The following is a 121,896-nucleotide window of genomic DNA, read 5'->3' on the forward strand; positions in this document are numbered from 1 at the left end:
CCTACTCTAGGGGCCCTTCCCAATCCAGGAATCGAACCCACGCCTCCTGCATTTTCAGGCAGATTCTTTCTCACTGCACCACCTGGCAAGTCTGTATATACTTCGTATCTATGCCAGAGTTTAGGACCACTGCCTGGAAACCTATGCTTCCAGCCTGGAAAACTATGTTTCAACCTTCCAAGAAAAGGAATTATCCCCAGGCCCTACTGGCTCAGACGGTAAAGAACCTGCCTGTAAGGCAGGAGACCTGGGTTCGATCCCTGGGTAGGGAAGATCCCCTGGAGAAGGGAATGGCAAACCACTCCAGTATTCTTGCCTGGAGAATTCCACAGAGGAGCCTGGCAGGCCACAGTCCATGGGGTTGCAGAGAGTTGGACACAACTGAGCAACTAACACTTTCACTTCAAGCGCCAAAAAGAAAAAAAAATTGCATATGAGGACTTCACCTGCAATGGGGACTGGACATGGGAGTCAGGGGCTTCCCAGGTGGCTCGTGGCCAAGAACACGCCTGCCAGTGCAGGAGGTGGGAGAGACTCAGGTTCGATCCCTGGGTGGGAAGATCCCCTGGAGCAGGGCATGGCAACTCACTCCAGTATTCTTGCCTGGAGAAGTCCATGGACAGAGGAGCCTGGTGGGCCACAGTCCATGGGGTCACAAAAAGAGTCAGACATGACTGAAGTGACTCAGCACGCATGCATGGGGGTTTAGGGGACAGAGTGGTCATAAAACTGTCTAGAAAAGTGAAATTTGAGAATAGTCCTAAGTTACTGAGAAGGAGCAGAAACAATACAGATCTGGAAAGTGTGTTTAGGTAAATGGAACCATCAGAACAAAGACTCCAAAGGACAAAAAACCAGGTACCCTCAGAATACAGCCTGGAGGCCAGTGGGATTGGTTGATTTTAGCTTGTGTAGAATGCTTTGTTGGAGAAGGCAATGGCAACCCACTCCAGTGTTCTTGCCTGGAGAATCCCAGGGATGGGGGAGCCTGGTGGGCTGCCATCTGTGGGGTCACACAGAGTCGGACACGACTGAAGTGACTTAGCAGCAGCAGCAGCAGCAGAATGCTTTGTATTTAAGTTTTCCCATCACTCAGAACAGGGTGATGTCAGTCACTCACATTCACAAAATATTAACTCCAATGGATATAGTTCTCAAGAATTTGTCAAAAGATATGTCAAAGTTCTTTGTTTTCCTGGCTTCTGCGTCAGCAAACTCCTTTCCACTTTTCCATAGTTCTTATTTCCTGTAGTGTTCTCTTATGATGTTCAGAACGTGATTTTCAAATCTGGACTACCCGTTCAAAGAATATTAAGTGGTATTTGTCGTCGTTTTTGTTGTCACCAAGTCGTATCCCACTCTTTGCGACCCCATGGTCGATAGCCTGCCAGGCTCCTCTGTCCTCCTCTGGTTTTAAATCAAATCAAATAAAGATGGGGTCCCTATTAAGGTCGTAAACTCACACTAGGTTTTCTCTTTCTCTCTCTCAAAATCCATTCTGGAGAAATTAGTTAAACAAAATGGAAAGACGGAGCTGAGGAACTTATAAAACATAAGAAGGCTGTGGGGAGACAGGGTCTGTCCGGACCTGGTGTGAGTAGCCGGGCGTGTGGGCACCTGCAGCCTGGAGGAAAGGCTGACGCAGGGAGCAGACAAAGGACAAGCCAGAGGAAAGGCCTTTGAGGTCGAATATTGCCTCCCTTAGGGGTCACCTTGGATAAACACTGCCTGCCCCTCCCATTAGGAACCTGCAGCACAGGTAGCGTATCAGGACCGCAGAGAGCCTCAGCGAGGAGAACAACGGGACCAGAGATTCCATGTCCCAGAGGGGCCGCCTCCGCCCAGTCTTACTATGTAAGGGCAAATCCCGTACCAGAAGAGGTGGGATTAGACCAGAGGGATCAGGACTGATTCGGGGGGTCCTGGCGTTCTGTGATCTGAGGCGTGTCCCCTCCTCTCTCCTTAAACCCGAAGGGACAGACAGAGACTAGAGCTTGCTCTTCAGCCTTTCCCGCTAAAAGCACTGCTGTACAAAGGAGCTGCTGCCCAGGGGACCGGGAGCTTCTAGACCAAACTAATGAGCCACTTGAGAAGTGCAGCCTCGGTCAAAGGAGGATAAACATCTACCATCTGAAGTGAGATGATTGGAAGAGACTGGCCAAGAATAAGCTTGGTAAAAACACTTAGGAAAACAAGGCATTGGAAAGCATAAAGCAAAACAGGAAATGATTTTGTACAACTTTAATGACGTATAATTAACATATACACATGCTGCAAGTATTCCATTTGATGAGGTTTGACATAAATACATATCTGTGAAGCCACCACTGTAGACGTAAGGTGATAAAGATCTCCATTCCCTCCCCTCAGTGTCCTCCTGCCCCTGGTAGCCCACTCTTCGTCTACTTGCATCCCCAGACAACTGCTGATCAGCTTTCTGTCTCTCCAGGTTAGTTTCCCATAGAGGATTTTGTGTAAATAGAATCATAGAGTTTACAGTCTTTTCGTGTTTTGCTTATTTCACTCAGCATAGTAATTCTGAAGTTCATCCACGTTATTATATGTGTTGATAGTTCTTCCTTTTTATGACTGAGCAGTATTCCACCATGTGGATGTACCTCAATCTCTTTACCTATTTAAAAACAGTAAAATACACCGGTGAAGATAATCCTAAAACTCTGGCACCTTGAGTCCACTTCGAAATCATTGATCAAATCAAGATCGTTCATGTCTGTGACTGCTCACAGAAACTCTATGTTATCGAGAGCACTGTTCATGCAGCATTTCTTTTTTAAAAAAATTAATAAAAGAGTTAAACGCCTTTACTGCTGAGCTCTAAAATCAGATTTGCAATTATATGTGATGATAACTTGCTGTTTTGGTACTTTTTCTTAGGATGGTAAAATGTACGTAAGATAATCTGCCATTTTAACCACATTATACAGTTTGGTGGCATTAATCACATTTGCAGTGTTGTGTAACCATTACCACTGCTGCTGCTGCTAAGTTGCTTCAGTCGTGTCCGACTCTGTGCGACCCCAGAGACGGCAGCCCACCAGGCTCCCCCGTCCCTGGGATTCTCCAGGCAAGAACACTGGAGTGGGTTGCCATTTCCTTCTCCAATGCATGAAAGTGAAAAGTGAAAGTGAAGTTGCTCAGTCGTGTCCGACTCTTATTGACCCCATGGACTGCAGCCCACCAGGCTCCGCTGTCCCTGGGATTCTCCAGGCAAGAGTACTGGAGTGGGGTGTCATTGCCTTCTCCAATGCATGAAAGGGAAAAGTGAAAGTGAAGGCGCTCAGTCGTGTCCGACTCTTATTGACCCCACGGACTGCAGCCTACCAGGCTCCCCCATCCACGGGGTTTTCCAGGCAAGAGTACTGGAGTGGGGCGCCACTGCCTTCTCCGAACCGTTACCATTACCCAGTTCCAAACTTTCCCCACCCCCAACAGAAACTCTGGATCCATTAAGCAGCAGTTTCTCATTTTCTCCATGCCCAGCCTCCAGTAAACTCTAATCTACTTTCTGTCTCTATGAATCTGCTTCTTCTGGATATTTCATATCAGTGTAATAATATATGCCACTTGGGGTCTGGGTCATCTTCCCTAGCTCATGTTCAAGGTTCGTGCACGCTGCAGTACCGGAGCTTCACTCTTACTGCCGAGTGTTGCTCCACGGTATGTGTATGCCGTGCTTTGTCACGGATTCCTCTGTTGATGGACTTTCAGGCTGTCTCTGCCTTTTGGCTTCTGTGGATGATGCTCTGCGAGTACTGGCATACAAGTGTCTGTGTGAGTCTGTTTTCAGCTCTTTTCGGTATTTACAGAACAGTGACACAGGACAGGACCATGAGGCCCTCCCCCTACGCCCTCTGCCTGCCTTTTGTCTGTGAAAAACTTTAGTCAAAGACTAAGTTTAATCAGAGAAATGAGAATATGTGGAAATAAAGGAAAACAGTCGAGCACTCATTAAGTATAGTCAAGGACCTTTAGTTCCTTCTCAAGGGCTATGCATAATATTCTGAGCCATGTCCTGTAAACTGTCTTATAGATGCTGAAACACCAGGTGGAACAAGTTAACTACTTGATGACCAGACTGTACCCTAGGCATCAGTTCAGTTCAGTTCAGTTCAGTTGCTCATTCGTGTCCGACTCTTTTCGACCACATGAATCGCAGCATGCCAGGCCTCCCTGTCCATCACCAACTCCCGGAGTTCACTGAGACTCACATCCATTGAGTCAGTGATGCCATCCAGCCATCTCATCCTCTGTCGTCCCCTTCTCCTCATGCCCCCAATCCCTCCCAGCATCAGAGTCTTTTCCAATGAGTCAACTCTTTGCATGAGGTGGCTAAAGTACTGGAGTTTCAGCTTTAGTATCATTCCTTCCAAAGAAATCCCAGGGCTGATCTCCTTTAGAATGAATGGACTGGTTGGATCTCCTTGCAGTCCAAGGGACCCTAGACATGAGCTGCCACAATTCCAAGAATTGGCCTCAAAAAAAAAATGGGAACAAATGGACCCTGGAACTGATGATTAACTGCACCTAGAAGAATCAAGATGACGCTGGTCAAACCACCGATGAGCAATCTGAAAATGACTGTCAGAGCTGACTGTGCTGTTTCTGCATGTAGTACCCCCCCACCCCCCGTCCCCGACAACTCCGTGTATAAAAGCTCTCACTCCCTGCTTGTTGAGGGGAAGGGAAGTAGGCCCTTGGACAGATTCCGCCTTCCTCCCCAGTTGCTGGCATCTGAAACAAAGCCAACTTTCCTTTCCACCAACCTGGCCTGATTTTTGGCTTTTGAGTAGCGAGCAGCTAGACCCCACACCTTTCAGTAACAAGAGTGGAACTGCTGGGTCATATGGTGGATGGAGGAGCCTGGTGGCTGCAGTCCATGGGGTCGCTGAGAGTCGGACACAACTGAGCGACTTCACTTCTACTTTTCACTTTCATGCATCGGAGAAGGAAATGGCAACCCACTCCAGTGTTCTTGGCTGGAGAATCCCAGGGACAGGGGGGCCTGCTGGGCTGCTGTCCATGGGGTCGCACAGAGTCAGACACGACTAAAGCGACGTAGCAGCAGCAGCAGCAGCATGGTGGTTCTATGTTTAAATTTTTGAGGACTCACCAAAGTGTTTTTCATAGGTGCTATATCATTTTACATTCCTACCAGAGAAGTCTGAACGTTCCAGTTTCTCCAGCAATTTATCAACACTTGTTATTTCTTATCTTTTTGAGAGTAGCCATCCTAATGAGTATAGTGTCTCCCTTTGCTTTTAATTTACATTTCCCTAATGATTAGTGATGTTGAGCTTCTGTTCATGTGCCTATTGGCTATTTGAACAGCTTTTGGGGGGAAATATCTATTCAAATTTTGTCCATTTTTTAATTGGATTGTTTGAATTTTTGTTGTTGAGTTGTAAATGTCGAGCTCCTATTGTAAATGGAGTTGTTTTCTTCATTTCCTTTTAAGATTGCTCATTGCTAGCGTGTAGAAACACAACTGATTTTCATGTGTTGACTTTGTATCCTGCAACTTTGAACTCGTTTATTAGCATTAACAGGTTTTTTCGGTGAGTGAATTCCTTAGGGTTTCCTAGATATAATTTCTAGATATAGTCTTCAAATCTAGTTCAGATGGCTTTTATTTAATTTTTTCCCTGACTGTTCTGGCTAGAACTTCCACTGCTGTGCTGAGTGGGAGAGTCACGCCGCCTTTGTCTTACTCCTGACCTTACGGGAAAAGCTTCCAGTCTTTCACCATCGAGTATGAGGTTAGCCTTGAGGTTTTTTAATTAATTAGTTCACTTATTTTTGATTGTGCTGGATGTTTGCTGCGGCTTTCTCTGGTTGCCGCGAGGGGTGCTAGTCCCCAGTTGCTTTGCCTGGACTCCTCCTTGCGGGGGCTTCTCTTGTTGCGAAGGATGGGCCTCGGGGTGGGGGCTCCCAGTGGACGCAGCTCTCAGGCTTAGTCGCCCTGCAGCACGTGGGATCTTCCGGGACCAGGGACTGAACCCGCGTCCCCTGCATTGGCGGGCGGATTCTTATCCACTGGACCACCAGGGAGGTCCCAGCTGCGAGTTTTTCATAAATGCCTTTTATCATGTTGCAGATGTTCCTTTCTATTCCCAGTTCATTGAGTGTTTGGTTGCTGTATTTTTAATCATGAAAGGTTGTTTGATTTTATCAAATGCTTCTTTCTGTATCAATTGAGATGATCATGTGATTTTTCTCGCTTCATTCCATTAGCATTATATACACTGCATTTATTGACTTATGTATGTTGGCCACACAAAAAAATCTATATAGATTAAAATCTGTATCTTTGGAAACTAATAAATTATTAAGTAACGCTTGAGTTTAAAAGGAAATTAAGAGGTACTAAAAATTGACTGATAATTAAAACACAACAGGGTTTCCCTGACCGTCTAGTGGCTGGGAATCCACCTGCCAGTCCGGGGGACTATGGTTCGATCCCTGGCCCAGGAAGATCCCACGTGCCGTGGAGCCACATGGCCCGGGCACCACAACTGCTGACGCCCTCGTGCCAAGATCCTAGGCTCTGCAACAAGAGAAGTCACTGCAAGGAGAAGCCACACACCACAAGGAAGGGGAGCCGCACTTCGCTGCAACCAGAGAAAGCCTGCTCACAGCAACAAGACCCAGGGCAGCCAAAATTAATTAATCAATGTTTTAAAAATATAAATAAAACAAAACACAATAAGTTGAAATTGGACACAGCTAAAGCAATACTTAGACCAAGAGAACAAACACAAAGAAACAAGAAAGAATGAAATACTAAGATGCAGTAGAGAACAACTTGGAGAATATTAACAAAATCCAAAGCTGGTTTATTGAAAGTTTCTTAAGATAGATAGACCATTATCTAACTGACAAAAAAAAAAAAAAAGAGAGAGAGAGAGAGAAACGTTACCCAAAAGCTAAAAAAGAAGCAAAACGGATAAATTATTGTAGACACAACAGATTTAAAAGATCATAAAAGGGTTAGAAGAGGTGCTGTGCTGTCCTGTGCTTAGTCGCTCAGTCGTGCCGACTCTTTGTGATCCCACGGACTGTAGTCCATCAGGCGACTCTGTCCATGGGGATTCTCCAGACAAGAATACTGGAGTGTGTTGCCATGCCCTCCTCCAGGTTATAAGAGGTATACACTGTTAAATCTGGAAACACAGATGAAACGGATAGAACACTACAAAAAGTAAAAACTGATCAGAACAGTCATCTGATAAAGGACTGAGCCACGCTGACGATGCTAAACGCTCTCTGCAAACCAGGGACAGAGGCAAATCACTTCAATGAGTACCTCCAGGGCACAGTGAAATAAGGAGTGGAAATAAACTCCACTTCTTGAAGGGGGAGTATCAAAGAATTCGTTGGCACATTTTACAACCATCACACACAATTGCATAGAAGCAGGCAAGTCACAGAAGAGGAAACCTAAAAGCCCACGGAAGGCAGTTTATAAAGATACTCAGTGTCACTGATCATCAGAAAAACAAATAAAGCAACAACGATGTCACTCCACACCTGCTGTGCTTGTTTTCCTTGTTTAGTTACTAAGTCGTGTCCGACTCTTTGAGACCGCACAGACTATAGCCCACCAGCTCCTCCGTCCATGGGATTTCCCAGGCAAGAATACTGGAGTGGGGTGCCATTTCCTTCTCCAGGGGATCTTCCTGATCCAGGGATTGAACCCATGTCTCCTGCTTGGCAGGCTGCTTACCACTGAGGCACCAGGGAAGCCCTTTATGCCCCTTAAGCAGGCAACAACAAAAACAAAGACAATTTAGAAAAGTTGGTAATGACAAATGTTGAGAAGATTGTGGGAACATAGAAACCCTCACTCATTGCTGGTGGAAGAGGAGACAGGAGCGCCATTCCGGTGTAATCTGACAGTACTTAGTCATACGAGGCAGTCACGCCTCCCCCTTGTCCCAGCCACTGCAGAGAAGCTGGTCTGAGCCCTGGGAAGGCAGCCCCGGCCCGAGACCCAGCATCCAGGGCAAAGAGAAAGTTGGGCCAGAGCTGTTCTCATGACCCGCAACAGCGTTCCACCCCGGTGCATCCTGCGTTGGACAATCCTGCTTCCCCAAGGGGCACCTTCACGGCTTACCTGGACCGCACCATCCCGTGATCTCATCCAGGTGCTGGAGGGAAACACCGTGGAGCACAAACGCCCAGGAAGGCATAACAAATCACTTCCGTGATTCGGAAGCCACAAGATGGATCGGAAAACCTCTGGTTTGCAGATCAACAGATCTGTGTTCGCTAGCATCCCCTTGGTCTCAGGCAAACTGAGCTCTCCGAGCCTCAGCTTTCCAATATTGATGGGACAAAACATTAGATGACATCTATAGCGGTGTGTGACTCCATACTAATTCTGCTGACCACATTTTTGACACTCTGGTGCTGAACGTCTGGGGACACAGGCTCCTTTTTCTTGCTGCCGTGTGGAATAGCTCTAAGCAGTTTTTCTTATGCTAAATCCAAATCTACCTTCCCTAATGTTAAAAATTTTAAATAATGTCACAATAAAATTAATAGAGAGCTTGAAGAGAAAAAATAGTTCTACACTCAGAATAAACGCATTTAGAATGAAACGATACATTTGGAATAAAACCAGTAGTTTCTGCCCTATTCCTTGCCATCTCTGAGGCCTGCTCTCCAGAGCCACAGAGCTGACGGGCCCCTCCCCCGCATTTAACTCCATATTGTAAAACAATGTGTTGCCACCGCTGTTTCTTTCTTAGGAGTTGACCTCCTGCACGAGGATCTGGCGCAGTTGAATGAACTGCCATCGTCACTCCTTCTTTCACTTCTGCTTTCAGTCTCGGAAGTATCCCCACCAGTCTCACCTTTACGGATGCCGCCCCCTCAGCTCCCTTGGCCCTCTGTGTTTCTATACTGTTGTTTTTTTTAATTCCTTTACTATCTGCTGGGTAGAAAGGGAGAAGATAAAGGCAAGATGAACTTGCCATCATTTTAAGCAGAAGCCCCATGAGAGACCTTCTTGGAACAAAACTTTACTGAAAAAAAAATTAGCCATTTCTGCATCATTTTTGGTCAGTAGTTGATTCTTGGTCATTACGTCTGAAACTGTGGTTAAATGTCTTTCGTCCTTGCTGAATATGTACATGTGACTTATTCTCCAATCTTGTTAAAACCAAAAACTTGAATTGGCTTACTGATGAAGAATTTATCTTCATCTTAAAAAAAAACAACAACAAAAATGGAACTGAACATCCCTTTAGTATTATCTGAGCTGAACAATTTCTTCTCTTACGGAACTGATTTTCAGATATGCATTTTTGGTAAGTGATTTGTTATCACTTGCATTCCACTGGAATTTAAAATCTGTAGTTTAAGAAATGAACAGCCCTATTCGAGCCCTCCGACAGCTCTTTTTGGGCTTCTCAGGTAGCACAGCAGTCAGGAACCTGCCTGCCAGTGCAGGAGACACAGGAGACTGGGGTTCCATTCCTAGCGGGGGAAGATCCCCTGGAGGAGGAAGCCAACCCACGCCAGTACTATTGCCTGGAAAATTCCATGGACAGGGGAGCCTGGTGGCTACAGTCCATGGGGTTGCAAAGAGTCAGACACGACTGAGCGTATGCACTTATTTCTTTTTAGAAGCTTCTAACGTTGGTATTTGCCAAAATCAGAGATCATTTAACTTCCTCCAGGCTAGACTTTTTAAATTCTTTTAAAATAAGGAATTGGGGTGGAAATATCAGGACCTGAATATCTCTAAGACATTTAGAGAGTTTGAGAGTTTTCTATTGCCTTTTTTTTTTTTGGCCTCACAGTGAGGCATGTGGGATCTTAGTTCCCCCACCAGAGACGGAACCCATGACACTTACAGCAGAAGCAGAGGGTCTTAACCACTGGACTGCCAGGTAAGCCCCAAGAGTTTTCTATTACTTTTTATTCTCTACCCAAAAGAATTGTTTTGCAAGAGTCAGATATTATCTCATTGGATTCAGCCCTCCCTTGGAAGAGGTTTTTTTCCTCCATATTATAGCAGACCTAAACCTTTGATCAATTTGGAGGAGAAAGTCAATTTTGTCAAACAGCTTCAGAACCAGGGGGAAGGGTCCTGGCCCTATTTATAACATCAGACGCAGAAACAGAATCTTGTTCAATCAAGACTCCTTTATTTCATTTCCGGCAGGTTAAATGGGCAAGTTGTTCTCTTCGGTTTAGTGGCAACTTTAAGCAGTAGGCAGCCACGATTTGGGGTTAAAACCTCTCACAGAAACTTTGCAAATACTACTTGGCTAGTTTATTGCAATGGCGTAGAATCGATCTTTCTGAGAAAGGTCCACGTGTATTTTTTATTTTTGGATTACAACTTTCTTTTCTTTTAATTGAAGTATAGTTGATTCACAATGTTGTGTTAGCTTCAGGTGTACAGCAAAGTGATTCTCTCTCTCACACACACACGTTTTTTTTCAGATTCTTCTCCCTTATAGGCTTTTATAAAATACTGAATCATGGTGTGCACCTTTTAAAATTCTCTTTTTTTACCTTGCTCTTGCATTTCCCAAGTTATTCTTCATAGCACTATTTGATAGCTGTGTATTCTAGTGTATGATAAGAGAAATTTTGTACAAAATTAAAGGTTATTTATAAAACAAGGGAGGAGTTTATGTAGTCTGCCCGCTGATGTCTTGACATGAAATGCCTTACAGTAACTGAATGTAAAGTAAAGGGAATTCTAGTTTTCGAACTCATTCAGAGTGGCTGTAACTTTAAGTGCAAGAAAGTCCTTGCTGTGTTAGTCACTCAGGTGTGTCCGACTCTTTGCAACCCCATGGACTATAACCCACCAGGCTCCTCTATCCATGGAATTCTCCAGGCAAGAATACTGGAGTGGGTAGCCATTCCTTTCTGCAGGGGATCTTCCCGACCCAGGGATTGAACCCAGGTCTCCTGCATTGCAGGCAGATTCTTTACCGTCTGAGCCACCAGGAAGCCCTTAGTCTAATTCAATTTCATTCAAGAGCAACAGAATTTCTGTTCCACTCATCTCCAGATGCTATTCCCAAGAATTCCACTAGGTGGTATGACGGGCCAGATGATAGGTAACAGCCATGGTTCTCAACCTTTGTAGGTATGGGAACCACCTGCCCAACTCCAGCCTCAGAGTTTCTGATTCATTAGGTCTGCAGTGTGGCCCCCAAATTTGCATTTTTACCAAGTTCCCAGGTAATATGAATGTGCTGGAAGGATATCACACTTTGGGAACACGGGATTATAGGAATCAATGTAGACCAATCCTGGGCCCGTTCACCCACAAGTCCATCCAGCTCCTCCTTCTGAGTTTATGCCAGTTCTAGACCATATGGCAGAGAAGGCAACAGCACCCCACTCCAGTACTCTTGCCTGGAAAACCCCATGGACGGAGGAGCCCGGAAGGCTGCAGTCCATGGGGTCGCTGAGGGTCGGACACAACTGAGCGACTTCACTTTCACTTTTCACTTTCCTGCATTGGAGAAGGAAATGGCAAGCCACTCCAGTGTTCTTGCCTGGAGAATCCCAGGGGCGGGGGAGTCTGGTGGGCTGCCATCTCTGGGGTCGTACAGAGTTGGACACGACTGAAGTGACTTAGCAGCAGCAGGCCATATGGGCGCAGAGAAGAGTTAGACACTTCCTGTTGGCAAGACACAGGTGGAGTCTTCTCATGGTGGAGAAAAAAGAAATTGAGAAAACAATGCCTTGTTTTTTCAGCTTAGGTTGGCACAATATTCTTCGTAAGTGTTCTTTGTTTTTCCAATTCCGTCTCAGAGTTCAAGCGGGAATTCCCCGGCAGTCCAGTGGTTAGGACTTGGAGCTTTCAATGCAGTGGCCCATGTTCAATCCCTGGTTGGGGAACTAAGATCCCACAAGCTGAGCAGCGCAGCCAGAAAAAAAGAGAGAGAGTTCAAGCTTTGTGCCCTTAAGGCTTGAATGATCAACCAGCTCGAGTCACCTCACATGGCTAAATCTGCTGAACTAGCAAAACTCAGGACTGGTTGCTCTCCTGCAAAACCTCATAGACGGAAAATTTCCTCTGTGAACTCAGAGGTCTGAAGTGAAAAAGCACGCCCGACAACCCCTCCCTGACTCCGCATCACCGAGTAACACACGAGGACAGCTGCGTCCTTAGAGTCTGGACTTGGTGCACCTGGTTGCCTTCTGAATTAGTTCCTCATTGTAAATTTCAACACATTCATTTGGGGAAACATTTTTTTGATTCATGATTGCCCACATTTTCCTATAAATACTATTAATCACCTGTTATACATCTTCAATAGGAAAAGTTTAAAGTCAGTGCTAGGCCTCCCATGGTGGCCCAGGGGTTAAGACAGCACACTTGCAACGCAGAGGGCCCAGGTTCAATCCCGAGTCGGGGAACTAAGTTCCCATGTGCCATATGGCGTGTTCAAAAAAAAAAAAAAGACATTCCTATGTATCCTGTACTGATGACAGGTTGATGGCTGGCCCTCTTCTGAAGTACTGGGACTAGACCTACTTTGACAGGCAGTGCACAGTTTGTGACATAGCATGTAAAAAAAAACCCACTCCAGGACTCTTGCTTGGAAAATTCCATGGACGGAGGAGCCTGGTAGGCTATAGTCCAAGGAATCACAAAGAGTCAGACATGACTGGGCAACTTCATCGGATCACTGGATGTTAATTAATGGGATATAAACAGTGATTGTTGAAAGGTTCACTTGACATCAATCCTTTTTATGGACAGAAAATTTCAATGCATGTCTTGGGTTGAATTCTTACTTCTAAATTAGTGATGCCTGGATCACTGAAATTTTATTTGTGACTATAACGCATCTCAATGTTTCCCAAGTTTTTGAAAATGTAAAAAAAAATAGATGGGTAAAAGAGGAAAATAGAATTCAGAAGAAATACAAATAAGCGCACATAAAAATATCTGGGGACTTTCCTGACAGTCCAGTGGTTAAGACTTTGCCTCTCAATGCAGCAGGTGTGGGTTTGGGCCCTGGTCGATGAGCTAAGACCCCACATGACTCGTGGTCAAAAAAAACAGAACATAAACAACAGAAGCAGTATTGTACAAAATTCCATAAAGACTTAAAAATATATATATATATATCTCTCCATATGTTAAAGAAATGACGAAATTAAAGCAACCTTGAGATACCTTCTCTGTACCTCCTGAATTGGCCAAAGTTTAAAGTAACTACTCAGCACTGACGATGCTGTGTTGAAACAGGTACACTCAATCTGGCGAGGTGACAACGCCCTTTAACCCATGCGGAAAGCATATGACAAACGCGAAGCAAAAACCATAGAACTGTTACTTCCTGGAAACAGAAGAGGTTTCTGGGGAGCCAGAAATACTCTTCTTGACTTGGAGAGTGGTTATACAGCTGTTCCCTCTATAATGATTCAATAAATGGTGTGTTTTATGCCCTCTTCCATGTCTGTAACAACAATAATAAAAAAAGAAAAGTTTCCTTTGCTTTTACCAATAAGTCATGTATTAGGAACCTGTTCTAAGGAAATCATGCACAAAGGGATTCTCTGTAGAATTATCTAAAAAGCAAAATTGGAAACGACCCAATTATCCACCCAAACAGGAATGGTTTAGCAAATTACATGTAATAAAGGAATATTACAAAGTATTATGGTAATTGCAAAGACTCAGAGCACAATTCCGACAGCACAATACAAAATAATGTTTCGTGATTACGTAAATCTACACATATATGCGTAAGATTAAAAGAGTAAAGATCATTATGATAAATGAGTCTGAGCAATTTTCTCCAAAAGTTTCTGTTGGTGGATGAGCTTTGCCACAGAGAAAAGAACACGTCGTTAAAATGCAAAGGAGAGGAACATCACACTGGCAAGGACTCCCCATGTCTAACCACAGAGTGGTCATCAAACGTCCTGCTCTGCTGTACTCAGAGCACTTTGGATGTTTATAGAATATGGCAGAACCACATACCCTACGTTCACAGCAGTACTGCTCACAACAGCCAAGACGTGCGAACAACCCAAATGTCCACTGATGGACGAAAGGATAAAGATGTGGCAGACGCCCACAATGGAATACCACACAGCCATACAAAAGAATGCAGTCATCATTTTAGCCACCACACGGATGGGCCTAGAGACTATCATAGTAAGTGAAGAAGTCAGAGAGAGAAAGACAAGTACCCTGTGATATCACTTATCTGGCAAATGTAAAATACAACACAAAAGAACTTATGTACGAGACAGAAGCACACTCATAAGGAGAACAGACTCATGGCTGCCAGGGGCAGTGGGATGGGAGAAGGATGAACTGGGGGTTTGGGATGAGTAGATGCCAACCATTATACACAGAGGAGACACAAAACAAGGTCTTGTTGTTGAGCACAGGAAACACTCAACATCCTGTGATAAACTGTAATGGGAGAGAATATGGGAAAATGTATATATATGTATAACTGAATCACTTTTCTGTGCAGCAGAAATTAGTACAACACTGTAAACCAACTGCACGTTAATAATAAACGAAAAAGAACACGGCAGAGCAGGAAGCCTGAAGAGGGAGGGCTGTGTGTACCTGCTCTTCCAATTAACCTCAGTGCTCCGACATCTTCAAGTTATCTCCCCTCCATAACACATAGCCCCTGAGATAATGCATGAAATTTATTAAAATATTAACCGTACTGAGCATCACATAAGAACTCAATCTTAAATTGTTGCTGGAGAGCCAAAGCATTCACCTAAATTTTAAAAAATGTACAGATCAAGGGTAAAAGCTAATGGTTTGCCAACTGCAAAAGGTACCACGTGATGAACTGCCAAATGAACTGCACAGCGAAGCACTCGGGAACAAAACACTGAGTCAGGCCCAGTGGGGGGATGCTGGTCAGCAGACTAACCATAATGGGAGGCCAATGGGACCCTACAGGCTGGCCTGAGGACGGGTGGGAACGGCACAGAGGGCTTCCCCACGAGGACGCGGGAAGATCCAAGCTGCACAGACAGGCAAAGAGCGAGCAAGGACTGTGTGAAGAGATGAGCTGGACTCACACTACATTGACAGACCTAGACACCTCTGGCTGATAACAGGGAGTCACAAGGTTGTTGGATGGAGCTACCCAGGAGGCTCAGTGGTAAAGAATTCGTCTGCCAACATGGAAGACCCAGGTTCGATCCCTGGACTGGGAAGATCCCCTGGGGAAGGAAATGGAAACCCACTCCAGTATTCTTGCCTGGAGAATCCCACGGACAGAGGAGCCTGGTGGTGAAAGGTTGTTGTTCAATCACGCAAAGACACCGGGATTCTTGGCCCCTGGAGAAGGATTCAATCCGGGGCCAGAGACGAGGCTTGATCGCTCAGAGCTTTTGTGTAATAAAGTTTTATTAAAGTATAACGGAGATAGAAAAAGCTTCTGACATAGGCATCAGAAGGGGGTAGAAAGAGTACCCGCTTGCTAGTGTTAACAATGAAGTTACATAATCCAAAGACTATCTGGAGGTTGTAAAGACCTCATCAGACCTACTCCCATAATTTACGTTTTAAGATAACACTGTCCTCAGGCGAGATGCATCCTTGTAAAGACCAGGTCTACTCCCATAATCAACATTTTAAGATAACAGAAGGTTGAATCCAGAGACTGTCCTTAGGCAGGATACATTTTTGTTATATAATCCTAAGGAATGTGGAGAAAGAAAAAAACTTTGTCCTTTCTTCCTCCTTGAGAATTCCAGACCCCTATCTCCTTGGCGACCCCTAGACTCGTTATCAACCTGCCTAGGAACTGACTCTCGCAGTGGTGGCGGTGGACGGTGAGGGTGGGGGTGGGGGAGTCCTGCAAGAGCAGTCGGACATGACTTAGCGACTGTACAAGGCTGCTGGACAGAGGAGACACGGGCTCCAAGGAGTGGTGGGGGAAATGCCCCAGCAGCAGAGTCCATGGTGGCTCGGGAGGGGCACACGAGCAGTGAGGGGGCTGGGCAGGGGCCCAGGTCTGGACTGAAGAAACTGAAGTAGGGAGAGAATGGGAAGAGAAGCAAGAAAAGGTAGGAGAAACCCGTGTCTGTGAATGCTGAGCACCAGGCCTCATTCCCCCCACTTACTACTCCTGGAAGCAACCAGCCACCCTTTCAAGCCTCAACCTCCCACCTGTGAAACACAAGGGCCCCGCATGGCCCTGCTGGGGGCTAGGCACGGGGCCATGTATGGTGACGGGCCCAAGCCTCAACCTCCCACCTGTGAAACACAAGGGCCCCGCATGGCCCTGCTGGGGGCTAGGCACAGGGCCATGTACGGGGACGGGCCCTAGGCAGTTACATCAAGTAGAAAGGACAAGCCAACCTGGGGACGCACTGATCCTCAGGTGGGCTCAGAGGAGCCAGAGAGGATTCCCAGGTCCGGACCTGCATCAAGACACCGTCCTCCCCATTTCCATCTATTCACGAAGGTCGCCAAAATCCTTCCCTGCACTTTGCTTTTAAATTTATTTCCACTCTTGGGCCTCGTTCAGAGATCATCACGTTGTTGGACTGACATTCTAGAATGTACAGAAACCGTAGCAGAACAGAGTCGCTTTAGATCATTCGAGGAACAGTTCATTTCAAACACACTTGCTTTTGAAAAGCTTCCTTGGAATTGGCCAGGGCGGGCTGCGGGACAAGCAAGCAGTCTTCATGGCAGAACGCAATTTTTAAGGAAACGCAGCTTTATTTCTTTCAAGTACAAACAGTAACTCAGGCTTGGCGAACCAAATGTTGCCTGGTCAAGGGAACCTGCTTTCATGTATGGAGACAAATGATTGCTAGTTAGCACAATCACTCACGGGTGAAGAATGCTTCTGTGACGCACGAAAGTAACTTCTCATCTTACAGAGACATGTTGCTCCGCAGTCATTCCACTATTTGCTTAAGCAATCCCTTCTGCCCCGCCCCAGACAGCGCCAAAACAAACTTCACCTCACTCCGCCGAGATCACAACACACATCAAATAAGTGAAACAAAAGTTCCACGCTGCCATAGGTGCTGGGTTGGTGAGAACAGCCTGTTTCAACCTGAGCATTCTCATCAAGAGAACTAAGTCTAAATGAATGAAATGTGTCTGTTCACAATGTCAGTATACGGACACCAACAGCGGTGAGCTTTTTTCATCTGAATTAATAAATTTCCAGGTTTAAATATGCAAAAACACATTTTTATTTGAGTACATTCATGAAGAGTAGAAGTTAGCTGGGTTTCTTAAGCTGCAATCATTAAGTATGTTCACACTAGTCAAGACTGTAATACAAGTTTTACGCAACAGGGGAGACTGGAAACACATTCAAACAACTTGAGAGCAAAACCCCTTTTTGCACCGAGCGTGGTCATTCAGCCCGATCAGGCTGAAGGAATGGTGCAAAGATAACTGGTAATCCATTTGATGATTTATCCTGAAATCAATTTCCTAGAGTAAGCATAAGGAGCTGCAGATCAGGACACAAAGGTGCCTGGCAGGCATTTCTGTCAAGAGTGCTAACCTGTCCCCTCCGTCAGACACTCTATCTAGGGACTGCAGAATTCTCAGGAGGGTCTTGGTCATCTTAAACATCTTGGCAAGCACCAGCATAAGCAGGCAGGAAGGCTGTGTCCAGGGGATGGACCTGGGGCCTCTCCCCTGTGCCAACAACCCTATGGGCGGAAGGCAAAGGGGAGAGTGCGCCCTGGCCCAGGCTGCCTCCCGGGACAGCAGTCTGACTACACACTTCCTTACAAACACTGGCAAGCGGTTGGGACACCAGGGCCCGGCAGAGGCCCAGACGAGGAGGCGCGGAGAGCTAGGAGCGGAACGGTGGGGAGACCCGTCTCTAGGCACCCCGGAAGCCGGGGCAATGACCACGGCTTCAGGCCGTTGGCTGGGTTTGGCCAAAGCAACGTGTCAAGCCGGGCTCCACTCTCCTCAGCCACTTCTGCTCAGTTGAAACGCCTCACCTGACAGAAACAATTTCTTCATGACTAATGTAATACTGTTTGCAGAAGTTATTTCTTTTCTCCCTAAGATGTTTTACAAATGCAGAGCAGTAAACACTCTCCTGAGAGCAAATACTAGCATGATCATGTAATCCTCACTCATGTTTTCCTGAGCATTTCCAATGGCCAGAACAGAGCAACTTTGAACTATGAAAAAGGAGGTGCACACCTTAAAACCCAACAGCAGTATTCCACTTCTCCCACTTAAAAGCCATTCAAACATGGGCACTTCCTGTGGGACTTGTTCAAAGTCGAGCCCCTCCCCTGGAGGAAGTCTTTCTTCCTACTTCTCCGATGGGTCTAAGAGGTCAGGTGAAACCCAGCTGTGACATCACTTACAGTCTTCAAATAATGGGGCCTGCTGGGGGAACCAGTTTCCTTTGGAATGGGAACCAACTCTGCTGAGACCTCACACCCCCTCAGCTCTCTCGGGCCCCATCCTCCCCCCAGAGCCCCAGGTTCTTATGTGTCCCTCCACAGACCCGAGCAGAGAGCCACCCCACCTTCTACCACACTAGGGTCACTGGAGAAATCCAAAGCTCGTGAAGAAAGACGGAGTCTATCTGCTCATGACCTGAGAATGTTTCAGAAAAGAGAATACTCCAAAGAGAAGAGGCAAAGGCAAAGCCCTAGCGTCCGCGCTACGGAAGCAGACGTCGGTGCGCGGGAAAGGGCGCCCCAACTCTGTGAGAGGAGCCTGAGTCCCCCGTCCACTGCGCTCAGCAACTCCCCACCTCGCTTTACTTTTTTCCAAAGCATGAGTCAGTTTTCCATTTTTATAGAAGCTGCTGTTGTTCAGTAGCTAAGTCGTGTCCACCTCTTTGCCACGCCACGGACTGCAGTACACCAGGTTCCTCTGTCCTCCACTATCTCCCAGAGTTTGCTCAAAATCATGTCCACTGAGTTAGTGAGGCTATCAAACTATCTCTTCAGCGCCCTTTTCCTTTTGCCTTCAATCTTTCTCAACATCAGGGTCTTCTCTTAACGAGTTGCCTCTTTGCATTGGGTGGCCAAAGTATTGGAGCCTCAGCTTCAGCATCAGTCTTTCCAATGAATATTCAGGGTTGATTTCCTTTAGGACTGACGGACCTCCTTGCTATCCAAGGGACTGCAAGAGTCTTCTCCATCGCCACAATTCAAAGCATCGGTTCTCCGGTGCTCAGCCTTATTTCTGGTCCGACTCTCGCATCTGTACGTGACTACTGGAAAACCACCGCTTTGACTCTGGTCCGCAATACTATGTGAAGAGGGGTGAAGGCAGGACTCCGAGCACTGCGCTGCCTTGATGGTAACTTTGGTATTCACCACTGAAGAGTGGAAGGAGATGTGCCATACAAGCTTCAGGGCTGTCATTTCCAAGTTTTCCCCACAGATGACTATGTAACCACGTGCTCTTTAAAGCAAGTGTATGTATGTTGGAAGGTGAGGTGGGGCTACGGGTGATCATCAGATCTGTGATCTCAGTTCCACGCTCCAGGTGGATGAAATGAGAAAAGTCATTTCCCCTCACCGTGGCCCAAAGCCTCCTGAGGTTCCTGAGCAATAGAGTCCAGCTTTGAACCTAGTCCCATTTCTTAAAAGGACCAAGCAGCGCTCACCCACAGAAATCAATGTGAGATGGATGTGGGGCGTGAAGATCTTGTTCTTTCCCCTGATTTCCTCAGAGTCTCGGCATGGATATTACCTAAATGCACCCTTGGAACCAACTGTCAATTCTCTAAAACCCTGACTTTGCAGCATTCAGAGGTCCGTTGTCAGGCTCTAGGGTGATAGGATTTGGGAGAGCAGCGTCCCCCCTGTACTTTGAATCATTCTCAGCTCTGCCAGCAACCTTTTTCCTACCTGAAAAATGGGTTAATATCAAAATTAACAAGAAGAAGGAATCCCTCATATTCCCAGGCAGAGCCTCCCACTCAGGTTCCAGCTCTTAAATTCATCTTCTAACTATTAATACTTTCCTGTGGGTCTGTGAATGAAACAACCCCCCCCCCCCCGAATCCTCTGTCACACAATGGGGAACTCCTGAATTCTTCCCAACACTTGTTCCCTCGACTTCCTCCCTAACGTTTGTGACAATTACATTAAAACACTGCCCCTGCTGAATCACAGCATCGTCTAGTCTGCAGGAACGAGAAGGTGGGGAATGGAGCTGGCAGCCTGAAGACTCGCTGTGTTACTGGCCCACTGTATTTTACTCCAAGCCACTGTCCACATCTTTAAAATTAGGGAATTACAAATATAGTTCTGGATGCCTACCTCCGGCTGAAAAGTCAGAAGACCTGCGCCAACACCGGGCTTATTCCTGCCTGACGCTCAGGGCTCTGAAACTGCCCTGCAGACGCGCGTCCCTCGGTACAGCGCCTTCCTGCCCAGAGCGCTGCGCTCACTCACGCTATCTGCATGGCTCCCCGGGCCTGCGAGTCTGCAAACCCTCATCTAGCGCAATTCCTTCCTTTTCAACAGAAAGTTAGCCTGCCTGAGGCTACATGTCAAGATAGAGACAGAGGAGGAAGGAGAGTCAGGGTCAGGGGTCTTTCTCTCTGATCTGGCACCCTGCTTCTTCAGAGAACCCCGACTCCTCTCAGCACTTCTTCCACCAACTGCTTACATTTTTTAAAGTGGACCGTGTTAACATTTTCCACATTCCCTTTTATCCATTCTTTTTTTGCATGTTTGATTTCCTTAGAGATGACAACTTTGTATCAGTGATTTCATTTGCAGATTATCTCCAAATGCCAAGAAACAACGAATTAGCAGTCAGACAAAACTGAAGCACCAACTTCTGCACAGCTTGGCAGACACAGGACCAGAGAGAATCCCAGAAATCAAACGACAGCCTAACAACTAGCTATACAGACAGGAAACGGGGCCGAGAACGACACTCCTGGGCTGAGGGTTCCTGGGTAGCACGGCCAGGGTTCGGTCTGCCAGCCTGGCGCCTTCCACTGCACCATGGCACCGCTACGCAGTCATGGCGGTGGCAGGTGACCCGGGGCCAGCCTGTTCCACAGAAACAAAGACTACGGAACTTTGTGCAGCTCAGACATGGCCAATCCTGGCTCTGACAAGAACTAGGGTTCAAAGTGTGTCACAAACCATCAATCTATAGAACTGCATTTGCACTGCAGACACATTCTCTTTAGAACTGGTGTTGGCGGAGAGCATGAATGTCACAGGACTTGGTGGTCTCTACAACACGGGCTATTGTAAATGCTGAGCCCGCGTGAGAAAAGTTGCTGTAACAACATCATAGCACCTTTGCTTCAATTTCAACAGAGAAAAAGGCAATGGTAAAAAGCTTTAATCACAGACTGTGTTTTTATAGGCAACCAATTAGCAGATTAATGAGCCACTTAAATTTCTTTACTCAAAATCAATATTCAAGAAAGATGAACCCCAGATGCAGCCTCTCACACTGACCCACAAACTAAGGACAAATGGACCAGCGGTGCACCCCGCCAGCCTGCTGTGCTGTGTGTCAACAGAACGAGCCCCCGCCCCAAGCCCTGGCCCCCGCAAACAGATACATGATTGTGCACTGCGCGATGATACCATGAGGTGAGAACTTTGGTTCATGCAGTCGGCTACCACAGAGGCTGCACCCCAAACCCGCAGCCCCGGCACCCGAAGTCAGCGGGCGGAGCGGCTCACAGTGTCAGCCGTGCTCCTTCCACAACACCAGGTGGATGCTGTGGTCGGGCATGCTGGTGGCGAAGACCAAGCCAGTGTCGTTGTGCCCATCCAGTCCGTTCAGCCAGGATGCTTCGCCTGCCAGGAAGCTGGAGCCCCTCTTGGATTTCCTGTACTCGGGGAGAGGCCAGCGGCTAATCAGGCTCTCTGTCCGCAAGTCCAGGATATACAGGTAGCGGTTGTCAAACAGCAGGGCAAAGATGTCTCCAAAGCCAAGCAAGGCCAGGTTTGCTATCTCAGGAGTCTTGATGACCCTGCAAGGATGAGAGTTAAGAGACGTGAACCAGGCATGAAGGCCACTGTGCATCTGTTATGCTGCTGTAATCTTTTCTGGAGACATTTAAGACCAATACAGGGAATCTCCTGGTGGTCCAGTGGTGAGGGCTCCGAGATGCCACTGCAGGGGGCGCAGGTTCGATACTCAGTCGGGGAAGTGAGATCCTCCATCCTGTGAGCAGTGCAGTCAAAGAAAAAAACAATACAAAATTCAAGCAAATTTAAAACTAAATGAACTTTCTTATAAAAAGGAAAATATGAAGACATAAAACTCACCCTACTTTGGAAAAAAGGTGTGGGAAAAAAACCCTTCATAATAACATAACACAGGCATATAAGGAAACAAACATTTATAAAAGCATAAAATGCCCATCTAAGCTGGAAAGGATCTTTCAGATTATCTCATTTAATATTTTCATTTCTAAGATGTGAAAACTGAAGTACAGCCAGGGTAAATACTCTGGCTAAGGCTTTACAACTAGCTAGTTACTAGTCAGAAGGAGAGTCTAACATTCCATTCTTACCGTTGGGTAAAAACTGCTATACATCATCCCCATCCCTTGCTTCCTGAACCCCTCAGATATCAGAATCTGAGGATGCTCGCGTCCCTTGGATAGAACGGCACAGTACGGCTAGCCCTCCACGGCCGTGGATGCAGAGCACACAGATGTGGGGGGCAGACTGCACTGGCCGAGGGGAACCCCCCAAGCCCAGAAAGAAGGCGGAAAATCAAGTGATTTGGTGCTGCTCTGCTCTGCAGGCAGCAAACACAGGTTCCGCTCAAAACAGTCAGAGGCTGAAAATATAAAGTTTCCCAAATAATTTATAAACGTTTAATAATAACAGATTCGTAGTAAGTTAGAGAAAACTGGGAGAGCAGGGAGGACAGCTTTAACCTTCTCAGGCTGGCAGTTCATAAAACACTGATGACAAAGGCACAAGCGGGGAGAGACCGTGCGGAAGAGGCACAGGAATGAAAACAGCAGCTCTCAGTCTCTGCAAGCTCAGTAAGGTGACACGCCAGTGTTCTCTTCAGAAGCGCTGGGAAAAGAGCGACAAGACAGAGCTGTGCAAACTGCTGCGCCTGTCCGCCTGAGCCCAGGTGACATCCCGTCTGCTCTACATCTAAACAAGGACACCAGCAAGGAGTGTGCGCGCAGACGTTAACCAGAGGAAATGGAGAGAATCACCACAGTCATCACCTTTCGATAGTGAAGGATCCATGAGAGGCCCCGCACGACGGGCTCCAGCAGGGAGGTCAAAGGGAAAGAGCGTACACAGAATCGGACTCCAGTCTGGGACCAGGAAGGGAGGGGGACTCAGCATGAAGACAAAGACCTGTTCCTCACACTCCTCAGGTCCAAAACTAAACTTCGTAGCCAAACCGGCTTCTCTTTGTTTCCTTGCTTGCTCATTCACCCAGACACTCAAGACAGGAAATGTGGCAGTCATCCAACTCTAAACCCACAAATCCAACCACCAAGGTCTACTGGTTTTACCTCCTAAATTTTCCTCTGAGTTATTCACTGCGACCTCAACTGCCACAGCTCTGATCTAGGACATCACCTGTTGCCTGCACTACCGCCCAGGGTTTTCAGCTGGTCTCCCCACTCTGCTTTTGGACACTGTCAATCATTTAACCTCACACTTAAATTTACACCTATTACCACCTGATTCGAACTTTCAACCCCTTTCCTGGCTCCCACTGTCCTCCCATCTGCCACACTGGCCTTTCAGTCACGCAGGTGCACCGGGCTCCGGTGGGTCCTGGGCCTTTCAGCAGGCTGCACGCTCGGTCTACCGTGATCCTCACGGCACACTCACACCCCTAGCACTTAGCTAGATGCATCTCCTCACCCTTAACGGCTTGGCCTGACCCTCCTCCTCAAAGAAGCTTTCCTTTACTTCTCAAACTAGGCAGAGTCTCAGAGTACCCCATTCCATGTTGCTCTTCTCCCAACCATTAAAACATCTGCATGTAGTCAGCTGTTTATTGCTTTTTGGAACTTTCTGAAAATTAAAAAAAATTTTCCATCCTCGGTTGAATCTGTGGGTGCAAAACCCATGGCCAACTGTACTTGAATTTCTTACTTTGCAAAGAATCAAGTTCTTTCAAAAGTTCCTGTTTGTATATCCAAACAGCAAAAACTAACAGAACTTTTGTCTGGAATCTGGACTCTACCTGCCATTCTTACAGGAGAAAAGCAGGTGCAGGATTCAATGAAACCTTTATAGACTTCAAGCATGAGAAAGATTACAACACCTATCTTCCACCCTGCCTCAGCACCCCTCTCTTCCAAACTTTAATTCAAACAAAAATATTAGTAAACTACCAAAGACCTGACTTCCCCATGGTGACTACAGTCGTCTCTGGGGGGACCTGGCTGTGGAGCCCTCTCAGATACCAAATGCATGGGGGCTCAAGTCCTTTGTGCAGAAAGGTGCAGTATCTGCATATAACCTACATATCCGCCCATGTATTTCAATTCACCTCTAGATTGCTTGTACCTAATACAATGTAAATACTATGAAAATAGCTGCTGATGCATGGCAAATTCAAAACTTTGCTCTTTGGAACTTTTTGAAAATTAAAAAAATTTTCCATCCTCAGTTGGTTGAATCTGTGGGTGCAAAACCCATGGCCAACTGTACTTGAATTTCTTACTTTGCAAAGAATCAAGTTCTTTCAAAAGTTCCTTCTCTCTGGCTTGCTGCTACCTTGGGCATATGTCTACTGGATGATCCAGCCATGGACGGATGCACGGATGGAGGTGGGGTGGGTGCTGGGCTAGGGTGAGTTGTGGGATGTTCGGCCAGGCCCCTAACCTCTCTCAGCTTCAGTTCCCCAACCTGTAAAATGAAGAGCTTGGACCAATGTTTTCTAGGATCTGTTCCGTCAGGGTGCAATTATCAATTATTTCTAGAAATTATTCTGATAGCTTGGAAATCTAACTGGTTAGAAAAAAAAAAAAAAGTAGCAGTGTATGTCTGACTCCAGGAAGACAGTGATGAGGCTGTAACTTTACGACCAAAGATGGGCCGTCAGCTGCTGGCCGGCAGGATCAGATCCCATTCGAGTTGACCTCTAAACAGTCACACGTAAAAACAATGAAGATAAAGTGTTCAATTTTTGTCTCCAGGCAGTCCTTTCTGAAGCACACTGAGTGAGTGAGTGAGTGAAGTCGCTCAGTCGTGTCCGACTCCTTGCAACCCCATGTACTACAGCCTATCAGGCTCCTCCGTCCATGGGATTTTCCAGGCAAGAGTGCTGGAGTGGATTGCCATTTCCTTTTCCAGGGGATCTTCCAGACTCAGGAATCAAACTCGGGTCTCCCGCATTGCAGGCAGACGCTTTACCATCTGAGCCACCAGGGAAGCACGATATGGAACACTAATTCTGTGGGCTGTCAATAGGCATGCCTCCAAGCAAGGGCACCATGCCAATGTGTGGGAGGTACAGTAGGTTAAACAAATTAAAACAGGTTTCTTTACGTAGGACTTCTCAGAAGTATTAATAACACAGACTGTCAGGTCCTGAGCTAGATCCCCATTCAGTTCAGTTGCTCAGTTGTGTCCAACTCTTTGCGACCCCATGAACTGCAGCACGCCAGGCCACCCTGTCCATCATCAACTCCCGGAGCTTGCTCAAACTCATGTCCATTGAGTCAGTGATGCCATCCAACCGTCTCATCCTCTGTCATCCCCTTCTCCTCCTGCCTTCAATCTTTCCCAGCAGCAGGGTCTTTTCAAATGAGTCAGCTCTTTCTATCATGTTGCCAAAGTACTGGAGCTTGAGCTTCAGCATCAGTCCTTCCAATGAATATTCAGGACTGATTTCATTTAGGACTGATCCTCATTAGAGGCAATTAATTTAATCTCTACAGGTGAGACAACTGAGGCACAGAGAGGTTAAGAAACTTACAGAACTAGGTCTTAAAGCAAGGTTTATTTATCACCAAAGTCGGTTCTCTTCATCACCACACAGCACTGGCTTCCCCCAGCCTCCAATACGCTACCATACACTGCCGTCTCCAGAGGGGTCTATGCAGTGAATCACAAAACTGTCCACAGGCCTCTATTTCGGTGAAGAGAAAGCCCGCAGGCTGTAACATTCTCTAAGTACCTCTGTCTTTCTACTAGTCAAAAGAAGGTCACTTGATTCCTTAATGCACAGTTTCAAATGACCAGGAAGTAGAACTTAAAATATTACAACTAGAGGAAATCTGAAAGATCTTTTCATCCAAACTCTTCCATTTTCCAGAAAAACTGGCAGGAGAATCCAGACATTGTGAAAGGGGAAGTTAACTCAGAGTTAAGAAGTGGGATTGGGCTTGTCTGGTGGTGCAGTGGCAAAGAATCCACCTGCCAATGCAGAAGACTCAAGAGACACGGGTTTGATTCTTGGGTGGGGAAGATCCCTTGGAGGAGGAAATGACAACCCACTTCAGTATTCCTGCCTGGAGAATTCCATGGACAGAGGAGCCTGGTGGGCTATGTATGGTCCATGGGTCTCAAAGAGTCAGATGTGACTGAGCACACAGCACATAAGAGGAATTAGAAGCTAGAGTCTCTACGTTCTAACATATACCTCTTTCTAATTTAATTACTGCCTGTAAAATATTTTTGTTTGAGATTTTCAGCACAGATGATGTGAGTAAACATTTCCCCAAAGCAAGTTATTAACTAGTTTATCCAAATACTGTTTTGTCTTTATTAATAAACTGCAACAGACTATTAACAGTAAAGGCCCAAGGAAATATTACCTGAGAATATCATAACTGGCAAAGTCCCACTGGTAGAGGCCCAGTGCTGAACTACAGACAATGTATTTGCCATCAAAATGAAGTCTTGGCTGCAGGCAGATACTTCTGTCCTCAGAGACAGACAGCGTCTTTAAGCACTTACAGTTAATTTCTCTCCCAATTGGCCAAATCTACAGATAAAAGAAAGTTAGGAAAGATGATAGATCGCATCACCAGAGAAAAACCCGTTTTTAAACAATGTGGCTTGTGTCTGCTTAAGTTAGAAACAAACTGAAGTGAACTGGAGACACCACAGGCTTCACAGCTGAGGCAGGGGCTCAAATTCTTATTTGGCACCTATGTGTTGTGTAATCTTGTGTAAAATATTCAACCTCTTCTGAACCCAAGTTCCTGCAATGAAGACAGTGCCTACCATATGGAACATCTTAGAAGATGAAATAAAAATATATGCCGGAGTGCTCTGCAAACTTTTTGCAAATTGCTTTTATTATTATACAAACAGATGTTTATGTTTTCATACTTCATATCTAAGAATGGAGGAGGGCAGGAGATACATGTCTTAAGAAAATGGTAAGAATGCACTGAAGATATTTTTCTGTGGATTTTTCCCCCTTCATTTATAAATCAGAGTTAGAAACTGCCTAGAGCACAGAGAAAATGAATTAATTCTCTTTCCAATGGGTTTAAGAGGGCTTAGACTAAAGACATTCCTGCCTCCCTTGAAATATTTCCCTGTACCACACTCTTTCATGAAGCAAATTAATCAAGGGAAAAAAACCTCACCTTGATCTCATATTTGTCTGCACTTAAGAGGATGTAGTCTCCAGGGCTGTGCAAGAGAGACTTGACTTTGCACTTCTGCAAGACCACCTAGAAATAATACATATCCATGTTATAGAAAGACGCTTTTAGTACTACATACATCCCTTTTAAGTGAAATATGAAAAAGAGCTTCAAATGATATGGTATGTGGGTAATCTATAACTCTATGTTAACTATAACTCAAGTTAACCTTTACTAAGAGTTTTATTATAACTAGATTCTCTAGGCTACCAGCAGGATCCAAAAGTGTCTAATATTGGCAGCATTTACTCTTAGCTTTGGTCTGGAAGCAGACATTAGGACTGATTTTTAAAATCAGAAAATGTGACGTCATAAAATGATAAGGAATAGGAAATTAAAAAATCCATACACATAATAGGTACAAATGACCTGTTTTCGTAAGTACGTGCGTCATAAAGAGAAAAGACATTCTACTTGCGACCAGAATCTGTCTTATGCTGACTCTGCAACCTTGGGCAGGACCATCTAAATTCTTCATCTCTGTTTCCTCATCTTTAAAAACAGAGGTTGGGGGCACCTATTATCTCAGATAATCGCCCTGAAAATGAAATAGAACAATGAAAATGAATGTAATAGAAGCTAAAATCCCATGAGCACTTGGGATAATCTGTAAACACTAGGTTCTGGTTATTTTAGCATTAAATCAGCATGAAGTGAGAAGGGACGCCAGGCTCACTCACTCAGAAGCCTGGGCTGCAGATACAAATGAAATTTGCGGGGAGCTGTCCCATCACCTCATTTAATGTTCACAAGAACACTCAGCAGATGATGAAACTCAGGCCCTGAAGGGAAGAGTCACTTGTCTAGACATTATAGTCAGGTCCTAGCTCCAAATCCACTGTTTTTTAACTAACACTAAATTGTCTTATGTAACTTTTCTATTTAAAACTGAATGTGCCCAGTACAGATGTGTCTTTCCAGTCTTTGTCTTAATTGTGGTAAAATACACAGAACATAAAATGCAGAATCGTAACCATTTTCCAGTATGCAGTTCAGTGGTGTTACTGGTCTTCTCACACAGTCACCCGCCCCACCCAATCTAAAAGCCACTGGTCATCTTTCTCCTTTGTCCCCGTAAGCTCAGCTGGCTTTGCCTCAAAGACACAGCCTCCACATGTGTCCTTCTCTGTCCTTGGCGCCATCCAAGTCCAAGCCAGGGGTCTCTTTTGCTTTTGCTGCAAAAGCCTAACTGGCCACCGAGCATCCGCTTGTGCCCCATTTGTGCCCCACTCGAATTCATTCTTTCACTCAGCAATTATTTTCTTAAAACATGAATCACACCAGACTCTTGCTCAGAACTCATCGATGGCTTGCTACTACACTTAGAATCATACAGAATCCTTAATAAGGTCTGGTAAAGCACACCGGACGGCTCCCGCTCCCACACCTCCCCCAACTGCAGCTCGGCTCCGCTGGTCTTCCAGGGCATCAGGTTATCAAAAGTTCTGGGTTCTTTCCCACTGCAGGGCCTGTGCACACACCGCACCCTCTGAAACACTCCTCTACTCTGTACACAGCTACCTCCAATTTATTCTTCATATTTGGCCCCTTTTCCAAAAGCTTTCCCTCAATCAAACTGAATCAGACAACCTCCTAGACTTTCTCAGAGAACACCACACTCCTCCATAAGCACGTAATGCAATTTGAGATTATGTATTTATTTGTGAAATTACTGAGTAATAACTATTTCCCCTACTAGACTAACACTCGTGTTAGGCCTGGGTCTACTTTGCTCACTCATATATACTCAGCCCCTCACAGAACAGCACGGTAGGCTCAAGAAGTGTTTCTCCATGGCATTTCCATTAACATGGCTTTTGATATTCACAGCAATTCTTTTCTCTAAAACTAGAAAATATCACAATATTCTTTGAAAGATGCTGTAAATTTTTGTTTCACTTCTTGCAAGATTTTCTCTTAGCAAAATGTCCTTGAGGTCCATCCATTTTATCATAAATCGTAAGATTTCATTTTTTTATGGCTGAATAATATTTCAATATACATATACATCCATCCATCAATGAACAACTCTGGTTGTTTCTGTATCTTGACTATTACAGATAATACTGCAGTGAACATGCGGATGCATGCATCTTTCTGAGTTTTCCAATTTCTTTGGATAGATACCCAGAAGGGGAATTGCTGGATCATGTGGAAGTTCTATTTCTCATTTTTTGAGGAACCTCCAAACTGTTTTTCACAGTGGCCGCACCAATCTACATTCCCCAAAAGTGAATAAAGTTCCTTTTTTCTCCACAACCTCACCAACAATGTGCTATTTCTTGTCTTTTTGGTAATAGCCATTCCAACTGGTATGAGGTGGTGTCTCATTTTGGTTCCGATTCACATTTGCATTATCCTGATGATTATGTTGAACATCTTTTCATTTACTTGTTAGTCGCTGTTTTCATTTATCTATACCTCTTCTTTGGGAAAATGTCTGTTCAGATCTTCTGCCCATTTTTTAATTAGACTGTTTGGTTTTTTGCTCTTAAGTTGTATGATTTATCTATTCTGGATATTAGCCCACGACCTATGATTTGTAAATATTTTCTCCCATTCAGTAGATTGCCTCTTAATTTTGTTGATGGCTTCCTTTGCTGTGCAGCTTTTTAGTATGATGCAATCCCACTTTATTCTTGCTTTTGTTGCCAGATTCAAAAAATCACTGCCAAAACCTATGTCAAGATGTTCACTATGTTTTCTAGGAGTTTTATGATTTCAGGTGTGTTAAGTCTTTAATCAATTTTGAGTTAATTTCTATGTACGGTTTAAGACAGTGGTTCAGTTTCATTCTTTTGATGTGGCTGTTCAGTTTTCCCAGCAAAATTCATGGAAGAGACTGTCCATTCGCCATCATATATTCTTGGCTCCTGTGTCGTAAATGAATTGACCATGGACACAAGGGTTTACTTCTGGGCCCTCAATTCGGTCCCACTGACCTAAGCGTCTGTGCTGCTAACATCACGTTGCTTTAATTACTGTGTCTTTGTCACAGAGTTTGAGAGCATGATGCCTGCAGCTTTGTGCCCTTTCAAGGGTTTTTTTTTTTTTTTTTCCATGGTTCCGTATGAATTTTAGGATTATTTGTCTTATTTCCTTGAAACATACCATTGGAATTTTGATGCAGACTGCACTGAATCTATAGGTTGCTTTGGAAAGTATGGACATTTGACTGTTCAAATCTGTGAGCGTGAAACAACTCTCCATTTATTTGTCTACTTCAATTTCCTTCATTAATGTCTCACAGTTTTCAATACACAGGTCTTTCTGTTATACACTGACTAAATTTATTCCCAGGGCATTTCATTCTTTTTGATGCAACTGTACATGGGACTGTTTTTTCTTTACTTCTTTTTCTGATAGTTCTTTATCAGTGTACAGAAATGCAACAGATCTTGTATATAGATTTTATATCTTGCAATTTTACATGTTTTAGTTCTAACAGATTTCTGATGCTGTCACCAAAATATTATCATCCATTCGCAAATCCTGAGAGTTTTACCTCTTCCTTTCCAACATGGATGCCTTTTTTTCTTCTGCTTTGGCTACAACTTCCAATTATACGTTGAATAAAAGTGGCTAGAGACCAGCACAATGGTGTTTTAAAGAGACTGCACATTTCCCTCTGTTCCACTTCCAGCAATAGCTTTCTTTTTCAAAATGAAAACTGCTTTTCTGATTTAAAAAGAAACGTGCTTATCCTAAAGGGAAAAAAGTACTCACAACTTCACAAGAAATAATCACCTTCAACACTTTGGTGCAAAAGCACATTCAGAAACTATCATCATACTCTAGGTAGCTTTTGCTATAACCTGTTTTACTCACTCCCTCTATCCACCTAGTATGTTGTGAGCATCCTCCCATGTCCATAGCCATTCATTCACTAATTTACTGAGCGTCTTTCACATGCTGGTCACTGCTGTACACCATCATGCCTTGGGGTTGCATCTATTCCATCTTATGACTCATCTACACTTATGAGTCACTGTCTACCGTCCTCCAACCCGCCCCCAGCTTCCCCACCCTCGGCAAGAGTGATGTCAGCATCAGAAGTCTTCTCACCTTGGTGACCCACTCTGTGTGCCCGGTGAGTGTGTTCAGGCACGTCCCAGCAGATAAAGCCCACACTTTGACAGTGAAGTCTGCAGAGCCACTCACCAAGATGTCCAGTTCGTCGTTGTAGTCGACACTGAACACTAGTGCACACAACACACACAGTTAAACACGCCTCTGCCTGAGGGTCTCATATGACAGAGTTCAATTACACTTATTCTTCCCAGTGCCCAAGTGTGTGGTTTCTTAACCAGAACTACTGTAAGAAGGGTGCTTTCTCAACTAGCAATTTTTTGCTAAAAAAAATACCCATCGCAAAATTCTTAGTATTATAGCTTATTATCCTAAGGATGGAAAGTCCCTGGAATATACAATCTCTCATATTTGTACTAGCTTCAGAGTCAGAGACAAACAAGTGTCGGAGATACAGGCATTTCTTCTCAGGACTGAGAAGAAAAACAGGTGGACCTACTGAGATTTGTACTATTTACTGCGTAAGATAAAATGTCAAGCGTACTCATACTCAAGAAAAGCCAGGGTAATGAGAAACACAAAGCGAAGATCTTAAGTTCAGACTGAGCCATTCTCTCAACTGTCTGACTTCTTCAGACCTATATCCCTGGCACCTAGACAGTGCCTGAGTATAACAAGTACTTGTGTTCAAATGCCCGTCAAGCTCTGAAGGGACACCAGGGGCGCAGAGATGAAGACACTGCTCTTTTCTTTAAGGAACTCTGACTAAGTGAGGGATAGAGAAGGAAGTCCAAAAAAAAGTAAATGTTTACCTCTTGCTAGGGAAACACCAAGGAGAATGACTAACTCTGCCCAGGGGGATCAGGGAGGACTTCAGGGAAGAGGCGATATTGGAGGTGGGCCCTGAAGGATGAGCAGAGTTTATCAAGAAAAGAAAGAGAATACTGCAGGTAGAGGGAGCAGCAGAGGCGCGGAGTTAGGAAAAGCCACAGCAGTGTCCTGGGAACAGTAAGGGGGAAGTTTTTTAGAACAGGGCTCTCTAAGCTAACCAGGTGTAAACTCACCTGGAACAGGTGCAATCCTTGACAATGTGGAATACTGCACTCATTTGCTACATAAGCTCCATATTAAATCATGTATCTTCAAATATTAATTACCACAAACAAGTGGTAGCAGACTGAAGAAAAATGTACAGGATGACAAACAAAATGGGGGGGGGGTGCAGATTCGGTGGGGTTTATTGTTGTTGTTTTTTTGCCATAAAACAGCTAAATTTAAAGAATTACTGAGCACCATGCAAGGAATTCAGGACCTAAGGGTGAATAAGACAGGTGGGATCCCTGCCGTTCCAGCGCTGACAGGCTGGTGGGGAACCAGTTACCAGACTCACTTGGATGACAGGTGTTACACAGGTTACTGGAAGCCTACAGCAGAGAGACTCAACCTGTTCAAGGTGTCCAGGATGGCGCTCATAAATGATGCTCAAGAGCACAGACTGTGACTCTCAGAGGCTAATGCAGTGGGTAATGGGGGCGGGGGAGGAGAAGGGAACTAGACCACGTGATTGCTGCACAAAGCTCCAGGATACGACGCGGCAGAGGAGATGCTCTGGTCACAAGGTTTCATTCAGGTGGCCACTTTACAGACTAAGGCTGCTGCAACCTCATCAGGAAACACGCGGGGACCTCCTTTTCATCTGGTCTCTCAGCAGTCAGATTATCATCAACCAAGCTCCAACTGGATGTAATCTGTGTAGTCACTACTAAGGATTTCCAGTCCTAACTCTACAAATAAAGTGGACTGAATTTACATTTACTCAATTTGGAGGTATGGAATTTGACCAAAACAAAGGGGGCCGACTGTGCAAACAGGAAATAAATGAAACAGGAGAAAAGAAGAACTGCCTCTCCTCGCCTAAGGGTACAAAGGCATCTCGAGTTAAAAATCGGGCCACGGAAAAGCAAAGCTCGAGGTACAACTGTAAGAATAACCTGAGTGAGGGATTAACTGTACTGACTGAAGAAGAAGTAGGGGAATGACAGATTACATTAAAAAAACAAAAACAAAAGAGGGATCACATTCTTGGCCCCTGGCCTTAAGCAACGAAGTTAGAGTAACTGGAAAGCCTTGAAGAAAGGCGACCCACCCGCCCCCGTGTGCCCCCGGAAGTGCTGGGTCCTGGCTCCGGAGCTCCACTCCCAGCAGGCCACAGTGTTGTCAAAGGAGCCTGTCACAAGCTTCTGCTCATCAAACTTCACCGCAGCACAAGTGTGGGTCTGGATGCCATAAACACACTGCCCTGTGCTCACATCCCACAGCTTTGCAGACAAGTCGTCTGACCCTTCAAGAGAAAAACAGGGAGGTTAATAAGAAGACAAACACTAAAGAAGTAACATCAGTCCCCAGAATCGCATCCTTAAAGGAGAACTTTAACCTCCTCCAGCACTCCCGCGTTATAGCTAGGGAAAACCAAAGCAGAGAGGGAGGAACACAGCCTGTTCTGCATCTCCAAAACAGTGCTAGCAGCCCTGGGACGGACTCCAAGCCTTAGTCCTTTCCCCCAAACGCTCGAGTTTATAGAGCTGTGTTAAGACTGGCGCACCCCTCGGTGCGTCCCTTGTAAATTTCCCTGCATCTCTGGCTATCATGAGCTCTCTGACTTAAGCTTAAAATGATGGGTATTACCTGTCACTGCATGTACACACTTGCCTGCCTGTCCATTATCCAACAACTCTGAACAAACAAACAATGCTGAAATAGTAAAGCTGTAGGCTGGAACATGTCCATTCTAAGGCAAGTCAAAGACAAGCCCCGATCACGGGTTAACTTCTATAAAGGCTAACTGCTAATTTCTTGAGCCATCCTGAAATGTGTGAAGGAGCTTCAAAGAAAACAAGACATAAACTATTCCCAGACACTCATAACAATTCAGCAAAGAGCCTGTAAAGTCTCTTAAGATTATGCAAGATAAAACACAGGTTTCACTTCTGCCTCTGATGAAAACTGTGTAACAATTCACAACATTACTGCTTAGTAACCAAGTCATGCCTGACTCTTTGTGGCCCAATGGACTGTAGCCCACCAGGCTCCTCTGTCCACGGCATTTCCCAGGCAAGAATACTGGAGTGGGTTGCCATTTCCTCCTCCGGGGGACGTTCCAGACCCAGGGATTGAACCCATGTCTCCTGCACTGCAGACAGATTCTTTACCACTGAGCCACTGGGGAAATCACATTTAAAATCGTAATGATTAATTCATGTTTCACAATTTACCTTTATAAAAATATTAAGAATTGACAAAGAGAAAGTCATTTTGAAGATACATAAATGTAATTGATGTAATAAGGACATGGTATCTTGGAAAAGCACCAACTGATCAGTTTTCAAAAAACTTAAATGACTAAATAAAGCCATGTACAATTCCACCTTTAAGGACTGATCAAGAGCCACTGTTTCAGCCAATGGAAAAATATCTATCAGTTATGAAAGAGCAGAAATTTCACCCTGGGAAATCCCTATGAGAGCATACTGAAATGAAGCCCCTATTTGTTGTCATTTTACTAATTAGGGATTCAGTTTCCTTTCTATAAAATGAAAGGTGAGACTTGGCTGGTGGCTCTCAATGGCATATGAGGCATCAGAATCCACTGGAGAGCTTTTATCAAGACATACATGCTAGGCCTTATCTTCAGAGATTCTAACTCAGAACATCTGAGGCAGGAGCCAATAATCATGGAACTTGCCAGGCGAACTTATTAGCAACCACTGAGGACCAATGATCTAAGAATACTATCCAACAGAAAGATAAGACAAGCCACATACACAATGTAAATTGTTCTAATATTTACTTTAAAAAGTACAAAAAAGAGGAAATAATTTAATTTTTAACTCAGTATGCCAAAAAAACACATTATCAGCTAATGTAATCAATATAGAAATTAATGAAATAGTTTATATTCTAATCTTCAAAATCCAGCAAGTACTTCCTGTTTCACATCTCAGTTGAGCTAGCCGTATCTCAGGTGCTCGTGAGTGGCTACCACGATGGACAGCACAGGTCCAGATAACCTTTAAGGTCCTCTCAGATTTTTGGCAGAGTCAACATTCTGTGACTGTATTTCTAGGAAGCTAAAGCAGGAAAAGAAAACATGTTTGGTCCTAACTGAGCTTGGTTCTGATTTACCGCCAGTGTTTCACAGGGTCGCCTTCATTCATTCAACCCATATTTAGAGAACTTTTATGTCAGGCAGGGATCCTGCTCTTATGGTGCTTGGTCTTCCAAGGAAGACAGAAAGGCTAAACAAGCAGTAACAACTCTAAAGTGGTGGGCAGTACAAAAGCCCACAGCAGATACGAGGAGGGGATGAAAGGAGAAAGCGCCCCAGGTGAAGTTCTGCTGGGCTTACGGCTGTGCTCCTCAACATCAAGGTGCTCCACAGACACGCCCTAGGAGAAGGCACGCCTGGCTCCACACTGTATCGACCCTAATGGGTGTTCACATATATTTGTTCACTCTGATTTGCTGTGAAGCCAGGCCTTGGTATAGGACTGTGTGAAGAAGGAGTTTCATGGGTTAAAAAATACCCAAACTTGGGACTTCCCTGGTCCAGTGGTTAAGACTCCGAGCTGCCAATGCCAATGGCACGGGTTCAATCACTGGTCAGGGAACCAAGACCTCGCATGCCACATGGCTCCACCAAAAATAAATAAATAAGAATAAATACAAAATTAAAAAAATTTTTTCAATATTAACAAGTTGAAATCTAAAGGATGAATACAGTGATCAGCACTCTCTCCCCAATCAAAAAAATAAAACATCAACAGTCTATGCCAGAGCTCAGCCAAACTTTTTCTATAAAAGACTGGACAGTAAATAGACTAGTCTTCTTGAGCCACAGTCTCTGGGGCAATTGCTCCACTCGGCTGGGTCTGGCCCCTGTGGTTTGTGGTTTACCAATCCCTGGAATGTAACTATTTAAGTACCTACTAAATACCTCTATTTATTATATAAATATATGTGAACACGCATTAGCATCGATTCATAAAGAACTCCTGGAACCCATTCTACTAAAAACTATCCAGGAATTACTGACAATGCTTGTCAGAATGCGCTGCCTCAAACAGGGGCGCTGACTGCAGCTCAGTGTGACTGGGAAGTAGTGGGAAAGTAATGTTTTTCATTACATGAAAAGGGAAAAAAAGCCCTCTCACTTCAGAAAACAGGGTGAAAACAATCTTTGACGTAAAAATTACAGACATGGGTAACAAAGGTAAGCAGAAAAATGAGCTGCAACGCAAATAGAGTAAGGTATCTTATCAAGCTAAGTTTAAACGTTTACTGGCAGAATCAGATCTCAGCTCTCCAACCACCCCAGTCATTTGACTCTGTTAACCAACTGAATAAACATTTACTAGTGCCTCTTTAAGACAGGCACCTTTCATTCTCCTTTTTAAAACCCTATTAGCCTTCTGTCTCTTTGCCTCTCCCCTTTCTCTGGGTACACACTTAAAGGATCCACCCTACACTCTGTGCATTCTTTTTCCTCTCTCCTTTTAAAATTTCACTTGCAGCCACAGCTATGATGTGACTAACTCCTAAATCATTCTCTCTAGCCCTGAGCACTCTCGAAAGCTCTCACCCTGCATTTCCAAGTATTACGGGAATCTCCACTTACACATCCAATTAGATTCAGTTCATCCCACATGGAACTCCATCTATCCTCTTGAATTTATCCTCAGTTTCTAGTCTTTTACTAGTACTATCTTCGCATTTATACATGCAGCTAGAAGACTTCAGTCATTTTTGAAATATCCCTATTCCTTGCCACATACCCAATTCACTGCCAAATCCTGTCATTTCTATTTCAATAGCTGCTCTTCCATTCAACTGCTACTTTCAAAAATCTCTACCCTTAGTATCCTGTATTTAAACTCATCGGAACTGCAATGGACTAGTAATTTAATTCGGAAGCTCGAGATCTGTCTGTTAAAAGTTATCAGAAGAATTAATATCTAAACGGCAGGGTGGCTTCACTGTCTCAGCGAGGACATTACTGGCCTCCACTCGGCAGAGCCCAGGGACGCTGGACACACTGCAGCGTCTGCAGCGCACAAAGAGAGTCAGCCTGTGCTCTGCAGGGCATCCCGAAGGTCCTGCCGGACATTCCTAAGTGTAAGGCTTACTCTTAGTTACCTGAGCCCAATTTTTGCTGTTGTACAAAGCCCACGAGCAGGTTAACCGTGTGCTTAATTTTCTATGAGTGTAACCATCAGATAAACTGAGGAAAGATGTTCTTTCCTGGGGACTCTGCTAAGGGCTGTTCAGCATGTGAAAAGATCAAGTCATGGATGGTATCTGTGACACAAATACAACCTTCTCCATTCACAGCTGCCATGCTCACGACGACAGCACACAGAGGTGCAGACACCTGGTTACCACCTTCCAGAACAGCCACGGTGGAGCCTGTGTTCAACGTTACTGTAAATTACAGTTCTCTTACTTCTCCTCTGGGTCAGACTTTGGCTATTATATTGATTTCCAAAATGTGTATGTATAGATAAGTTGCTTCCATGACTTTTAATTCATGATAGGGGGATATTGTAAAATCTTGTAAAAAGAGGACCCAAGTCTGACAGAAACAAGAAACACTAGTTTCTTTGAAGTGGAAGGCTCTGAACCAGACTTTCTGCTCACAAATCATTCAGAGTTCACAGGAAACTGTCCAAATACATGTTCACAGCACTCCAGCCCAAACCTAGTTCTTCAGATCATATTCTAAGAGTCTTAGAGTCCCGGTTTATGTTCTAAGACTTCGGTATTTCCCCCTCCGTGCTTGGACCTCTCCAGGCCTTTAGAATGCTTCTCTTCCTGTTGGAAACCCCTGACTGCATCTCACATCTCCAAAATGTGTACATTCTTCAAGACCCAACATAAACACTGCTCTACTTTCTCAAATGAAGAAACCATTCCTTCTTTTGAAAAACTACATAACTTTATTTTCCTCATACAATTCAACTACATCATTTTTGGGGTTGGTCTCTCTTTTAATTAAGATATAACTGACAGACAACAATGTACTAATTCTAGGTGTATAATGTAACGATTTGACATCTGTATATAATCTGAAATATTCACCACAACAAAACTAGTTAAATACAGCATCTGATCACACCTCCTTTATAGCTCTTGTTTTTCTCGTTTGCCTGCAAGTCAGAGGTCACAATATAGCCATTTATAGGTTGAATATGATCTAACCACAATATTTTTAAAATTAGAATAATACTTAGAAAATTAATACTTTTTAAAAAATGAGGCTATTTCACAAAAACCTAGGCTTGGGGCTTCTCCTGAAAAGTCAGACCTGACAATTCTGAGTCTGAATTCCACACAGGAAGTATCTACTGCAGCAGAGCAGCAACTGCCCATGGCAGCGTTTTCTATTAGCCACAGTTCACACACAGACTTTTGCTCAATCAGGTTACCTTCCTGACCACAGCGTGTACATTCTTTGAGGAAATAACAATTCTAATTCTGCTCGCATGCTTACGCTGCCTGTCACACAGTAGGCATTTCAGAAATAAATATCTACGAACAGCACAAAGCACAATACATTCCTTTCTTCCCATTTCAGAGATGAGCAGAATTTCTGAAAGTCTGAACAGACATACAATCTCATACAATCACACAATCTGTACTGTGCTAATGTTAGCATTATTAACCCTTTTGGTAATCCTGTTCCACTGCTTGCTTAAGGGCTGATCTGAGTCACTAAGTTTACTGCCAAATTCAGAATTTCCCAATTCAACAACGGTGAAAAGACAAGCTCTTAAGTGACAAGATGATACAAACACATTTAATTCTATTAACAAATATTTCTTGCTAGTAACAGTCTCAGGAATGCTGCTTCAAACAAATGCTTTGAATCATTTTCAACAGCATACTTTTCCATAAGCAAAGCCCGTGAATTTAATCATACTAAAAATAAGACAGCATATAGACTCACCCGGAGAATAATCTTAAAATGTGGGGTTGTGTCCACAGTCATTTGTAGATATTAACTGCCCGGGTAATTAGGGAATTCAGTGAATGTATTCCATTCACTTCTGGGCCAAGTAACTAAGGTTTTATTGCATTTCAAAAGTGAACTTTAACAAGACATTAAAAAAAAAAAAGCTGGAGCTAGTTCTGAAAATGAGTCAACTGCCAGTATTGATCCAAGTGTGAGTAAGTGCCAAATTCAAAGGCAATATGGCATCTTAAAAAAAAAAAAACCTGCCAGTGATTATGAGGCAAAAAGAATATTGAAAAGTCATCACCACAGGTGGCAAAGTATACCAAGGTATAGAAGAACAGATGATATTGTTCCAATAATCAGGCTTTTAATAGGACAGGGAAAATAACATGAGCATGAAGTAATCTCAGGATGACAAAACCATGAAATATCTTAAATGTTTATTTTATAAAACTGACAAAGTGTTGAGCATTTCAGAGAATGTCACCACATAAGAAAATGGACATCCTCAATGAATAAAGAAATTCAATTTTAAAACAGTCTTCAGAAATCGTTTCTCTCTTAACTACTGAAAATATTAAACTGAGTATGGTAGGCCTCTGAGGGAGAGGCAGGTTTACCCTAGACTTTGCTGCGGGCATAGCATCAATTCAGTACATCTGCAAAGGGCACTAAGAGGACCTATGAAATCACTCACACTTCTGGATCTGGTGATTCTGCTCTGAGGCTTCTGCCTCAAATGAATAATCCAAAGGGAAAAAATAACGCAGACAAAACTATCCATAAGAACAGAAACAACCTGAGTACGCACGAGTATGGAAATGGCTAAGTGATGACACATTTACACAAAGAAACAGCACATGACAGCCGTGTGGTGTGGCTAACACTCCAGTGTCTGTCAGAAATCACTCTGGAGGAAGCACACGAATGTCCCTGTGCTGTGGTGCTGCGCTCAGCTGCTGAGTTGGTTCTGATTCTTTGTGATCCCACAGACGGCAGCCCGTCAGGCTCCTCTGTCCATGGGATTTTCCAGGCCGGAATACTGGAGTGGGTTGCCACTTCCTACTGCGGGGAATCTTCCTGACCCAGGGATCAATTTGTGTCTCCTGCGCTGGCAGGCGGCTTCTTTACCACTGCACCACTGGGAAGCCCAGTACTGTATATCATATATGATGGGAGTGAATAGCACTGTGATCTGACAAGGTGATCTAGAACCTCGAGCCATTCTAAACTCTGCTTAGTCATTACATACGACAGCTATCAACATGTACTGCCTGACGCACGGGCACTAACTATATCATCATATGCAGAAACACACGCCCATTATAATTGGAAGATGCACATAATTCTAACTTTAATCATTACATTTATAATAAAAAGTTACTTAACTACTTGTTGTTCTTGTTGTTTAGTCGCTAAGTCGTGTCTGACTCTTTCACGACCCAACGGACCATAGCCCGCCAGGCTCCTCTGTTCATGGGATTTCCCAGGCAAGAATACTGAAGTGGGTGCCATTTCCTTATCCAGGGGATCTTCTCGACTCAGATATCAAACCCACATCTCCTGCACTGGCAGGCGAACTCTACCACTGAGCAACCAGGGAAGCCCTGCTTGCTGAGTTTTAAAATATCCAACTATTTTCATTCCCATGCCCAAACTCTTCTAAATTCTTCTCAGAACCACAGGATCTTAGAGCAAGAGAAATAGCTCCCTTTGTATATTTTAAATACAAAGAAACAAACACAGAGAGGTTTCATAATTCTTTCAAAATGAATTATTTGCTAGGACCACACAGCAATTTTTATACAGCTTTTTTTCCCCAAAAATTACTGTTAATAAGAAAAAAAAAAATTTTTAACCAACATGAAGGACCGTATATGGAAAAAAAGCATAGAAAAACGTAGTCAGAGCTTTCAGACTCATATCACATTTATAAGAATGTCTGGAGCTTTCTTCTCATAAAATTTTATAAAAATAATTGTCTTCTCAGAGTGAAAAAGGATAAAGGGGTGGTGGTGGGGCGAGGAGGAACCAGTCAGGGATGGAGCATCTATCTATGCCATCATAGATATATCAGATAATTAACGACTGCTGTTCTCAAGCCTGAGGAGTATTTTGTTCTGTAAGATTACACTCCACAAAACGCAAAAATTAAAAAGAAAAAAAAAAAATAGTCAGGCTCTCTTACCTGTACACAGAAGTCCATCTTTGTAGTAAAGTGCATACACTCTGGCACTGTGTCCAATTAAAGATGAGGTCTCAAAGGCTTCATGGTCCTCCAGTTGCTTCATTCTCAGAATAGCCTTCAAATAAACCTTCTTCCAGTGCAAAGCGTCCTGAACAGAATCATCTATCTGCCAGCCCAGACTTTTACAGGCGGTCTGCCACACCTCCGTGCAGGCACTTATCACCTTATTCCACTGTTTAGAGACGAGGCAGCATGTGAGTAACGTCTGAGGGTCGAGCCATTTTAACAAATAAAAACTGAGCTCCAGGGGAAGGAGTTTGAGGAAGTCCCGCTTGAGCAGAGTCTCCAGGTTATTGGAGAGGTGTCTGAGCTGGACTGCCCCACTCAGACTAATCAGGTGATCCAGAGTTTCATTTTTCTGCAAGTCCGTCAGAGAAAGAAATGTAACAGAAATGTTATCAAGCCATGTCTCAAAGTCCTTTCTCTCCATAAGGTTATGGAAAAATTTACCTGTGGCACATCAAAATATTGTATTAGTTCTGCTCAAAAAGACGGTTCAAGCAAGACTGCTAACAAATGAAGTATTAAAAATTAGTGCAAAAAACTGTTACAACTTTAGAGCTTAGTTACATTACAACTTTACAGTTAATACATTGTATTTATCGGAAATAATTTCCATGGCACAGAAGAAAACATTTGAGAAAACATACTTTAACAAATCATGACCTCCAAGACATAACTCAGTGAAAGTACTTCTGGTGTGTGCCTCAATCCTCCTGAAGTCTAGCACGAGCTACGCATCTTCACAGTAGAAGATTTACAAAGTATCCATTCTTTGTGAAACAGTGTATTCTGTATAATAGAACCCCATCAAAATCAGCATGACACCATTTTCTTAAATACACTCTATTTGGGCACGAAAATCACAAAAATAAGCACAAGGATGTGACCCCCAGAAAGTCAGTCTCTAGGCCAGTAACTTGAGACATCAGTTACCAGGCTAGGTATAACCTGACCTGTTATAGGAATCACAGAACTGACTACTAGCTTTTGCAATAGATGCTTAGGCAAAAAGGTTTGGGGAAGAAAAATAAGCAGATGCAATAAGTTATATGGCTCAGGTGTTCTGGTTCTTCCACTTCCTTTATGGCATTGCCTGTTAGAACATGAATTACCAAAAGCCTTATCTGGCCTTACATGGTCTGTTTTAACAAGGTTAACATGAGCTGGTGACATCTCTTAACCTCACGTGTCCCCAAGAGCCGTGAGGGTCCTGGAGGTGTGCACAAATAAGACAAATTAGTCATCTTGATGCTTACAAGACGCACAAAGAAAGGTACCATTTCCTTCACTTAGCACATGAGGAAGCTGCAGGTCAGAGAAGGTAAGCGATTTGCCTACAGCCAACAGTGCTATTAAAATAGCAACATAACAGACCGAAAGCCAGTGCTCTCAAGATCAGGACTCTTCCAGACACACCAAGTTGTCTCTTATGAAGCCAGCTACCATCAGGAGAATCACAACCTGGTGATAAGATCTGGGAACACTGAGTCCATCAGATTATACCATCTCCCCCTTTAAAGCTAACTGGAACCCCCCCTCCCCCCAAAAAATAAAAGTATCCATCAATCCACATTATGCCAAGTGTCTACCCACTCTTAACAATGGGGACTAAACTAATGGGAAGAGAAGAAAAAGTAAAGCAAATCTGTGAAAACCATCTTTCCCAAGATCAGCCATGTTGATAGATACTAGTGCTGGGCAGTAAGTACATGGGGTTTTTTTAAAATTAGATTTTCATGTGTTGGAACATTTCAATGATTAAAAAACAAACAAACAAACCTTCCTTGTAATCTGACCAGTTTCCCATCATACTGTCATACTAATTTAAAAACCTAATGTCCAAATTAACATGAAAGAGGAAAATAAATTCATTTATCAGTTCAGTCACTTAGTTGTGTCGGACTCTTTGCAATCCCATGGATAGAAGCACACCAGGCTTCCCTGTCCATCACCAACTCCCGGAGCTTGCTCGATCTCATGTCCATTGAGTTGATGAAGCCATCCAACCATCTCATCCTCTGTCGTCCCCTTTTCCTCCTGCTTTCAATCTTTCCCAGCATCAGGGTCTTTTCCAGTGAGTCAGTTCTTCACTTCAGGTGGCCAAAGGACTGGAGCTTCAGCTTCAGCATCAGTCCTTCCAATGAATATTCAGTACTGATGTCCTTTAGGATTGACTGGCTGGAACTCCCTGCAGTCCAAGAGACTCTTAAGAGCCTTTTCCAACACCACAGTTCAAAAGTATGAATTCTTCAGCGCTCAGTTTTCTTTATGGTCCAACTCTCACATCCATACATGACTACTGGAAAAACCAAAGCTTTGACTAGATGGACCTTTGTCAGCAAAGTAACGTCTCTGCTTTTTAACATGCTGTTTAGGTTTGTCGTAGCTTTTCTTCCAAGGAGCAAGTGTCTTTTAATTTCATGGCTGCAGTCACTATCTGCAGTGATTCTGGAGCCCGAGAAAATAACATCACTGTTTCCACTGCTTCCCCATCTATTTGCCATGAAGTGATGGGACGAGATGCCATGATCATTTACCAGGTTTACACAAATAGTCAGATCTCACTGTCCAACTTCATTAATATTAAGGTATGTAAAGATCATTTTCATTAATTTCCCAACATCAAACGTGGCAGGAACATTTGTTATCAGACAAAAAGCAGTTAAAGCAAACAAACCACTTCTAATCACATCATCTGGTGTCTAATGTTATCGAATAGTGAATGGACTTATTTTAATAAGTCTCAGGGTCCACGGACAGGGGAGCCCGGTGGGCTGCCGTCTATGGGGTCGCACAGAGTCGGACACGACTGAAGCGACTTAGCAGCAGCAGCAGCAGGGTTTGGGCTAGGTAGGATTCATTAATTTAAGGATTTACTTGGCTGCCAAAAACTAATGAGTTCATGGCAAGTTATATGAACTTAACACAAGATAACAGTGTCCTAGGAATTTCTTGGTTGCCCAATGGTTAGGACTCTGCATGTTCACTGCCAGAGGGCCTGGGTTTGATCCCTGGTCAGGGAACTAAGGTCCCACAAGTTGCTTGGCACAGCAAAAAAAAAGCCACCAACAAGATTAACAAGCCTCCTTTTTCTGAATCCTAACAACCTTTTATCTGTAATATTTCTGGAAAAGTTTTACTTTAAAAAAATCATTCACAGCAAGACAAGAAAAAAGTTTCTGTGGACAGTCACAAAATGTTGCCAACAGCTAATTAATCCTGGCCAATTAAAAATATAACCAAAACACGTGCCCAGGAATCATGTTTTACCGTGAAGAAGTGGGGGGAGGGGCTTCTTCTATCACATCTGCCCGGCCACACACATCAAGTGTGCCACATACACATCTTAGGAATACTGACATTTGTGTACAATGAGCTGTTACTTAAATGGACACAAGGCAAATTTATAATACCCATGAAAACAGTATCATTACCAATAACTAAGAGACATTGTAGAGCACACCCAATCAATGAACCCATGACACCACAGAGATTATGGCATGAGTTTGCCATTGAGCACCTTTAAAAACCCAGGCATTTCTGAGATTTACACATTCTCCTAACAAGAATTTTTCTTCCAACTCTTAAAGACTGCCCTTTAAGCTACTGAACCCTTTATGGGAAGGTCTTATCCAGTTCTTCATCTCTCACTCTCATGAAAAAGGCATCTTTTAAAAATACAGTAGGACCCATTAGCTTTGCAGAATGCACTATTTTTTTTTCTTTTTAAATCAGCTTTTGTTTCTCTAAAAAATGAACTGACTCTGGAGAGAACTTTCTTAAGGTCATAGGTCTAAACTGAACTCTTAGAGAGCCTCTAGGAATATCACGTACTGGCAGCACAAGGCCCCACAGGGAATACTTCAGGAAGTGAGATTTCAATCCAACTGAAGGAGGAGTTTAAGCATCAGAGTGTCCCAATAACGGAGCAGCTGCCTCCAGGGCGGTGGAGGCTGTCCCAATAGGCGGTGGAGGCACTGCCTCCAGTGCCTCCCACTACGGGGTAGCCAAGGGCAGCTAACTATAGAGGCGGACTGAGGCGAAGGAAAATGCTTGGAAGTCAACCAAATCTTCCGCAGATTCAGCCACTTCCTATGTGATTATGGACATACTCAACTAACTTCTGAGCTTCAGTTCTGTCATCTGCAAAATGGAAGCCAGCTCATCTTGGGCACTGCATGAATCACAAACAGTAGGGACAAGCTTAGAACACAGCCCAGTAGGGTAGCTCAAATGGCACTTTTTGTTAGTTTTATCACTATGAGTACCTGGCAGGAAAGCTCCAGTAACATCCCCTTCAACCCCAGCACATTACCAGTTTCTCTTTTTGGTCTGTTCCCCCATCCCCCACCCCCATGTTTCTTAAAATGGATTAAAATATACAGGAAAAAAAGAAAAACCTTAAGTGCTCAAACTTACTGGGAATTTAATTTTATAATTAAGGGCAGTTACTGACATGAGGCTGATTTCCCAGGAGAGGCATTCTCTTTCCACCCTCTCCACACTCCATGGTGTCCCATCCTTCCCCCACAAACCCCAACTTCAGACTAAACATAAAACGTGCCCTTTGGCCCTCAGTATTAACAATCACAAAGCGCCGAAACAGATGGATGTGAAAAGATTCCTAAACTGGGAGACGGGAGACGTGGGTTTGGTCTCTGGTTCTGCTATTAAGTCCCTACGTTCCCTCAGGTAACTCTCATCTTTGCACTGGTTTGAAACACCAGAGTACTACTCATAGATGTTACCTCATGTGATTTTCATGACCTCGTGGAAGGTATGAGAACTGCCCTTAATAAATGAAGAAATTTACGGCCCCCAAAGTGGAGTGACTTTCCCTGGGTCTCACAGGAAGGAGCAGGCATATCTTGCCCAGCCCCAACCCTTCTCAAAGTAGCAAAACAAAACTTATACTTCCAGGTCTTACTAAAGATAAAACACTCCTGACTGAACATGATGAATGCAGTTTACCTCTCCTCTCTCAGGACCTGGCCTAATCAAGAGAGAAAACAAGACATTTGCTATCTTTGGGAGGGAGGCTTCATCCTCCCTCTCTTTTCTTATCAAGCACAACCAGGGTTAAAGAGAACAGAGGCTCTGAGCTTATCTAAATAAACTTACATATACATAAAATATCTTTTGAATACTCAAGAAGCTGGTTAATACTGGTTGTTTCCAGAGAATACTGGAGGGTTGAGGAATAGGAGTGAAGGTCTCTTTATGAATTTAAGACCGTATGAATATCTGATCTGTTTATATACACCTTCAGTTTTAAGATGAATTTTTAAAAGCTTTGAAGGAATACAAATAGGGTTTCTAAAACAGGGCTTTGCAACCCCACTTGTTGCTGGGTGACCCTGGGCGAATCACTTCACCTATCTCAACCCAACTTCCTCACTGGTAAAAGGTAACCACTAACAGCATTATCTCCAAGTGTTTTTACAAGGAATAAACGGGATAATGCACATAAAACGTTTAGCATAGTATCCGCACAGTGGAAGCCTACAAGAATGCTGGTTACCACCATTATTTAACATTAACCTTGCTATCTTTATTGCAAGCAGCTCTCCACATACACACCTGTTTCCATGGCATACCCACAATTATGGCGCAGTCCCGCACATTAGTACAGCGTTTAGTACTTCATAAACCGCCTCTCCACACTGCTTCATCCTTCAAACTCATTGACAGCCCTGGGACATCATGGTTAACTCATTTCGCAGCTAAGGAAACTGAGGCTCCAGGAGGCAATCACTCAATTCTCCCATCTCTAAATCAACTCCAGATCCCTTCAACCCGTTCGCCGCTCCCAGGTCCCCTACTCCCGGAGCCGTGTTCCGCGCGGCACTGACCTGAGCGAGCGCCCCGGGGCCCGGGACCTCGCGCCGGGCTCACACCAACTAGGCGCGCTCGGGCCGCCAGAGCCTCGCAGCGGCCGGGTCCGCTCCGCAGCCATGGCGCCTGCAGCGAGAGAAAGGCAAACAGCCCGAGGCGCGGCGGGTCAGCAGAGGCGCGGGCGCCAAACAACCCCCTCCGCGACCCGGCCCCGCCTAGTACACAGACCTGGACCGGCGGCCGCCGCTCCGGGTCCGCAGCCTCACAGGGGAGCGGCTTCCGGTGCTGCCTGCGTCATCTCCGCGCGTCCCTCCACCCGCGGCGCCCAGCGGACGCGGCTGCACTTCCGGCCCCGCCTTGAAGCGGAAGTGTGAGGGCAGAGGATCGTAGAGGGAAACGGAGCACGCGCCGGACGCCTTAGACCTGTGGCACCCGGCCCGAAGTTTACTTCCAGGCGTTATAAACAAATTGTCCAGTGAAGTTATGTCCGTCACCCAATCTGATCTTGCACCGACTGTGCGACACTTTTTCTCATGCTCGCTTTACGAGGAGAGGGGGAATGTAAGAGACGCGTCCAAAGAACAACTACTCATATGACAGACAGTCGTACGTGCAGTTAGTGGTAGAGCAGAGCGAAGGCTCCATGCGTCCGGAGTACATCTAGGGCACTGAACACGTGGGAAATAAAAAGTTGATTCTTTGTGGTGGTGGAAACTAAGTATGGAATTCAGAAAGTCAGGTCTTAAGAGAGTTGGTTTGGTTTGGTAGACAACAGGAAGACAGAACTTCTAAGGCAGCGGGTGACTGATGATGATATTACAGGAAAATTTAGGAACACTTGAGTTGACATGTCAGCTTGGGTGAGCTTTATGAAAGAGAAGGCAGTGCTAAGGTAATCAAGAAAACCAGGCACTTCTATTTGCAGCAAATGATCTCAACCCTAATACCCTAAGAGTTTGCTGAATCAAACTGAAAATTCTAGATGGAGCTGGCCCAGAGATAATATTGTATGAACCTCTCATGGACAATGTAACCAAACTGTCTCAGTTTAAGTCCAGAGGATATCCTGGAGCAAAATTTATGGCTCATTAAAAAGTGAAAATTGCAAAATGGAATTTGTATTTAATGAAATCCAAGACCCATGTAATCATTCAATTTTGTATAAGTAAAAAAATTCTCATTTGAATTTTTTTAGGATATATATTCCCCACTTTGTAAAAAATCTCCAAGAATCCACAATGATTGTTGAGAAAACAGCCAGCTTTAAAATGGCAATGAATTTTTTAAAAAATGCAATGAATTATTCCTAGGCAAATAACTACAAAAACTGCTATGAATGGCAGGCAGGAAGATCAACATGCAAAAAGAGAAACATGAAACATAGCCTGGCATAGGAACAGAAGGTTCAGTGCAACTGTTTGTGACAGGAACATAAAAATATGCTGGATGTTGTTTCTTTCTTTAATACACTTGCTGATCAAATGGTATTTGGAGTAATTTCTACACATAGAGACAATAGAAATATTGCAAACATCAAATGCTTAGTTTTTCCAGTTTAGGCTAAAATGGATTACAGGTTGTTTTCTATTTTGAGATAAAGTTGCCTGGGAGAGGTAGATGGATGACATAACTGATTTAAGAACAATCTTACATGGCCTACACTAGGAATTCAAAATCCTTCCTGATGAGACATGTATCAGACTACACCATAAGTTTCTTTGGGTAGAAGAAATGCACCCACCAGGGATGACAAGGACCCACTGATGAAGAAAGGTACCCACCAGGGATGACAAGGATCCACTGATGAAGAAATACACCCCCAGGGGTGACAAGGATCCACTGATGAAGAAATGCACCCTCAGGGGTGACAAGGATCCACTGATGAAGAAATGCATCCCCAGGGGTGACAAGGATCCACTGATGAAGAAATGCATCCCCAGGGATGACAAGGACCCACTGATGAAGAAATGCACCCTCAGGGGTGACAAGGATCCACTGATGAAGAAATGCATCCCCCAGGGGTGACGAGGACCCACTGATGAAGAAAGGTACCCCCAGGGATGACAAGGACCCACTGATGAAGAAATGCATCCCCCAGGGGTGACGAGGACCCACTGATGAAGAAAGGCACCCCCAGGGATGACAAGGACCCACTGATGAAGAAATGCATCCCCCAGGGGTGACGAGGACCCACTGATGAAGAAAGGCACCCCCAGGGATGACGAGGACCCACCGATGAAGAAAGGCATCCCCAGGGGTGACAGGGATCCACTGATGAAGAAAGGCGCCCCCAGGGGTGACAGGGATCCACTGATGAAGAAATGCACCCCCAGGGGTGACAGGGACCCACCGATGAAGAAATGCACCCCCAGGGGTGACAGGGACCCACCGATGAAGAAATGCACCCCCAGGGGTGACAGGGACCCACCGATGAAGAAATGCACCCCCAGGGGTGACAGGGACCCACCGATGAAGAAATGCACCCCCAGGGGTGACAGGGACCCACCGATGAAGAAATGCACCCCCAGGGGTGACAGGGACCCACCGATGAAATGCACCCCCAGGGGTGACAAGGACCCACCGATGAAGAAATGCACCCCCAGGGGTGACAAGGACCCACTGATGAAGAAATGCACCCCCAGGGGTGACAAGGACCCACTGATGAAGAAATGCACCCCCAGGGGTGACAAGGACCCACTGATGTTTAACACATCTCCTGCACGCGCATGTACCAGGGAGCAGAAACTACTCTGTTTAGTGTCTTGAGATACATTCCCTGTGTGATGATGCTATGGAGACGTATGTGTGAACTGTTCTTTCAACTCCCACACATACTTCACCAGGAACTCCATATAAAAACAAGGGGTCAGCTTCAAGAGGCACACAAGGTTGGAGGCATTTAAAGAGGTTTGCTTTCTATTCTTTGTTCTGGATTCACTGTAGCTGTAACATGATCAGCGCTTGCTCTCCTATAGAGCTAGATAGAAGGTATTCTGGGACAAAAGCTCAGGTTGATTGATAAGAAACCTTATCCTGAAGGTCTCAGGCACGAGGTACTGTACTTCAACTGCCGTTAGACTGAGTGATCCTGAGATACATTTGGACACACTTTGGCATCTGGGCTCAATAATTTCCGAAGCCCCCAAATTGTTCACAGAGAACATGCAGGTAAGTTTCTTATAATCTCTGTAGCATTTTATATCTACTAGAATAAGCTTTTGAGTAGGCTGAAGTTTCTTCTTTGTGTAAATCATCAGATGAACTGAAAAAAAATGGAAAGGAGTTCAGATTATAATTGTGGCAATTTGTTTTGCTTCGTTGTTGTTTTCTTATTAAAAAGACATAGGGAAGTAAAAGATGGACTTCGGGAGTTTCTAGTGGTTAAGAGTGAGCTTTGAAACTGACAGGTCTGAGTTCATATCATGGCCCTATCTCACCCTCTTCTTACTCGCTGAATGATCTTGAGCAAATGCCTTAACCACATGGATGCTCAGTTTAAGTCTGAAGATAACCTATCTGAAAGGGATATTAGCAAGACTGAAAGAGTTAAGGCATGTAAAGTGTGTAGCACAGGGCCTGGCTCACAGCCAGTGCTCAGTAAGACGTTAAGTGTCACTATGGGAGTCTTTATTGATTGAAGCTCTGATGAACAGAGACTAAATTCTTCTAATGTCTCTGGCTCTGTTATATTGCAATACTATATTGTATATGTTCTTCCAGATGGAAAGTTTCCATCTCCTTGAATGAGATGGAATAAGCTTGGCATCAGGTATGTCCTAGATCTCGGAAAAGGTTCTGCGCAGATAGCAGGAATCTGCCCATATTGAAAAAGACATTAGGGGACAGTGTCAAAACAGATAATGTCAGAATTCAGTATTCAATTGAAAACTCTTACTAGAAGAATGTAAATGTTTGAACATAGCCATTGGCAGTGGTCAACAAAAGCTGCCACTCCACTGTCAAATAGCCTGGACCTTTGGAATCAGAGAAGAAACTGACCCAAGCACACCGGTTCTGGAAAGGACGGTTGTGTATTTCCCGAAAGTTTTTAGCCTAATGACACCAACTGTTACTTGATATTCACGTGTCTACGTCTGATTCCTGTTTCCCCAGTGTCTAACACAGGTGCCTTGAGTATGGTGAGTAGGGTTTCGTCCAAGCAAGAAAACAGCCAGCATTTTGTTCTGTTTCCACTTCGTGCTAAATACGGGTATGAGTAGTACTGGAGAAGAGAGAGGCATTATGTCCAGGGGACCAAGATCTAGTGAGAGAGGTAACAGAAACACTAGTAATAAACACTTAAAATAGTGTACTGTTACGTACTTTCAGGTGTACACACAGTGTTCCGGGAGTGTACACACAGAAATGGGGATGGAGCTTGAACGAATGAATGTGTTCTTTCATTTAGGTGACTTTCTGCAGACTTCGGACTCACCAGTGGTGTTTCATCCTGTTTAATGTTATTCTGTTTCATGCCTTGCTTTTTGGGGCTGATTTTGTGGAAGAATATTTTCTGCATGCTTTGCCTTATGTAGATATGAAAATTCTTGAAATTAAGGATAAGGCAAGAAAATTGAACATGGAGCCCTTGAGAAGCAATCTTTCCAAATACTATATCCTGAGCCAGTCAGAGATGTGTAAAGGGAAGAGTGTATTTTTGCTCTCTCTTATATTCAGTAGCCCAGAAAATGGAACAAGGCGGGATCTCATCAGGAAAACCTGGGGTAACGTGACCAGTGTCGGAGGGCACCCCATTCTCACACTATTTGCTTTGGGAATGCCTGTTTTGGTAACCACTCAGCAAGAGATAGACAAAGAGCCCCAAAAGAATAATGACATAATTGGAGGCATCCTCTTGGACAGTGCTGAGAACCAGACTCTGAAGATTATTGCCATGACGCAGTGGGCTGTGGCTTTCTGCCCAAATGCCCTGTTTGTCCTGAAGGTTGATGAAGAGATGTTTGTCAATATACCAAGCTTGGTGGACTATCTTCTCAATCTGAAAGAACACGTTGAAGATATCTATGTTGGAAGAGTTATCCATCAGGATACGCCCAACAGAGACGCTAATAGCCAAGAATTTGTCCCTTTCAGTCAGTACCCAGAAAAATACTACCCAGATTACTGCAGCAGGGAGGCCTTTGTTATGTCCCAAGATGCGGCTCGGATGATGTATGTAGTTTTCAAAGAAGTACCCATTATAGTGCCTGCTGATGTGTTCATAGGAATTTGTGCTAAGTCCATTGGCCTTATACCCATCCACAGTTCAAGGTTTTCTGGGAAAAGGCACATCAGATACAACAGATGTTGCTATAAGTTCATTTTCACATCCTCAGAAACCACAGATGCTGAAATGCCCCGGGCATGGAAGGAAATTAACAGTGGAAAAGAATGTACGCTGCTTGAAACCTATTATGGGCTTGTTTCCTGCAAACTTCTGACGTATCTTGACAGCTTTAAACGCTTTCACATGGGTACCATAAAAAATAATGCCATGTCTTATGAAGATTAGGATTTCTTTTTCTTCAAAGTGTGTTTTTTTAAAACTACCTCCAACCGTGTTACAGAAAATGTCCCTCCTTCCTTGTGTTTTTATGTAGTTTCTCTGGATCTTTAATTGTACTCAGCAAGGTACAAAGTGTTTTATTGATCTGATGTACTACACTGAATTGAGATCTCATTTTAAGAAATTTAAATTGGTGTAATGTGATTCTCTTCAAAATAAAACCTTCTGTCTAGAAAAGAGAGGACATAAAATTGAATTGTAACTCAGAAGTCTTGTTTCATTTTTATAATTAATGGGTTTCTAAAAATCACATTCTATGGAACTGTCATGACTCCAGTGATCACAGCAGTGACTGACCTTTTAGAATGCTCAGTATTAAAGAGAAATAATAAATAAGGAATTTAACAAAATGTTCATCTTGTCTGCAAGCAGGAAACATTTTTCGTAATCTGGATGGTGGGATCACATTTAAAAGTTTTAGCTATCTAGTATATATTAACCTGGAGAAGGAAATGGCAACCCACTCCAGTATTCTTGCCTGGAGAACCCCGTGGACAGAGGAGCCTGGGGTCACACACAGGTGGACACGACTGAAGCGACTTAGCACGCATGCATGCATTGGAGAAGGAAATGGCAACCCACTCCAGTGTTCTTGTCTGGAGAATCCCAGGGACGGGGGAGCCTGGTGGGCTGCCGTCTCTGGGATCACAGAGAGTCAGACACAACTGAAGTGACTTAGCAGCAGCAGCAGCATATACTAACTATTTCACTACCATAAAGACTTGGCTGTCTTGGTTAAACAATTTCCATCAAGTCCTAATTAGGCAGTGTTCTACAAATGGGATGCAACAAATACACACCTCATGTTATGTAGACACTCTATTGGGCTTCCCTGCGTGGTTCAGTGGTACAGGACCTGCCTGCCAATGCAGGAGACGGGGGTTTGATCCTGGGTTGGGAAGAATCCCTGAAGAAGGAAATAGCAACCCACTCCAGTATTGCTGCCTTGGAAATCCCATGGACAGAGGAGCCTGGCAGTCCACAGGGCTGCCAAGAGTTGGACATGACTTAGCGACTAAACAACAACCATGTACTCTGTTAGTTTCCTAGAGGTGCTAAAAGAATGCAACAAACTAGGTGGCTTAAAACAGCAGGAATTTCGTGGTATTAGCAGCAGGAAAATGGCCAGTATGGGAGCGTGGACAAACGGAACTAAGGGACACCAGAGATGGTGGAAGACAGATAACTAATCTGGGACAAGAAAATTCCAGTCACTTGAGAATCATTTTGTAACAGAGCAGGGCTGGTTTATCTATGTCACCATGGCTTGAAAGAAACCTATTTCTACATTCTGAACCATCACACTCCGATAACATATTCACATAAAAACCTCTGGACTGGTGACTGCTTTGCCATTTAGAGAGCAGAACACTAGAAAACAGGTGGGAACATTTTTTGTCAATGAAAAACAAGTGCATCCTTTGTTAATCAGTGAGACAGTATCCTGGTTTAGGCAAAGGGAGCCTTCCACTCTGACCCTGGTTATTAGGAGTCAGTTTCCCTCTCTTTGATCAACTCAATATTGACCTGAACCTCATAAATTAAAGGTCTCAACAACGAGGACCACCAATAACTAAGATGATAGTTTGGGGACCTTTCCAGTTTAGCATGTTATCACTCCCTCCCGCCCAAAACCACAACGGAGTAAAATGCATTGATAAACAGCAAAAAGGGCATCAAGGAACACTAGAAACATCTTCAAAAGATGTATTTTTTATTTTTCAAAGGAATAATAGTAACAAAAAATCAAGAGATCTTATTAAAAGAATTTATTCTTAGTATAGGGAACATAATTTTAAGATTGCATATTACTTGTTTTTCAAAGAACATTAAATATCCAAGACTTTGAAAGTAGAATCAGTAGGGAGAAAAGGAACCCTCTCTCCCCAAAAAAAAACCCGAAAAAAGGTGAGGGGGCAGGGATGAAAAGAATTCAGAAGCAATTTGGTTCCATTTTAGTTAAAGTGAATTTTAAAATAAGACAGAGAGTAAGTCCATGAAATTTCTTTGGGAGGAGAACAAAACTTCCATCTTCTTGCAGAGACTAAGGCAGTAAAAGGAATCTGAGAAACATCTGGTTCAATTATGACTAAGTCTGCCTGCTTTCCTGGTTTTACATTGAGTTTCAACGCGGAAAGACAACAAATGTGGGTGATAAAGTTACATTAGACACTCCATGATAGTTCTGGGGGGCGGGAGCAGCTCTGTTTTGAAGAATACAGATGGAGTCAAATGCCTTAGGAGAAATTTTGGTCAATAAAGGGTCTAGGCTCTGGAAGAAGTCATTCTGCTCCTTCCACTGCTGTTGTGGAAATAGGTTTCACGTAGTACGGACCTTCACTCAGGTAAGTTCTGAGCCTCAAGTAATTTGGGTTCCCAAAGATTTCTGCAATTGTCTTGGAATTGGCAAGTGCTTTCACCAGTTCATACTTAGCATCCTTTGAAGCTTTGTCATGCTCCACGGACCGATCCATCACATACTCTACAAAACCTGGACTGTTAAACATAAGCTTCTGAGCCCAGGGTTGGTTTGCAATGGCCTGAAATGGAAGGGGGAAAAGAACACAATTCCTCTGAGCCTTAAGAAGTTAGGTGTGTTAATGGAATGGCACAAACCTTAGAAAAAAATCTGGTAACACAAACATTAAAAATGTTACTTTTTACCTAAGTAAATTCCTCCTAAAACTCTAACTTAAGAAAATACTCAAAATATTTTTTAAAGTTTTGTATACAAACATGCTCATTACAGTGTGAAAGGTACACTATAAATCCCTTATAGTGGGAAGATGGGTTAGTAAATTATGGTATCTAGCAATAAAAAATTAAAAATTAAGTATATATTAAGAATAATGTTTATAAAGATAGGTAAATCTGTTATATGAAAAAAATAGATCCAAATTACACACATGGCATAATTACAACGATGGAAAAATTAAAGACTAGAGAAGAAAAGACTACCCTAAAGAAACTCATTCACGTGCGTAAGAGTGTATTTTCGAGAATGTTCATTGTAGCATCATTTGTGATAGATGCTATCTAAATCTTCATTTACTGGAGAATGACACATTGCGGTTACACAATGAAATGCTGATGACTTTCCAACTGCCTCTTTTAGTACAGACAAATCTTAAAAACAATGCTAAAGAGAAAAAGCAAGTTGCAGAATGATATGAAGAGCATGATAGCATTTGTAAAGTTCAAGAATATTTGAAATACTGTATTTTAAGGATATATGCATAAGCAGTAAAAGTATGAAATCACACACACACTTGTAAACCCTGAACTCATGACAGTGCAAACACTGAGAACGAGAGGCAGCAGAAGTGAGTCAGGCCGCGGCAGCAAGGTGTGACCGTGCGTCTCAACGTATCCCCAATACACAGACAGACTCTAACACCAACGCTGACACCAGCACTGAGACGAAGCACACCAAACAGGTGTGCTGTGTGCTTTAAAAACCTGCTACGTCTCAATCTTTTCCAAATTTAAAAGTAAAGAATAAGCAACTTTTATAATTAAAAATGTTTTTTAAAACCTCACTACTATATTTTAACAAGGAGCAATCAAGTTTACAGCCTGTCTCTTCCCTTCAAAAGGTGCTCCGCAGCCCATCAGCATCAGCTGGGAACTTGTTAGAAACTGAGGATCTCAGGCTGTGTCCCAGAGCCGCTGGCTGAGACTCTGCATCACAACAAACCTTTCAGTGTGAGAATCATCAGCCTGTTCAACAATATTTGAGGATAAGGGGGTTTGAAATAAAAACAGCTGCCCCAACCAGTAAATCAAAAATTATTTCTACAACTATGGCTGAATAAGTGAAGCATAAGGTAGAAGACTAGGGGAAAATAAAGCAATAGAGAATGGGCTTCCCAGGTGGCTCCATCAATGAAGGAGATGTGGGTTAGATCCCTGGGTGGGGAAGATCCCCTAGAAAAAGAAATGGCAACCCGCTTCAGTTTTCTGCCCTGGAGAATCCCATGGACAGAGGGGCCTGGCGAGTTACAGTCCACAGGGTCACAAAAGAGCCAAACGCGACTTAGGGACTAAAACAAGAATACCAGTGCAAGAGCCAAAGTGCCCATCACAGTGGCTACTAACAAGAGTGAAACAGTCTAAAAACTGCATTCTTGAAGCTGGCAGGTATTCTGTGTTCTTCAAGACGCAGACTGTCTCACATCCTGGAGGACGCCTTCCCTGTCTGGCCGCCCCCTCTCCTATTCCTTCCCTCTCCAGGCCAAGCATGCTACCTGAGATGCCATTGATAAGATTACTAAAGGGCGTATTACCACATTTCCACCAGCCCAGGGAACCACAGTAAGTGCTGAAGCTACAAAGTTAAATCAGATATGGTTCCTATTTTTCAATAAACTCTGTTAACAGGTCAACAAATAAACATTTTCAACAAGTGTAATAAATAAAACACAGAGGCATAACCCTCACCACAACTATTACAATTAACTACGTATTTACTGCCCAGGTCCCTCCACAGACAGGGAGCTACACGAAAGGAAGGCCTTGTCTATTTTGTTCACTGTTACATCCCCAGAACCTAACACAGAAGCTCAATAAATATTTGCTGAATAAATTAGGAAATGCAAAGTAGGAAAGTCAGCACTGCTGAAGTCAACCTTATGAGTTTGGGCAAAGCTTGCTGAAAAGATATCTGAGCTAGCCCTTGGAAGAATAAATAGAAGTTAACAAGCAGAGTCAGGGAAGAGTGCTGCCTGCAGAGAATGTGGAGAAGGCGATGGCGCCCACCCCAGCACTCCTGCCTGGAAAACCCGTGGACGGAGGAGCCTGCTGGGCTGCAGTCCATGGGGTTGCTAAGGGTCGGACACGACTGAGTGACTTCACTTTCACTTTTTACTTCATGCATTGGAGAAGGAAATGGCAACCCACTCCAGTGTTCTTGCCTGGAGAATCCCAGGGACAGGGGAGCCTGGTGGGCTGCCGTCTCTGGGGTCGCACAGAGTCGGACACGACTGAAGCGACTTAGCAGCAGCAGCAGCAGAGAATACATGAAGGTCCAGAGATATGATGGGAGCAGTCTCTTTGTCACCAGAGCATCCAGGACCAAAAGGGAATGGCAGGAAATTAGGCTGTGGGAAGACCAGGGCTAGGACAGTAAGGGCTTGCTTGATGGCAGGTAAGGAATCTGGAGTTAATTCTGTGATCCCTGAGCACCCCCAAACATTTGCCACAGCACCTAATAGCTTTCACTGAAACCATCTGTTCACACATTTGTCTCCCTCATTAGTCTGCGCTAACAGCAGGGGGCAGAAACTTATGGGCTTACTGTAAGTACTCAAGTGCTGAAGGAGCAGAGTCCCAGAAGGGCCTCTGGAACAGAAGAGGCTGCCTACCGTGAACACTTTTAAGGCAGCACAGTGTAGTTCAGGAAAGGGTTGATTACTGATGCCACGGAAGAGCTCCAGTGGGTCCCGAGATAAAGAAGAAAACCAGGACTCTGTCATCCTCAGGAGGTCGTCAGTCTGCTGCTCAGGCTACATGAAGCAAAAGGAAAATCTCAAGACATTAGGAGTGAGGAGACCTGGGTTCAGATCACACCCTGCCATCAACCAGCTGTGTGGTCTCTGCCAAGTCTGGAGCACTCTTCCCCAAACACAGCCCTGACTTCCCCAGATTTGTTTTGGCTTGCTTTTTAATTTTGTTTTGATGGGGTTGATTAAGCAATCTCTAGGGTCCTCTCCAGCTCTAATACTCTATGATTCCACTTTAACTTAAAAAATGTCACTAGTCATATAATGAAGGATATCTTCTTTCACTAAGAGTGAGAAAGATGGCATTTATTTGGTCGAAATTTAGAGTAAGTTAACTAGTATTATACAGATTCATTCTCCCCCAAATATTCCACTGTCCTTTGTTAATTTCCCAAACCACTTACTGGTAAGTAAAAAAGAGATGACAACGCATCCAAACATCTAATCTTGAGCTCTGTTGAGGCATTCTTCGCTTGATATCCTATTTTCATGAGCAAGCGTTCAAAGCGAGTTCCTGTGAAGAAAAACAAGATACTTTTTATTGTGGTAAAATACATGTAACATAAAATTTATCACTTTATCCATTTTTAAAAGGATACATTCACATTGTTGTGCAACCATTATCCCACCCACCTCTAGAGCTTTATTATCACCTCAAACTGCACTCATTAAATAACAACTTCCCTTTCCCCGCTGCCCCATGTCCCCTGGTAACCACTATTCCACTTTCTGTCTCTGTGATCTGACTATTCCAGGTACGCTGTGTAAGTGGAATCACACAGAATTTGTCTTTTGTGCTGGCTTATTTCACTCAGCACTGTATCTTCAAGGTTCCCCGTGCTGCAGTAGGTGTCAGAACTGCATTCCTCTTAAAGACTGAATGACTCTCCTTTGGATGTGTATGCACCACGTCTGTTTATCTGCTCATTCATCAGTGCCTTGTTTCTACCCTTTGTGGTTACTGTGAGCAATGCTATTAATGAGCACAGGTGTATCTATTTAAGTCCCTGCTCTCAATTCTTTTGGGTGTATATACCTAGAAGTGGCATCGCTGGGTCATATGGTAATTCCAGGTTTAGTTTTCTGAGGAACCACCATAGTTTCCACAGCAGCTGCACCATTCTATATTCCCACCAGATGTGCACACGCTTCCCATTTTTCACATCCTTGGTATTTTGTCAATACTCATTTTGTTTAAAAAAACAACAATACAATAGCCATCCTAATGGGTGTTAAGTGAACAATGAGATCTCATAATGCAATAAAAGTACAGAGATCTGGGATCAATGGACCTGGATTTGAGTAGCAGCTGCCCCACAATCTGAATGATCTGAAAAACTTTTCTCAACTTCTCTGAGTTTCAGCTACTTTATCTGTAAAATGAGAGTGACAGCAGTGTGTTCTCTGCACTATTGTAGCAGGATTGTATGTTACAGGTACAAGCACCTAGAAAAGGACATATAACATGGATACTAGCTATGAAACACAACAGCACATGTACTAATAATTTTTAACATCTATTTCACAAGGGCTTTAACAGTGTTGTGCATCTTTTGTGTGTGTGGAATTCACAGTACCTGCAAGACACCCAGGGATGTGCCAAGAAAGTATCACTCTTGGCATAAAATCTTGTAACATATTATTGTTTACCTTCCTTGACATATAAATATTAAACAAACGTGTCTTTTCATTAAATATGAACAACCCTGAGAAATATTAACAGCTGTTATGCTGTTTTTATATATGAGGAAAATGAAGCCGCGAGCAGTGAAGTGAGTACGAGAAGCTGAAAAAGCTACGTCAATGTTAGAACTGGGACATAAAGCCAAGTCTTTCTGACTCCAGACTACAGTCTCTGTACCATGAATACTACTTAAGAAGATGTAGAAGGGAAACAGTATTTGATCCAGCCAAGCTAAAAAAAAAATTCAGTAATAATTATGAGACTTTTTAGGGGTTAGTCGCAGGTCATGGTAAGAAGACTGTCCTATAAAAGCAGCTTCTACAACGAACTTAAGCATAGCAGCAAATAATTCTTATTTTTAAAAAAAGAGCGCCTTAAAGAAAACCAAAACAAGTCATACCAACCTGTTTTCTGTAAAACTTGTTTTCCTTCAACATTGGATCCCAGAATTCCAATCGTGTCCACTGCTACACCAATCATGGTGGGGTCTTGACTTTCTGTCATTTCAAAGACCTTTTCCATAAAGATAGGATAACGCTCACAGATCTGTTGAGGACTATCCATTATGGCCAGGTTTCCAAAGAACTTCACAAACCCTGAAGATATTTAGAAGAATGTATTTTAATAGAGAAAGAAGACAACACAGATTGTGGGCCCCACATTTTCTCAGGACAGTAACAACCTTCAGGCCAGAAAGCGGAGAAAGGTTATGGTGCTGTGCTGCCCAGAAATCAGACAGGCCACGAGAAGATACTGAAGGATCTGTGGGGTCCTGACGGAACAGAGACCCAGGGTGTCAGCTGATCTGAGTCTGAACACTGAAGCACTGTCATCGGAAAAAAGGAGAAGAGAGAACGAGGACCCATGGAATCAGAGGAAGGCAAGTCTGGAGTCATTTTCAGGAAGAAAATTTTAAACAGAGATGTTCATCAATGAAATAAGCAAGGCTCTCTAAAATAAACCTTCAATTTCTGAACGTGCTCAAGAAAAAGTAACCAACCATGTCCTACAATAGAATGACTAGAACAATTCTATATTAAAGACTTCAACTCAAGCTTTGACAAATCTGTGAAACATACTCTAAATGTCATTCTGGTAGTTTTATTTATGACTCTTTTGGCTGAGGGTCAAGGGAAACATCCTAATGCTCTAAATAGCAACATTTCTAGAAAATCAGAATCAGCAGCATGTGGCTCCCAGAGCAATAAATTCCACTTCATTAAGGGCCCGTGGGCATCATTTAGAGGAAACTGGCTCTAAAGAAAACAATTCTTGGCTTCCCCTGTCAAAGATTAATTCTGAATCAAAACACAGGCTGTCATTTCCACAAGTATTTCTTACCTGGCAAATAGAAGCTAGAGAAAGGGTCTGCATCTGCCCCAACAATTATGTTAGAAATCTGATCAATGACTCCTTCTTGAGCAAGGTACTGTCGTCCATGATGAGTACAGGCCAGCGATGTCACCATTTCTATACAGGTGGCTCTGAAATGCCAAGGTTTTGCATGTGACTGACAGTTTATAAACTGTTTTCATACAGGTTATTTAATTCTTCCCACCAAACGTGAAAGGTCAATGATCCTGGATCTCCTTTTCAGATGAGGACAGAAGGATGAGAAAATTGTAACTTGTCCAGAATCACAATCGTACTGTTTTTCCAAGACAGTTATGACTCAAACCGAGCTCTTCTGATTCAAGGCCCACAGCTGCTGCTTGTTTCCATTATGACACAACCTTCCTCAAAGAGTTTCTAAACCTGTGTTTTATTTTGAAATGTCAAACATGACTTTTTTTTAACACAATTACCTCTACCACATATTTAAAAAATAATTCTTTGGTATCATTTAAAGCCTAACCATGAACGAATTTCCTCAATTAACTAAAACAAGTATTTTTATAGCTGATCCTAAGGTATATTAACTGACTACTTGCAAGTTTTTTTCCTATGTCACTAACTCTGATACTAAGTTAAAGAAACTTAACAAAATAATTTCCTTATTGTGAAAGCTCTGAAACAATGTAACTCCAATGCTTTGAGACAGGGTTAACTGAGGACTAGCTTATACATGTGAGTTTAACAAATTCAGTCACGTTTAAAGAACAGAGGACAATCAGAAAATCATTTAAGAAAAGGAAAACAAAGTCCTGTGTACACAAAGGTAACTATAGTACTCTTATAATAGCAAAATATTTGAAACAAACCAAGTGTTTAAGAGTGAGGAGGTACTGGTAAACTGTGGACTATCCAAGGAAACACTTGGCAGATATCAAAGGGGACTCAGGGAGGAGTAGGGAGCTGGGAATAGAGACTGGAATTAACATTTCTCAATATAGAGCCTGTATCAGCCATTGTACTGGTCTCTATGGTTAATTCACTTAATCCTCATTTTCAGAGTTGTCATTGACATTTAATGTTGTAAATGACAACATTTACAGAGTTGTCATCAAGTTCAGTTCAGTTCACTCAGTCGTGTCCGACTCTTTGCGACCCCATGGACTGCAGCACGCCAGGCCTTCCTGTCCATCACCAACTCCTGGAGTTTACCCAAACTCATGTCCATTGAGTCGGTGATGCCATCCAACCATCTCATCCTCTGTCGTCCCCTTCTCCTCCTGCCCTCAATCTTTCCCAGCATCAGTCTTTTCAAATGAGTCAGCTTTTCTCATGAGGCAGCCAAGGTATTGGAGTTTCAGCTTCAACATCAGTCCTTCCAATGAACACTCAGGACTGATCTCCTTTAGGATGGACTGGTTGGATCTCCTTGCAGTCCAAGGGACTCTCAAGAGTCTTCTCCAACACCACAGTTCAAAAGCATCAATTCTTCGGTAATCAGCTTTCTTTATAGTCCAACTCTCACATCCATACATGACCACTGGAAAAACCATAGCCTTGACTACTAGACAAACCTTTGTTGACAAAGTAATATCTCTGCTTTTTAATATGCTGTCTAGGTTGTTTATAACTTTTCTTCCAAGGAGTAAGCGTCTTTTAATTTCATGGCTGCAGTCACCATCTGCAGTGATTCTGGAACCCAAACAAAGATTCAGCCACTGTTTCCACTGTTTCCCCATTTATTTGCCATGAAGTGATGGGACCAGATGCCATGATCTTCGTTTTCTGAATGTTGAGCTTTAAGCCAGCTTTTTCACTCTCCTCTTTCACTTTCATCAAGAGGCTCTTTAGTTCTTCTTCACTTTCTGCCATGAGGGTAGTGTCATCTGCATATCTGAGGTTATTGATATTTCTCCCGGCAATCTCGATTCCAGCTTGTGCTTCCTCCAGCCCAGCATGTCTCATGATGCAGTCTGAATATAAGTTAAATAAGCAGGGTGACAATATACAGCCTTGACGTACTCCTTTTCCTATTTGGAACCAATCTGTTGTTCCATGTCCAGTTTTAACTGTTGCTTCCTGACCTGCATACAGGTTTCTCAAGAGTCAGGTCAGGTGGTCTGGTATTCCCATCTCTTTCAGAATTTTTCAGTTTATTGTGATCCACACAGTCAAAGGCTTTGGCATAGTCAATAAGGCAGAAATAGATATTTTTCTGGAACTCTCTTGCTTTTTCGATGATCCATCAGATGTTGGCAATTTGATCTCTGGTTCCTCTTCCTTTTTTGAAACCAGCTTGTTCTTTGCAAGGAATGATGCTAAGGCTGAAACTCCAGTACTTTGGCCACCTCATGCAAAGAGTTGACTCAATGGAAAAGACTCTGATGCTGGGAGGGATTGGGGGCAGGAGGAGAAGGGGACAAAAGAGGATGAGATGGCTGGATGGCATCACCGACTTGATGGATGTTGAGTTTGAGTGAACTCCGGGATTTGGTGATGGACAGGGAGGCCTGGCGTGCTGCAATTCATGGGGTCGCAAAGAGTCGGACATGACTGAGCGACTGAACTGATCATCTGGAAGTTCATAGTTCACGTATTGCTGAAGCCTGGCTTGGAGAATTTTTGGGCATTACTTTGCTAGTGTGTGAGATGAGTGCAATTGTGCGGTAGTTTGAGCATTCTTTGGCATTGCCTTTCTTTGGGATTGGAATGAAAACTGACCTTTTCCAGTCCTGTGGCCACTGCTGAGTTTTCCAAATTTGCTGGCATACATGTTGTTGTCATCAAGGAGATGAGGAAAACTCAGGTCCAGAAAGGTTACAATAATCTAAGGTCGAACAGCTACTAAGTAGTAGAGATGCATGCAAACCAAGTCTCTCCCTCATTTTTAAGAGTCCCAAGTTTTATTCTGTCATGCTGTAGTGCTATTACTTAACAATATCAAAACATATGCATGTCGGGAATTATCTGTTAGTCCAGTAGTTAAGAGTCAGCACTTTCACAGCCTAGGGCCTGGGTTCAATCCCTGGTCAGGTAACTAAGATTCCACAAGCTGCACAGCATGGCCAAAAGAAACAAACAAACAAACAAAATATATATATATGCACATGGATTCCCTGGTGGCTCAGACAGTAAAGAATCTACCTGCAATGCAAAAAATCTGGGTTCGATCCCTGGGTCGGGAAGATCCCTGGAGAAAGATGTGGCTACCCACTCCAATATTCTTGTCTGGAGAATTCAATGGACAGAGAAGCCTAGTGGACTATAGTCCATGGGGTTACCAAGAATCAGACACAACTGAGTGACTTTCACTTTACTTTCCCTGGTGGTACAGTGGTTAAGAATTCACCCATCAATGCAGGAGACTCAGGTTCAGTCCCTGGATCGGGAAGATCCCATGGAGAAGGAAATGGCAACCCACGCCAGTGTTCTTGCCTGGGAAATTCCAGGGACAGAGGAGCCTGGAAGGCTATAGTCCATGGGGTCACAAAAGAGTGGGACACAACTTAGTGACTGAACCACCATATATGCGTGCGCGCTCGTGCACACACACACACACACCCATGTGCATGCTAACATGTTAAGCAATACAAAATGACAGTTGCCATGTGGTTGGCACCTTCTAAAGCGCACACAGGCCTAAGGACAGGGAACAGTCATTCAAAAGGAGCTAAACTGTCATGAAGGGCTTTGCTAAGTTCCAGTATGTTGTGATTGCGTAAGGTCAGCCGTGTTCTAAACGCCCCTCCTTCAGGACATACATCAGTCAGGAGACTGCAACCTGAGCATAGGATCCAGGCAGGGGAGGTCATGCTAAGTCCTGAGGTTGTCTCCTGGCCCTCCAGAAGAGGACATTCTGCTTTAAGAACTTCCTCCATCAACATACCTGACCAGCACATCCTCACCAGTCAGTTCTCGGAGGAGCTGGGTTACCAACCCACTGGTGGTACAGCAGTTCAGAGACTCTGGTGACACAGAAGAGATCTCCACAATCAGCTGAGAGAAAGAACAGAAAAGGCAGAAAGGTGAAAAGAGCACCAAACTTGTTTGTTAGATGGCATTTAAGTTAAATGCAGGGCTAGGAAGTATATTATACACTGGCACAAATTACATATATACTTAATACAACTGAATTTTTAAAAATCCGTAATTTGTCTCCACAAGTAGGACAACTTTGTTGAACTCATAAGAAATTACTCTGGCACAGAAACACTCCATATACCTGGGCATATCTTGACTTTTTCAAAAAGAAACCATTAATTGGGACAAAAGCCCCTGTCGGCAACAACAAACAGATTGTAAAAATCATTCATTCATTCATGTATTCTATCCGTCAGTAATTCCCTTACTCATTCAATAAGCATGTTCTGAGCGCTCAGCAAGAGATCTAGGACACCAAGGGTTTTAAGCAGAGGCGCGACAGAATCGGATTTCGACTTTTAAAAGGTCATTCTGACTACACGTGGCAACAGACTAGCAGTGACAAAAGAAACCGGCAGACCTGTTTGGGTGAAAATCAGTGCTCCAGGCGACAGACACTGAGAGCTTAAGACCGGGGCTGTGGCAGCTGCACCAACGAAGAGAAGTGCATGGGTTTGACTAAAACTGACGCAGTGTGATGACTGAATGGATATGTGGTATGGAGGAGATGGCCTCAGAGAATGAGCTGGAGGTCCAACATCCAGCTGTGTGGACTGTGAGACAGGGTCGATTTGTTGCTGCTGTGTCTCTGAGGTGAATGGACAGAATCAGGGCTTTGTTTTGAACATGGGCACAGCCTAGCTTGCCTTCACAAACCCCAACAATTAAAAGTTCAATAGAGGTTAAGGACTCAGGACACCAAGAAGAAATGGCTATATAAAAAGAAGGAAAACTAAGATTCTTACCTGTTAAGACATGCAAAGACTGTTCTGAAGAGGGAGTTAGACTATAGAAGGTTCATTTTGAATACACAGTCTACTAACTGAATGGTCTTGGGTAAATGACTCCATTAATAGCGAGATTAATGATAATGAAGTATAGAGTTTACTGTGAGAATTGAAGACAATATAGATGAGAGGATTTAGCACACTGCTCAGTGCAAAGCTTCTTCTTATTACCACTAGTACACTAATTTTTTCAAAGTGTAATTTCAAAGGTATCTCCTCTATCATATCAATAGTACTTAGTGAAAGTGAAAGATGCTCAGTCGTGTTCGACTCTTTGTGACCCATGGACTATACAGTCCATGGAATTCTCCAGGCCAGAATACTGGAGTGGGTAGCCTTTCCCTTCTCCAGGGGATCTTCCCAACCCAGGGATAGAACCCAGGTCTCCAACATTGCAGGCGATGTAAATGTTTTTTATGTGACTGTCTCACACACTAGGCTGGGAGTTCACCTCTACATTGCTAGCGCCTAGTATAGGACCTAACACAGACTATAGACTCAATAAATACATGTCAAATGAGCCACCTTGCCTTTTTATGTCAGCCCTACCGCATTCTGAACTACAGGCACCAGAGAGTATGCTTTTAGTCTTACCTCATACACTCTATACCGAACAATGTCATTTGTTTTCATGACACTTTTCAAATCATCCAGCAGATTACTTTCAAATAAAGCCTCCAGTCCAGCTTGGGTCAGTGATATTCTTGACAGGGATTTAATGGCCTTATAAGGAAAGAAAATATCTCTTAAGTAGTCAAAATGCCAAACTGTATTTTCTACTTCCTAAGATTGAAGTGAAAATTAGTGTATGGAATGCACCTTATCCAAGGAGCATTCACTACATTTTACGTATAATTACTTATCATTGGAAAAGATACACTGTATTTTCAATAGAAAATAGAAACAGTTTCTTGTCAAGCAACCCAAATAACTTATGTAAGCTCTCTGATGGATAATTTAGACATGTGTATTCTAGAAATAAAAGGGGTTTACTAGCTTTTTTTTTTTTTTGACAACCATTTATTTATTTGATCCCATCGATACGAGGTTGCAAATTCAGTTACACAAATCATTAATTCTAAACCTTCACCTCTCAATCCAGAAGGCCTTTCTGTTTTTTAGGACATCGTCACTGCATGTAGCTGACTCACCGTTTTAGCTACTGACAGATTCTCTCCACCAATACAATAAACAATTTGTTTCAGTAATTCAGCATTATTTAGAATCTCAGTAACAGCATCAGAATTTTCAACAATCCTTCCAACCTGAAAGGAAAAAAACAATCAGAAATACTCTTCCAAGGCTGGGCAACATGGAAACACATGACAGTCAAATTTCCTTAGTGTACAGTTATTTTAGGAGTTACTGACTATAGCCATGAGTCATTAAAAATTCCAAATGACTCAGATTCATTAAAGTCAAACACACAGATGGCACAGTCACATCTTTGAAAGAAAAAAGCAAAACAGGCGAGTTGAGGTTTGAGACGCCTCAGTGAGTGAACACAGTACAAATCCGAGTTCTGTCGGCTTTCAGTGGTTAATCGAGAGAGCAGATTAAATAACTTCTTTGAGCCTAACTTTTTGTCTGTCAAATAGGAATGCAACACTTAGCTGCAGGATCATAATAAGGATTAAATGAAACTTAAATAGGTAAAGCCAGAGTGTCTGCAAGGAAATGGTTAATGGGTAACTTGATACCTTCCCCTTTTCCTGAATAAATACTTTAGAGGAAAAAAGAACAAACAGTAACTGAACATCTCTTGGATAACTAACTGTTCAGCTTCTGTCCCTTCACGATAATCCTCAGCAGCAGCTCTTCACCCAAACAGCAGCAAGTTTGGTTACTAGGCTGGTAAGAGTTACTGTCAGTTTGTTGGAATAGTGACCTTTATAATAGTACTTCATTCATGCCACTGTAGTAAGACTTACCATGGCAATCTTTTTTTTAAGACTTGGGGCTCCTTGGAGGAGAGAAACAGGCTTTATTTAATAGCTTTTGTATCAGGCATTTTACCATATACTAACATCATATGGTAAAACGTCTGACAAAAGCAACTCCATATTTGACGAAAAACTGATTCAGATGGTGCTTACTGGAACCTCTTCAGCTTGCATTCCCCATTTATAATCAGCTACACACACTAGACTAGACAATTCTTACAGATAGAGAGAGCATGCATTTTCTTCACCTCTCTGCCTCTGGCACCCAGCACAGAGCCTGGCCCAGGGCAGATGGTCACTAAATGTTGATTCCATTACATGCTAGTGAAATATTCATACCTGGGACAGAGTGAGGATTTTTACAGAATCATTAGGGTGAGTCAGTCCTCTCTGCAGGTCAACCCTGAGGTTCCGGGCCACATGAATGGGCTCCAAAGCTTGCAGCAATCTCTCCAGAATGGATACACACAAAGTAGTCTGTTCCCTAAAGGAGACACCATAGATCTCATCAGTTCCTGTCCTACCAGGTAGGAAGTAACAACCTCATGCTAAAGGAAATCAGTCCTGAATATTCATTGGAAGGACTGATGCTGAAGCTCCAATCCTTTGGCCACCTGATGTGAAGACCTGACTCACTGGAAAACACCCTGATGCTGGGAAAGATTGCAGGTAGGAGAAGGGGATGACAGAGGACGAGATAGTTGGATGGAATTACCGACTCAATAGACATGAGTTTGAGCAAGCTCCGGGAGTTGGTGATGGACAGGGAAGCCTGGTGTGCTGCAGTCCATGGGGTCGCAAAGAGTCGGACACGACTGAGCGACTGAACTGAACAACCTTAATATCTGACACCACGCTTAATAAGGCTCTCCTCCGCACAGAGACAAGACCACTTCTACTAATTTATTCAACATTTACTAAGTATCTATTATGTACTATGTTTGTGCTAGGGATATATCAGATCATATCAGATCAGTCGCTCAGTCGTGTCCGACTCTTTGCGACCCCATGAATCACAGCACGCCAGGCCTCCCTGTCCCTCACCAGTGAACTCCCGGAGTTCACTGAGACTCACATCCATCAAGTCAGTGATGCCATCCAGCCATCTCATCCTCTGTCGTCCCCTTCTCCTCTTGCCCCCAATCCCTCCCAGCATCAGAGTCTTTTCCAATGAGTCAACCCTTTGCATGAGGTGGCCAAAGTACTGGAGTTTCAGCTTTAGCATCATTCCCTCCAAAGAAATCCCAGGGCTGATCTCCTTCAGAATGGACTGGTTGGATCTCCTTGCAGTCCAAGGGACTCTCAAGAGTCTTCTCCAACACCACAGTTCAAAAGCATCAATTCTTTGGCGCTCAGCCTTCTTCACAGTCCAACTCTCACATCCATACATGACCACAGGAAAAACCATAGCCTTGACTAGACGGACCTTTGTTGGCAAAGTAATGTCTCTGCTTTTGAATATGCTATCTAAGTTGGTCATAACTTTCCTTCCAAGGAGGAAGCGTCTTTTAATTTCATGGCTGCAGTCACCATCTGCAGTGATTTTGGAGCCCAGAAAAATAAAGTCTGATACTGTTTCCACTGTTTCCCCATCTATTTCCCATGAAGTGATGGGACCGGATGCCATGATCTTCGTTTTCTGAATGTTGAGCTTTAAGCCAACTTTTTCACTCTCTACTTTCACTTTCATCAAGAGGCTTTTTAGTTCCTCTTCACTTTCTGCCATAAGAGAGAGAGAGAGAGATATATATATATATATATATATATATATATATATAAAATATATATACTCTCTAAGGCTAAGATATATTCTCTGATCTCAAGGAGATCATTTAATGGAAGACACAGAAAAATAGGCAACTATAATCCAGGTAGATAAAGGCTAAAGGTTAGGGCTGGAAGCTGAGGGAGCTCAGCAAAGAAGATGGGGTTCAGGGAAGACCTCCCAGAGGGTAACACCTAAATGAAACTTAAGAAAACATGGGAGTTATCTAAGAGAAGTGTTCCAGGCAAAGGGGGTGTGAGCACAAAGGAACACACAAAGGAATGAGACAGTGTTATGCATTCAAGGAACCACAGGTCACTTGGTATGATGGGGTGGGAGAGAAGTGGGGAGAAGGATGAATGACAAAAAGTGAAACAGGAAAGATGCACAGAAGCTGGGCTCTGATAGGTCTTTCACGTGCTGCTATGGAATTTAGCCTTTTCCTAGAAAGCAACGGAAAGCCATTAAGTGGTTTTAAGGCAGAGAAGGAACACAATGAGATCTGACTTGTAGAAATCACTGCATCAGTTTTAGAGAAAAACTTTCAGTTAGAAGTTATTTGATGGTGAGAGGTGATAAAGGAGCAAAAACGAGGAAGTAACAGTGAGAAAGGAGAAGAGGGAAAAGATTCAAGAGCTATTAAGGAGGCAAATTAAGCAGAACTTGATGACCGCCAGATGCAGATAGAGGTGTTTCACGAGTAATTTCCTTGTCTCTTAATAGGCCGTACAAATAAATGGGCACTCATATACTATTAACAGGAGTATACAGTTAAACTGTGCCTGTGTAAAAGGGAATTAAGCAATATAGTAATACACGGCTCCACAGATGGCACAGAATCTGCCTGCCAATGCATGGGACACAAGAGACACGGGTTCAGTCCCCGGGTTGGGAAGATCCCCTGGAGAAGGAAAAGGCGACCTGCTCCAATTTTTTTGCCCGGAAAATTCCACGGACAGGGGAGCCTAGAGGGCTAGAGTCCTAGGGGTCGCAAAGAGTCAGACATGACTGAGCACAGCAACACACAGCAATTCAAAGCAAATGAACATATCCTTTCAACTTGGTGACTGCACTTTGCACAATCAAGCCCAAGAGAGTAGGTAATTTTTTTATTCTCAAGATAAGTCAAAACGTATGTCCACACAAAAACCGTACACCAATGTTCATAGACCCTGCTTGCCAGGGGCTGGAGGAGGGATATGAGGGGGAAATAGAGTGATTGCCAATGGCTACAGGTTTCTATGATTAAGCCTCTGACTGTGTGGATCACATAAGAATGGAAAATTCTTAGAGAGATGGGACTACCAGAGCACCTTACCTGTGGTCAGTTAGAACCGGACATGGAACAACCGACTCGTTCAAAATTGGGAAAGGAGTATGACAAGGCTGTATACTGTCACTCTGCTTATTTAACTTATATGCAGAGTTCAGTTCAGTTGCTCAGTTGTGTCTGACTCTTTGGGACCCCATGGACTGCAGCACACTAGGCTTCCCTGTCCATCACCAACTCCCGGAGCTTTCTCAAACTCATGTCCATTGAGTCCGTGATGTCATCCAACCACCTCATCCTCTGTTGTCCCCTTTTCCTCATGCCTTCAATCTTTCCCAGCATCAGGATCTTTTTCGATGAGTCAGTTCTTTGCATAAGGTGGCCAAAGTATTAGAGTTTCAGCTTCAGCATCAGTTCTTCCAATGAATATTCAGGACTGATTTCCTTTAGGATAGACTGGTTGGATCTGCTTGCAGTCCAAGGGACTCTCAAGAGTCTTCTCCAACACCACAGTTCAAAAGCATCAATTCTTCGGTGCTCAGGTTTCTTTGTAGTCCAACTCTCACATCCATACATGACCACTGGAAAAACCATGGCCTTGACTAGATGGACCTTTGTTGGCAAAGTAATGTCTCTGCTTTTGAATATGCTATCTAGGTTGGTCATAACTTTCCTTCCAAGGAGTAAGCATCTTTTAATTTCATGGCTACAGTCACCATCTGCAGTGATTTTGGAGCCCCCAAAAATAGTCTGTCACTATTTGCATTGTTTCCCCATTATTTGCCATAAAGTGATGGGACCGGATGCCATGATCTTAGTTTTCTGAATGTTGAGCTTTAAGTCAGCTTTTTCACTCTCCTCTCTCACTTTCATCAATAGGCTCTTTAGTTCCTCTTTGCTTTCTGCCATAAGGGTGGTGTCATCTGCATATTAAGGTTATTGATATTTCTCCCAGCAATCTTGATTCCAGCTTATGCTTCTTCCAGCCCAGCGTTTCTCATGATGTACTCTGCATATAAGTTAAAAAAGCAGGGTGACAATATACAGCCTTGAAGTACTCCTTTTCCTATTTGGAACCAGTCTGTTGTTCCATGTCCAGTTTTAACTGTTGCTTCCTGACCTGCATATAGATTTCTCAGGAGGCAGGTCAGGTGGTCTGGTATTCCCATCTCTTGAAGAATTTTCCACAGTTTGTTTTGATCCACACAGTCAAAGGCTTTGGCATAGTCAATAAGGCAGAAGTAGATGTTTTTCTGGAACTCTCTTGCTTTTTCGATGATCCAGCAGATGTTTGCAATTTGATCTCTGGTTCCTCTGTCTTTTCTAAATGCAGCTTGAACATCTGGAAGTTCATGGTTCATGTACTGTTGAAGCCTGGCTTAGAGAATTTTGAGCATTACTTTGATAGAGTATGAGATGAGTACATGCAGAGTATATCATGAGGAATGCCTGGCTGGATGAAGCACCAGCTGGAATCAAGATTGATGGGAGAAATATCAATAATCTCAGATATACAGATGACACTACCCTTATGGCAGAAAGTGAAAAGGAACTAAAAAACCTGTTGATGAAAGTGAAAGAGGAGAGTGAAAAGGTTGGCTTAAAACTCAACATTAAAAAAACTAAGATCATAGCATCCGGTCCCATCACTTCCTGGCAAATAGAGGGGGAACAATGGAAACAGTGACAGACTTTATTTTCTTGGGCTCCAAAATCACTGCAGATGGTGACTGCAGCCATGAAATTAAAAGACGCTTGCTCCTTGGAAGAAAAGCTATGACAAACCTAGACAGCATATTAAAAATCAGAGACATTAGTTTGCCGACAAAAGTCGATCTGATCAAAGCTATGGTTTTTCTAGCAGTCATGTATGAATGTGAGAGTTGGACTATAAAAAAAGCTGAACACGGAAGAACTGATGCTTTTGATCTGTGGTGTTGGAGAATACTCTTGAGAGTTCCGTGGACTGCAAGGAGATCCAACCAGTCCATCCTAAAGGAAATGAGTCCTAAATATTCATTGGAAGGACTGATGCTGAAGCTGCACTCTTTTGGCTATCTGATATGAAGAACTGACTCACTGGAAAAGACCCTGATAATGGGAAAGATTGAAGGTGGGAGAAGGGGACAACAGAGGATGAGATGGTTGGATGGCATCACCAACTCAATGGACATGAGTCTGAGCAAGCCCCGGGAGTTGGTGATGGACAGGGAAGCCTAGTGTGCTGCAGTCCATGGGTCAGACATGACTGAGCAACTGAACTGAACCGAGAAAAGATCCTGAAGCAATATATAGCCCAGAGAAACAGAAAAATATCTAGAGATTGCCAAGTCAATATACAGAGAGTTATTCCCACCAGTTGCACTTGGTATCTACTACCCAATTTCCAGTGACACTGTTTTCTACAGTACTGTTCCTTCCAGCAAACTACCTTCCCCGAAGACCTTATTCTTCAAACTCCACTTCATTTCAGTCCCATTTGCATTCCTGGTGTTAACTTACAGTGTGACCAGTGAAAATCTCTTCATCTATGATATAAAGTGGCTGGACTAGTTGGGCTGTCTAAAATTTATGCATCTTTTATTTGGCACATATCATATTATGTGCTGCACCCTAGGAGGGATGCAGAGATGAACAAAATATGGCCCCTGTCGTCAAAGAATTTACAAACTAGAATGAAACACATATGGAATTACAACATAAGGCAAAAATATCAAGTATCCTTAAGAGAAATAATCATAATGTCCTTAAGGAGATCTGAGATCTGTCACTATAACTGGAGTGACCAAGAAAGACTTTTTGGAGGGGAAGGCACTTCATCTGGGCCCTAAAAGATGGACAGATTTGGAGAGAAGGAAAGAAGGTATTTCCGTTAGTACGACTGGCATAAACAAAGTTAGAAAAGTGCCAAGTCATGCTTAAGGAAACGTAATTAGCGCCACACGGTAGCTGCAGCAGGTGAAATATGTGTAGAGTGGAGAAAAGTGATGAGGCTGGAAAAGCAGGGTGAAAATAAACTGTAGGGGTCCAGATGCAAGACTGACAAGTCCTACTTTTACACCAAAGGCACTGGGAAACCATGGAAAAGCTGGGAGTCAAACAACCTGAGAAGTTCACCGTGGTTGCAACATTGGAGGAACACACCAGAGAAGTAAACTCAGGGATACTGAGAAACCAAACTAAGGCAACAGGTCTAGCAAGAGGGAGAACACGAGGGCCTGAAATAAAACGGACATATAAGAGGGATTTAATAAGCAGGTCTAAATAATGTTGACTAACAGAATTAATGGAAGGATAACACAAATGAAAAAGAGAGACCTCTTAGAAGGTCAGAGCCAAAAAAGTCCTCTGAAATCATCCAGTCTTGACTCAGTGATTCATTATCTTTTCAAGAAAGAAGGTCACTTTTAAATTTCTGGATCACAAACATTTTAAGTCTTTTAGGTTATCAGATGATCAAATACAAAGCATTTAAAAATCAAATACTACAGATGTACATAAAATTAAAATTAAAATGCCTTCCTACCATGCTAAGTTCCATTTCCATATTAATAGCTTCTGATGTACCTTTCAGATATTTCTAATGTTACACTGGCCAGTGTTCATGTGGGTGTGAGAGGGTTGTAATTCTTTTTTAAAAATTACATATAATGGATTTATAAACTCCAACAATTTTTTCATTCAGCAATATATATTAAGGATCTATGTCCATGTATATAGAGAGATAGATGTATCTACTCAATTTTTCTAACAGCTGCATACTGTTCCATGTCATATGTCATAATTTAAGAATCTCCTTTTAATAAATATTCAGGTTGTTCCTAGTTGTTTGCTTTTTCTGTCAACTTCTGTTGTGAATAAACCTGTAGATACAGTACATTTTGTGTGTGAGTATACCTGCACGTTAATTTCTGTAACAAGAATTACTGGATCAAGGGTACGTGAATTTAAAATATCGACAGAGCCTACCAAGCCGCCAGGATAGGACCTCTGCTAAAGAGGAGAGAAAAAGTCAAGGACTTGGATACGCGTTGGAGGAGCCCTCCCTATAGATAGGCACCTTGCCTTTCGCCTCCTATTTCAAGGATGAAGGCAGCGAGTCCAAACGACGGTCAGGGGCACACCTCAGAGCCTGGACTTGAACCCCGTCTCTTGCCTCTCAGCGCTGGATCCTTCCTCTCTGAAATTTCATCTATTTTCAGCCTTCACTGAGACCGGGAAAAGCCTCCCCCGTCACCACCCCCCATCCCCGGCTCCATACTTAGGGGTGTCATTCTCCCCCGCTCAAGCTGCAGGGTCCTCTCACCGATGGTTCTCGTTGAGGAGGGAGAAGAGCGGACCAAGGCGCAGTTCCGCCGCTTGTTCGCGGAGCTCGCTGAGCGGCACCGACTGCAGCAGCGACTGCAGAGCGCGCAGCTCCTCCAGCGGCGCCTCCAGCCGCGAAACCTCCCTCAGCAGCGCCAGCGCCTGGGCCGCCATGATGCCCCCTCCCGCCACGGTTCGCCAGTCAGCCCGCCCCGCTCCTGGTTCGCGGGGCGCTTCTTCGAGCCTCGCGAGATCTGCCGGGCGCAGCCTCCCTTCCCTTGAGTTTTGGCTGAGCCCAAATCGCCCCGGCCGCACCAATAGCATTGCTCAGCTGCCGGGCCGCGCGCGTTCGGGAGCTGCCAAGCCTCGCGATACCGGGGCTCACTGGGGTCGCTGCTAGTTACGGGGTGGCAGCTGTGCGTCATCATGGGTGCCACTCAGTGGGCCCGAGTGTCTGGTCTGGTTGCTTCTGTCGCACTGAGAGCGAAGGCTGGGTCAGTGTGCGGCAAGCGGAGTGGTGAGAATGAGAACGAACCAAAGGTTAAACGGCCTTGTCATCGGCCCCCTGGCTCTAAAACCAGGCTGTGGTGGAGGCTTAGGCCGCCAGGGCGGAGCGGAGGCGGTGAACATCCTGCTTCCCGGCCAAACACGTATTAAAAGGAGGCGAAGGGTCAGGCCTCTGGAAGATGAAAATTCTCGAGAAGCTGTAAGAAGGCGTGAGTAACACCGACGTGGGGCCGTGCACACCCTTACGCAAAACGAGAAGGCCGTCGGGGCCAGCATGGAGAGTTTTTCGCGCGTCTGCTCCTAGGTGCTGTGCATTCCCAAGGATGTAAACGAGAAGATGGAAACTTCAGTTAATCTTTTGGGTCTAGGATTGGGGGCGGGGTAGGGGGCGGCGATCGCTAAAGGCTGTCTGCAGCCAGGCCAAACAGGTTTACTTGCAACTGTGGAAACCACTGGCAAGGACAACCCAGATGAGTTTTCATGCGAGCAAGGGGTGGTTTGAGTTTAGAAATTACTATAGACTGCGAAATTCGAGTTTGATGGAAGATCCGTTAAATACCCAGTCACCACCCACGTATTCCAAGCAACTCTAGAAACTGATCAGAGCTAGAGGCTTTAACCTCAATAGGCCTTCACCATCAAGGAAATGAGCCTGCTTTGGAAGTGCTTGCCTTTGTGTACTTTTGGGGGAAAAGACAGAAATCCGGGAAACTTAGAGGACGCCAAGGACAGGATTTCCCTTACATTTCGTGCCAGTGCCGCAGGTGACAAAGACCCCAAATTCCACTTGTTTTATGAAAAAAGATATGCTTTCTTGTTTTTCTGGCCATCACTAATCTTATCGTTAACAGCTACCCTCATTTTGGATTGGCTCCATAATTGTTTTATTCTTTGAGCCTGGAATTGTTTAATTCCCCCAAATCTTGCCTTCAGAGTAGGCTAATAGTGTTCCCAATCACCCAGACTCATTATTCCTTGCTCATCCCAACGTTGTTACTATGTTTCTCTGTCTGGAACGCACTAGCTATCTTTAGCCTTTGGATCAGAGTGTAATTGAAGCATTCATGGGGTACACCAAGCATATGTTTGACCATTTTGCCCATGGTATTGGAAAAAAAAACAAAAAACCTTTGCTCACTTTAAAAGAAACGCGGCAACAATTCAGCATTGCTGGCACTTTGGTAATAAAAGAGGTGATGGATGATAAACCAGATGCTCTTGATAAAGCTTGGTGGAAGCTTTGCTATGTATGCATGTTTCCCTGGAGCTAAAGAAGAAGGTGAAAAAAAATTCATAGTCTGCAAATTGGATGGGCTTTAAATTCATCAATATGAAACTTAAGTCTCAAGCTTTGGCAGTAACAGAGAGTCTGTATCTTGAGATGATAGATACACGTCTGTACCTTGAGAGGAAGAAGGCAAATCTTTGGAACCAAAGATAAAGATGAACCTAAGGAAACAATGCTGTCCTACACCAGGTGTCAGACTGCATCCGTGCTGCGATTGATATGGATTCTTTCCTGGATCGAGGTTTGGCCTTTAAAAAAGAGACTTCAATAAATTGTATACCTATAGAAGAGGTGCAGAAGAACTTTCAAAATAAAGTAGAGTTGCTGAAGAAAGAGAAGGAAGATACAGACAGTATTGCGGATGAAAGAGACGGGTACAGACTCTGACTCTGAAGAGTCTGAGTTCACCTCTGAATCCAGTAAGGAGGAGGAAAGAAAGAGAGAAGGCAAGATGCCTCCAGAAGAGCCTGTGATCTCAGGCAGGGGCACTGAGGCTCTTACTAGATCTGAACGATCTGCCAAGTTCATAAATGCAGAATTGGACGTTTGGAATCTGACCTTGGAATTGACTCTGAAGAGAGTAGAGGTGCCTGAGTTGCAGAAAGAAGAGAATCCAGAGGTGGTTTCTTCCAGATAGCAGTTCATCCCTTGCCATCCTTTGCCCCAGCATCACCTTCATCATGACCATCCTTGTCATCACCAGCCACACATCCGTATCATTTAGTCATTCAACAAATATTTATTGAACATAATCTGTGCAGGAACCTGTGCTAAATTCTGGGACATCATCTCAGGATCTAAGGTAAAATGGTCATTAACAGTGACCTTTCCTATTAATATAACGGATTTGAAAGATCACAGTCTTGATTTATGTTAGTGGACTTTGAATATAAAGGGTTTTTTTAAGGACCACTCAGCCTCATTTTTTATAATCCTGTTTCTTTCATACATGCTAAGTTCTTCAATCACAACTGGGGATTTTCTGAGTTAACCTTGTTTGGTAGTGGCATGAGAAGGCTCTTGAAATGCTGACGTGGTCTTATATTTTATAAAACACTCTTACATTTATCTTCTGTTAATCTTCACTTTAGATCTATGAAAGAGGTATTAGCTCTTTCTTTACCAAAAAAAAAGCCCCCAAAGCTCAGAGAGGTTAAGTAATTTGCCTGAGTCTACACAGCCATCATAAATGATAGAACTAGGGCTACAGCTGGCTTTGTCAGGCACTTTGCTAGAAAGTGCTATCAGGCCTTTTAAGAATAATAGTCCCAAGGAATAAGGCAGACGGGTAAACAGGTAGTTAAACACAGAAGCTGTGAACTGGCAGCTTGCCCGACAGTTTGGGAACCAGGTAGGTTTTGTTTTGTCTGCCCAGTTTAAAACAATTCCTAATTGGTTTTCAGCATTCCCCTCCCCACCTGCTTTGTTTAGGGTACTATTTACATAGAATACAATTTACCAATTTAAGTGTACAATTTGTTGAATTTTTTAATGTTTGTGTAATCACCACTACAGTCAAGATGAAAAGTAGCTTTCCTCGGCTTAAAAATTTACTTAGGGTCTTACCAGCAGTGTGGTCATTTAAAAATTAAGAAGTTTCACATTAAGAAGCTGGATTAAAAACTTGGAAACCCGGACAGCAGTGGACTCTGCGTCCCCAAAGGGTAACAGTCATGAGCTTCCTGCTTTTGAGTTTGTTTTAGCAGCTGACATTGAATGCTGCCTCGGAAGTGTGGACAGAGTGCCTTAGGGGAAGTGGGACCTTGGGATTAACCTTGGTAAAGGCTGCACTGATCAGCTGGCCTTGAAAGATGGGTGGGTTTACAGGGAGAGCGGTCAGCAGCAGGAGTGTTTGTTTTAAACCAGGGAGGATTAAAATGCTGTTGGGGGACATGAAGTCAGCCACATGTGGGCTTCATTTATTTGGGTTTGTTTTTATTTTTTTTTTGGTGGGATGGGCCTCAGTGGAAGAGTTTTGTGTATTTGTGTTTGTGGGCTATGGTTTCTGAAGGTTTTATATATCTAAGAAGCTTTAATCTGTACACCTCAGGGAATTTTATGGTTTTTGGTATATGTGAGAATGGGGAGGGAAAATTAGTATTTTTTTTTTTGCAGGGGTTGGAGCTTTGCACAGGCTGTTTGGGTTATATGTTTCTAGAGAGTTGCCCAGTGAAAAATGAGTCGCTCTTTCCCCGCCCCCTCCACCCTCTCCTTCCAGCCAGCCTGGCTGGGACCTGGCCCGGCAGTGGGGCAGGCAGCAGGTGGTAAGAGGAGAGGGGCTCAGGCCCTTGGAGCCCATCCGTCCGCCAGCGACTTTCCCTCAGGCTGCAGTTCCCATAGCCTGTGCTGGCTCAGTCACCAGCGACGCCATGGACAGGCTAGGCTCACGGTGCCCTCTGCCAGGCTCCACTCGGCCCTCTATCTTTATATGCCTCTTGGTGAGTGTTCCACAGTATGATGCTGTGAATCCTCTCGCCTCTAAACCTCCAGCCTGGGGACTGAGGGAAGAAGGGGCATTTGTGTTGTACACTCCTGGGATTTTGAGCTGGGGGCAGGCAGGTAGGGGGTGGATGGTGAAATCCCTGGGGGCACCACCCAGTGTCCTGGAGATTGTGGTGTGATTCTGAAGCTTACCAGCACCCCTTTCTGCCCTGCCTTTGAGGAGGAGTGACTGGGCTGTACTGCCCGGGAGGGTGGGGTGGTGAGGGGTGTTTGCTGGTGCGTTCTCATCTAAAGGTCCCATGCTAGTTTCTTTTCCTCTTCCCAGTGCAGTTACCGCGTCATTTTTCTGGGGGCTTTGCTGTCTCATCTCTGAAGTATCTTAACACGTGAAGGTTGGCAGTGGCTGCAGAGAGTCTGTTGGTGGTGCTGGTGGTAGCTGCCTTTTGGGGCAGGGCCAGGTGATGGAAAGGAGAACTGTCGAAGCCCCGGGGTCTAGCCCAGCTCCACTGCTCACCTTTCTGGTGATTTCTTCCCCTCTCTGGCCCTTAATTAACTGGCACACGTCAGTGATGCTTAATATTTTGGGGGACTATAGATTTTCTTTGGAGGGGGTGTGTGAAAATTCTGGATTTGCACCCAAGGAAAGTGTATAGATAAACACAGTGTTAATTTCAGAGTATTTACAAATTCCTTAAAACTAGGTATGTTATAAATTTAGAAATACTATGGGGTTTCTGAGGCCCCTTCTGCCTTAGCACAGATTGTAAAGTCAACTGTGAACTCTTCAGGACTTCCCCAATGGTCCATTGGTTAGGACTCCACTTCTAGTGCAGGGGAGTTGGGTGTGATCCCTGATTGGGGAACTAAGGTCCCGAATGCCTCGGGGTGTGACCATAAAACTAAAACAAAACCATAACCTCTTAAAGGTTAGGCAGATACTCCAGTACCAAAAAAAAAAAAAGGAAAAAGGCAGAATGAAGTAATTGAAAGGATACATAAAATATTTTGAAACAGTGTAAACTTAGAAAAGATGTAAATATGAAAATGTTATAAACTTACAGTAATAAATATGTTTCTATTAGGAAATATGTTGATATATGTATTTTGCATTCATGTAATACCACTTTCTAATGTACTGTAGTCCACCTTTGATTCCAAACTGACCTTTCATATCTTCTGATTCTTTGTTGAGATGGTCCGCAAACACTTCCCAAGTCCATACGTCTTATCAGGGCTTGTGAAGTGCTGAGGATACAGAAATGAATGAGCTCACATCCAATGAGGGAGACATATGTAAACCACTGTATTTCAGTGTGATCGATGGTACAGTAGAAAGGTGTTCAGCAGCAATTCTGGCCTCTACCAATGGCATTTCCTCCCCAGTCATGACATCAAAATTGTCCCTAGATGTGACCAGATGTCCCCTGGGGCAGGGGCAAAATTGCCTCAAGCTGAGAGCCACTAGATTAAGTGAAGCTGAAATAACCCCGCTGTGTCACTTCCTAGTGATGCTCCTTGCAGTTCAGAGAGCCCAGAATGGGAGGCAGGAGTTTAGATTTAAGTCTTGGTTCAGTCACAGAACTGCCTCAGTTACCTTATCTGTTAAATGAAGGCTTGTCTTAGGTAATACCCAAGTGCCCAGACTACCTCTGAGTGTCTCTTTCACTGTGAGTTCACACAAAAGTTTCAATACATTTTAGGTGAGTTTGTATTTAATCCTGTGAGCTCTGTGTTCCACTGATACCTGCTGGCTGAAATGCCCTAGATCTCCCCTAGGAATGGCTTTTTAGGTTGGGGGACAGACCATTGCTCCTTTTGTTTAGAGTCCGTGCTGAAAGTCACCTTACAGTCGTGTATCTGACCCCTTAGAGTGTTGTAGTATGTCCGATTCACTGCCAAAAGCTCTGTGGATGACCCACAAGCCCTACTTACAAGACTGTTTAGTCTCCATCTCAGCATCTTGCTGGTGTGCGCATTCACCAGTCTGCAGGTTATTTCTTGAGAAGCTGCTGTGTACTGTGAACTGTCCTGGGGACACAGTGATGAGCAAAGTGTGGTTCCTTTCTTTATTGGACTAGTGGTCAAAAACTGGTTTTCCTATCTTGTTTGAGCCCATGGCAACTCTGAGGTAGGCAGCACAAATGTTGTAACCTCCAATTTCTAGGTAACCCTTATAGAAGAGAGAGGAAGTAACTTGTTGAGCTGCAGAGAGCTGTACTAACACTAGGTTTTAAATCCTGCTGTTTAGTGCCTTTGTGTTTTTATATCCTATATAATCTAATTGAGTTATCATTAACAACTTCCTTGAAAACCCTGGTTGTTTTTCTTGTGTGGTCACTGGTTTAGTTCCGAGGACTAGTATGTTGGACTGGAGGTGTTGGGGAAGGTCGTGGGAGGGAATGAGAAGCCCACCCCAGACTGAAGCTAAAGACATAAAAACGCTACTCAGGCCCTGCCAAGAAGGAGGAGGCAGGCAGGGCCAGGCGATAACGTAGGAGTGGGAGGACAGAGGTTTGTTTGAGCCAGACGTGAGCCCGGGCTGGCAGGCGGGAGAAGCGTGTTCTTGTCCAGTCTTGCCTGATTCACGGTGGGGCTCCTTGCAAATTGCCTCCATCTCTATTAATGACTCTTTTGTATCCCCCAAGCAAAGAACCCTGGAAGATGTCCTCCAATTCTTTTAATTTCCTCTTATTTTAGATGTTTTATCATTAAAGTAGCAAGAAAAATTGTATCTTGACTGTCTTTTCCTCTCCTGTTATCACTGTCATTTTCTTAGCTCAGGATCTTAATATTTTCCTGCAACATTGTACTGGCCTTTGAATCACTCTGATCACTCCCATCCTCCTTCCCATTACACTACTCAGCCTGCTCATGTTATTGCTCTTCTACTTAAAAAACCTCCAAAAGCACCCTCACTTGAGTACAAACCCCACACTCCTTAGCCTGACCCTTTATAACTCTAGCCAGACCCCTTTTCCTCCCAGTTCCATGCCCACTGACTAAGACCCATGCAGTCTGGATAATTCATCTGTCCCCAAATACCTCTTGAGCTTGTACATACTAACCGTGTCTTCTTTTTCAGTCCTACCTATTATTTCAGCTCCAAGTTGGACGGTCCCCTCTCTTCCAAGCCTCTCCTGCCCCCAAGCGGCGGAGCCTGCCTTGTGGACCTCCCCCGCCCCGGTGGTCTGTCAGAGTAGCACCGGCCCCACTGCTGTAGAATTAGGCTTCCTATTCCACTGGACTCTCCACAGTACCTGGCATGTACACAGTTGGATGGCGGTGACATTAACTCCCTAACAGTTACATCTGGAGAAGGCGATGGCACCCCACTCCAGTACTCTTGCCTGGAAAATCCCATGGATGGAGGAGCCTGGTGGGCTGCAGTCCATGGGGTCGTGAAGAGTCGGACATGACTGAGCGACTTCCCTTTCCCTTTTCACTTTCCTGCATTGGAGAAGGAAATGGCAACCCACTCCAGTGTTCTTGCCTGGAGAATCCCAGGGACGGGGAGCCTGGTGGGCTTCCGTCTGTGGGGTCGCACAGAGTCGGAGACGACTGAAGCGACTTAGCAGCAGCAGCAGCAACAGTTACATCAACAGATACAGGAGTTTATTGTCAGTCATAATCTCCACAGGATGACAGCAGTTCCGTGGATGCCAGTTGGTATTACCTGTAGTAGCAGTTTTTTGCAATGGGAATGGATTTCAAGTTATCCAGGCTTCACTCCTATTCTTGCCTTCACCAACTAAAAGCTGTGTGATTTGTGTATGTGTGTGGCCATGCTGCATGGCTTTTTTGGTCTCACAGGGTCTTACTTCCCCAACCAGGGATCAAACCTGGGCCCTGGAAGTGAAAGCGCAGAATCCTGACCACTGGATCACCAGGGGATTCCCAAAGCTGTGTGACTTTGAGCAAGTGTCTTAATTTTTAAGCCTTTTTTTTTTTTTTTAACCATTTGAAAAATGCAGAGGAAAATAATCTAGGCATGAAAACATTAAGCACTAAAGCTCAATGCAGATCCTAGGAATTATTTTGTGGGTGGGAAATGGGGATAAAATCACATTGCCCCGCGCTGGTTCCAGTCTGCCCGAGATTGCCGGTGGTGAGCTGGCCACGCCTCTGCTGATCTGTGCTTTTCTTTTCCTGCTGTGCAGATCCTGACAGCCTCTCTCCTGACATACCCCGTGCTCAGGACCCTCAGCCTGCAGTTCCTTTCCGTTCTCACTGGCAGCTATGTGTCCGGCACGTACTCCATTGTTTTTGTCAACTGTCCCAACGAGCAGATCGCCAGAGATATTGCCAGGTACGGGGAAGGGGCTTACGTACTGCCCCAGGGGGCTCAGGAGCCACCAGGAGGCTCCAGAGGGGCCACTTCGGGACTCTGCTTTTGCTTTTGACAACCCCATCTGTCCAGGGCTGAACTGCACAGCTGTCTAATTGGGGCGACTGGAGAGGCACACGTGAATGGCACTTGGATGGATCCTGCTTCTGGGCCTGAAAATGTTGAGTGCTGCCTGGGGGCAGATAAGGGACCTGAGACCCAGAGTGCGAGGTGCCTTGCTCAGATGGAAGCCTGCAGATTGGGCATTTAACAGTTCTAATTCCTGACCCAGCTGTCTTTATTTTTGGAGATAGTTTTTGCTCAGTCCCAGAGATGTGGACCGAGACAGGAGGAGGAGGAGACCAATTCCAGGTGTTTGGCGAATTACTGAAAGCAGTGGTGGAGAGAGTATGGGTACAGAGTTGAAATCTTGGCTCCGTCTCTTGCTGACTGTGTGACCTCAGGCAGGTTGCTCCTCTTCTCTAAACCTTAGTTTTTGAATTATCATTGTTGAGAGGATTAAATGATATGATATCTGTTCAGTCCTTACTCCAGGAACTCAAATGTAACAGATGCTCAGTAAGGGTTGTATCTGATTTCCACCCCCTCCCCCTCACCCCTTTTGCTTTTTGGCTGCACTGTGCAGCCTGCGGCATATTGGTTCCCGGAATGGGGGTTGAGCCCAGAGCCACGGCAGTGAGAGTCGAGTCCTGACCACTGAGCTACAGGGGAAGTTGCCCCTCCTTTATAACTGCAGCTCTGAAGAGGGTTAGTGGGGCTGAGGGGTGATAAACTTGACTCCTGGCTCCTTTTCTTGCTCGCAGTTCTGCATTCTTGAAGTTTGTTGGTAGTTATAGTGTTCTATGTGATGAATCTGGTCTTTGGGGGCACACCGCTTCCAAATTGATGGTCACAGGTTAACTTTGGATTTGATTACATCTTTCCTGCCCCTAACCAGAATGTCTGTTTTTTTCCTTATTAACGTTGCTTTTGGAGAACAGCTCTTGTCTGAATGAGCATGTGATTACTCCAGAAATAGGACCTCAGCTTTTAGCAGCTAGGAATTAAAATCCCTTCTGTGCTTCTGGTATACCCAGGGCCTGTGCTGAACTCACTGGACCCCTGGACCAGCCACTCTGGGTCCTGTCAGGAGCAACTTCAGGTGACATCTGCGAGGTGTTGGGTATTGGGAAGAAAAGGGCTCTAAGGCGTGGATTCTAAATAGCAGAAAGGCCATTTGAGGGGAATGGATTGGTTTCAGCTTGGAGAGAGGTCTCTGCTGTCTTGCATCCAGGGTTGCTGATGAAAAGCAGCAATGGATCTCACTCCTCTGTAGGGGATGTGTTTTCTCTCTGCTAGTTTTTAGGAGTGTATCTTAATGTTCAGTTGTTTACTTTTTAAATATACTCTCTCTACTCTCTATTCTTTCTGCGTCCTTTTCCTGGAACTTCTGTTAGATAGATAGATGTTGAATTTGTTTTCTGTGACTGACTTTATAGTTTTCTTTAGACTGAATTCTATAGTTTCCTTTTCAAGATTTCGAATTGTTTTTAGTAACCAAGTGCTCTTGTTTTGTAATTGTCTGATCTTGTTTTATAGATGCAATAATCTTGTCTTATCTTTCTGCAGATAGTAATTATACTTACTTCAATTTTTTGCAGCTTTATTGAGATATATTGTCATATAACATTGTGTAAGTTTAAGATATACACCATGATGATTTTATATTTGTATATATTGCGAAATGATTATGACAATAAGGTTAGTTAAAACAGCTACCACTTGGTTACTTTTTTTGGTGTGATAAGAACTCTTAAGATCTACTCTTAGCAATTTTCAAGTATACATAATTGTACTTATTTTAAAATCTTGGTTTTGATTGTTTTATTGATTTGTCTTTCTCAAGTAAATTCGTCTTCATTGTTGAATTTGTTTCTCGTGGTGTTTGACTTTCTGCAGATGCTTTCCTCTCTCATCTTCCTGGTGATGCTGACGGGGAAGTGCAGGAGCAGCTGCAGGAGTCGCCCGTGGGCAGCACTAGGCAGGCGGACATTCTGCAGTCTGAATCAGTTCCTAAGAATAATTTATCACCTCAAGAAGTATTTTTAGAAGGGTCAACCTGTATGTTTCAAACTTTGACTATGTTAATGAAAAATTATAATTTTATAATCTTCAAAATTATCCAGGTTGCTGGAGGCCAACTAAACCAGATCACTACCAGTTTTTAAAAGACCCGAAGGCTCTTGAACAAGGCAGTCCCCTCTCGAGTTCCCATGCATCTAAGTGCTGCCTGTGTTCTTCAGGGCTCCCATGCCTGTCTCAGCGCTGCCTGTACTCTTCAGGGCTCCCATGCATGTCTCAGCACTGCCTGTACTCTTCAGGGCTCCCATGCATGTCTCAGCGCTGCCTGTACTCTTCAGGGCTCCCATGCATGTCTCAGCACTGCCTGTACTCTTCAGGGCTCCCATGCATGTCTCAGCACTGCCTTACTCTTCAGGGCTCCCATGCATGTCTCAGTGCTGCCTGTGTTCTTCAGGGCTCCCATGCATGTCTCAGCGCTGCCTGTACTCTTCAGGGCTCCCATGCATGTCTCAGCGCTGCCTGTGTTCTTCAGGGCTCCCATGCATGTCTCAGCGCTGCCTGTGTTCTTCAGGGCTTCCATGCCTGTCTTGGCGCTGCTTGTACTCTTCAGGGCTCCCATGCCTGTCTCGGTGCTGCCTGTGTTCTTCAGGGCTCCCATGCATGTCTCAGTGCTGCCTGTACTCTTCAGGGCTCCCATGCATGTCTCAGCGCTGCCTGTGTTCTTCAGGGCTCCCATGCATGTCTCAGCACTGCCTGTGTTCTTCAGGGCTCCCATGCATGTCTCAGTGCTGCCTGTACTCTTCAGGGCTCCCATGCATGTCTCGGTGCTGCCTATATTCTTCAGGGCTTCCATGCATGTCTCAGCGCTGCCTGTACTCTTCAGGGCTCCCATGCATGTCTCAGCGCTGCCTGTGTTCTTCAGGGCTCCCATGCCTGTCTCGGCGCTGCCTATATTCTTCAGGGCTTCCATGCATGTCTCAGCGCTGCCTGTACTCTTCAGGGCTCCCATGCCTGTCTCAGCGCTGCCTGTGTTCTTCAGGGCTTCCTTAGCTGCCGGCGCATACAGTGTCCTTGCTGTGCTCCGGCGTGGCTACATCAGAAATGTTCTCTGCTGTCTCTGGCACGGGGTGTAAAAGGAAGATTGCAGAGTGTGTGTGTGTAGCCCACCAGCTGGACTGGAAGTCCCAAGTGGAGTCTCCCTTCAGCTGTTCTGTTCACTGATGATCCAACTGGAGGAGAAGAGAGGCAAATAGATTTCGTTTCCAGGGTTTATAGGAGAGAGTAATAGGTGTGTGGTAGGGAGGGCCCCACAGATGTTAGCTGGCAGGTAGCTCGGCTCTGCCCACAGAACTGGTGCTGGGACCAGGCCTTTCGGCTCCAGTCTGGGGCTCGCTCTTCTCAGTGTTCTTTAGAGGTGCCTCTTGGGTCTGGTTCAGTTCCATTCTGGCTCCTGGTAATGTTCTTAGAGCTCTTCGGTGACAGACACCCTCTAAACTGGAAACATCTCTAGCTGGGGCCAGGGCGGAAACCTGAGTGCTGGACTAGGAGAGCTGGACGCTGTGTCCTCTTTGCCGACAACACCACAGATGACCTTAGACACGTCTTCCTTCGCTGGGCCTTGGTCTCTTACATAGGGAAAGGGGATTAGATCAGACCAGGGTCACAGGCACGGGTATCGACAGGCAGGCTGCTTCAGCCTGCGTGAAGTGGGCTGGGGTGTCATGAAGAAGAATGGCAGTAGTTAGCAAGCCTTGTGTGCCCCAGGTGTGGGAGGAGGGAGAGTGGAAACTGACTGACCCGAGGAGCTCCCGCCATGCCTGGAGGTAGCAGCCCCTGCTCAGCTCTGGCTGAAAGTGACCTTGTAGGACTACGGGTCCAAAATGTTCTAAGATTCATTTTTTGGTGAGAAGCTAGATAATGTGTATTTTTGAATGTAAAGTACCCTAATAGTAAATATTGGTAACAAAGTCAAGATTTTTTTTTAATGCCATGAGAGCCAAACCATGTGTTTGGTCCACGAGCCTCTAGTCTGCGATCTTTGCAGTTTCTGAAGACCCTCGAAGGCCTGCCTTCCGCTTTACTCAGACGAGCACGGGGGCTTGAGCTCCCACTCTGTGACTCACCGCTGGACTTCGGTGTGTGTTTTACCCATCAGCTTGTACATTTGTTTTCTCTCTCTCGTGTTTTTTTTTTCTTTTTTGCCATAGGAGCATTTTGAATAACATAGTCCTCCAGAACGTTACAGTCTTTTTCCCAAGTACAAGTTGCTGTGATTAGTCACCAAGGAGTTCACACTGCCAAAGAGATTGGAGGCCCGTGAAGCAATGGATTTTTTTTTTTCTAAAGGTTTAACTCATTCCTTGTGTTTGCATGTCACTTTCAGAACTAGTGCAATGTGATTTCTCAGCAGACGACTTGATTGAGTGAGCAAGACTTGTAGCAGTTGCTTAAACAAATTTGGGCTGTGTGCCTCTCCTTAGAGTCAGGGATTTATTTACCACCTGGAACTTTCCAAGGGCATGAGGGTGGTGATAATACCACATTAATGTGGAGCCTTAAATAGAACACTGTTCAGCCGGGAACTTGGGAGGAGAGAAAGTAGGTCAGTTCTCTTGGCAGCGGTCAAAGAAAGGAGGGATCAGGGCTCAGGCCTCAGACTCGTTGTATTTGGCAGTGGCCACACACTTCAGAGAACTGAGACGGGCCTCCGTGGCTGATGGCAGACCCGAGGCGGGTTTGTCTGGCCTGCCTGATCCCCAGGGCTTAGGGTTTGAGCCTTGGGGACACTTCCCTGCATGGGCGACGCAGTGGTGCTTGTCTCTGTGACACTGCACACTGGTTCAGGCACATTGTACCGTGTTCACCAGGGCCCTGCACAGGAATCAGACTCTCAGAGCAAGAATTCCAGTCTGTGGTCTGTCAAAAAAAAATCCCCAGTGCTTAGAGGTCTGCAAAGGTGGAGATGGTGCTCTTAGGACTGTGGTAGGAAGCATCACAAAAATGAAAAGTGTAAAGAGCCTGTGTTTGCCAGTCGCAGGACAGGATGCCCTTTTTTTGCTTTTTTTTTTTGCTTTTCCTTCGAGTTGTATCAGTTCCACATGGTCATCAGACACCTCTGATCTGTAGATATCATGTGAGAGCCTAGCACATATCCAAGAGAGAAGAGGAAAAGAAGTTGACATGATAAAAGGAGTATTTGGTGGTGAAAAGGGTTGGAACCCATCAACTGAATTACTCCTGGTTGTATAGCAGGAGAGTCAAGTTGAGTGAGGCGGTCGTGCCTGTCTTGGATAGGTGCTCAAATACTGATCTCTGGAATGAAAGGAGCTTGCATAAGGTCACACAGCCATCCTGCTGCAGGGCTGGATTGGAATCCAGGTCTTTCTGTTCTCCTTCCAGGGCTAACAGATTCCCATTCCCCAAGCCGACTAGGCCTGTCCTTGAAACAGCCTTCGCATAGCTGCTTCCCTACTTCTCCCCCTCAGGGAAGGACTTATAAACAGTTCTGTCTGCAGAGGGTCTGTGCGTGGCAGTTATGGAACGTACTGGTTTGACTTGGGAGGGGCACTCTAAATGGTTATCTATTTAGACTTAGGTTTCTTGGGAAACTCCCAGGAACTCCTGTATCCTCTCCCATCTCTTCAGATGCTGGACACTTGCCCCAGTAACTGGCATGCTCTCTCTTTGCTTTAGGGCTATCCTGGATAAGAAGCTGGCTGCCTCTGTGAACATCCTGCCTAAGGCCTCCTCACTGTGAGTTCTGCTCTGGCCAGTGGAGGGGTGTGAGAGTGCTCCGTCAGGTCCTGCCTGGTGGAAATTCGGGCACTGAACTAATGGGAAACTGTAAAAGAACAACGCAAAGGCATTTACTTAATCAGTACTTCACTGTCGGTCTGTATTCAAAGGAAATCAACCAGTGGGTTTATGCCATTCAGCCAAAGCAAAAACAAGCTATGTTTAGAGAAGGCAGAAAAAAAATCTACAGTTTAGGAACAGTGAGTCTTGTTTCCTCATTCTTTGTTTAAATCAGTCAATCAATTAGCTTGCTGTTAGCAAAGAAGTCAGACTGGGTAAGCCAGTCTGAGTAAGCCAGCTAAGGATATCAGAGATTATAATTCCTATTGCTTTTGGATTCTCTGAAAAACTTTGAGTTTGGCATGTGTGACAGGCTGTTTCTTTGTATTGTCTGCCTTTCATTTGATCGGCTCTTTTACTTAAGCCAGGCCCACACCATTTCCCTCATCAAAATGCATCACCATGGGTGGGGGGTAGGAGACAGGTTCAGGAGGGAGGGAGGGGACATGAAACCATTTACATCGATGTTTGGCAGAAACCAACACAATACTGTAAAGCACTTATCTTCGAATTAAAAGTAAATGAAATGATAACAAACGATATTTCAGCGTCCTAGTACTACCCGTGCAGGATTTGTCTTGTGCCTTAACTCTCTCTGGTCAGCCTGCTTCTCGCCTCCTTCCTGCCCTGATGAGAGAGGGAGAGGTGCCTGTTCTACAGGTGAGGACAGAGAAGCGCTGGAGCACGAGAGCTGCCCCTGCCCAGCAGTGACACGCCGCGTGCGCCCGTCACCTGTCGCCGTGCAGCAGTGACACGCCGCGTGCGCCCGTCACCTGTCGCCGTGGCTCCCAAGCCTGGCCGTGCTTTAGATGCCTGAGCTCCATTCTGGATCTGTTCAGTCTCCCTGAGATGGGGCTTGAGTCTCTGAATTTTTAAGAGGTCGTATTAAGTGATTCACATAAAGCCAGTCTGGGAGCTAGTGCTGGGAAGCTAGACTGGAACTTCAGCCTGCCACTGTCCTCATGCTCGTCCTTCCTCGTGACTCACGCTCTCACCACAGCTCTGTGGGGTGAGGTCAGGGGCCGGAGCCTTCTTAGACCCGCCCTGGGTCAGCACAGATATTCTCAGGCCAGTTTCTCTCCCTCCCATGATGCTGTTCTGCTCTTTTTCTGAACATTGTCACTGACTCTGTTTTGAACTTTGAGACCTGCTCTGTATTTTATGAAGCTTGCTTCTTCCCTGAATAAGTCCTGCGCTTTTCCATTGATCGCTCGGTGGGCACTCAGCTTCGAGAGCCAGTGATACAAGTAGCACCAGCCCAGAGGATGGGGAGGTGCACAGAAGCCAGCAGTGTGGGGTGAGCACTGAATGAGCTGGAGACGCCCACTTTGGAGGGGAACAGACAGGAGTTTCTGCAGGGCTGTCACGTGGAAGTTGGGGAAGACAGTTGGGTGGCAGATGTCGGCTGCTGCTGCTGCTGCTAAGTCGCTTCAGTCGTGTCCGACTCTGTGCAACCCCATAGACGGCAGCCCACCAGGCTCCCCCATCCCTGGGATTCTCCAGGCAAGAGTACTGGAGTGGGGTGCATTGCCTTCTCCAGGCAAATGTGGGCACACCATGAGAAAAACCATCTCATGTGAAAACCGTTAAGGTAGATGGGCTTCCTCAAGAGACATGAGCCTCTTACTTCCAGGAAAGTTGAGTCAGGAGCTGGAGGCATGCATTAGAATGTTTAGACTAGATGGCCTGTAGGGCCTTGGCCAACTCCAGGCTTTTTCATATGAGCTTGGAAAGATTTTAAAGTTTCCACTTTAGCAAGTCAGCAAATTGGGCCAGGTTTATTTCACTGGGCTCATCTTGTAAGTGGACTTCCCTGGTAATTCAGCTGGTAAAGAATTCGCCTGCAATGCAGAAGACCCTGGTTTGATTCCTGGATTGGGAAGATTCCCCTGGAGGCGGGCATGGCAACCCACTCCAGTGTTCTTGCCTGGAGAATGCCCATGGACAGAGGAGGCTGTGGGCTACAGTCCATGGGGTCGCAAAGAGTCAGACACAACTGAGTGACTAAGCACAGCACATATTATAAGCTTGATACTTCTTTTTTTTGTTCTTTTCTCCAGATACTATTGGAATGGAGAAATAGAAGAAGCCACTGAGGTCCTGTTGGTGAGTGAAGCTGGAGGGATGGGGCCTTAATTGGGAAAGAGTGAGAGCAAAGTTCCAATTAAATATTAGCAAAGATAACTGACTGAGGTTCTTGCCCCACACAAGATGCCCTATGCCCATTTGTCAGTGACTGGGCTGGGGACCTGGGGGAGTGCTGTTTCCTAAAAAGCCAGAGGAATGGAGGGCTGTGGAGCTGGAGCTGAGATCCTAAACCAGTGTTTTTTTTTTTCTTTTACAGTTAATAAAGACAAAGACTTCCAAGATCCATATGCTTTCCAGCTACATCAGGTAGTAGCGCCATCTCCCCCTAGCCAGGGGCCTGCTGACTACTAAGTGAATGAGCTTGCGAAGTAGGTGACCTTGAGCCTGGTCACCAGCCTCCCATGTGACCTTGGCTATGACCCTGTCCCATAGACTCTATTTATAAAATGAGTTGTTGTTCTTTTTTAAATTAGTTTATTTTTAAAAATATTTACTTGTCTGCACCAGGTCTTCCCTGATATTAGGGCTTCCCTGATACCTCAGTTAGTAAAGAATCCGCCTGTAATCCAGTTCAATTCTGGTCAGGAAGATCTGCTGGAGAAGGGATAGGCCACCGACTCCAGTATTCTTGGGCTTCCCTGGTGGCTCAGCTGGTAAAGAATCTGCCTGCAATGCGGGAGACCTGGGTTTGATCCCTGGGTTGGGAAGATCCCCTGAAGAAGGGAAAGGCTACCCACTCCAGTATTCTGGCCTGGAGAATTCCATGGACTGTGTAGTCCATGGGGTCACAAAGAGTCAGACAAGACTGAGCACCTTTGATCCACTTCACCAGGTCTTCATTGCAGCATGCGGAATCTTCAGTTGACGTCTGTGAGATCTAGTTCCCTGACCAGGGATGGAAACCAGGCCCCTGCATTCGAAGTGCAGAGTCTTAGCCACTGGCCCACCAGGGAGGTTCCTGTAAAATGAATTATTACTTTCAAACCAGTGGTTCTAAAAATTTAGGTCTCAGAATCCCTTTACACTTTTAAAAATTACTGAGGACCCAAAAGAGCTTCACTTATGTTGGTTCTCTCAAAGTTTACTGGATTAGAAGTTAAAGCTGAGAAATGTTTAAGATATATAGTTTTAGTTCACTGAAAATAACAGTAATAGAATAACAACATATGAACGGAAGTAAATGCAGGCGCACCTTGGAGACATTGCAGGTGTGGTTCCAGACCACCTCAGTGAAGCGAGTGATGTCACTTCCTGATTTCCCAGGGCGTGTGAAAGTTACATGTTTACCCTACATTGCAGTATAAGTGTGTAACAATACCATTGTGTCTAAAGAAAACAAAGTACGTACCTTAATTTAAAAATACAAAACAAAAAACAGTTATAGTAACATCAAAGATCACCCCTGTCAGATCACCATAAGAAATAGAATTATCATGAAAAAGTTTGGAATTTTGCAAGAATTAGCAAAACGTGACACAGAAGCATACAGTGAGCAAAGCTGGTGTCACTAGACTTGTCCAGTGTGGGGTTACCACACACCGTCAGTTTGTAAAACACGCAGTATCTGCAGTGAAGTGTAGTGCAGTGAAACAGTATGCTGGCAATGCCTTCTTATGGGAAGTAACCATATTTTCCAAAAGTAAAGAAAGTGCGAAGAATGGCATCTTTCTACATTTTTGCAAAATCTGGCTTAATAAGAGAGCTGGATCTCCTCAAAAGCATCTCTTAAGTTCTGAGACACTTTCAAGTTATGAAAGTGATATATTCAAATTTTCCAAACTTCTGATTTTTGCTTAAAAACATGAATTTTTTCTTAGTGTTCATGGGGTTGCAGAGTTGGGCAGGACTGAGCGACTGAACTGAACACTGCACAGCACTATGCATCGTGTGGTCTGCTGTGCAGCAGAGGGGCGCAGTTGTACGTATGGTCTTCTCTTCCGTGTTCTTTCCCATCATGGTTTATCACCAGATACTGGATGGAGCTCCCTGTGCCGCACAGCAGGGCCTTGTGGTTTGCCCACCCTGCAGATAACACTTTATATCTGCTAATCCCAGACTCCCAACCCTTCCCTCCCCTACCCCTAAAACATGAATTTTTTTTAAGTGAATTTTTTGATTGGCAATAAACGATGTAAATTGTCTTCATTTGAGTGATGGCCAAATATTTGTTCATATTTGAGAAAATGTGTACCTAATACTCAAACCTGAGTCACCTTAATTTGTGAAATTGACAGACAAATGATGGTTACTCAAGCTGGAAAGTAAAAATGGTGTACTGTGGGAAGAAGGTCTGGTTTAGCTTGTGACTCAAATCAGGCAAGTTTAAGACAGCACTGAGCTCAGGTGTGACAACAGAAGCACTGTATGTATAGTTCCCATTTTGTCACACAGAATATTACAAAGACACACTCAAGAGTCAAACTTTAATAAAAATAGGAATTTTTGCCACATTATCAGAAATGTTCTTAGGTGAATTTGACTTTAAAAAAAAATGCATGAAAAAGTAAAAAAATGCATGTATATATGCGACGGTGAAGAATATCGTGACGGCCAGTAGAGTGTGGGACTGCTGTCCTGATGCATGCTAAGGTGTGACCAGTTTTACCCATCATTGCTTTTGCACCATCAGTGCAAATGTCAACATAGTGAAAAGATAAATAACAATATTGTTGTGAAAATAGTTTTGGCCCCTTGGACCTCCTGAAAGAGGCTTGAAAGTTCCCCAGGGGTCAGAGGACCACTGGTCTAGGTCTCCATGAAATAAATTAGGAAAATTCATTCTTCTCAGGCACTGGATAAAATTACGCGACCTGCTCCTACTGTTGAAGCAACTGCGTGCACATGTTGTGATTTAGTAAGCAGCCTCTCAGGAGAGCTTTTCAGTGCCTGAAGTCAGGAGAGCAGAGGACTGTTGCCCCAGCTCAACAGGTGGGACTGAGGCCGTGTCTTTTGCTTTGTCAGTTTGCAAAGTGAAGACAGCACGTGTGCTCAGGACTAGGTGAGAGAGACGAGGAGAAGGGAGAGACTGCTGTGGGTTTGGATGGTCAAGGAAGATCCCTGGGGAGAGGTCATTGGTTGCAATGAGCCTTGAGGAGTAGAGAGGCTTTCGATTTAGCAGCAGGAGTAGAAGGGGAACAGAGAGGTGCAGGGGCAGGCGCGGTAAAGAGTGAAGGGTAGTGATAAATAAAGACAGCAGCTGACTGTTGCCAAATGCTCACAGTGCCTGTTGGTGTGGCTGCTAAGTGCCGTGTATACCTCGCTCATTTAATCCCCAGCAATCCAGTACTATTTTCACCCTCCTCTTGTGGGTGCTTCAGCGAAATGAAGAGATACGTCCGTGCTTACATGGCTAGTAAGTGGCAGACTTAGAATTTGAACCCATGTCTGTGAGACTCTAATGCCATCTGGCCTAATTTTACTTGGTGACAGATGGGTCAGAGGCTTAGGAGTGGTGGGCTGTGGGGCCGGACAGGTGGGCTGCAGGCCGACTGTGGAGGGGCTCAAGGGAGGCTGGCCAGTTGGGTTTTATGGCACAGGCTTATATGCCACTCACGGGACTCTGCTTTCTTTCCAAAGGTTGGTGCATCCTTTTGAAATCCCAGAGCTCTTCAGTCTTCCCATGGACCAAGGAGATGTGCACTATTTAAAGTGGCTGGAGGAGGGCATGGAGGAGGAGTGAGTGGGGGCTTTCATGCCTCCTGCTGGGTGCCCCTAAGAGCCATCATTATCTGTTCTCCAGCTGAAGGGCGGCTTCTGTCTCGCATCTCTGGATTCCATGCATTTCTCAGCACAGAGGAGCTAAGTAACTTGTGGAGGGTGAAGGTCCAAGACCCCTGAGGCTAGAAGAGGATGCTGTGCCAGTCAGGCCAAGCAAGGACCCGGTGGCACTTGTCTCTGAGTGCCTCATGCATAAAGGTGGCCAGGAGTGCCAAGGTCACAGTGAGGGTGCGGCTGGTCTTCCCTGTTCACTGAGCCTAAACTGAGTACCACGTATGTTATCACTCTCCTGCTTCTGGTGAGGAATCACCTGGCGGCCTGTCACCCAGGAGTGTGTGGGGTGAAGGTCACCTTCTAGGGTAGCTGGAAGCACTCTATCCACAGGATGAATCGCTAATGGTGGAATGTCAGGGACAAGCAGGATTATTTCCTCTAGCTGAAGGTGGTGGTTGTTATTCCCGAGTCCTGAGGAAGTGGGCCTGGGAAAGGGCTTCATGAATGCAGGTAGGACTGGGAGGGGAGGGCTTAGACACAGCCGCAAGGATTGAGAGTTGGTCTTGACTCTTTCCTAGCCCGAAGGTGACAGACCTCAGAAAGCTAGGGTCCCTTGCTCAACAGAGACATGGGTTCTGAGCCTACCACACTGACCTTCTGATGTGAGCATGGAAGCCGAGCATCCTAAAGTGGGAAGAACCCGCGGGAGCTGCCAGACCAGAACCCCAGGGGTTCACAGGAGGGACCCTGAGGTCTGCTCATACTTCAGCCAGCACACCCATGCTTTTATTATTAATTTTTATGTATTGAGCTAAGTTTTTGCTGTTACAAGTTTGTAAACCAGTAGCCTAAGCCAGTCTTATAGATTTTGTAATGTTCAAGACCCCTGAGGCTGGAAGAGGATGTGGGGCCAGTCAGGCCAAGCAAGGACCCAGTGGCATCTGTAAAGCCAGTTTTATAGATGACTGAAGGGAATTGAACTGGCCTGAGGCCCAGAAAAGGGGCCGCTTGTGTTACAGAGGGGAGAGCCAAGGCTGCTCATTCCATCGGCTGCTCTCCTAACCCTGCTCCGTGGGGTGAGAAGAGAGCCTGACCTAGGCCCCCCTCCCGGCTCTGCCACAGGGTGACCCCCCTCTCAGGGCCCTTCAGAGCCTTGCCCCAGCTCACTTTGCCACCGCCACCTCCACCTCTCCTCTCCTGCCTGGCACCCGTGGGTGCCAGGCTGGTGCCCTGTGTTGGGGCCGTCGCCTCTGCCCGAGCACCCTCTGCGCCAGTGCTGGAGAAGTGTGGCTGCTCCTCTGCGGGCCTGGTGTCCAGTTGGAGGGAGTCACCCCTGCCCTGGCGTCCTGTTCCCTCTGCGCATCCGGGTCCGTCTCCTCCTGGATTGTGCGTTGCACCAGGTGAGGGGCATGCGCACGGCGACTTGGTCTCCTGCACATGGTTTGGTATATATTTCCCAAATTGATGTTTCAAGGATTTGAATAACTAAAGCTTTCTCTACTTTCCACAGTTACTTTCATTTACCAGGCTGACAAAATCCAATTATTTTTTCCTTGAACTTTCTTAAAGTGGGATTAATTCCCAAGGAGATTTTCCTGTCTCTGACTATCATTGGTTCATTTTCTGTGCCGAGTGTGCTTTGAAAACTGTTTCTTGGCCTGCCTTTGCCTCAGTGTCACAGCTGACTATAGGAAATAGAGAACACCAGCTCTCTCTGCAGGTACTGTCCTAGGTCTTAACATTTATCCTTGTAACCCAGCTTACCCTCATTTTGCAGTTGAAACCTGAGATTGGAGAGCAGAGACGCTTAAATAAGTGGCAAAATGGGCTCTGAAACCAAGTGTCTGACTCTAAACCTGATGCTCTTAACGGTCTCTTTTATTTTTTTTTTTAATTTTATTTTTAAACTTTACATAATTGTATTAGTTTTGCCAAATATCAAAATGAATCCATCACAGGTATACATGTGCTCCCCATCCTGTACCCTCCTCCCTCCTCCCTCCCCATACCATCCCTCTGGGTCGTCCCAGTGCACTAGCCCCATGCATCAAGTATCGTGTATCAAACCTGGAATGGCATCTCGTTTCATACATGATATTTTACATGTTTCAATGCCATTTAAAGAGGCTGGCTATATCTCTTTGTAGGCCAGAGAATCTGCTATAGCCGTCTCTAAGGAAGAGCTGTTCATTCCTAAAACATCTGCCTTAACAGTGTGGTGAGTTGGTATGTTGTGTGGTTTCCTTCTCCCCACAGGTCTGGAGGCCAGTGATGTCGTCTTCATTCTGTAGATGAGGGAACAGCCTGAGAGGCTTGCCCAGCTCTACCACACTGCCCTCGATGTGCTGTGGGGGCGGGGGCTAGACATGAGGGTTTCCACCCGGGAATTCCTTCCTAGCACTTCTCAGGAAACACAGTTTATGACTCCAGAACCCTGGGAGAATCAGTTGAGGGAACGAGAAGTAGTAGTAAAGTATCCATGAATACTGAAGCTTAAAAGCATAAAGCTGCTACTGGTTTGAAGGAACCCATCTCCGTCAGATAAAAACTAGAGCAAGAAATGGTTGCTTATAGAGTTGAGTGTACAGTTACCTAGCCAGGACAGGAGTATAGGAGAGGAGTGGTTTCCATCTCGTTTTGCCTGGGATTGTCTAGCCCTGTCCACTGCAAACCCTGAGCTACTCCTGCAAATAAGATAAATGTGTACACGTAGTATGCTTTATACAAATCCTGTGAGTGGTGTTCTAAGAAATAAGCTTTGGAAGCAAAATAAATTCTTAATTTGGCAATTCTGATACTCGTCTGTACTCTTAACCTTGTTAGGCTATTTGAATGTTAACATTTGAATACTATCCAATACGTTCTCTGGTGTTTTCCAAGGTTTAAATATTCCCTAGAGACTGAAGTTCTTTGTAAACACTACTAAGTTTAATAATCCTATTTGTTTAACAGATTTTTTTTTCAGATTTCTGTAATAACAGGAAAAGTATGAAGAATATTTGACATATTTTAAGAGTAAGTTATGATTTAGGGAATTTTGTGAGAATTCTAATTTCTTGCTCCAAAATGCTAAAGGCACACAGAAGTGTGTTGCGAGTTTGTAAGCACTCACATAAACCACGCAGAAACGGGCACCCTCCAGCCTGGGGCGAACCCACGACCTCAGAGGGGTCTCCAGGGCCCTTCACTGTGCAGCCTGGGCGAGAGCCTGAGTCTCTGGGTGCCTGGGGCCGCCCACCTGTCCCTCCACTCCACTGATCTCCGAGACTGAGCCCCCCGCCCTGGCCTCAATTGCGGTTTGTTCCCAGGGCAGTCGAAGGCCGCAGGAGGGGCAGGAAAGAGTGGGAGCTATAGTTAACAAGGGTGTCCCTGGCAGGTCAGACCGTAAAGAACTGGCCAGCAGTTTTTAAGGTCAGCCATTAACACTCAGGGTTTAACAGGCTACAGTAACTTTGGAAATAGAGTTCAGTTAGGCCCATGGCCTTCACCTGCCTGTAGCTTTTTCCTATCCCCCGCTTTTTCTCTCTCCGAACTACCCGACTTACAGAAGTTTATGTAAGGTGGCAATCTGTAGTGTTTATGAGGTTGTCCCCTCAGCATCTAGGGGGCTGAACACCAGCAGGGATTCTCCCAGGCAGGTGAAGCGGTGGGTGGGGGGTGCGGGAAGGGGACTGAAGCAAAGGAGCCCGACGGGGCGGGGCCAGGAGCACACTTCAGATTCCTGCAATCGTGTGCTTAGTGAAGCTTTACAACGCCTGTACCAAAGCATCCTCACGGGGTCACATTCGAGGTTCAGGCCCCAGCTTTTATCTCCGTGGCTCTCAGCTGATGTTTCCTGCCCCCATGGGCAGGGTCCTCAGAGCAGAAAAAAGGTTCTCTGTCCTGGCGGTAAAGGTAAGAACACTGCTAAGAGAATGTGGTGGCAGGTGCCGGAGCAGCAGGGTGATTGGAGAGGGGATAGGGTCCCACCATTCCCCCGTCACCTTCCTGATACTTCACTAAAGCAATGATAGGTCGTTTTTCAGAGGGAGCCTTTAAAATGTAAATCAGACACATTAATTATAATTTTAATATAACAAATGTTATTAAAAGCAGCAATTCAAAACCATAAATCTTTCTGAAGGTGCACAGGGTTATAAGGTCAGTTGGCAGTAATGCAGCTATCGCCAGGTAGGAATGAAAGGCTGGGGCGTGGAGTCAGGGTGGCCTTTTGCCAGGCCTCACGCTGACCTCCCAGTGGGGAAGACCCTGTCTCCCTCCTCCCCCTCTTCCGGGCCAGAGCTTCTGGAGCTTGGGGAGAGGCGGCACAGGGGCACCAACAGGCCGTGTTCGTCCCGCACCTTCTCAGAAGCCTGGGAGCAGAGCCGGGAGGTTGCTGTGCTCTGGGGCCAGGCAGGAAGCCAGGGACTGGTTCTCAGTCCCACCCCATGGCTGAGCGGGGGCTGGCTTCTCAGCTTCCTTTCCACCCGGCCCCCGTCAGGGAGCATCAGTAGCACCAGCAGTGGGGCTGAGACGGGGGCAAGCTGGGCCCAACCAGCCATCCCTGCCTGGACCAGGCTGGGAAGCAGAGGAAGTGGGGGCTGCACCGCAGGTGAAGGCCCGCTTGAAAGGCACTGCTGGGGCCAGGATCTGAAGCAAGGGGCATCTGAGCGCTCTCAGCGACCCCCACCCCAAAGCCCACAGATGGGGGGTGGCCTAATAATGGAAAGACCAGCTCCAGGCTTGCAGCTGCCCCCTTCGGCCTTGCTGCTGGCAGCCTCCAAAACCCAGCCAAGCCGGAGGCCGCGGCAGCAGTTGGCAAGGCTGGCCCCCATCTGGCACACCCCTCGCCCCAGTCAAGGCACTTCTTTCCAATCAAGTGAGTTTCTAATGCCTCTGGAAGCAGCAAAAATGAGGGGTCTCCTTCCCCTCCCATTTTTGATCTCCCTCCAGATGGGTCTGAGTTTTAACGTCGGTTCTAAGAACTCTACTCCCACTGACAAAAGGCTTCCCTTTTTTTGAGGGGATGTAATGACTCAGGCCCTTAAAAAAAAAAAAAGTCCCAACCTGCCCCCAAAAGTGATTGTCAGTTTCAGAGCTGGGCAGGGGGTACGGAAGAAGGTGTGAGTCCCCCTGCTTCCCTCTCGGGCCCAGGCTGGTTCACCGGCCCGAGCTGGACGTTCACATTTCGTTGCAGCACGTGGCGCCCATAAGAGGGCCCAGGAAAAGCCAAGGGCAGGAGCCAGGCTGGCACCCAAAGGGATGTGTGGCTGTGTGTGGTGTGTGTACACCTGGAGGCTGGGACCATGTGTGTGCCTGGAGGTGAGAGCGCACACACAGATGGAAGCGCGTGCGTGTGTGCGCGTGCGTGTGTGTGCGTGCGCGTGCGTGTGCGTGCACGTGCCCTCGGGCTGTGTGGCGTAGGAGGCAGAGGAGACAGTCCGAGGTGTAGCAAGCAGGACACGGCTACCTCTCCTCATGCCTTCCGCCTGCAAGGCCAGGCCCCGCTCCACGGCAACAGAAAGGGAACGTGACCCGAGAAGGGAAAACGGGGTTCTCGGAAGCCGACACCGCAGCCTGCACCCCCTGCCTTCTGAAGCAGAGACCCAGCCTCCTCCTCCTCCTTGGATCCTGAGAGTCGCAGGGTCTCTGCCCTGCAGGCTTCCCAGAGGCGTTCTCCCACCCTCACCACCTCCTCCCTGGGACAGGAGGAGGGGTAGGAACGTGAGAGAGGAGCTCCACAAGGCCTCTTCTTACCCACCTTCACCCCGTCTTTCTCAAAGACTTCCGTCCTCCTCGTGTGGTCCCCGGGATAGGTCAGGTGTGAAGGATGTCCAGGGGAGGGCTGGGTGTGCAAATGCACACACCCAAAAGGGGAAAGGGAGGGGGACACACTGGGGAGCCAGGAGGGATGCTAACTTGGAGGGACAGGTGAACAGCTGGAGGGAGCATGTGGAGACAGCCGGCGGGACCGCAGAGACACGGGCGAAGGGGCGGTGAGCCTGAGGGCCCAGAGCAGACGGGGCAGCAGAGGCACAGGCGGGCAGGCAGAGCTCAGCCGGGCCCTCAACTCTGTCTTGTCCCTCCCTCCTGCAGCCTGGGGAGGACCGGGGAGCCTGTGGCTTCCACCACCTCTCCTTTGGTTTCCAGGGCTCCGGGCCTCCTTGGGGGGCTGGTCAGTAAGGGGTTGTCCCTTCCCACTCCACCAGGTACTGCACCTTGCCCTCTGGTGTGACCCTCCGAGCCAGCACCTGGTACTTCTCCCCACAAGCTAGCCGCCCCGCCGCGCCAAAATAGTTGGTGATGGACGACTTGAGGTGGGACAAGGACGAGTCGTCCTCACTGATGCTCTCAAACGTGTGGCTGTCGACGCCCTCGTCTGGCCGCTCGGGGCCTGAGGCCCCCTCTGCGCTGCTGTCCGAGGCGCAGCGTCCGCCCGGCTCGGCTGCCCGGCGCTTGGCCCGCAGTGGCACGTACGCTTTGGCTGCCAGCTTCCTCTTGCGGCTGCCCACCGTCCGTCTGCGTGGGGAGGGGGCGAGGCGGGGAGGATGGAAATGAGATGGGATCACCCCCACCAGTCCCTGTCCCTGAGCTCCACCGGCCCCAGGCCCCAGGTAGCTCACTGAATCCTCATGGCAGCCCTGAGGAGACCCCAGAGGGGGAAAGTGCCAGCCGGGAGTGGCAGAGCCGGGACCCAACCCTAGCTGCGTCCATCTCCAGAGCCTCGCTCTTTTATACTGAGCTCAGCGCTGCCTGAGTCCAAGAAACAAACGTGTCTCCACTCCCCCCACCCCCACAGGGCAGAGGGGAGAGAAACTAAAGAAGAGTACACATTCACAGACACTTAGAGACCCAGATCCAAAGCACCAGTAAGAACCTAAGAAGCGAGAAGGACATGAAACCACAGAGGCGGCAGCAGAGAATGACACCCAGAGGTGTTTGGAGACGACGGACTTCGACGGGCATGATGCTTTTAATTCCCCTCTTGCAAGGGCCACGAGTGCCCTGAACACCGTTAAAGGAGCCTCGGTTGAGAGCAGGTCCGTGCGCTTTGCAGCACCCCCCTGCCCTTTGCTGTGAGGACCTGCTGTGGTGAAGCACGTGGTACCCTTCGCGAGGCTCCTGGGGACTCCTGTCCCCTCTCCCAGTCCTCACACTTTGCAGGAGAACATTTCCCCTCTCTGTCAGGCTCTGCTCCTTAAAGAAAGACCCCCAGCAGGCAGACACAGTTCAGACAGCCAAGAACCACGGCCAGGGACCTCACAGGCAGAGGCACAGATGTCACAGAATCCTGGCACATGACGGTCAGAGCCCGAGAACGGCAGAACCCGGATCTGAGACTGCCCAGCAAGAGGTGCCACACACACGGCAGCAGGTGAAGAGGAGTGGGAAAAAGCATCGGGTCTCAGACCCCGACGCCCACACGGACAGAAGGCCAGGTCCCGACACAGGAGCGCGGGGTGAGCCCCTCGTCACAGGTGGGGTAGGGGCGCCGGGGCGCTCACCTGGAGTCGTAGGAGAGGCTGGTGGAAGCAGAGCCAGAGGTGCTGGCGGCATCGGTGGAGTCCACGTCCGAGAAGAAGGTCTGGCCTGAGCTGGCGCTGAGGAGGAGGAGGGGTGAGCTTACGGCCAGCCCTCAGCGCCCCAGGGCTTTCCTGGGCATCTCTGGCCCCTCTGCCCGGCACCCTTCCTCTCGGCCGAGCCCCTTCCCCCCGAGCTGCCCGCCACCACAGCGGCAGGTGGGCCTCCTCCCCCATCCACTGCCTGCCCACCAAGCCTTCAAAGCCCCGGAGGCCACAGAGGGCTTCCCTGACCACCTCCCCGGTCGGCAACACAGCACTGTGACAACGAGAGACGATAAAGAGGGTTCTGAGTCTCCTAACAGCCAAGCAGCAGCCACAGAGGAGGCTCAGGGAGGTTAGAGAACTTTGCCAAAGTCACATAGCTGGCAGCTGGCAAGTAGGGGCTGGGGCCCAGGCCTCATTGACCGAAGTCCTTGCCCCCTCCTTCGTGCCTACAGGAGAGCCCGAGATAACCTTCAATAGTCAGGAGAATAAAACTGCTGGATGCGGCCCCACCCATAGGGGCACCGAGGACGAGGTGCCGTGGGGCAGAGGGAGCATCCGCCAGGGCCCGGGGAGGGTCAGGGGCGGCTCCGCAGAGGACCGTGAATGTGGGGTGACCACAGCAAGTCTGGTGCCAGGTGTGAAGCAGTGGGGAGAGGGGGGCAGGAGGTGTAGGGAGGGCTGGGCTCTGGGGGCTATCCCCGGGAGCCCCACAGGCCTCCGGGGGTGGGGGCGAGGTGTCAGGCTGAAAGCCCTGATGCAGAAAGACCCTTCCGGCAGCCTTCTGCAGTGCAGAGCCTTTAACTCAGCGACCCCAGGAGAGTGTCTCCATCCTCCAAGGCTCTGTGTTTCGCCCCCTGCAGGGCTGGGGGAACAGGGGGCATCTGTCTCCCTGCTCAGTTCTATTCCCGTCTCCAGAGCAGCCCTCTCTGCCGGGCCCCTCACTGTTACCTTTTTAAACTCTGGATCTCGTCCAGTGTGAAGTCAAATATGCTGGCCAGGTGGTGATTGGTGCTCCAGGCGGAGGTGAAGTCGCTCTGTGGACACAGGGGGCGGGGTCAGCCGGGAGCAGCACGCCCCGCCCCCAGCACACTTCTCCCCGCGGCCACGCCTGTCACTTCCTCTCTCTTCCGGTCCTGCCCGGGGAGGCGGGGCACGCCGGTGCCAGTCCTGACTGTCTCTAGGTGACTGCCCGACCGGCCCATCTGTGGGCTTCGGTTCCCTCCACTCAGAGGTGGGTAAGGACCCCTACCGAGCTTGACTCCCAGAGGTGTCAGCATGGCAGAAGGCAATGAGGATTCTGAAAGTCACTCAGGCGTGTCCGACTCTCTGTGACCCCACGGACTACACGTTCCATGGAATTCTCCAGGCCAGAATACTGGTGTGGGTAGCCTTTCCCTTCTCCAGGGGATCTTTCCCAGCCCAGGGATCAAACCCAGGTCTCCCACATGGCAGGCGGATTCTTTACCAGCTGAGCCACCAGGGAAGCCCGAGGATCGTGAAAGCGCCTTATAAACGGCCTGGGGAGATGTGAGGCACTGCTCATATTACTGCCCACAGCGAGGGCCCCAGCGTGGATGCAAGAGAGCTCCAGAGCCCTGGTTCCGGGCCGGGCTCTGCCACCGCCTGGGGTGTGACCTCAGCAGAGTCACTGCTCTCTGGGGCCTCAGTTTCCCCACCTGGACAGCGGGGCAAGGCTGCGACCCACCCTGGCCCAGCCCCGCTCTGGGTTCTCAGGAGAACTTGGGGAGACAAAGGAGGAGCACCTCCTTGTGTAACCAGCTGTCAGAGGAACCGGTTTTCTCCTTTCAGGGACGTGGGTGAGTCCCTGGGTCTGGGAGACCCGGTTTTCTGTGCCAGGATCCCTAGTGGGTGTGGCCCCTACGTGTGAAAGTGGAGAGTGAGAAAACGAGCAACTAACACTGGGGATAGCGTCTTCCAGCAAAAACTTTGATCTTTTTCTTCTATAAACTCGCCTTTTCTGCTGCTGGAATTCATGAGGCAACAAACTGTGGAGACAGAAAAAGGAGAGGGTAGCCCGGTCAGAGCCCGAAGGCCCAGGGGATGGGTGGGGTCAGCGTGGGGACAGGCTGTCCTTCCGGGGGAGCCCTGGGGAACTGGGGGCTGCAGGCGTGGGAGGTGGAGGTGGGTATGGTGGCACCGCTCCTCACCCAGGCGTCCAGGAGCTCTGCCCGCCACCCCCCAATGCCCGGGAAGCAGGGCTGGTCTCAGCCAGGAGCGCTGCTGCTGCTAAGTCACTGCAGTCGTGTCCGACTCTTGGTGACTTCATGGACCGCAGCCCGCCAGGCTCCCCTATCCATGAGGATTCTCTAGGCAAGAATACTGGAGTAGGTTGCCATGCCCTCCTCCAGGGGATCTTTCCCGATCCGGGAATCAAACCCTCATCTCTTCTGTCCCCGTGTTGGCAGGCAGGTTCTTTCCCACCAGCACCACCTGGGAAGAAGCCAGGAGCGCTAGGGACCCCTCCCCCACTCTCACTGCCCCTCGCCTCGCTGGCTTGGCCCTAAGCCAGCAAGACTGGGTCCCGGCTTCCCCTCCGAGCAAGGCCAGCGAGAGGCTGTGGTGGAGGCAGTGGGGCCTGGGTCAGGCCCCGGCCTAGCCACGGACTGGCCCACGAGGGCGCCTCCGGCTGGGACTAACTGGCCGGAGTCCTGCCCTCGCTCCCTCGGATGTCACCGCACAGCCCGTCGGAGGGGGCTGGCACTGGAGCGGGGCGCAGAGAGCCCAAGGCCGGCCGCGGCTCCGCCCTGGGGTCCCGGGCACTGACCTGGGCTTGCTCTTCCCTCTCCTCCGCAGCTCGGAGGCGGCGCCGTGCTCGGGGGGCGCTAGGCCCTTGTCGGGCAGCAGCTTCCCGGGCGGGTTGGGTGGGACACGGATGCGCAGGCGGAAGATGCACTTCTTCTTCTTGATTTCCTTGCCGCAGAGGAACCTGGGGGTGGGCAGGGAGAGGAGAAAGCTCTGGAGCCTGTCCGTCCATCCTCCTGGGGAGGAGAGCCAAGTGTTAAAAACCTCCCTCTCTGCCTTCCCGGACCCAGCGCTAAAATCCAGAGCGGCCCGTGGAGACACTGAGTCCGCAAGGCCTGCGGGATCGGGGGCTCAGGTGGCTCCTCCCTGTCCTTCCTCATCTCGGGCGTCGCGCTCCTCTCCCCTTCTCTGCCTCAACCAGCCCCCGAGAGCTCGGCCTGCAGGACAGCCTCACCCCGCCCCCAGGGGACCCTTATGGTGGCAACACAGGGTTCCACAGCCCTGGAATCCGGAGAGCTCCTGCAGGCAGTGCCCTCACCCTTCTGTGACGGGCTGAGCTGCGTGGGGGCCTCAGAGGGGCCTCGCTGCAGTTTACCCCCAGGAGATTGCCCATGGAGAAGGCAAGAGGCCCCTTGTGCTCAGGCGTAGGTAGGGCTGTGTCCAGGCCCCAGAGTCGAAGAAGATGGAAGACAGAGTGGATAACCCTCTCTAGAGAGGCCTGGGGAGGTCTCACAGCAGTCAGGGACCGTGTCTTATTCGCTGTGGCCTCAGCACCTACACAGGGCTGACACAGTTCAACAGACAGTCGCTGATGGAGCAAATGGACGAAAGGGACTGAAGAGGGTCTGGGGTGAGGAGTGCGAGAAAAGCACTGGGGAGGGAAGCAAAGGGTTCAGAGTGGGTGGCACTCAGGAAATCACGCACAGGGCCCATGGCGGAAGGTGTGGGCAGGATCTGATCATACCGGGCCCAGACTGCCGAGCTCAGGAGCTTGGGCACTCCCTGTGGTGGGGACATGTGTGTCCCAAGAGGAACTCAATAGTCCAGGTGGGAAGACACAGGCTGGGGACAGTTAGGAGGCTGCAGCCCACCCGAGACGATGAACCAAGGCCTCAGGGCCTGGCCCAGAACCCCAGATGGCTAGAGCAGGGGGGCAGCCCCCTATGGAGCTGAACCCAGCAGCAAAAAGGGTCAGGCTGCTGGAGTGCTCAGGGGAGGCATCCCAAAGAAGATGAGTACTCCCTGGACCTTGAAGGATGGGTGATGCAGTCACAGAGAAGCAGGGGGAGACCCAGATGGGAGCACAGCTGGTACGAGGGTAATGCGGCAGGAGGACACTTTACATACAGCCCATCAGTTCCCACCCCCCACCCCCACCCCCACGCAGCACTCCGTCCTTCCCTGTACGCACCGGCTCTTGTAACTATTCAGTGCATTGAGGAGATGTGGGCCTCGGTCCGTCACAGGGGTGCTGGTGAGCTACGGGGGAGCAGGACAGTCAGACCCGGCACCTGGCCTCCGAGAAGTCCTCAGTCCCCGTCCCCTCCCTTCCCCTCAAGCCCTGGATGCTCTGACTCCTCCAGGTGAGGACCACTGACTTGTTCCATGATCTCAGACAAGTCTTTTCACCTCTCTGACCTCACACCCCCATCTGTAAACGAGGAGAATAACTCCTGTCGTAAATGTACCAAGAGCTTTAAAAATGTCCCTGCCCTTGACCCAATAATGGTGCTTCATGGATCCTATCGTACGGACACGACACACCAACAAAGTTTTATATACAAAAAAGTTCACTGCAGCATGTTCCTAACGATGGGCAAATATGAAAAATGTGGGAAAAAAACTATGTGCCCAGCAGGACGGAGACAAGTAAATAAACTATAGAGGGAACCAATGCAGCCGTGGGAAATGTTGACAAAAACTCCCGTGATATGGAAAAGTATTTATGATATAATGCACGCTGAAAAACGTGACTTAAATTTGTATATGAGTCTGTTTTATATACAGGCTTCTTTATGTCTTAGATTCTACGCATAAGCGGCGTGTTTGTCTTTCTCTGCCTGACTTCGCTTAGTACGATATTCTCTGGATCCATGCATGCTGCACTGCACACGGGAATATTTCCATTCTTGACATTTGCACATCTTCTTACACCAACCATCCGCTGGTGGGCACTCGGGTTGTCCCTCTGCCTTGGCCATTGTGAACAGCGCTGCTATGATCACTGGGGCACATGTATCTTTTAAATTTAGCGTTTTCATGTTTTCTGAATATATGCCCAGGACTGGGATTGCTGGATCATATGGTGGCTCTGTTTTTAGTTTTTAAAGGAACTTCCACACTGGTTTTCATAGTGGCTGCACCAATTTACCTTCCCACAAACTTATGGTTGGGCTTCCCAGGTGGCACTATTGATAAAGAAACCTCCTGCCAACGCAGGAGGCATAAGAGTTCGATCCCTGGTTGGGAATATCCCTTGGAGGAGGGCATGGCAGCCCACTCCAGTCTCCTTGCCTGGAGAACCCCCTGCCATGAAGAATCCCTTCTTCATGGACAGAGAAGTCTGGTGGGCTACAGTCCATAGGGTTGCAAAGAGTCAGACACAACTGCAGGACTTAGCATGCATGCACACAAACTCACGGTTACCAAAGAGGAAAGGATGGGGGAGGGATAAATTAGGGACATTGGATTAACAGATACATATTACTATATATAAAACAGATAAGCAATAAGGATTTACTGTGCAGCACAAGGAACTATATTCAATACCTTGTAACAACCTAAAATGGAAAATAATCCGGAAATACATACATAAATTATAACAATCACTTTGCTGTCTATACCTGAAACTAATACAATGTTTTAAATCAACTCTACTTCAATAAAAAACTGCAAATACCGTATAACCTCATGTAAAAAGAAAAACAGATGCAGAAGAAAGAACTAAACGATGTGTGCCTGTGCGCATTACTAATAGATGTCTCTGAGCGGCGTGATGCAGGCATATGGTTTTAAGTATACGTTCTTATATTTTTTGGTACTTTGAGAATTTTCTACCAGGCACATGTAGGACTTTTTTATGTATATAGATCAGAAAAAAAACTTGTTAAAAAAATATCAGCTCTACCTATCTTTTAGGGCTTGACATTAATAATATGTATGTCATTAATAAATTATCAAACACTGTAAATGAAGATGTTATTACACGAGGAACTTCTGCCAAGAATAAAGATTACTTTAAAAATCCCCGTCTCATGAAAGGATTTGGGCAGTCAGTGAAGACGCCTCCCTCTGGATATGGTGGAGGGGGTCTGAGGGTGTCACGGAAGGCGGCATGGCCCTGCCAGGGAAGTGGTTGGGGAGGCCCTGGCTCAGCTCCAAAGCTGTGCGGTCACCAGCAAGCGGCTCTCCACCTCTGAAATCCTGTAAGTCTCTGGTCTGTTACTGCACTTGGTGACTCCCAGCTCGCGGGACCCCTGGTGAATACCCCTGAGAATTCAGAGTACTCAGAGTACTCTGAATATGCTGCTATTCAGAGTACGGCCAGCAGGGGGCAGGCCCACTTCACTTTCCATACTAGCCAGGTAATTTGGAGTGGGTCACTGCAGAGAGGCCTTCTCCAGCCAGACTTGACCCCCAGCTCCCTACAGATGAGTCGGTGAGGCCCTAAGCCACCTACTACCAAAGCCTGGGTCAGGAAGCCCCTTGCAGGGCCCAGGCTCAGAAGCCTGGACTCAGGAATACAGCAGTTCAAAGACTGGACCTTGGTACCCGCTCAGCAGCCCTCACAGACAGGCAGTGTTCTCGAAAAGCTGTGCTCAGAGACCCAGACTCTGGTTCTGCACTGTGTGACCCTGGGCACAGCCTTCACCCCTCTGGACTCAGGGCACCCCACTGTGGAGAGGATTCCCGCCATCCTCATCATGGCCCACGGCTGTGCATACCTTCCCAAGCTGCAGGAGCTCCCAGTGATGGTTAACGAAGGCCAGAATCTCCTCAAAGTCGAAGTACTTCTTCTTGCTCTGCACGCCCAGGTTGTAGAGGGCCAGGTGAACCACATCGACCCTGGGCAAGGGTGCACGGAGGTGGGGCCGGCGTGAGGCGGCAGCCTGAGCAGCCAGGGTCGCAACGCCCTGGACCCAGGCTGAAGGGCGGGGGCAAGGCTGGGACCTGGGGGCTGGAGGCAGAACTGTTCCCGGAGGGACGCAGAGGGGAGACACTGAGAGGGGCCAGGAGGGGCCTGGGCCAAGCCCCACCCTCTCACCATCGCAGGGGCAGCCTCTCAATGTACTCTGGGCCCTGGTTGCACACGGAGCAGAAGAACAGGTAGAACCTGTGGGGGTGAAAAGGGGCCCAGTGGTAGGAGGGGCTCTGCCATCCCACCCTAGTCCTGCACCCTCGCCCCCGACCTACTGTTCACAGTCAGCACTGTCTTCATCTCCTCCTCCGAGGGGACAAAGATGGGACAGAACAGGGACCAAGAACTGTTCCCCCACCCCTTCCAACCGCTACCTCAAACCCTTTCCCAAACAGCATTGCCCTGGACTGTGGCTGAGCTCAGAGGGAGCCACACACGGCTGGGCTGCAGGGGCCACCTCTTCCCCTCTGCCTGAGAGAGAGACAGAGACAGACACACACACGTGCACACGTGAACGCACGCACACCTACTTTAGTCGCAAACCTCATGAGGCACCAACCAAGACACGCACAGTATCTGGTTTGACACACATACACCTTCCACTAGCTTAGCCCCCTTGTTAGAGGCCAGATCCAGTCATCCATCCCCGCTGTGGCTCCTCCAACAATCCTGGGCAGGGGTGGGGCAGGCCTGTGTCTCTCCCGCTTCCCAGACCCTTGAAGAGACTGGGGCTTGGGAAAGGCAGGGCTTTGTCTAAGGTCCCCCGCAAGTCAGTGGAGACTGGGATGTGGTTCAGCTGGTCCCTCTACGGGGAAGACCTCCCAACCCTGAGCAGCCTCCGTAGACAGGAGGCTACGCTGTCCCAGAGCCCAGGGTTCTGAGGTCTGGCAGGCAATCTGAAGGAGTTGCTGTAGCCTCTGCCCCCATCCCCCGCCACAACCCCGAGGCTGAGTCGGACCAGACAAGCACCTACCGGTCACCGAACATCATGGGCTCATTGAGACACTGGGTGCAGGCCTCGTGGAACCACTGCCTGCAGCGGTAACACTGCAGCATCCGCAGGTACCATCTGGAGAGCCAGAGGAGCCAGGGTCAGCCAGGCCCGCACTCCCAGCCAGGAATCGGCCTCAGCAACCTTCCCCAACACAAACTTGCCCTCCAGCGGGGGAAAGGGAAGAGAACTCACAGTTACCAAGCCCTGGGCTGTGCCAGGGGAGGCCCGAGCAGCAGGACATAACATGGTATCATTTGCTCTACCCAGTTGGTCAAACACGGGCCTCTGTTCCCATTTTACAGATAGCTTGTTCAAGGTTGCTCAGGAGGCAAGGGGTGGAGAGTGACTCAGATCCTAGCCTCCTGACTCCAGAGCCCATGCTCTTTGTCACCCACTGGAGCCCTCTTCTCGGGTCTGTGCCCCACACGTTGCTTCCCAAGCACCACTGATGGGCAAAGGTTTGCCCAGGGCATTTCATGGGAAAATAAAGGCTCCTGTGAGCCCCTCACCTGAGGCTGTATCCATCCTGTTAAAACCATTCAACAACTACTCACTGAATAAGAATGAAAACCAAAAAAGGTATTTTCTTAACTAACACACTTGACAGGTGTGGTCCACGGACCACCTGCGTCAGAATCACCTGGAGTCTAGGTTAAAATGCAGAAGATTCCTGGACCTGTTCCAGGTCTACTCAGTCTTGGGGCAGCCCCAGGGAGATGCATATTTGACAATCGCCCGAGCAACTCTGCCCTGTAAGCATTGAGAACCACCACCTCAGTGCTGCAAAGGTCTCTATAAGTATGTCTCCACCTGTAATCCCAAAGGCCACAACACCCACAGAAGGTGATGGGCCAAGGTTATTAATCTCACTTGAGAGATGAAGCACTTCATGTGATTTGCCCAAATCACCCAGCTAGGTCGTAAGCACGGCCTTCAGACCCCCAGGGCTTGTCAGCAGAACTGGGGGCTGAGACTCAGGGCTTCAGGGCGCCCTGTGGGCTGTTCCCTGCAAGCAGAGGTTCCATCTCTCACTCCTGTGGTTCTTCCCACAAGGTTGGTGCAGTCAACCCAAGGGAACCGGCTCAATCGCCCACAGCTACACGCAGGCCCAGGCCACAAGAAGAATCAAAGAAAGGCTCCTGTTCTATAGTCAGGGTGAGAACACCCTCCAAAGTTCCTCACACATGCCCAGCCCTGCTTGCACACCTCCAGGGAAAAGGACCTTCATCTCTCACCAGCAACCTGTTTCACTGCTTCTGATGATGGAAAGGTTTATCCAAACGTCCATGCACCAACAGGAAGAGCTCACATTTATTAAGTGCTTGCCAAGTGCCAGGCACTGTGTGAGCCTTTACATGAATGATCTAAATCACGCTCTACTCACAACCCCCAAGCCACGGGACAGCTATCATGAGAACGGAGCTCAGGGACAGCATAGCTGTAAGGGGCTGGGAGAACGTGGACACTCGGGACCAGGCTGTTAACCGCTGTTCGACACTTCCTTCTCTTCCATGGAGCCCCAAGAAAACCTCCACCCCCAGCGCCCCCCCTCCCCCTAGTGCTAGCCTCTGGCTCTCCAGAGCCTGTGGGAGGCTGCGGGCTCCTCTCTGGGGGTCCGGCTACCCCAGCCAGCCTCGCCCCTGCCTCCCTGGAGCCCCGCCCACCAGGGAGACCACGCCCATCGGGGAGGCCCCGCCCCGCCGCGCCCCGCCGCCTTACTCTCCAGGACCGCCGCAGTAGCAGTAGCACTGCTGCTGGTTGGTGCGGTGGGGGGAGTCCCACTCGAGCTCCTCGGGCTGGTAGGACAGCACCATCTTCACGGCCTGCAGCGTCCTGGCGATGGCGCCCTTCTTCAGCGCGCCGCCTTTCTGCGGGGAGATGAGGGCCCGAGTCACCCCCCGGGGGTCCCGGTTGGGCCACACGTGGATCCCCATCAAAGCTATCAAGGTTGATGCCGGACCAGGTGGGACAAGCGTTTCCAATGTAGTCAGAAACGCACGGAGCCTCTTCTCATCGATCTCAGATCCAGCCTCTCTCTATCCCCAGGGATCTGCATTTTCAGTAGTATTAACAGGAATAAGCACAATAAAAGTCACAAGAGCCAATATGTATCGACAGTGGGCACTTACATGGGTTTTTCTGTTATTAGCAAAGCGCTATTTGTTGGGGGCCTCCTACACCTGACACCAAACCTGCATCCATTTAGCAGCGGACGAAACAGGCTCAGGGAGGCTAAGGAACCGGGCCAAGGGCATACAGCCGGTAAGTGGCAGCCGCTGTCGGCCTCCAAAGCCAGGCGCTAGGACCAGGAGTCAGGCCTGAGTCCAGAGAGTCTCTGGGCTTCCAGACTGGACGGGGGCGGGGAGAGGGGGCAAGGTGGGAAGAATGGAGGGCTCACCCGCACAGCCAGCGCGAAGATGCAGCGTCGGCAGAACCAAGGTGTGAGCAGGGGCCGGTCGGCACTGCCCGCTATGGGGATGTGGCACTGCTGGTGGTAACCTAGGAGCGGGGCAAAGGAGGGCGGTGAGTGCCCACGAGGGAGCAGCGGCCCCAGGCTGGGGAGGGCGGCAGCGAGTGCTGGGAGCCGTGTGCCTGCCAGCTGCCAGGGTACTTACTGGCTGGCACAGCAGCCAAGCTGGGGTCCAAGCAGGCCACCCAAAGCTGGCATGGGCCCCGTGCGGGAAGCACACAGGGTCTGACTTCAGCCTCTGTGCTCCATCTCTGCTACCCATCCTCTCCACCTGCAAAGCGCCTAACTTCTCTCACTTTCCAGAAGCCCAGCTCTCCCCCAGGATCACCTCCCTGGGCCCCCATTCCCAGAGACTGGCCACCTTGTCACTCTGCCCCGCCAAGAGAGAGAGGAAGCCGGCTGAGGCCCCGAGGATCGGACGTGGAGTGAGTCCTGAGCCAGCGGGGGCCGGGGACCCCCAGGTCTGGTCACACTTACCCAGGCCGCACTTCCCACAGATGAGGATCTCGTTCAGGGGCCCTGATGTCTTCCCCAGGCAGATGTTGCACTTGGGCTCCTCCCCTGGAACACCAGCTGAAAGAAAGGCGCCCTGTGTGGTCAGCTTGGGTTCATGGGAATGACCCACGGTCTTAAAACCAGGCGCCGCGCCTCTGGGTCTGAGTGTTGGGCTCCAGAGGCCGACTCACTGAGCCTCTCCAACCATGCTGAGCTGCCTGTGACCAGCACCCCATTCTAAAGATGGGGAAAACTGAGGCTCAGAGCGGTTAAGTCCCTTGCTCAGCTAGAAAGCAGAAGGGGGATTCAAATCCACCACTGTTTGACATCAACTTGTTTGATTTTTGTTTTGTTTTGGCCACACCTCAAGGCATGCAGGATCTTAGTTCCGCAGCCAGGGATTGAACCCACACCCCCTGCATTGAAAGCCCAGAGTGTTAACCACTGGACCACTAAAGTGAAGTCGCTCAGTCGTGTACGACTGTTTGCGACCCCATGGACTGTAGCCTATCAGGCTCCTCCATCCATGGGATTTTCCAGGCAAGAGTGCTGGAGTGGATTGCCATTTCCTTCTCCAGGGGATCTTCCTAACTCAGGAATCGAACCCGGGTTTCCTGCATTGCAGGCAGACGCTTTACTGTCTGAGGCACCAGGGGATGCTCCTAACTAGACCACTAGGGAAGTCCCAAATAATTTTTCTTTTTTTTAGTATTTATTTATTTGGATATGCAGGGTCTTAGTTGCAGCATGTAGGATCTTTTAATACTCATTGTGGCAAAGGTTCTCTTTTAGTTGAGGCATGTCAGATCTAGTTCCCCAACCAGGGATTGAACCTGGGCCCCCTGCATTGGGAGCACAGAGTCTTAGCCACCGGACTGCCAGGGAAGTTCCCCCAAATCATTTGTCCTTTTGACAATACCCTTCTGCCTCTCCTGCTTAATTTAACTTGATTTGTTAAAGTTTTTATGTTAAATAACTTTTAAACATTTTTTATTATTGCATAATAATAAAGTTATAATGAAACTCCATGTTCTTATCAACAGTCACGAATTCACAGCCAGTCTTGTTTTGACTATATTCCCACCCACTACCCCTCCTGTTTTGTTGTGAATCAAGCCCCAAATACCCAATCATTTTCCATAAATATTTCAGTAGGCATCTCTGAAAGATTATACTCTCCTAAAGAAAAAAAAAAAACTAGTACCTTTATGGAACCCAAATATTAAAAATAATTTCTTAGTATAATCAACAAATTCAGCGTTCACATTTCAAATTGTCTCAATGGTCCATAACAATTTTCAGTTTGTTCAATTGCTGTTGAAGAATAAACATGTGTTTGTGTGTGAAGGCTTTGAATGAATAAAGTATGTTTTCATGTGTGTTTCAGTCTCATTTCCCTCAGCAGATGGAAAGTTCCGTAAGGACACAAAAGGTATCTGTTCATCTGTGTCCCCAGGACCTCACGTGGGTATGGCACATCACATGTGTTCAAGACGTGTTTGTTGAATAAATGGTCTCTTGCCTCTTATTCCTGAATATGATCCCAGGAAAATATAGCAGTTACTTAAAAAATGAAAAGTTTGAATCTCAGGAATTCATGTAAACTCGCATTCATATGATTAGAAAAGGAAATAACAGGTTGGCTTATTACAGTAATTGTGTTACTCTCCATTCCTTTACTACTTATTAGATACTAAATGACCTTTTGCCAGTTGACAGCAGTTATATTTCTTAAGAGCACCAAGAGCACCGTGGTCTCAGCAAGTCTCCACTGGCTTAATGAAGCCGTGGGTCGGCACCTACAGCAAGCTCAGCCTTGTGCTCTCACCGGGTGGACGCAGAGGGCCTGACCTCCGTGAGCAGCAGTGATCCGGGGTCCACGCAGCTCCTCCGCTGAGCACTGCCGCACCTTCTTGGTGCCCGGCACACTCACAGTTTGCTAAGGTGAACTGTCTTTCCTCATCAGCTGGCTCCTTCTGCTTTCGATAAGCAGGCAGCCCAGGAGAGGAGCCCCTCATTGCTTTGGATCTTGAAACAGTACATTTAGGGTGAGAAGGGCCTGGAGAAGCATCAGTCTGCATTAGCCACAACATCTTGGAGAAAAAGGCACCCTGGAAACTCTTCTAACTGGCTGGGTCCTGTGGTCTTTGCTTGGCAAGCTCCTGAAATCATCTCTCAAGGTAACAGATTCTTCAGAAACTGACTCCCTGTAACTCCACACCACTGGTGGTGCTGTAGTTGCTAAGTCGTGTCCGACTCTGAGACCCCATGGGCTGCAGCCTGCCAGGCTCCTCTGTCCATGGGATTTCCCAGGCAAGAATACTGGAGCAGGTTGCCGTTCCCTTCTCCAGGGGATCGTCCTGACCTAGGGATCAAACTCATATGGCCTGTGTCTCCTGCATTGCAGATGGATTCCTTACTGCTGAGCCATCGGGGAAGCCTGGTCCAAGGCGGGCTCCAAACCCTGTCTCTTCCTCACATACCACCATGTCAGTCCTCCTGTTAGAGCATAAATGGTAAAAAGGTCTGTTCTCACACGGTAACTCATTGGGAGTGGCTGCCTGGTGCTCCGTGTTGAAAATGAGTGCTCTGATTGATCAGTGACGTCTGTCATGCACACGGCAGGGGAGAACGGTGGCAAGAATGCCCCCAGTTCGTCATCTCTGTAAGACAGTGTCAGCCGTCTGAGGGCAGGGATGATACCCAACCCAGCTCCCTTTCAGCCCTGGAAACGGGCCCAGCTCCATCCCGCTACGTCATCATCACGCTGCCTGCTCCAGGCTTGGTGGGTCTCTCCCCCATGGAGAGAGCTGCCTCCTCGTTTTTTAACATGCTGATAGAGGACACTGTGCTTACACCGAAAGGTTTCAATTCCGATTGCCTGGGCCCCTTCTGTTCCTAGCCCCAGAGGGACCCAGAGCTTTGGGCAGCCGGGAAATACACACAGGCCTGGGACACAACCCTGCTCCCACCCCTCCTCAAGCTGCCTTCTCCATCTGCCTGCCTCCCTCGTGAGGGATGAATGCTCAAGAGGATGACAGGTGTCATAAATGAGTTCTCGTGTAAACGTACAACTGGTAATCTCCAAGGACACGGCCAGATGCCGGAAGTTACGAGACAGAAGGAGAGCAGGAAGAAAATGGAGGCAGAAGAGGAGAGTGGGGCAGGGGTGAGGAGTCACAGCAATACTCACCATGCTGTATGTCCTTCCATAAGACCCAGTATTTGGAATTATCTTCAAAAGTTACGAGGCAGCTCTGCTTAGAACTGCTGACCTGGAGCAGAGAAAGGGAGGAGCAGGGTAAGACGGTAGCTGGGGAAAAGCCACTTGAACATGGTCTTCCTCTCCCATCTCTGCCCCCACAGGGCAGAGAGATCAGACTCCCTCCTTGTGCTCCAAGAATCCGCCTGCAATGCAGGAGACCTGGGTTCGATCCCTGGGTTGGGAAAAGCCCCTGAAGGAGGGCATGGCAACCCACTCCAGTATTCTGGCCTAGAGAATTCCACGGACTGGAATAGTCCATGGGGTCACAAAGAGTCACTCTGTGCTCCAAAAAGTAGAGCCAGGCCAGAAGGAGAACGGCGGTCCTGAAGGCTGTGCACGCCCACTCCCTGGAATTGGGCAGCGAGGGGCTAGGTGACGGCAACTTGGTGGGAATACCGAGGCCAGATGATCTCTCCAACCTGATTTTGTTTTGTTTTGTAGGCTCACAGAGCACTTGTCTAAAGATGTCCTTAGGTGCCCTAAGGATGGCACCTGCTTTTGCAGGCTCCACCTCCTTCCACTTTCAGCTTTGGAGCAGGAGGGCACAGCAGGAATCTGCCAGCAGTCTCCCATCCTCCACCCCTGGTCTGAGGCTGGCACCAGGAATGAGCAGAGAGATGCTGAGCCTGGGGAACTGGGGCCAGGGAGGAAGGGTTTACCCTCTTGATCTTTCCAAGATAATACAGTCCATCTGTCCACCGGCACAGCACATACTGGCCCTCCGTCAGCTTGGACATCAGGTCTTTGAAGTTGTTCTTGGCTTTTGCCAGGGCCCCCTTGTTAGGGAGGTGGCTGGTGGCACCATAGGAGTCCCGAGTCCCTGGGTCCAGAGCTCGATTCTCCATCAGCTTCCACTGACACTGGAAGAAAAAGGAACAGGGTTTTTACTCCTTACTTCAGGAGAGAGGGGAGAGAGGAAAGCAGCTACCATTTATGTAACCTGTGCTGTGCCAGATGCTTTTATCATCTCACTGGATTCTCGTGACAACCTGTGAGGTTGTCACTGTTATTCCCATTTTACAGGTCAGGAAACTGAAGTCTGGCAAGGGGAAGCGGCTCTGGGTTCAGAGGCAGAGCCATGGTCCTTAACCAGGTGAGCCGATTCGCTACTCTGCACTTGCTCCACCCCTACCACGCAACCTTGTACAGAGAACGGCTCTTTCAGCCAACCACAGAGCAAAATCCCCCTGCCCAGGTGTGTATGAGGCAGATCTGAACCATACCCCGTGGCTTTGGAGCCAGAGGTTTTATCCCTAAAGCAAACACACCCTGTGTTTTCTGAGTGGAGGGCCTTCTCCAGGACAGCAGTGGGGGGTTTTCAGACCCCTGCTCCCTCCCCTGAGAGCTGGCTGGAGAAAACTCACCTAGAAAGGAAAACTCCTGGTGGCTTATGAACTGGTATAGACTTGGCCATCTGGGTCTTCTGTAATCTCCTTTTCTCAGTTATGGGATGATTTAATGGAAACCAATTCTGGGACATTTAAACTCACTTATGCTTTTACTCAGATGCAAATTGGCTCCAAGCAGTGAAGTCATCGCCATGCCAACCTCTCTACATCTGTCTCTCACCGTCCTATGAAACCCACTGCTCCTGCTGCTTTCCCACTTCTGCTAGCGGTTCTGCTCTGGTCCCCAGAACACCCCAGCATCTTTGACTTCTCCAACCGACGAGTTGCCTGCCACAAGCAGCCAACTTCAAGCACAGTGATTTTTGGCTTCCTCTTGTCCATCTCCCTGGCCTGGTCTGAGTTCAGGCCTCATCTTGCCTGGGACATTCATTCAATAACTGTTTCATGCTCACTCAGCTGCTGGGCATCTGGGATGCAGAATGGTACCACCTAGGCACAGCCCTAAACAGGCCACTCCCTGTCTTCCTGCCTCCCCACCAGACTCCTCACCAGGGCCAACAATTCCCATCTTCTTCTCCCAGAAACCTTCTGTGGTTCCCCAAAGCCTTCAGTGGCATTCAAAGTCCCCTACCCCAAGGCCCCCTCCTCCTCAATCTGGGCTCACCTGGCTCCAGGCGGCTCCACACTCTCCACTAAGCACAGCCCCCTCTGCTCCCTGCACCCACTATTCCAGTCCCCTCCTTCTCTGCCCAGGCGCTGGGCACCTGGTGTTATGATTACCTGTAGATTACAGGGAGACAGTCGTGTGTTTTTCCGTGTGAGTGCGTGTGTGCTCCTGTGAGACGGTGTTTGATGTCTACAGCTTTGTGGCAGTGAGTATAGGAAACAGAGCACATGTGTGTGCATGTCAAGGGCCCCGGGGCACGCAGGGCATTGCTGGGGTCTTCGCTCTCCAGATGGTGGCGCGGCCGCATCCTCTTCCCTCCACCCGCCCCCCCACCCCCCAATTCCTCCCTCCTCTCCAGGGCACAGCGCACAGGCGCTGGGCAGGGTGTGCGGTCCAAATCTCTGCCTTCTCCCTGCCACCTGGCTGCCGAGCGCTGCAAGGTCCTGCCCCGCCGGGCCTGGCCCGGGCCCGCGGCAGGTTCACAAACTGACACTTCCTCCCCCGCCGCGCCGTTGGGAGCAGGCCCAGTCGCCGCACCCCCCTCCCTGACCGGGCGGGGGCCCTCGGGTGGCGGGCCCCCCCTCCACCCGCGCCTCCATCCTCCCGGAGCGGGCCCCCGCGGGCTGTGATTGGCTGATTCAAACCCATCTGCAAAGAAATGCCTGTTTGCGGGTTCTCGTCGGCGTCCAGTTCAAATCCGCGGCACCCGGAGCGCGGGGCCGGGCGGGGGCAGGAAGCGAGGATGATTCATGCGCCGGGGCCTCTCCCAGGGCGGCCGTTGGCTTTTTAAAAAGGGTGTTCGGGAGGGGAAAACGCTTGCAGAAGGACCCCCCTTCGGGTTCAAGCGCTCTGATCTTCAATCGCTCCGACGCCAGGCCTCCCCCCATCCCCATCCTGCTGCAGCCTGACTTCGGACGTGAGCAAAATCCCAAACGGCCCCGTCGGTCTCCAGGCCCGTCCCCCCACCGAACAGGAAAAGTAAAGATTTGGGGCACGGGAAGAGCGACCTGTCACACACGCCCCCCCCCCAAAGGCTCGGGAACCCGGGCGGGGCTCCCGCCGCCCCACAGACACCGTTCACCCCTCTCCACCACCCCGCGCCCCCCCAGGCGTGCATCTCCCCAGGACTCCAAACCCCCCTCCCGGCCCCGAGGCGTTTGACCCGCCAAAGTCCAGGGAAACTTCCAAAAGAGGGATGACTGCAGGGAGAGGCGAGAGTGGCGAGGAGTCCCCGGCCGGGGCCGGCCGCCTGCAGCGCTGAACTTACCGCGAGGCTGCGTGTCCGCCGGTCCCACTTGGAGTCTGGCCACCAGGCGCATCGGCGGCGGAGGCGGCTGCGCTCGGCCCGCGGCTGCCCGGCCGAGTGTCCGCCCGTGGGGCCGGGGTCGGGGTCTCGGCGGGGGCGGGGCGGGGCGGGGGCGCCGGGGGGAGGAGGGGGGCCGGAGGAGGAGGAGGGAGGGGCCCGGGCGCTCAGGAAGGGGCCCCCCGGGCGCGGGGCGCCATCTTTTTCGCGTTTTCCCGCGAATTATTGACGTCCCGCTTATGTAATTAGCGGGGGCCGCGCCGGCCTCGCCATTGGAGCCCGCGGTCGCGGGGCCCCGCCGCACCGCCCGCCCGCCGGCTCGCCCGCTCCCGCCCCCGGGCCGCCCCCGCGCCGCGCCCCGGCCCCCGCCCCCGCCCCCGCGGGCGCGCATCCTCCGCCACCGCGCGCCCGGCGCAGACACGCGGCGCGGGCGCACACGGACGCGGGGCCCCGGCACGGCCCCTCGGCGGAGGCGCGCGCGCGGCGCCCGGGGCCGGCACACACTTGTTGAGGAAACCCAGCTCTGCGCGCCGGGCGCAGACGTCAGCCGGCGGGGACACACAGCGGGGAGGTGCGGAGGCGCAGGGACGCGCTGCCG

General features: G+C 46.9%; 5 protein-coding genes across 26 annotated transcripts; 2 read left to right on the forward strand and 3 right to left on the reverse strand.

The window, feature by feature from the left end:
* Positions 1-17,184: 17,184 nt before the first annotated feature.
* FBXW2 (F-box and WD repeat domain containing 2) lies at positions 17,185-47,990 on the reverse strand. 12 transcript variants are annotated; one of them, XM_086413983.1, is made up of 8 exons: positions 47,945-47,990; positions 47,734-47,842; positions 41,819-42,236; positions 33,766-33,960; positions 31,656-31,789; positions 27,531-27,617; positions 26,748-26,917; positions 17,185-21,962 (listed from the first exon to the last, which is right to left on the reverse strand). In XM_086413983.1, exons 3-8 carry the CDS (start codon positions 41,919-41,921, stop codon positions 21,674-21,676), a joined length of 978 nt encoding a protein of 325 aa, XP_086270109.1. In that variant the 5' UTR covers positions 41,922-42,236; positions 47,734-47,842; positions 47,945-47,990; the 3' UTR covers positions 17,185-21,673. The 12 variants fall into 12 exon arrangements, with proteins under 12 accessions (XP_086270109.1, XP_086270104.1, XP_086270107.1 ...); XM_086413978.1 differs by having other exon boundaries at positions 41,819-42,328; XM_086413981.1 differs by having other exon boundaries at positions 17,185-22,156; positions 41,819-42,328.
* Positions 47,839-53,478, forward strand: B3GALT9 (beta-1,3-galactosyltransferase 9). The gene is made up of 2 exons (XM_086413991.1): positions 47,839-50,884; positions 52,125-53,478. The coding sequence occupies exons 1-2, from the start codon at positions 50,879-50,881 to the stop codon at positions 53,226-53,228; spliced, it is 1,110 nt and encodes a 369-aa protein (XP_086270117.1). The 5' UTR covers positions 47,839-50,878; the 3' UTR covers positions 53,229-53,478.
* A 1,501-nt stretch (positions 53,479-54,979) lies between these two features.
* On the reverse strand, positions 54,980-76,214 carry PSMD5 (proteasome 26S subunit, non-ATPase 5). Of its 2 annotated transcripts, none has more exons than XM_086413974.1 (10): positions 76,012-76,214; positions 69,010-69,154; positions 67,879-67,992; positions 67,322-67,450; positions 65,686-65,795; positions 61,809-61,951; positions 60,872-61,063; positions 59,188-59,297; positions 58,646-58,786; positions 54,980-55,822 (listed from the first exon to the last, which is right to left on the reverse strand). In XM_086413974.1, the coding sequence occupies exons 1-10, from the start codon at positions 76,182-76,184 to the stop codon at positions 55,565-55,567; spliced, it is 1,515 nt and encodes a 504-aa protein (XP_086270100.1). In that variant the 5' UTR covers positions 76,185-76,214; the 3' UTR covers positions 54,980-55,564. The 2 variants fall into 2 exon arrangements, with proteins under 2 accessions (XP_086270100.1, XP_086270102.1); XM_086413976.1 differs by having other exon boundaries at positions 75,967-76,214.
* A 3,732-nt stretch (positions 76,215-79,946) lies between these two features.
* LOC147367899 (protein CutA homolog) lies at positions 79,947-99,102 on the forward strand. 5 transcript variants are annotated; one of them, XR_015168780.1, is made up of 7 exons: positions 80,030-80,243; positions 84,405-84,553; positions 90,347-90,406; positions 92,569-92,614; positions 92,853-92,964; positions 95,385-95,594; positions 96,173-99,102. XR_015168780.1 is itself a non-coding variant. In XM_086413992.1 (6 exons), the coding sequence occupies exons 1-6, from the start codon at positions 80,175-80,177 to the stop codon at positions 96,273-96,275; spliced, it is 477 nt and encodes a 158-aa protein (XP_086270118.1). In that variant the 5' UTR covers positions 79,947-80,174; the 3' UTR covers positions 96,276-99,102. The 5 variants fall into 5 exon arrangements, 2 of the variants coding, with proteins under 2 accessions (XP_086270118.1, XP_086270119.1); XR_015168778.1 differs by having other exon boundaries at positions 92,853-92,902; XM_086413992.1 differs by lacking the exon at positions 95,385-95,594 and having other exon boundaries at positions 79,947-80,243; positions 92,853-92,902.
* A 1,251-nt stretch (positions 99,103-100,353) lies between these two features.
* On the reverse strand, positions 100,354-121,610 carry PHF19 (PHD finger protein 19). Of its 6 annotated transcripts, none has more exons than XR_015168775.1 (15): positions 121,263-121,587; positions 118,639-118,839; positions 117,908-117,989; positions 114,697-114,792; positions 114,148-114,248; positions 113,469-113,617; positions 111,729-111,824; positions 110,882-110,950; positions 110,562-110,682; positions 108,029-108,096; positions 106,640-106,801; positions 105,828-105,860; positions 104,803-104,888; positions 103,792-103,887; positions 100,354-102,805 (listed from the first exon to the last, which is right to left on the reverse strand). XR_015168775.1 is itself a non-coding variant. In XM_086413971.1 (15 exons), exons 2-15 carry the CDS (start codon positions 118,822-118,824, stop codon positions 102,463-102,465), a joined length of 1,743 nt encoding a protein of 580 aa, XP_086270097.1. In that variant the 5' UTR covers positions 118,825-118,839; positions 121,263-121,610; the 3' UTR covers positions 100,354-102,462. The 6 variants fall into 6 exon arrangements, 3 of the variants coding, with proteins under 3 accessions (XP_086270097.1, XP_086270099.1, XP_086270098.1); XR_015168777.1 differs by having other exon boundaries at positions 106,640-106,853; XR_015168776.1 differs by having other exon boundaries at positions 105,773-105,860; positions 106,640-106,853.
* Between the last annotated feature and the right edge of the window lie 286 nt (positions 121,611-121,896).

Source organism: Bos grunniens, chromosome 8 (genome assembly GCF_055505025.1).
Source record: "Bos grunniens cultivar Pamir isolate PY7600 chromosome 8, Bosgru_T2T1.0, whole genome shotgun sequence".
NCBI lineage: Eukaryota > Metazoa > Chordata > Mammalia > Artiodactyla > Bovidae > Bos > Bos grunniens.

Coding starts and splice junctions, on each gene's coding strand:
- FBXW2 (XM_086413977.1), bottom strand. Junction 26,918..27,530: donor CAGACAAATATGAGATCAAG/GTGAGGTTTTTT, acceptor TTTTATCTGTAG/ATTTGGCCAATTGGGAGAGA. Junction 21,963..26,747: donor GCCAGTTATGATATTCTCAG/GTAATATTTCCT, acceptor TCATCCTTGCAG/GGTCATCAAGACTCCTGAGA.
- PSMD5 (XM_086413974.1), bottom strand. CDS start 76,184: ATGGCGGCCCAGGCGCTGGCGCTGCTGAGGGAGGTTTCGCGGCTGGAG. Junction 67,451..67,878: donor ATCTGTCAGTAGCTAAAACG/GTGAGTCAGCTA, acceptor TTTCCTTATAAG/GCCATTAAATCCCTGTCAAG. Junction 58,787..59,187: donor CATCTCTTTTTTACTTACCA/GTAAGTGGTTTG, acceptor TGCTTCATGTAG/CCTGAGCAGCAGACTGACGA.
- LOC147367899 (XM_086413992.1), top strand. CDS start 80,175: ATGGACAGGCTAGGCTCACGGTGCCCTCTGCCAGGCTCCACTCGGCCC. Junction 92,615..92,852: donor AAGCCACTGAGGTCCTGTTG/GTGAGTGAAGCT, acceptor TTTCTTTTACAG/TTAATAAAGACAAAGACTTC. Junction 92,903..96,172: donor ATGCTTTCCAGCTACATCAG/GTAGTAGCGCCA, acceptor TTCTTTCCAAAG/GTTGGTGCATCCTTTTGAAA.
- PHF19 (XM_086413973.1), bottom strand. CDS start 120,234: ATGCACACACATGTGCTCTGTTTCCTATACTCACTGCCACAAAGCTGT. Junction 117,990..118,638: donor ATCTTGGAAAGATCAAGAGG/GTAAACCCTTCC, acceptor TCTCTGCTCCAG/GTCAGCAGTTCTAAGCAGAG. Junction 105,861..106,639: donor AGAGGGAAGAGCAAGCCCAG/GTCAGTGCCCGG, acceptor CTGTCTCCACAG/TTTGTTGCCTCATGAATTCC.